This window comes from Miscanthus floridulus, chromosome 2 (assembly GCF_019320115.1).
Source record: "Miscanthus floridulus cultivar M001 chromosome 2, ASM1932011v1, whole genome shotgun sequence".
Taxonomy (NCBI): Eukaryota; Viridiplantae; Streptophyta; class Magnoliopsida; order Poales; family Poaceae; genus Miscanthus; species Miscanthus floridulus.
The window spans coordinates 2,195,868-2,330,973 of NC_089581.1; the positions used below are offsets into that span (position 1 = coordinate 2,195,868).

Here is a 135,106-nt window from a genome sequence, read left to right on the forward strand (position 1 = left end):
TCACGCGCACGAGCACCGCCCGAGCTCGGTGAAGCTCCCGCGCCACTTCTCACGCCACCTCTCGTCCGGAGATGGCCGGCCGGCGGTGAGCCGCACCACCGCGCTGCCATGGCCACAGGCTAGCTCGCTCTCGAGCTCCTTCGGCCCTACCATTTGCACTACCGTGTCCGCCTTGGCAAGGTGGTCACGTTGGTGGCGACCTCGTCGCCGGTCACCTCGCCGACGGCGAGTTCCCGCCGGACAGCGCGGCCTCCTCTGCCTCAGGGGCTGACGGGTGGGGTCCCGATGACCCCCGGGCCCGTTGTCAGTCTCTGTGTGTGCATGCGTGTTTAGATCCGGGTGCACCCAGCGTTTTCTTCGGCTGGTTTTCAAAACGATTTCTAAAATGATTTCAGAAATGAATGAAATAGCTTGGAAAATGTAGATCTCAAGTTATATGGCTCCAAATTTGTTGAAACAAATTTTGCTAGGTTTCTTATCATCAGATCTACTAGGGAAAATTATTGCATGCCATTTTTGAAATACTTTTCTGTGGAACTTTATTTAATCATGAATATTGCTGATAACTTGAAAAATATGTAGAAAAATCTATAGGATTCAGAAAAATATGATTCCAAGTTTGTTAATCTTCTAGTGTCATGTACTTCTTAGGAAAAATATGTTTCATGCATGTGTTGTGGGAAAATTTTGAGGTGTAGTTCAAATACCTTTAATTGCTGAATTCTATTATTTTTGTTAGAGAGCAAACTTTGTATAAAACATGCATGTGATAATTTTTGTACAGTCATTATATGCTATTAAGAACCTAGGAAAAATACTAATTCTGTTGTTTGACACTTTTCATAGTACAAAGTAATTTCATGCTCATTTTTATGCTATAGCTTGTCATTTTTGTGTAGGATAGTTTACTTATCCAAATGCCATGAAATTTTTATGGTAGTCTGTTTAGGGTAGTAGTATGCTACTGTAATTTTCTCAGATTTTTAGGAACATCAGAAATATATGTTGCTATTCAAACCTATTATTAATTAGAGTTTAAGCAAGTGTTGCTTTAAGTGTGATTAGGAAATTAGTAAAGCTTTGGTGTATCTTTGAAGCATTTCATAAGGTATGTTAACTTAACATATTAGTAGTAGAAGAGAATGTAGTAGATGACATGTGCTTGTAGTATAGTTCTTAGATGATGTTGACTACCTTGCATTTCAACATATCCATTACATTCATCTCCTTCGATGCACCGTTTGCATAATCACTTACGCGCATTGCATCATACAGGATCGCAAACCGAGAACCCAGTCGTCATACCCGAGGAGCAGCTCGAGGTGCAGCAGCAGGAAGTGCCAGAAGTCGACGAGGAGGACGTTGAGGAACTTCCGGAGTGCCCCGATCACCGTCCGAGCTCCTTCGAAAGAGGCAAGCCCCGGAGCATTTTCTCCCGGTTTGCAATTATTTAATTAAAAACTTTACTTTAAATTGATGCATTACGTTCAGGAGTTGTTTGCAACCATTGCTGCATTATACCTTGCTTACCTTTGTTATACTATATCCTTGTTACCCTAGTATCCGCAGTCGAGTCAATGCTTAGCTGGCTTAGACCGGTAGAAGTCGGGTGATTTCCTGTCACCTGCGAGCTATAGGTGGTTACCTAGATCTGCTTGGATGACTATGAAGTCATGGTATAACTAAGTGTTAAATGAAGTTGAGACCGGACGGAGACTTGCAGAGTTTTGGACTGTAGTGTTTCCGTCTATGTCGATTAAGGACCGACCGTTGTTGGGCCTCGAGTCATGTTGAACGCATGCCTTACATTTAGCTGGCCGGATAAAGTACCTTTCGACCGCGAAGCTGGGAGATTTTTCGGGCCGAGTAGATTGCCCGCAACGCACTGTATCGGAGCAGGTGTGGTAGGACACGGGGGCGGGATGATAAGACCAAAGTGCAGTCGGTCGGCCCCCGGGTACATGTGGTTCCTGGCAAACTCGAGATTCCTGGAAAGTTGACTCGGTGATCAATATCTCACTTTAGCGGGTGAGTGAGGTTTGTGTAAGGAATAAATCACCAGCTGGTTAGGAATCGATTCGAATCGCCATCGCTCCTGGATAGTGAGCACTTGACTTGAGTTACTTTATCGTAGTAAATGTTATGGAATACTTGGACAGTTATAGTGAATATGACAGTATGGAAATTGTTTAATGATCATTGGTTATCATTATCTGCTTAATCACATGATTACTCTAGCATAGGTGCAAATCTAGTTGACAGGTTAATAATAATTCACTTGGCAATAATGCTTTTAGAAAGGTTCTTGAAATGCTAAAAATGCTTCTTTTTACAAATGAGTCAGCTACCCTACTATAAAGCCTTTCATAATCCTTGGTGTCATTTATTTTCGGTTATGTCGGGTAAGTCTGGCTGAGTACCTTCTCATACTCAGGGTTTTATTCCCACTTGTTGCAGATGGGCAGATGTATTATGGCTACTGTATCAACTGCCTTTATCCTGCGATGGGTGATGCTTAGGACCATGGGCATGGTCATTCCTTACGTCTCATCTAATGCTTTTGTTGGAGATGATCATCCGCTGGCACTGTATTTAAACTCCGCGTGAGTGTGTGTGGTTTGAACAAATGACTTCCGCTACTTTTATTCGAACTGGTTTGTAATAACTATGTTTAAACTCTGATGTATCTGAGACCGCGAACTTTTATGTAATATGTGATGGTGACCGCTAAACTTACTACGATCATGGCTGGGACACGAGTTGGTTTGAAATCCTTCGTGATTTCACGGACTACCGGGTTATACGGGCTTAAGTTTGTCAATCGTCTGCTCTGGTGGATGATTTTCTTACTTAATTTCGTATAATTGGTCGGTTCTGTCACAGTTTTATCTTTTTATTTATTTATTTCGGCTGAATCTTTGAAAATCATAGTAAATCACAAAAAAATCATAAAATAGAAAATTTAATTTTTGTTGGACCCACATGAGTAGATCTATATCGTAAACATATAATATGGTATGCTTTAGTATAATTTTTGTTGTTGTAGCTTTAGATCTATGTTTTTCTATAATTAATTCGTAACTGTAGTTTCGTTGGTCTAATGGTGGTGAATTTTTTATGAAGGGCTATGTAGTAAAAATTGTATACTCATTAGATCAAGTATAACTTAGTTATAGATCTATTTAGGTGTATGCTTATAACCGGTTAGAGAGGTAAAATGAATGGTTTTAAAAGTTTAGGATAGTGGTTTACTCGGTTTTAGAGTTTAGGAAGAAAAAAATAGACTTTCGTAAAAGTTGAGTAAGGTAACGTGAACACTCCATGCCACTGCAATGCAAGTCGCTGACGTCCACACTCCACAGCCAGCAATCGTAGAGGCCTGCCTGCAATCTCCTATCTCCTTCCTAGCTGCAGTTCATTGGCCATGGCTCTTCTTGCTATAGTTACAGGACGAAGACGGCGGAGTTAAAAATAATTATTTTATTGGCTCCTACTAGTTTTTCCTGAGAAGAAAAATAAAAAAATCGTTATTATCTAGTATAAAATGCACAAAAAATCGAAGCCAGAGTCCTGTTTGGCATGACTTATTGCTGCTACGGCTGATTTGTAGAATTGATTTGCTGTGAGATAAAAATAGTGTGACATGGCTAAAAAAGTAAACCTGATTCTGGCCGTGAACAGGCATGAGCTATAGGAAGCGGTCTTGACGTTGTTATTGTAATATATAGTATCTGATTCGATGGCGATCTGTGTATTTAACTGGTAGATTAACGCGTGAGATAAGTTAAGCTAATTAGTGACGTACCCAGCAGGCAAGCGAGAGAATCTTCCAGCGCACCGCGTCCAACCCAGCCCCCAGTACGGAATTCTTCAGTAAACCTGTTCGCTGGATGGTTTCTAGGCTAATAAGTTCGGTTGGTATTGGTTTGTTGTGAGAAAAAAATACTATTGGCTGGCTGATAAGTCCTGGCTGAAATCAATAAATGAACATACTAAAAAAACTAAATTAAAGGCAGAATATATAATAATATAATATACCTCACCAACAAACTCCATGACTTAATAAAAAAGACTCCTTGACCAATTTCTTCCTTCCTCATTTATCAGTGATGATGTATTTTTTTATTTACAAAGAAATACTCCTATATATTAATTAACAGAAGGGAAAGAGAGAGAGAGAAATACACCATCCGTCTTGGTATATAATACTAAACCACTTCTTCATCTTTTTAATATTATTAGTACTTAACCACTTCTAGTTCAAAGACAAAAAAAAAACATATTCAATTTTGTCTCAACACTAGTACTACTACACGAGTCTAGAGAGAACATGTCGAAATATATGGCTATATTTTGATAACCAAATAAATAAGTTGTATGCATGGTCGTGTAGCTAGAAATTAAGAGTATACTTTTTATAACGCAATGTTGCTATACCAACCACTTCGATGCATGCTTGCTAACAAACGCACAGCTAACTACCAATCTTAGCTTCCTCAGTCCTACTAGCTCTTGAAAAAAAACAGTGTTTTTCACAAAAGCTTAATTAGGCTTACTGTGATACTATATCCATATAAAGTCGCAGCGAATACACCGTATATACGGCACCAACTAACTAAGCTTATCGGTTGAGATTGTATAAAAAAACATGTAGTTTATCAAACTTCATCTAACATTAAAAACTATATATAGACATCAACAACCTTTCAGTTATTTACTTTGGAAACGTGCAAAATACCTGTATAGATTTTTACTCAAAAATATATGCAATATCTCATAAATTTTAAGGACCTTAAGCATATACTTCTTCTATCCCAAAATAAATCAACTTTTGCTTATCTCTGATTGGATATATAGGTAGAAGTTGATTTATTTTGGGACTGAGGCAGTACTCTACAAAATGCTAGTGGTCAAACATATACTAGCAGCTCAGTAAGAGACATAAGAGAACCATCTACTTACTACACAAGTGACAAAATATTCTGCTATTGGAACCGTTAAAATCTCATAGCAAAATTTATCTACAAGTTTCTAAACCTTTTAAAATGATGAATATACATAGTGTGTCTATATATACATTGCTGCAAAAGGTTGACATACAAACTCAATATAGAAAAATACATACAAAAATAGCAAACTTCAAGTGTTTCTGCATTAGAGGACAAATTCCATGATTTTGTTTTATAGTGTATATGGACATAAAATTTGTGAGTTTTGTTGGTATGAATTATTACAGAATGAGTTTGCGTCTCAACTTTTACAACGCCAACATACATTTATAGATGCATTATGGATGTGTATCTTTTCAATCTTTTCTAGAAAATACTCCTAAGTGTGTTTTTCTCTAAGAAGTTTGCTCTGAATATTCTCCCATATACAATTGAACTATGCATATTCAGTGTAATGTTACTCATGCCAAATTTGCTCTAAACCTAAACCACTACATTCCTACATTCCTACCTCCATCGACCTAACAAAATGAGCCATAAATCGAAGATGCCTTTTTTCTTGAGCCTGGTTTTGGTTCAACAATCGTGATAGTGTAATAAGGCCTCGTTTAGATCACCTCCAAATTCTAAATTTTTTCACTCTCTCTCCATCACATCAATTTTTAGCCGCTTGTATGCAGCATTAAATGTAGATAAAAAAAATAACTAATTGCACAGTTTAGTTGGAAATCACGAGATGAATCTTTTGAGCTTAGTTGATCCACGATTGGACAATATTTACCAAATAAGACGAAAGTGCTACTATTCATCGGGTTGAAATTTTTTGCAATCTAAACATGGCCTAAAGCAAGGTGTTAATTGTTTATGACAACAAAAGCCACCAACTGCACTTTAGCCAGCCGGCATCCAGGGGCAAAACCGGGAATCCGCCAAGCTGCTGAGGTAGGCAGGTGGAACTTTCCTCTCCCCTCTCCCCTCTCTCTCTCTCTGCCTCGGCTCTCTTCTTCCACCGCGGCCGCGTTCGCTGCCTGCGCCACACCATCGGCGACTGCACGCATCAAGCCAGGCGCCCTCCCTCCCTTCCGCGGAAGCCTCCTCGCGCGCTTCCGGGGGCGTCTCCCCGGTCATAGCCTCCTCTTTCTGCCTGGCTCCTCGTCACCGTCCACTGGTGCTGAGCCGGCGTGCGGGTGGAGATCCATTCGCCTTTGGATTGACTTCTTCGTTTATCGGTAGGGAACCTCCTTATCGCCTCTGTTCTAGCTGTTCATTTTGTACCGGGGGACCATTTCGTTGCTTTGACTGTGGGCAGTAGAATCCGAATCTTTCCCACCATCTCCATTCTGTTACTCGCGGATTTGTTTGCTGCGTGGTGCCATGTGAATCTGAGCTGATTCGATTAGGCTGTTTCTATTCTTCAGCGCGCGAGATTAGTCGAACTAAGATGCGGTTGCGGTTTATTTTCTAGAATTTTGGGTTCGATTGATCCGTTGCTGTGTGATCTTATGGGCAGTTCATTTCTTTCTTTCTTTCTTTCTTTTGGCGATGTGATCTTCTTGTGGTTTTTTTGTTTTGACTTGTCAGCTTGAATCTTGCAGGTTGAAGCGGCTCGATTTGCTCACCAGAAATTCAGACTTTCGAGTGGAACTCCCTTAATATAGTGCACTAGGGTTTACTGTTCACTAGTAGGCTACTGGCTCTGCTATTAGGAAGCCGACAACTGTTGTTTCCGAAGCTTGTGTTGGGTGGCGTTGCTATTCTGGGTTATAACATGATAAAGCAATTCCTTGGCCGGCTCCCCAAGAAGCCGTCCAAATCCGGAGATAAGGATCCTATTGGACGGTCCAGCCCCTCGGTGTCGCATCCGCCATTAGGTCCGAGAGCTGGAGACAGGGCCGCCAACTTGAGTAGCCATCCACCGGTTATCTCAAGCTCTGGGCTCAGTTATGGGAGTGGCATGCATGTCGGCAATGCAAACATGAGGGCACACGTGAATGGTGATTCGGCCACATCAGCATTTCCGTCGTTACCGAGCTTTAAGGATGTGCCCAACACAGAGAAGCAGAGCTTGTTCATCAAGAAGTTGAACTTGTGCTGCGTCCAATTTGACTTCACCGATCCAACAAAGAACATAAAGGAGAAGGAGATAAAGAGGCAAACTTTGGTGGAGCTTGTTGACTATATTGCCTCGGCCAGTGGGAAATTTTCTGAGGCAAGCATGCAAGAGATCACAAAAATGGTTTCTGCAAACCTGTTCAGGACACTGAGTACCCCTCCCAGAGAGAACAAAGTGGATGGCTTTGATCTGGATGAGGAGGAGCCTGTCATGGACCTTGCATGGCCACACTTGCAGATTGTTTATGAGTTGTTCTTGAGATTCATCCAGTCTCAAGAGACTGACGCCAAGTTGGCTAAACGGTACATTGATCATTCATTTGTTCTGAGGCTACTTGACCTCTTTGATTCAGAAGACCCTAGGGAGAGAGAGTACCTCAAGATGATACTTCACCGTGTCTATGGAAAGTTCATGGTTCATCGGCCCTATATTCGGAAAGCCATTAACAACATTTTCTATCAGTTTATCTATGAAACTGAAAAACACAATGGAATCGCAGAGCTATTGGAGATTTTGGGAAGTATCATCAATGGGTTTGCATTGCCACTTAAGGAAGAGCATAAATTGTTCCTCGTTCGAGCTTTAATTCCACTTCACAAGCCAAAGTGCATTGCGATGTATCATCAGCAATTGTCTTACTGCATCACCCAGTTTGTCGAAAAAGATTGCAAACTTGCAGATACAGTTATCAGAGGCCTGTTAAAATATTGGCCCATCACTAATAGCTCCAAGGAGGTGTTGTTTCTGGGGGAGTTGGAAGAGATATTGGAAGCTACGCAACCTGCAGAGTTTCAGAAATGCATGGTCCCTCTCTTCCGCCAGATTGCACGGTGCCTGAATAGCTCACACTTTCAGGTAATGCTCACCAAAGTGTTGCTTCTTTCATGAAAGCATGATCCCTCTCTTCCTCCATTTGTGTTTGTCATTTATCAATTCTTCTGTTATGTAATTTTCTTTGGTCCCTATCTTTTCGAAATTGATAGAAGGCATGGCCTCAAGGGCGGGCCTGGTGCAAGCGGTAGAGTCTTACCGCCTGTGACCGGAAGGTCCCGGGTTCGAGTTGCGGTCTCCTCGCATTGCACAGGCGAGGGTAAGGCTTGCCACTGACACCCTTCCCCAGACCCCGCACAGAGCAGGAGCTCTCTGCACTGGGTACGCTCTTTATAGAAGGCATGGCCTGCACAATGATGATCTCTTGTTGTTTATTCTGTTTCTGTTCAACGCATGTTAGTGTAGATATACAATATGCGCGTTTTATTGTTCCTTAGGGGATTTGAATAAGACAGCCTTGTTTTAGCGCCCACAGGAGACCTAAAATAAGACAGCTTAGTTTTTTTAAGTGGAACACGATAGTTTTCTGCTCACTTACTTTTGTAGTTTTCTGTGCCCTATATGTTTTAGTTTACTTTTGAGGCATTTTGTTCTTTTGTGTATTCTGAAAAGCAACTCACAGTTTGTTGCTAATAGTAATACTGCCTCAATTAGTTACTGCTTAAAGGCCACCTTGTGCAGTTACTTTGAGTGGTTGAGTAGCTTTTGGCTGTTGGCGGTGACTCGATTGTAAACACAATGTCAATGACTTGGGATGCCAAGAGAATTCCAAATAGCTTATAAGGATTTCTCTGGACCGTGTAGCTCTTTGGAAATGATTTTTGTTGGGAGTGACAGTCAGTACTAAATTTGAATCCCTTGTTTTGATTTAGTTTTCCTAGTCACTTACGTGAAAATTTTATTGGAAAACAATTTCTGGTAGACATATCAAAGGAAAGTAAAACATAAATGTCTCCTTTTGTACAGCTCAGAGTAGGCGAGCACTAATTACCTGCTGACCATTAAAGTCATTTAGGACATCAATGAATCGCCACTGCTAAATTTGGATGCATAATATGGGTCATTACTTGTTAAACAAAAATTGTTGAAGGATCATAGATTTTCCATCCATTATGTCTCATCTAATGTAGTTTCTTTCTTTCTCATTTCTTTAAATGCATTTCCGTTAATTGATTCCTACAACTAATTACACATATTGGAATGTACCTTGGAGCTATATTTTGTATTCTTATGTCCTTTACAAATAGACTGTAGAGTTCAGAGTACTGGGATGTCCTATCTTGTTGATTAATGAGCTCTGAGAGAGCAGCTATGAATTTACCATCAAATGTATAGAGTTTCAGTTCTGTTACGGATCTTCCCTGAATTACAATTCTGAACAGTATTTATGACATGCCCTCGTTACAGTGGTTTATAAGAGAAAATGAAATGGTTTATTTGTTATCCTACATTCTGAACAGTAATTATTTATCCACAATTGTCATCTTTATCTGATCTATGCACAAAATGTTGTGGAGTTTGGGAACAAAATGTTGTGAGGGTGATTTTTCATCACATTGCAAATCCACAGTTGTGTTTTGGACCATGAGACCTCAGAGACTGCTTATTTTGTTAAGGCCTATTGATATTGCAGATGCAGAACATATAATTAACTGATGAATAGTAACTGATAGCATCTGTTCTTGTTCAGGTTGCTGAGCGGGCGTTATTTTTGTGGAACAACGACCATATCGAGAGTCTGATCAAACAAAATAGTAGGGTTATACTACCTATCATCTTTCCTGCACTGGAGAAAAATACCAGTGGGCACTGGAACCAAGCTGTGCAAAGCCTTACTCTAAATGTTCGAAAACTGTTCTCTGACCATGACCCTGGTCTATTCACTGAGTGTCTGCGGAAATATGAGGAAGAGAAAGCGAAAGAGAAGGAGGTTAAGTTGAAACAAGAAGCCACATGGAAGCGCCTTGAGGAGATTGCGTCAGCGAAAGCGACAAGCGGTGCAGCAGTTCTCGTCTCTCGACCCTTGTCCCGTCAATCTTCAGCTGTGTAGCAAAATCATACCGTTCATGTGGTAAACAAATGTGCTTCTCTTTGTTAGTTTCCATGTTTGGGCGAGTGTTTTCTAACAGATGAATCTCTCAAATTTCTAGGTGTTCATGAAACATTGTACAGGATTGAGTTGTATATACGTGGTATATTAAGATGGGCAAATTGACAAATGATATGATCTGAGAAGCCAGTTGGGTTAGGCACAGTAGCGTCATTCTCTTGATCCCGAGTCTTGGCTTCTTTCGGCTTATGCTAAGATCTGAGTTGGTTGTTGTATCATTAAGCCTTGGCAGGAGTTGGCTATGATTTAATTGTTTTCACCTGCTGGTCCTGCAATCTTCCCATGCATGGTTATCTGTTTCTGGAGACAAAATTGGCGGTAGTTGGTGGATAGAACCCTAGTTAGTCTGAAAATGAGTCATGTTGTTGTTCTTGAGTCTGAAATTGTTGTGAATGGAAGTACAATTTTCTGTGAAGTACAATTCATATGAGCAAGTATAGCATTTGCATGAACCATGCATACTCATCATTAGAAATCAAATCCTTTCGGTTCATTAAGGTGCGCAAATTGACAAATTGTACAGGATTGTCAGGAGTTGGCTATGATTTTATTGTCTTCACCTGCTGGTCCTGCAATCTTCCCATGGGTATCTGTTTCAGAGACTGCAATCTTCCCATGGGTATCTGTTTCAGAGAGAATTGGCTTGGCGGTAGTCGGTGGATAGAACACTAGTTTAGAGTCTGAAAATGAGTCATGTTGCTGTTATTGAGTTTGAAATTGTTGTGAATGGAAGTACAATTTTCTGTGAAGATGTAATTCATACGAGCAAGTACAGCATCATTGAATGAACCATGCATTACTCATCATTTTAATCAAATCCTTTCGGTTCATCATCATATATGGCTTCAATTATAAATGCCTGATAAATGGCAACGGTTCAAGATGAAGATGACATGAATTCGTCACGATTGAATTGCAGTTCTACTGATGATCCTAGCTAAAAGCACGCAACACTGATCATAGAACTATATATATGATGAGCATCCTTATTGGAACGTGCATTCTCATTCTCCTGGGTGTCGACGGTGATCACGGCTTGCCCTGGGCTTTCATGGCCAGCAGATCCTTGAACGCCGGGCGGCAGTAGGCGTCGCGGAAGAACATGCCGGCGACGACCTTGTACATGGCCTCCGTCATGTGGACGCCGTCCCAGTTGACGTACTCTGCCGGGCGCGCGCAGGCCGTGGTGACCTGCGGCGAGCCGCAGGTGGCGAAGAGGTCGAAGTTGTAGGCGCCGCCGCCGGAGCCGCAGCAGGTCCGGAAGGGCTCGGCGAAGCCGTACCGGGCGGGCGCCCGCATCACGGCGAGGTGCGCGGCGTAGTAGTCGGCGTAGGCGACGACGGCGCCCGGGTGCCGCCGCCGGAGCTCGCGGAGGGCCGCCAGGAGGCGGCGGTTGTGCACGTAGCTCTGCCGGTTCGAGGAGGCCGCGCAGCCCACGGCGTCGCGGTCGTCGGCGCGCGCCAGCGTCATGGCCAGCGGCAGGCACCCCGTCAGCGGCAGCCCCTGCACGATCACGTACTTGGCGCCTCTCTGCAGCAGCCCCTGCCATTTTTTTTTTTTGCAAACCCAAAGATGTACATAAAGCATTCATATTTCGTAGTATTTTATCTACGAGTATGGTGTATCCACAGGTCAATTCATGCGGTTGTTTTGCAGTGAGATCGCCGAAATGCAAAGTTGCCTCACTGGTGGCATGACCGGCTTCAGGATTCAGAGAAGGTGATACTGACAGAGTGGTAAGCATGGATCTAGCAGCATGTTTGGGAGGGGGAGGCCGTATCGTATTGTGGATTATTTACTGCTGGCTGGTTTAGTATGAGAAAAAAATACTATTCCTGACTAGAAATTTACGATCGTTTATGAGCCAACGAACAGGCCGTAGAATTCCAGAGGAGGTAGTACTGCACTGGCAGTCTGGCAGTGGCAGGAGGAGGACGAAGAAGGGACAGCGCAGTAAATAGCGCATCAAATCGGGCTGGTGACACACTACTGATGGTCGGATAGATGCAGAAACCTCGGAGCCTCATCAAATCGATTCACAGTACTACGTCAGTACCGTTACTGCAGTCTACTACTAGTACTCCTATTAGCATGCATCTTGGCCATGGCTCCATGTATGCCTTGGTATATACGGAGTACCTTCCACTCCACTGAATCATCTATGGCAGTACTAATCAATCTTTAGTCTAGCTAGGTCTTATCCCCTTTTTTTTGCATTTTTGGAATATGCAGTTCTTCTGATTCCAAAAAAAAAAAAATCTAGTTTGCTACAAAGGGAAGTTCAGCTACTCAAAGTACTCGGTCTCACTATTATGCTTAGCATCAGTGCAAGGACTAAGTAGCTGGATTAGCATGAAGAGAGCCTGCCATTTGTATTTGGTTCATGAAACCTGCCAAAAATTGGCAATTACAGTATGTACTGCCAGGACTGTGTTACAGACAAAGCAAGAGTCCCTTATCCTGTGTGTGCAAGCAGCAAAGCAAAGCATACATGCAAATCACGTGTGAGGGCCTTACGGCCTGTTTGGATCTATCATTAGACTAAACTTTTCTAGACCATCTAAACACGTGGACTAAAAGATGGATTAATCCAACCTAACTAGTTGTTACTACTTGTTAGCCCCTCACTGGAGTTTGTATTTTTCATACAACACAAGACTAACTTTGGTCGTCTAAACTTTAGCCAGCAACCAAACTAGCAACTAGCCCAGGTGATCAACAAGATCCTAGGCCCATGCTGAGCTGTTACACTCCATGTAGCAAGTGCTGTTACGAGGAAGAAGAGATGACAGGTAAGGTAACTACTCCTATATAGGCTCAGTTCTGAAATTGCCCGTAACATATCCCTTCTAGAAACATACGAGACTGGAGAGTACTAGGACGCAGCGGATGTGGATCAGAGTAGGAAGAAATCAAAGCTGAGCAAGTGAGCACAGTTATTAATGCACCGGCGACCAGCCAGCCTGTGCAATATACAACCAAATCATCATCAAATGTTCTGACGCCACAGACAGCTAGCACAAGATGGGGATCAGGCGTTAATGCCCATACCAACCGCATGCAAATCTCAACTGCTCACTCCATCTCTCCATCGACTACTGTTCTGGTATGTTAAGTTATTATTAGGGCATGCGATTATTAGCACTAATGGCGGCGGCCGAGATGGCTATAGCTAGCAAAGGTGTACGACGACGACGACGATGGCGACGTCGTGCAGGACAGAACAGTGCGTGCATACCTCGACGAAGGCGGTGACCCTCTGGACGGCCATGGTGCGGACGAGCTTGGGAGGGATGGTGTCGCGGGCGACGACGGTGTAGGCGTAGTCGTTGGCGCCGATCTCGCCCACCCAGAAGAGCGCGTCGGCGACCCTCTCGCGGGTCTTGGCCCCGGCGGAGGCGGCGCGGAGGTGCGCGTCGAACCAGTCCAGCTGCGTCATGATGGACTGCGGCGTGACGTCGATGCTGAGGTTGTTCCGCGCGAAGAAGTCGTGCTCGATGGCCGTGGCGCCGGCCACCGCGAAGTTGACGCCGACGGCGGTGGTGGCGTTGCTGGAGTTGGAGTTGGAGGAGAGGTAGGGCGGCAGGTAGGTCGGCAGCGCCAGCGCCTCGGCGAGGAAGTCGACGACGAGGCGGCCGTCGGAGTAGCGGTTGGTGGAGCGGTGGAAGAAGGTGGCGCCGTAGGGCGGGCTGGACACGTAGCCGAACGAGTAGGGCCCCGTCGTCGAGTGCGTGTTCCCCGTGTCCGTGAACGAGTCGCCGAACGCGTACACCCTCCGGAACGGCGGTGTAGCGGCGGCGGCTGCAGGGGCCGCGCCCACGGCCGGAGCTGCCGTCGTCGCCACGACGGCAAGGAGGAGGAGGAGGAGGCCGAGGCGGTTGGCCGCCGTGGTGGTCGCCATGCCCACGTACGCACCACGCTGCGGCGCGCGTTAGCGACAAGCTTAAATGTTCGTCACTCTGAGTAGCTAGCTAGCGTGCACCTTGCGGCGTGCGCGCGCGCGTGGTACCTTGTCTTTATAGTACTCCAGCCCTGCAGTCTCCATGTATAGTGCAGCAAAATGGCATGGCACGACGACGATGGTCGCATTGATTCCGTGCGCACAAAATTAGGTGCAGCGCCAATGCAGTCCACACACGCACGCGCGTGCACCGCCAACTGCGCTCGCCGTGGCAATTCATTGCAGGGCGAGGACGAGACGAGCACGAGGCGGCCGCCGGCCGGCAACCACCGACGACCTCGCTCATCCCGCGCGCGTTCAGTGCCGAGATGACCGGCGGCGGCGTCCCATCCGTTCCCCTCCACTCCACAGTTGAGCGGCACCCGTCCGTAGTTCATTCACAAGAACAGGATCCCAACGGAGTGCGTTGCCTGACGATAACCCTGTAGATGCACTTGATAATCCTGTAGCCAAATGTTTTGCCTATCGAATCCTCTTAATTGTATCTGTAACTGTAGCTGCAGCTGAAAGAAGTTTTTTAAAATTGAAGTTATTGAAAAACTATTTGAGATCAATTAAATCACAAAAAATATTAAATGGATTGGCTTTGTGCACCATCAAAAAAAGATATCTTGAACACTATTAATCTCAATATGATGATTTTGCATGTCGTTTTTGCAATGCCATCTCTCGTCTCTGCTGCACCACGCCACCATCAGTCCGGCTTCTCTCTCCCCTTCAGTTTTTTGTGCTCGCTGCTGCCGAACAGCCGAATTATCTCCTTCCTGTTATGCACGTATCCCGATGCACATTTAGTGATGCACATCAGGACCCTGTTTGCTTCTCTTATAATTCGTCTTTTTTAGCTTATTTTTTCAACCGGAACAATATTTTTCTCTCACAGCAAATCAGTCGAAACGGTATTTCGGCTTGTTTTTTCAACAAAGCGAACGAGCCCCGGGAGGGCAATGTGCCCTAGGGGTAGAATTTACTTTCGAAAGCAGTTTTTTTTTTGCCCGTAAAAGCATATGCTCTTATGTTGTACATCAAGATATGTCTCACCATAGTTTTTTTTACCGCTAATGCAAAAGACTAGTGAAAAGTAAATTAAACCTTTGGTATAGGTTCAAATCCTATTGGACGCAATCTTTTTTTCTATCTACTTTTTAAATAACTATACTAAAAACTATTTCTTTTTGCATGATTCAAATAAAAAATCTTTCTCAACGATTCCTCTTCTACTAACTCAAGTTATACTAATAAAAGTAGACATGCTATATTTATATTTGTTCGAGAACCTAAGCTGTTCCTGAATAGCTTCCATCAAAAGGGTTTGCTCGGTGAATGTCTTACTAGATGGATATATACCGGAGATACTCTTTAGCGATTGTTGGCAGAGATCAATTAAAAAACAGTGAAAATAGGGTAGCAATTCCAAGTTACTGAGGATTTTTTTTTCCGTAGCAACTTTGTAGGAAACTAGTATATATTTGCACCGCGAAAGTTCCTGTAAAATTCAGTTCTAAAACAAGATATATACCGTAAAATTCACGTGTTTGACCAGGGTCCCACCCAAAATTGGCGACCTCCGTGGGACCCGCGTGGCCAGTGTCCCAACGCGTGGCCATCGTTGGAGTCAAACGTCTCCCGCCAAATTCTCCCGTCGAAGTCGGACGACCGTTCTCGTGCTCGGATATATAGCACGCTAGCTACCGCCATTGTTGCCGCTTCTAGCAGCTGCTTCATTCTATATAGACCTAATAAAAACAAAGATTGCTCCTCCTCATCCTCCACTTACGATAACCTGCCCATTCCCCGATCCGTTCCGTTCCCACGCGAGGCGCCGACGCCGTGCGTGATCTCCGTCCGTGCCGTGCAGCCATGGCCTCGCACCGGGCGCTGCTGCTGCTGCTCCTCGCCGCCGCGCTCGTCGCGGCGCTGGCCGCCGTCGCGTCCGCCGAGGATGCCAAGCCCACCATCCTGACCCCCGTGGCGCAAACCCCGCTGGGGTCCTTCGACGGCGACAAGCCGGCCTCCGACGACGACACCGTCGACGACGACGAGGACGCTGCGCCCGTCGGCGCGCCCAACGGGGCCACCATGACCGAGCCCACCGACGTCCCCGCGCCGCCCGGCGCCGAAGCCACCGCTGGCGGCGCCGAAGCCAGCAACGCACCCGCCGCGGCTGCGGCGGGCGTCTGCGCCGCCGCCGTGGCGGTCGCCGTGGGAGCCTTCGCCTCCTTCTGAGGACTGGAGATTGATTTCATTTCGTGCAATGTTTTACGTGACCATTTTCTTCGATTTGATATTTGTAAACACACAGCTAATCGTCTAATCGTATGTGTAACTATTTTTCAGTGAACATATCCACGTTGTTTATTAGTTTTACTTACATTACCGAGTTTGAGCTTATAGATGCTTCTCAAGACAGCACGGTGATGTTGCTTCGCAATCTTTCGACAGACATCATCATGCATTCCAAAATTATTGTCACGAGGTGCGCTTATCGAATTGCACGGTCAAAATCAGGCGAGGATGGGAGATTTACATTTATTACAGCCACCTTGCATCCATCCCATCCCAGCTGGACAACGTACTCTTTTGAGATGTCAAATCCTTTCATCCACTCCTATATGCTTCACATAACCTACAGTACAGCCACAAATTCTAGGAAAAAAAGGTCCTAGACCTAGAGCGTGGTTTCTGGTTTGAAACAATTTTGCCTCCTGTTGCATCTTCGTGTGATTCTTGACTCTCCTGTAGCTGTTCGTGAAACTATTGCTCACTATCTCACAGCTATACCCTACCGTGGATTCAGAATCAGAACAGCGTGTCGACGAAGCAGATACGCCTGAGCCACTGATTTTCAGTGAACACATCAAAGCAGTAGAACGGCCAGCGTTGCTAACATCCACTCTCTATACTGCATCATTTCCATTCTCTCGGTCCGTTAATTTGTGGGCATCCGGTGAGACAGGTTTGCTTACTGAGGAGTGATCGTCAGCTGCTTCCTGAAATTCATAAACAACCGAATAGGGATGAAACTTTTAGTCTTTCCATGGATGCTCAGAAGTCAAAACAACCTTCTTGCGTTTTCATAATGGAAGACACATTGTCAGAAGCAACAGCATACCTTTTCTGAGGATAAATGCTGAGCCTTTTCATTTCTACTATGGTTGACTCCACCATTGCTATTAGTTACGATCGGTCCATTTTCATGAGACTCCTGTTTAATATTCATTATCAGTCAATAGGACTTCACCTGCTGAAATAAACCATATAAAAGTAACAAAAATAGAGACTACCTGTTGATCTTTTTTGTCCCCAGAAGACGCATCAGAATTTTGTGTTTCATCTAGGAAGCTAGATTCAGAACTTGACTGTTCTGATTGTTTTGCTTGTCCCAGAACCTCTTTTCTCCTTGATTCTTCCTCCTTTAGTTTCCTAAATCTGAACACAAGACAAAAGGCATGCAGAGTTGGAAAAATCAATTTTTATCAACTTACATTTTTTTTCTTCCTGTCAGATTCATCGACCTTATTTTAGAGTAGAAATAAAAAGTATAGGTTTCAATTGTAAATAAGCACAACCATAAGCTAAATGTGGCACAGAATAAATTAAATACCCATGACACTACAGTGCCAAAATATAAGTGGCAGCATGCATCTGACCCTATGTTCGAGTCAACCATTGGGTCCCAGAATTATCACCAAACATTGGATTCTGCATCTGTCCATAGTAAATGGAATTTCATTTCATAATATTCCAATCAGACTTATCCTAGTGTGCATTGTTGCAAGGATCCTGGTCCTGGATCCAATAATTCACTGGCCATGAATTTAGTGTTGCAATAGTACAGGCATTACCTTTCACCACGTTGTGGCCCACTTGGTTTCGGGTCTTGGCTGGGCTGGGGTTTACTAAGTTTAGGGAGAGGTTCACTCTGAACAGTAGATTCATTCTTCTGAACAGTAGTCGATTCTTCTCTTGAGAGTTTGTCAATATATTCTTCGACAGGATTTTTTGCACCTCCAAGCTTTTGAAGCCACACTTGTTGTGCAGTACTGAGGATATTATTTGTAAGCCTGCAGGAAAGTGGTAACTTATGAATGCCATAAGTAAATATAAAAGATAACAAGAAAACAAAACAGAAAACAAGCGACATTTGGTAAAATTTATCACATAAGTGAATATAAAATTAGAACAGTTACAATTAAAACAGGAAAAATGTGAAGAATTTATTTTCAATTATAGAGCATGCTATATGCTGGACAAAACTAGTATACCAACCTTTTAGTTGTATGGGTTTATAAGACAATCAATGGCTACATCTACCTTTGAGCAAAAGCAAGTTTTACAAATATTTAGCAGTCAAGCATATTCCGACTTATTAAAGGCAATACTGATAAATATTTTGATTATTTGGAGGAACTGTATTAATGGAACCTGCAACTAATCATAATAAATAGAGTAAAGGGCGTACCCAGTGCAGAGAGCTCCCGCTCTGTGCAGGGTCTGGGGAAGGGTGTCAGTGGCAAGCCTTACCCTCGCCTGTGCAATGCGAGGAGACCGCGACTCGAACCCGGGACCTTCCGGTCACAAGCGGTAAGACTCTACCGCTTGCACCAGGCCCGCCCTTCAATCATAATAAATAGAGTGATTCTGATTAAATGGTTGAACTGCATTGATAGTCAGGACTCAGGAAGCAGTCAATATATAAATGTACTCAAGCTTTCAAAGTCAAAAGCAACAGCAAAACACTGGCGGTGTTTTCATTAACCATGGGGAATTGAGCAACGGCTCACAGGTCATGTGAGTCTCTCTCCCTCCCTCCCTCCCTCTGTCTTCTCTCTTCTAAAGGGATGGGTACTCTCCTCCGAGTTCGAGTTTTGTGTACATACATAGCAATTGGGATATAGCAGGCCCAGCTCAATCAGTAATGCCACCGCAGCACAAGGGTATGCAGTACTGGGACTCTGGATCATTTAAGTAAAATCGAAGTTCAATTTGTAAAACACACTTACCAGTACAGACCTAGTCCAGAAGGCACTGAAAGAGCAAAATAACCAACTAGCAATGGTAAGAACTTTGTTACAGCCTGAGCACCTTGTTGGTTAGGATCATTGCTCTACAAAACAATAACATGCCAAACAGCATGTTAGGGACTTCAAAATAGCAGAAGTTGGGCTACTGATGTATACTTGTGTCAGGCATAAAAAAAGAGAGTAAACCCTCAATATTGAAGCTTTCTCAATTCCCCAGTTCTTTTCCTTGAATAATGAGAATTGAAAATTTTGGAAAACATTACTACAATACAGATCTTTAATAGTGTGTTCAATTTGAGGTGTGTCTATCATGGGTTCATAGGTCATTCTACAAATTTTGCTGGGATCACATGTCCTTATTTTACACTAATCTGTCAGGGTGGGTGGGTAACAGATCTACCAATTCCACTCCTCAAACCAAACAAGTAGGTCAGATAATCAGATTCAGAGGTAGGCTAAGGAACATTGCTCCTAGTCTTTATCATGTAACCATTATACATTAGTTCGGACACATGATCAAGACAGTTACAATGCTGAATCACTCCAAAGTAGGTGATCGGAATACACGTAATCAATGTTGAAAGTAAGTAGCTAGACAAGTAGAATTTCTCCTGCCAGAGGGCAGCTTGGCACTTAGCCGCTTGATTGCATTATATAGGAATAGCAAACTTGGGATACAAGAAGTTCTCAACTACTACAGCATATTCTAGTGCATAAAGTAGATGCTAGCTTGGATGCTAAGGCACCTGAAAACAGCTAGACAGTGAATAGTAACTAGCCTAGACAGTGAATTGGTAAATAGCTAAGTAGATAACTAGATACATTGGGTAAGCACTAGGCTAAACCCTCAATTCTCCCCCTTAGCCTTGTGCCCTGCCTTGGGGATGATCTGCCTCAGATCAATTCTCTCCCTCATCTCTTCAAATTTGGCTCTACCCAAGGATTTGGTGAGAATGTCTGCAAGCTGATCAGTAGTTGAGATGTGGTCGGCCTTGATGCTTCCATCTTCCAGGCAGCTGCGGATGAAGTGGTACTTGATCCTGATGTGCTTGCTCCTCTCATGGAAGACTGGGTTTTTGGCCAGAGCGAGGGCTGACTTGCTATCCACCTTCAGCTCCACCACCTCGACATGCCTGCCGAGGAGCTCTGCTAGCAGCCTTGAGAGCCACAGAGCCTGAGTTGCAGCAGTAGAGGTGGCAATGTACTCTGCTTCGCAGCTGGAGAGCGCCACCACCTTCTGCTTGATTGATTGCCAGCTGACCAAGCAATTGCCGAGGAAGAAGAGTGTTCCGCTCGTGCTCTTGCTTGTGTCGATGCCGCCGGCGAGGTCGCTGTCGCAGTAGCCGACGAAGCGAGCGGTGCCGGGCGTCTTGGTGAAGTGCAAACCGTAGTCGAGCGTGCCAGCGACATAGCGGAGGATGCGCTTGACAGCTTGCTGATGCTCCACCGTAGGCCGCTCCATGAACCGGCTGACGAAGCCGACGGCGAACGCCAAATCGGGGCGAGTGTGCACCAGGTAGCGTAGACTGCCTATGAGGCGCCGGTAGTGCGTGGGGTCGACCTCCGCCGCCGTGCTGTGTCTACTAAGCCTCAGCCGCTCCTCCATTGGAGTGTGGGCAGGGTTGTAGCCAGCCATTCCACCAAGCTCCAGGATCCGCTTAGCGTAATGTATCTGACGGAGGGTGATGCCATTGGCATCTTGATTCACCTCGACGCCGAGGTAGAAGCTGAGGAGGCCGAGGTCACTCATGTCGAAGATCCTCTTCATCTGTGCCTTGAACGCCTCCACTTCTCGATCCTCCGCGCCGGTGATGATCAGGTCGTCGACGTAGACGCCGACGAGCAGGACAGAGCGTCCACTGCCCTGGAGGTACATCGCCGCCTCATGAGCGCTATGCTGGAAGCCCATGTCCTTGAACCTGGCGTCCAGCTTGGCGTTCCAGGCGCGTGGAGCCTACCATGGGCCGTAAAGGGCCTTGCAGAGGCGGTAGACCTTCCCCTCTTCTCCGGCGACGGCGAAGCCGGGCGGCTGCTGCACGTATACCTCCTCCTTGAGGTCGTCGTTGAGGAAGGCCGATTTGACATCCATGTGATGGACGCGCCAGCCTTCTTGAGCCGCCAGCGCGAGGACTGTCCGGATTCCATGCGCGCCACTGGAGCGAACGCGTCGTCGTAGTCCACCCCTTCTTGCTGGACGAAGCCGCGCACCACGAGTCTTGCCTTGTGCTTGGTCACCGCGCCCAGCTCATCTTTCTTGAGCTTGAATACCCATTTCAGGGTGATGGGCCGATGGCCAGCAGGGAGCGGCACCAGCTCCCAAGTTCGGTTGCGCTCCACCGCCTTGAGCTCTTGCTCCATTGCCGCCCACCATGCCGGATCATCCTTGGCCTCGGCGTAGTTGGTAGGCTCGCCGGCGTGTGTGAGGTGCAGCTCGGCAAAGAGGCGTTGAGGCGGCGAAGGTGGAGGATGGTCGCCGATGATGTCCGTCATCGTGCGGTACCGCAGCGGCTCGTCGTAGTAGTAGGCGTCGAGTCTGTCTTCATCATCCTCTAGTGGAGTGGCAAACTCCACTTGGTCACCAGCCACAGTTGCTGCCGCTAGTGATGATGGTGAAGCAGTAGGAGTAGCAGGAGACGCTGGTGGTGGCGTTGGCAAGGCTGGCTAGGGCGCTGGAGGAGCGACTGCTGCTGCCGATGTCCCTCCGGGCTCCCCCGGACTTGGTGATGGCGAGCGCGGTGCAGAGTGATGACGCCGACGATGTAGCTCCGGCCGCCACTGGAGAAGCACCTTGTGCTCCCCCGGCTCCTCCAGTCTCCCAATACTCGACGATGAAGTTGCTTGCTGCCGAGGCCGAGCTGCCGGCGTCCGGAGTGGACCAGTCCCAACCGCGCCCTTCGTCGAAGATGACGTCGCGGCTGATCTTGACACGCTGCATCACTGGGTCCAGGATGCGGTACGCCTTGGCTCCCTCCGCGTACCCGATGAAGACGCCGGTCTTGCTGCGGTCATCAAGCTTGCGGAGCTGCCCTAGGTCCTTGGTGTAGGCGACGCAGCCAAACGTCTTCAGGTGGCCGACCGCCGACGTGCGCCCGTGCCAGGACTAGTAGGGGGTCTTGCCCTGCAAGCTCCGCGTCGGCTAGCGATTGAGCAGATGGACTGCCATCATCACTGCCTCCCCCAAAACTTGGCTGGCATCCTCCTCTGCTTTAGCAGCGCTCGAGCCGTGGCCACCACGGTCTGGTTCCGGCGTTCCACCACGCCGTTTTGTTGCGGCAAGTGAGGCGCCGAGAAATGGCGTTGGATGCCCTCTCCTACGCAGTAGTTGGCGAACTCCGCGACGGTGAACTCGCCGCCATTGTCGGTGCGTAGCACCCGGAGCTTGCAGCCGCTCTCCTCCGCCGCGGCCTGGACCTTCTTGATGGCATCCGCGGTAGCAGGACAGCCCACATGAAGCGAGGCGCGTCGTCCACCATCAGGAGGAAGTAGCGCCGCCCTCCTGGAGTCGCCGGCGTCACGAGCCCACAAAGGTCACCGTGGACGAGCTCCAGTTGCTCCTGCGCGCAGAACTAGGCCTACTGAGGGAAGGGGCGCCGGCGTTGCTTCATCGTGACGCAGGTGTCGCAGACTTGCTCGGCGTGCTTGATCACCGGTAGGCCGCGCACCATGGCCTGATGCAGCGCCTCGAAGTGGAGGTGGCCGAACCATGCATGCCAGCGCCAGGCGTCGTTATCCTTCCTCGCGGCGAGGGAGAGCGGCTTCGCGGCCTCAAGGTGGAGGACATAAAGGTGGCTGGGCCCGTGGTTCACTTTGACGAGGAGGTGCCCGTGGCAATCCCAGATGCGAAGAACGCCCTTGTCGATCTCCACCTTGGACCCGCCCTCATCGAGCTGGCCGAGGTTCATGATGGAGTTGCGCAGCGCCGGGATGAAGTAGACGCCGTGTAGGACTCGGTGCTCGCCGGTCTTGGCTTGGAACACAATCGAGCCGACGCCTTGAATCTCCAACCTTGACGTGTCGCCGAACCACACCGAGCCGCGAACAGAGGTGTCGAGGTCGGAGAAGAGCTCGCGACGGCCGGTCATGTGGTGGGTAGCGCCGCTGTCGAGGTACCAGCCATCCATCTTGTCCTCGCCGGAGCCGGTGTTGAGGAACGCGCGAGCTCGGGGTTCGTCGATGTCGAGGCTGGCGTCGGCCTTGGAGCAGAGGATGTCAACCTCTGTTTCCAACTCCAGGAAGCCGTGGGCGAGGAACACAGCCGCCTAGTCATCATCCACCTCCGCGAGATGCGCTGCGTCGCCAAGCTCGCGTCGGGGCTAAGGGCAGTCCTTCGCCCAGTGGCCGGCGTGGTGGAAGTTGAGGCAGATGTCGTCGCGGTTCGGCTTGCGTTCGCCACCGGCGCTACCAGCCTTCTCTGCTTGCCCGCCGCCGCCACGGTCGCCACGCTCTCCCTTGGGCTTCTGCTTCCTGCCGACGCGAGGTCATCGTCGGTGGTGGTCCTTGGACGAGCTGGACGAGCCGGAGCCGTCTCCTCCCTTCTTCTCCTTCTGCTGAGCGAGCCATTGCTCCTCGGTGTACATCAGCTTCCCGCCAACGGAGATGGGCTCGGATGGAGATTCTTCCTCGAGATCGTCCACCGTCTTCAGCCTTCCGACGACCTCCTCGATGGTGAGGTCCTAGAAGTCGAGGGTCTCGATCGCGATCTTTAGCTAGGCGTACTTCTTCAGCGCTGCTCAAAGAAGCTTCTCCACCGCCCGCTCCTCGTCGAGGTCCTTGTCGCCGTGGCAGGCCATCTGCTGCTTCAGCGCGGAGAGGCGGAAGGCGAAATCCTCGACCTGCTCAACGGGACGGAAGGCGAGGTTCTCCCACTCCTTGCGCAGCCGCTGCAACGTGGCGCGGCGAACGTGGTCGACGCCGATGCGTGCCGCAGCGATTGGAGTACCACGCCTCCTTGGCCGACGCCTTGTCCGCGAGCGGTGCGCCCATCTCCGGTGGTACTCCGACGATGATGGCCGCAAGCACGCGCCGGTCATCGTGGTACGGGAGGTTGCCGTACTCGATGGCGTCCCACAGCTGGCGCGCCTGCATCTTCACCTTCATGAGCAGGCTCCACTTGTGGTAGTTGGTCTTAGTCAGCATCGACCATGGCGTCCCCGTGCCGGAGTCCTTGTACACCGTCTGGATGGCCGCTGGTGACCTGCGACGGCCTCCGCATCCGCGACGGCACTCCGAAGATGGCGACGGGATCCGACGGCGCACCGGGCTCCACGACGGCTCCCTAGGCTGCCGCTCCAACTCCGCGCGTAGCACGGCGGCCGTGTTGGGCGCTGCCTGCCTGGCCGCCTCGATCGCCTACGCGTCTGCGACCTCTACCGCGGCCAGACACTGAGCGCGATCGGCGCCAAGATTGACCACCATCCCTCCGCTGGCGTTGTTGCCGGCGTTGGCGGCTGCGGCGGCTGCACGTAGAGCGCGCTCGATGGAGGTGGACATGGCCTCTGCTCTCACCTAAACCTGGCTCTAGATACCAATTGTTGAAAGTAAGTAGCTAGACAAGTGGAATTTCTCCTGCCAGAGGGTAGATTGGCACTTAGCCGCTTGATTGCATTATATAGGAATAGCAAACTTGGGATACAAGAAGTTCTCAACTACTACAGCATATTCTAGTGCATAAAGTAGATGCTAGCTTGGATGCTAAGGCACCTGAAAACAGCTAGACAGTGAATAGTAACTAGCCTAGATAGTGAATTGGTAAATAGCTAAGTAGATAACTAGATACATTGGGTAAGCACTAGGCTAAAACCTCAATCAATTTTTAGAACCACGACAAATAGATATAATTCAATCAGAAAACAAAATTTCCATGCAAATATTGAAGACCGAGATGCATGTGCTCCTAAAGTAGAATAGTACCTTAGTGAATAAACATGTTCAAAAGTTGCTAAAACTAACCTGTGGTGGCTGCATTACTTGAGTAGATATGTATTGTGAAATGACAAGAAGAACTGGTAACACAAGGTATGCCAAAGTGTCTGACCAGCCAAGAGGTGGATGACCATCCTACAATATCAGCAATTATACTGATGTCACAAATATAAAATGGACCCCATATTCTCCTGAAGTGCCGATCACCATTTTGAAACAGTCCTATCTAAATAAATACTTATATAGATCACCATAAGGCGTAAAGCAGAATTAACAGGCAAATTTCCAGGGTAGCAGAACTGCAGAACCTTAAATGTCAAAGTCACCATTTTAAAGCATCTACAGATTTCAAACAGGCACTAAAATCATGTTCAACCACAGTTTACTAACTTCAACACCAGCAAATAAAACCAAATTTGAACAAATCAACCAGACCTCAATTCCCTAGTCAAGATGAAAATTCGCCCATCCTAGGGTAATAAAACTCAATTGTTGTAAATCCTTCCAATATTTATGGAAAACACAATAGTGTTCAAACAGAGGATGCAATGATGTGTCACGCAATGTGCGCACAGGAAACTGAAACTGGACTAGTGAATTTTAGTTGTCATGAACTTCACTGCAGAACAGATCAATCTCGATGGAGGTAAATAATTGAGCATCACAGAAAATTCAATGTGATCCTTATCAATGTAAACTGCATGTAAAGTCAATGGAGCTCCAATAATTTAGTTGCACGACGCTGCTAAGTACAAGCAAACTTAAAAAAATATAAACTGAATATGTGAGTCAATGGAGCTCCAATAGTTCTGTTTCTGTGTACAAGGTAACAAATCCTATGGTACGGAACATCAACTTATTCATGATCAGTGCTTACAGTAAAAGGAAAAAGCCAGGATATTCCCTGGCCATTTTGTCGAGCAGCAATTGTTGTAGGACCAGCCAAAGAAGGTATCCAAAAAAAGCCTTCAGTCAGAAGTCCCTTTTTAATGAAGACACATACACATCAGGCAGAGAAAATGTAAACTGTTCAACGAAGAAGAATTGACAGTGACAGAATAGACGTTTCAGCATATCAACCTCATTAGCTACATTTGAGAGAGCTCTGTATAGACCAATCCAAACTGGTATTGTCACAAGGGTAGGCAAGCATCCTATTGAAGGAAAATGCCAAAGGAAGTACATGTGAATAACTAACAGAAGGATGTATACAAAACAGAAAAGGTAGCAATAGACAGTAAAAGTCTGAACCAAAATGACTAGACTTTCTATTAAGACTTGCTATCCATTGAGGATTGAGGAGCATCCACTGATAGGAAAAACATCAAGCATGGTAAATCAGAGCTAACCTGCAAGTGGGTTAACACCAGATAACTTGTATAAGCGAGCAGTTTCAAGTTGTATCCTTTCCTGGTAGAGCAAATAAATGATTTACAAACTCAAAGTTGTAACCAAAATCCATTTTTGTGGTCTAAAATGCACTTTATAACACCACTGCACTCTACGACAATTCTTAAGTGAGAGCCCTTCCAAGAAAGGTGAGATTTTGGAAGTAGAGTAGTCTATTTTAAATAGGGCTTGAATAAAATGTGCACTTTGCTATACCCCATGGGCAAAATTACCCCTGTTAGATTGATGTTATAATGGACTTTGAGATAAGCTATCAATACATCAAGATCTAATCACAACGCTTTCTTAAAAACATTGTAACAGCTTCGTGAGGAGAAAAACCGAGTAAAACGAGAAAAGTAGACCTTCCACTTGATAAGGACCTCAAATTACAGTGAAATAATATTTCAAGTACTGGTGATAAACTGACTGTAAGGTTTATCCTTACTGCCATACAGTGAACATTGAAGAATACAATGTAAGAACATGCAAAGTGGTCTGACATAAGAACATGTGCAGCGATCCAATATATATTATTTTATAGATCAATGGCTGTCCTCGGAAGAGATTGCTGCTGCTGCAGCAGCAACCACTCAGAAGCACCTAAAGCTGCTAGACACTGCTCAATGCAGCAACAACTGCAGCCACTGTGGAAAAATCACAACTGAGCATAGCCAACATGTAAAATATAATCACCTGATCACCAGCATATCGTTCTTGAATGGCCTTCACTTGAGGTTGCAGTGACCTCATTGCAAGTGCAGACTCAACCTATAAAAAAACAACATAACGTGCTATTTTCAATACTGGATTCAAAATGAAGATATAAAGCACATGCGCTGCTTATAGCAGCAAGTAGTAAATCTGCAAAACTTGAAGGCACATCTAACTATCTAAGCAACGTCCAGAAAATTGAAAAATTCAGTTGCAAAGATCTTTGCAGGAAAAATGAAATCTTCACATTTCAAAACAAGTGCTGCAAGACATGGTGATACTAAGAAACCATAAATGTAATAGTAATACCCTACTCAAATGTTAATGACATGGAACTTGTTAAAGTAATTCTCTTTTGCATCCTTCAAAGAAACAACCAGTAATTGCTGCCAACCAAAACACTTGTGTAAAAGGACGGCAACTAATGCCTAGTCAGGTGGTATGTACACAATTTTCAGAAAGGTAAAAACAACTAAACAATAGGTTTTTGAAAGGAGAATATTTCAGCTGGTTGGAACTTGCAAGTGTATGGCTTTAATTTTATAGCATTTATCAGTAGTGGGTAATGCTTGAATGCCGAACTTAATCCATATAAGGCCCAGTCTCATTAATTGTCTGACTCAGAGAGCAGGCAATTCATCTCCCAAGGAAAACCATGTGTTTCACATTTCTCTACCCACAGTTCCAGCATTAAAGTTTCTGCCAGAAAGAACCAATACAAAGTATGAACTCATTCATTAACTACTTGATAGGATATCTTTGAAGATAACCGTGTAAGCAGAAGAAAGAAAATACTGACCCAAGGCCAAATATGCAGGACACATGTATAATCAAATATCGATAAATATCTCGATAAAATTTGCTGAGCTGCAGTTGAGCAGAAGTACACCAATAAGAGCAACCATGCCCAGGAAAACAGTATCCCTTCACTATTGAACTTTGAATAGCCTTTATGGCAACCTACATTCAACTACATAACAATGCATCCTGACTGTAGATTCTCCTAGTGGTCGAGTTTCTTTTCTTTTCTTTCTTTTTTTTGGGTGGGGGTGGGGGGTATCCTGACTGTAGAAGCATAGCATAGAGACTCACCTGCTTCTTTGTTAGAGGAAATGTAGCTGCCTTAACAAGAACAGTGAGGAGAATGATTGCAAAGCCATATGAATAAGGAACATGGAGAGCTGATAGACCATCTTTCAGAACCTGCCAATGGGGAAATGTGTAGAAAGTGTGACACAAACTCTATAAAAATATCAGAGGAAGGCACAGACGGAGAATAAGCATATGTCTATATGCACATAATGGAAAAATATATTATAATAATTATCAATAAGTTCATAATATAACTACTAGAGGGATCACTTATACAGTTATATGATCGTATGCACAAACATGAAGGAAAATGGGACACAAATACTGATTCTCTCTTCATCTTATTTCTAAACAGTAGCTACAAGTACTAACTAATTAGGATTTGAAAAGGTCAAATTGACTAACAGTTAGTCAAAGTACATGCGCCTTTAGTCTACAAAAGTTGCATCCATAGATTAGTGTTTGAAAAAACTTTTTATATGATACTGATAGCAGTTCACAATATGTTGTAAGAAATTAATGTTCAAAGCATACATTTCATCTTCTATAGCTAACGATCTTTTTATTGGTAATTACAACAGCAAAACATGGTACTTCCGTTCTCAAGAGTCAAAGAAGCATGAGTACATAAATTATTGTGTGCTTCAAACACATTAATCAGCAACAGTTGCAATTAACTGAACACCAATTGTTGCATGCAGTCATTTCCTTTTCTCAGAAACACAATTGATCCTTATCCCTCAGTCCATATTCCTGCCTAGCGGTACTCTTGACAACTTAATCTCAACTGATGTGCTTGAAGCATGGATGTTAGGGGAAGTTTTTTTTTTATTATTTTTGAAAAGTCAAACAAGTTGGTTCTTATAAATCCCTCGAGGCTCTCAAGGACTGTAGCAATTACTAATATCAGTATCAACACTGTCTGCAGGAGTGCAGGTCTAAATCAGAGTCATTGAAATAATGATGTCAATGTATCTTCATAGCAAAATATATAGGTAGGAGTTTGAACAACCATTGGAATAGCAAAACCTTGGCTTCATAGCTAAACAAAAAATTTAATCGAAATCTGAACCAGGAAATATACTGATAAGTCATCCGTGAAGATATTGCCTAGTGGCATGCATACTATTGCGGAGTTGTTGGCGGCCTAGGTGTCTAAACCTGCAACAACCCTTCAACTGAACCAAATACCACCTAAGGGTCGGTACTCTCCACAACATCCCACTATTTTTATTAAAAAAATGATAGCACTGAAGTGGGGTGTTGAGAAAATAATTGCGGTGCCTCAAGTGGTTGTTCAGAAAAGCTAGTCCAGAGAATACCAGGGCCACATTAAATATTTCGGAGCACGTTCAGAAAGCATAAACGCACCTTCCCAACAACAACATAGAATACCTTAGCTAGACTCTGCAGGCAACGCACAATGTAAGCAAGTTCTTAGTAGATTCCAGCTAACACTCGTACTGTCGTCGTGCCATAGCATTTTGAACGCAAAAATGGGGTGGGTGTCACCGTCACCTCACAGTCACAGTTACCCAAAATCTCAAAAACAAAATTCAAAAACGAAAAACAAAATAGAGGAGACGCGTCCGCACACGGCACGGGGAAGCAGCAGCGACTCACGCTACCGCGGCATAAACCCCCGAGTCAATTGCAGCTGGAACCGAGGCACGGGATCACATCGCACGCGAAGCGGTGGCGGCGGCCGAGAACGCACCTTGAGCACGGTCTCCATGGAGTTGGTGATGCCGGAGAGCCAGTCCCCGGCGGTGGCCTCCTTGGTCCCGCCGTCCGCAGCCGTCACGACGGGCTCCGCGGAGACGGCGGCGTCCGCGACGGTGTAGAGGAACGCCTCGACGCGGCCGAGCAGGTCGCCGGCGTCGGCGGGGCCGAGCGCGGCGACCGGGCGGAGGCGAGAGCGGGAGCGGAGGCCGGGCCGAGCGGAGAAGCCCCGCGGCGAGGGCAGGGGCAGGGCTAGGGTTTGAGGGCAACCCGGGAGGTGGAGGTGGAGGTGGAGGTGGAGGTGGGAGGGCGCGGCCATTGGAGTTGGAGAGGGGGACGCACGCGGGCGGCGAGGCGGTAGACCGGCCCGGGCACAGCGAGAGCGAGCGAGTGGCGAGTCCAACTGCAAGTGGGGCGGCACGGGACGGGCACGCCACGACACGGAGGCACCGAGGCAGAGGCGCAGAGCAAAGCGACGACGGATTTTGTAGCAGGAGCCGCAAGGCGAGCAGTGGAGTGGACTGACTAGGGAACAGTGTTTCGATACGGAAGGCAACGCAACGCTTGGTGCGGATACGCACGTGGGCCCGTGGTGGTGGCCTGGTGGAGCGCGTCGGGGGCGTGGGCCCCGCGGTTGACGGGTGAGCCTGGTCAGCCTAAGGTAACTTAGGGTCTGTTTAGATTCCAAAAAATTTTAGACAGTATCCGTTATATCGAATTTTGCGGCACATGTATAAAGTACTAAATGTAGACGAAAAAAAAACTAATTGCACAGTTGGGTGAAAAATCGCGAGACGAAACTTTTGAACCTAATTAGTCCATAATTAGACACTAATTGCCAAATACAAATGAAAGTACTACAGTAGCTAAAATCCAAAAATTTTAAATCTAAACGGGGCCTTACTCAATTTTAGCGAAAGTCCATTTTTCCTCCTCGAACTTTCAAACCGGGCAAAACACGTCCCTTAACTTTTAAAATCATTCATCTTACCTTCCTGGCCATGATATAAGCGGTTTTGAATGTGGTTTTGTCTTTTTCTTTTTTATTTATTTCGACTGAAACTTTGAAAACTCATAGTAAATCACAGAAAAATTATAAAACGGAAAATTCAATTTTGTTGGACTCCACATGAATAGATCTACATAGTAAACATATAATATGGTATGGTTTAGTATAAAGTTGTTGATATGGCTTTAGATTTATGATTTTCTGTAATTAAATGGAATAATTCATAGCTGCAGTTTCTATTGTCCAATTGTGGGGGTATGGCCCCCAAGACGTGGGCCGCACCGTCGGAGGTGGCCCGGCCCACAAGATCAAGGCGTGCACGGCGCTGCTCGGCGTGCACCGCAAGACATTGTATAGTACTAAATAGGATACTTTACGTGTAACCCTGCCCCTCCAGAGTATATAAGGAGAGGCAGGGGTCCTCTACTCAACATCATGTATTCAATACAATACACCAAAGACACAGGACGTAGGGTATTACGTCGATCAGACGGCCCGAACCTGTCTAAATCGTTGTCTATGCGCCTTGTGTCACCATCCGGTTCCTGATTACGCACATCCCCATCGACAAATCTACCATCATGGGATACCCCTCGGTGAACTGCCGACGATATTCTGTCGACACCAATTATGGTGAAATTTTTTATGGTGGGCTAATTATTGTATGATTAAACTGTAGTAAAAATTTTATACTTTATTGTATCATGTATAACTTAGTTATAGATTTTATTTAGGTTTATGCTTGTTAAATATAAATAAATCTATAACTAAGTTATACATGATCGAATAAGTATGAAATTTTTACTACAATTCAATCATACAATAATTAGCCTACCATAAAAATTTCATCGCAATTGGACTATAGAAACTGTAGCTATGAATTATTCCAATTAATTACATAAAAGCATAGATCTAAAGCCACAATAAAAACTTTGTACTAAACCATACCATATTATATATTCACTGTGTAGATCTACTCATGTGTAGTGCAACAAAATTGGATTTCCCGTTTTATGATTTTTCTATGATTTACTATGATTTTTCAAAGATTTAGCCGAAATAAATAAAAAGAAAAAGACAAAACCACCTTCAAAACCGCTTATAACAGGGTCAAGGAGCTAAGATGAACGGTTTTAAAAGTTGAAGGAGGTGTTTTGCCCACTTTTGAAGTTCAGGGAGGAAAAACGGACTTTCGCGAAAGTTGAGGGAGGTAATATGAACTTTTTCGTTCTATATATGGATGGATGAATTAGACTGTAAACCTGAGATATTGGGCCACTCGTCATGATGTCGAGTGGGCCCAGGCACCCAGCGGCCGATCTAGGCATGGTCTTTTCTTCGGTGTATTGACTATTGAGATTCGAGTACAAAATGATGTTTGAGTAAAGGTGAGTTATTAGTTGCCCTTTTCGCTTGAGCTTATTATCCTGGCTTATCAATCATGGTACAGTGTTTTTTTCACACAGCAAATCAACTTTAGCCGGCTTATCAACCGTAAAAACCACCGGGCGAACAACATGAGAATAAGGTGGTTTTGGTCTGTTGTGTGAGCTTATTTTAGCTTCTCTTTGGACTAATGGGATCCAGGGTGAAGACAATTATAAGGCTTTGTTTATCTGAAAATGATCAATCAATGAATTACTTGAAGGAGAAATTACTGTATAGATATATAGTATTTATTTATTCATTCATTGCTATTGATGATCCTTTACTATTATATATAGGAGCTTTTGCTTACCCTGAATGATGTAACAAAACTGACAGTAAAATGGGTGCCATCTTGGTAGACAGCCTTGAGATACCAAGCATGAAGTTTCTTCAAAAAAAAAAAAAAGATACCAAGCATGAGTGTCATTAATGATGCAGAGCAAAGTGGCGAGCGTGCTCTTATGCTTTGCTGAATTCAAGCTGTCCCTCAACTCCTACTTATCTGAGCTGACCACTTCACCTGTTAGATCATTATCAGACATAATTGAATTCAACAAAAAGCACCCCGTTGAGGTAAATATTGCTCACAGGAAGGATTTCATTTTCATATATAATTATCATGCACATCTAATTTCCTATGTATTTTCGTTGAACATAAACATACAATTATTGCAAAATTGGTCACAGGGAAGGATGGCTGAATTTGGACAAGATAATCTGAAGCAACCAGTGGCATTGGTCCAACTGAGGAGCGTGCTATTTTGAAACTGAACAAACTGTGCAAAAGAGGCCTTGAGAATTATAATGCAAGATAATCAACTGGATGCAATTGTAGCCCCCGGTGCATCTGCTCACGGCCTGCTTGCGATTGGTGGTTATCCGGCAATAAGTGTTCTCGCTGGATATGCTGCAAATGGTCCCTCTTGCAATCGGCTTCGGAGGGTTGAAAGGATCGGAGCCGAAGCTTGTTGAGATATCATTTGAGCAGGCATCGAAAGTAAGGAAACATCCGTCGCTGCAGCATTCTGTCCTTTGAACGTAACTACGGCAGTATTTTTCTTTAACTTTGAGAAAACATTTATTTAGGTAAACACGCATGTATCTAATGCTAAAACATTAATTGTTTGTGCCTCTAACCAAACTCTTTGAACTCAAGCATTTTATACCTTGATCGTTCCTGGCATGTACTTTACAATTTATGAAAGTCTTTTCGGGAAAGTAGAGCAAAAGAAATATGGATTCCAAGTGTCCTATATTTTTTGGGACAAATTGCTTAAGATGTTCTCATACCAAGACATGGTAATCATTACAGAATAAACTTTCGACATTTGCTAGATAACGTTTGTACAATTCTACTGTGGGAATGCCAATTATTGCAGCATAGTTCCCTTGTATTTTCACTAAGAAACCATATAGTTTGAATTATCGCCTACTATTTGTTATGTCCCGAGGACCGGGAATTCGATGCTACTAAAAGTTTGTAAACAAAATTTATTCTTCTGTAAAAAGAAGAATCACTCTGTGCCCTTGGCCGCCTTGTATGAATTCACTAATTGCATCTGCACATCCTGCGACACAACATTATGCTCCAGGTACTCCATTGTAAATTCACCTTTCCCCTGCAGGACATGCAAGAAAACAGATAAATAGGAAAACCACACAATTTTTCTCCAACATTTATAAACAATACAGCAGTCCCAGTGCACGTAGCTCCCGCTTGCGCAGGGTCAGGGAAGGGTCCGACCTTGGGTCTTTTGTACGCAGCCTTTCCCTGCATTACTGCAAGAGGCTATTTCCAGGACTTACCCGTGACCTCATGGTCACAAGGCAGCAGCTTTACCACTGCGCCAAGGCTCCCCTTCTCCAACATTTATAAACAATCTTGCTATAATATATTGGTTGAACCAAACACGCAAGATTCGGCTTTGCCTTCCCTGGCCTCGCCGGCCTAGGCAACAATTATTGTTTTAAACAATTATTCAGTATAGTATTTTTTATCGAAGGCAGGTATTATCCACTTGAGTAGCAAACATGCAAATCGTACTTGACAGCAGATTAGACGTTGCTTCTGTCAAATATAGTGTGCGCTGAGTTCAGTGGACACCATCCAATTAAACAGCAATATCAAAATAACTTTATAACATTAGAAGACAAACATTGCCTAGAATTTGATGAGAAAGAATATTGACCTGAGTCACTGATCGAATAGCTGTTGCATATCCAAACATATTGTTTAGCGGAACCTGAAAGAACAGGACAAGATGAGTTTGCAAGAGCAGTCTGCATGGAACAGGTACCAACATTATGAAGTACAAAAATAATAATCCCTGTCTAGTCGTCGCATGCTGTACTGACCAAGATCAAAATGACAGATTTAACAATAAAACCACATTAACCTAGGACCTAGGATCATAACGAAGACCCATAGTATTGTTTGCTAAGTGATTGATGCAGCATTGTTTACATCCTTTGTGTCACCTGATATATGCCGATATGGGTATGGCGATACAGCATTTGCCCCAAAACAACGATACTTCGGTATGGCAAATATACATGTTTATATAACAATAATTTTTAAAAAACAAAATATAAATTGAATTTTGATGGCACTAAGCAAGCAGCTACTGGAAGCCACATCTAAAATATTGAAGTACCCATGCTGAATACATATCCATCACTAAGATGAACGGGGGGGGGGGGGGGGGGGGGGGGGGGGGGGGAAGGAAAGAAAAAGATTTTTTTTAAAAAGAGGATGAGATGGGCTTCTATGTTCTAGTTGCTGGCCCACTAAGCCCACGTGGAACCTCAACTTATTACCCCAAGCACTCTTAATCCCTCCTTTCATCTTGCACGCAACAACCACTGCTGCTCTGCCTTTCTTTTTGCATTGTGGATCTCTCTTCTTCACCAATGCAGCTTCCACAGGCAGGTCAGTATTCCACAGCAATGAGCCAATGACTAGCAAAATGAGTAGCCCATGCTCCTCATCTCCACAGTCTCTCGAAACTCACAATTTCACCTTCTCTCTGTGACAACACAAGAACAGCAAGAAACCTACTGCACTAAGGTACTGGTAAGTATGGGGCGCCTTATCGTCAACTTAATTCATCTTTAAATAGCAATTTCCAGATACTCCTTGACATGCATATCACCATAATATCCCCAATTTCCCCTTCTCTCTGTGACTACGCACGAACAGCAAGAAACCTACTGCACTAAGGTAATGGTAAGTATGGGAAGCCTTATCGTCAACTAAATTCTTTATCTTTATTGCAATTTCCAGTTACTCCTTGGCATGCATATCACCATAATAACCCAGTGTATAGGACGGGTACATGGACACCAAGCATCGGTGATACAAAGATTATTTCCTATTTTCTTAGTTTTTATCATAAAGTTATGACAGCAAACATGAGTTTGATCCAAAATAATAATTCAAAGATCCAAAAGTCTTAAGGTCATTAGTGGACAGAGGAATCTTCTTCAACAGCTGCGTGTTCGAGAAAAAAAAATCAAGAAACAGACTAAGTACAAGACATTATTTGCAAGAAAAGTAGAAACTATTATTCGGTGCTATTCATTAGTGATATGATGAAATGCAAGAAAAAAAACACCTATTTCTCAAAATGAAGGAAATGTGAAACTTGAAGTCAGGAAGAAACCAGGCATTTACATACATGGCAAACTACAATGGTGTCGTCACCTTCCTGCTCGTTTCCAACAATGATCCCTTTTCTCCTGTTTTAACATAAATAAATGATAATTGACATAACATGCATTGAGACATGAGTTAGAAGAAAAAAATGAAGTGGGGATAATCGCAGTAACAGTCTACATATACGACTGAGGATATCAAATGGGACCAGACCCAACTTGTTACCACAACAGCCAATGGCAGTGAAGTGTGATTTATTTAGTGGTAAAGAAGTAAATTACCCCCAAGTAAACTGCAGAGAAATATCTGCATTTCTTGAGAAGAAAAGGAATACTACTATGCATGATATAAATGATGTTCCGGCCATAATTTACAGTAGAAGCATAGCTTGTTGGAACAAAGCACTTACTTGTTCATATCACCAGTTACTGTGCCCTGGAACTCCGTTGGAAATTTGAGTTCCACCTTCATCACAGGTTCTAATATTACAGGTTTGGCAGAAGTGTAACACTGAAAAAGAAAAAGAAAAATTGTAGAACACTTGATATTCATGTTACAGCCAGAGTTCATTAGAAACAGTGTTGCCACCTCCAAGATATAGCTCACCTGTCGAAAAGCATAGATAGCAGCTAGCTTAAAAGCAAGTTCGCTGGAATCCACCTGATGTGAAGCCCCATCAGTCAGTACAATTCTTAAATTTTCAACAGGATGACCAATCAATGAACCCCTACAGTATGTACATGAAAATAAATGTTATCTGCGAGAGAAAAGAGAAAAGAGTTTAAAAACTAAGGAATACATGGACTCACGAATTGCAAGCTTCCCTAAAACCCTTCTCTATTGCTGGTATAAAGTTTGAAGGAATTGCTTGTCCAATAATCATGTTATCAAATTCGAATTTACCATCAGAACCTGATGGAAGAGGCTCAATGTACCTGCATATTGTTGTTTGTTAATTTCTCATTACAATACCAAATAAACTGAAAAATAAATGCAACATATTCATTTGGACAAAATAATGAAATATCTCAGGGAGAATGGTATCGCTTGCCCTCTGAGCACATAAACACCAACATATTATGTATCTACATCATTATAAACCTAGAGAGATTACCTATTCTCCAACACTTCTATGATACCGCTCGCACAAAATAAAATAAATAGGGAAGAAATAAGGATACAATATTACAATTAGTTCATTATTTACTTACAGATTGTTTCCTACAATTGCAAAAACAGCATGGCTCTTTCTTTGACTACTGCTTTCTGTTGGAATATTATTTGATATATCCAATAAAACATCATGACAGTGCATTTCAATGCAAACATCCAGACATAATTTACCATGTTCCCAGTTCATATATATTTGAAAAATACTGATGGCCAAAGTTTCAAAAGTTTGACCCGAAGCATGTCCAAAACATTATGTTTTCCAATGACTAGTGGCCATAGAAAACAAGTGAGGTAACTTGTGTACTATGTTTTTTTACCATCCAAGTACCAAGGCACGGCAGCACCAGTAAGTCACTTCTCTGCTGGCTACTGATAGTCCAATTGTATAACCAATGCGCCTACATGATGAGGGTTTGTGGCCAAATGGAACCAACAAAGAATCTACTGTGAGTTTTTAGGGACAAATTGAACCAAATGCTCCATCTTTTTCAGCTCCGCTCCTAACTTCACTAGCCAAACGGGGCAACTCCAAAAACTATGATTTTCAGCTCCAGGAAAAGAGGTGGTGTTGGGGGCTAACTCCACGTTTTTTGTGGAGCTCCTTAAGAGGTACTCCAGAAACATGATTTTCTAACCTCCTCATGGAGTTGTGCAAAAATTACCCACCATGTCACTGATTACAACACACCCATCGTACATAGTGTGGAGCTACAATTCTAGAGTGGAACTGCTCTGTGGTGGAGTTGGTAGGGCAAAGCTAGAAAAACTAGAGCGGAGTAGTCCCAAACAAGTCCTTAACAGGGAGAGAAACAAAAAGAGCAGACAGAATGTGTAACGGATTGAGGCTTAAGTCAGATCAAGACAGCCATACACCATGCCCTTGTTCAAAGTGTAGGAGAACCCTAAAGACTCCGCGCCTGGGACCAGCATGATGCCCTTGTACTCCCCCATCAAAGTTGGAGCTCCCACTTTTTCTTTCCTTCTCTGCTGCTTCTCTCGTCTCTTTTCATCCATTATGTTTCTATCTTCTCTCCTCTCTTCCTTATTCTCTACTTTCCCATGAAAAGGAGAGAACAGGGACAGAGGGCTGAAGGAATGTTTACGAATTTTTCCTAACAGGATAACTACTGTATGTTAGTCGCTGAATTCTCACTCTTGGTAGTAGGAGAATTCTTACTCTCATCGAGAGAGGATGACACTAGGAGTTGGGGCAATTTTCTTGTCTATTTCTCACACAAGCTCACACAAATGCCATACCAACCTGAGGGGTTGGGGTTACATATTTATAGGCTGCTAGCCAGCCAAGCATATGCCAAGATGCTAGTCTAAGATGCTAATATGCTGTCCTAGCTAAGATGCTGTCCTCTAGTCTAAGATGCTGTCCTCTAAGATGCTGTCCTCTAGTCTAAGATGCTGTCCTAAAAACAGAAAAAACAGCCACAAGGACCATGACCATGTGAGCATCATAGCCCCACAAAGACCAGCCACACATGAGACTTATCTATCATTCTCCCCCTAAGTCTTGTGCGTCGTCTTGTGGGAGAGTTGAACCATCCCGGTCCTGGAGCAGAGCTCAAGGAACTTGATCCTCCCAAGGGGCTTGGTGAGCAGGTCCGCAAGCTGGTCCTTGGTGTTGATGTAGCTCGCCTTGATGCTCCCTTCCTCCAAACAGCCTCGGATGAAGTGGTACCTCACCCGGATGTGCTTGCTGCGTTCGTGGAACACGGGGTTCTTTGCCAGGGCCAGAGCGGACTTGCTGTCCACCCTGAGCTCCACCGCTCTGGTGTCTCTGCCGAGGAGATCACCAAGCAGTCGAGCGAGCCAGAGCGCCTGAGTCGAAGCGGTGGAGGCCGCTATGTACTCGGCCTCGCAACTGGACAGGGCCACCACCTGCTGCTTGACCGACTGCCAGCTAACGAGGCACTTGCCGAGGAAGAAGAGGATCCCGCTCGTGCTCTTGCTGGTGTCGATGTCGCCGGCGTGGTCGCTGTCGCTGTACCCGACGAAGTGTGCCGCCCCAGGGCACCTCGGGTAGTAGAGGCCGTGGTCGAGAGTCCCCGCAACGTAGCGGATGATCCTCTTCACAGCCTGCTGGTGCTCCGTCGTCGGTCGCTGCATGAACCGACTAACGTAGCCGACGGAGAATGCCAAGTCCGGCCGTGTGTGGGCGAGGTAGCGAAGGCTCCCCACAAGACGCCGGTACTGCGTAGCGTCCACCTCCTCCGTCGTGCTGTCGCGGCTCAGCTTCAGCCTCTCCTCCATCGGAGTGAGAGCTGGGTTGCAGTCGGTGAGCCCAGCTAGCTCAACGACGCGCTTGGCGTAGGCGGTCTGTCGAAGCGTGATCCCAGAGTCATCCTGGTGTACCTCGATTCCCAGGTAGAAGGAGAGAGGCCCCAGGTCACTCATCTGGAAGGTGGCCTTCATCTCTTCCTTGAATGCCGCCACCTCCGCATCCTTGGTGCCGGTGATCACCAAGTCGTCGACGTAGACACCCACCAGCAGGGCATTACCTCCATTGCCCCGTCGGTAGATGGCCGCCTCGTGCGGGCTTTGCTCGAAGCCCATCCCCGTTAGCGTGGAATCCAGCTTGGCATTCCACGCCCTCGGTGCCTGCCGCAAGCCATAGAGGGCCTTGCGCAGGCGGAGCACCTTGCCCTCCTTGCCGGGGATCGCAAATCCCGGCGGCTGGTGCACGTAGACCTCCTCCTTCAAGTCGCCGTTAAGAAACGCCGACTTGACGTCCATGTGATGAACACGCCAGCCCTCCTGGGCAGCTAGCGCAAGGAGGAGTCGCACGGACTCCATCCGTGCCACGGGAGCAAAGGCGTCGTCGAAGTCGACCCCCTCCTGCTGCACGAAACCTCGTGCCACCAAGCGAGCCTTGTGCTTGACGATGGCACCGGCTTCATCCCTCTTCAGCTTGTACACCCACTTAAGGGTGATCGCGCGATGACCACGAGGAAGGTCAGCAAGCTCCCAGGTGCGGTTCTTCTCAACCGCATCCATCTCCAACTGCATCGCGGCGCGCCATGCCGCGTGTCTCTCGGCCTCTGCGAACGACCGAGGCTCGCCGTCGTCACACGCAAGGTGCAACTGCGCCTCCAGGTCCTCCAGGTCGTGAGGGCACCAGTCCCGGCACCGGCTGGTCGCCGAGAAGGTTCTCCACCGTACGGTACCGCAACGGCTCACCGTCGTGGTACGCGTCGACGCGCTCCTCGTCGTGAGAGAGCAGAGTAGCGAGCTCAACCGGGCCGTGCTCGACACGAGCTGGTGGTGGAGTAGACGTGCCCGGAGTGGTGCCTGTCGGTGCTGGAGTGCGTGGCGTTGCCGGCTGTGGTGGAGCCGGCGAAGAGCTCATCGCAGCCGAGGTCCTGGCTGGAGAGCGTGGTGCTGTCGGAGTAGCAGGTGCCGGGGTCGGTGGAGGCTCGGAGACTGGGGTAGACGCGCTTGCCGAAGAAGAACTGCCTACTCCCCCAGTTCCCTCGAAGTGGACGTACTCGACAGTGAAGTCGTCGTACGTCGGAGCTGAGCCGTCGTCCACTGCCTTGTCCCACGCCCATCCTCGCCCTTCGTCGAACACAACGTCGCGCGCCGTGCGCACACGCTGTGTCTTCGGGTCGAGGATGCGGTAGGCCTTCGAGCCCTCCGCGTAGCCGATGAACACTCCCGGAGTGCTCCTGTCGTCGAGCTTGCTGATGTGGCCAAGCTCCTTGGCGAATGCGAGGCAGCCGAAAGACCCGCAAGTGGGAGACCGCCGGCTTGCGCCCATGCCAAGCCTCGTACGGCGTCCTGCCGTCGAGCGCCTTGGTAGGCGAGCGGTTGAGGATGTAGACGGCCGTCACCACCGCCTCTCCCCAGAAGATAGCCGGCATCCCCCTCTGCTTGAGGAGGGCCCGAGCCATCCCCACAACCGTCTGGTTGCGCCGCTCGACGACGCCGTTCTGCTGCGGGCTGTACGGCGCGGAGTAGTGGCGCTGAATGCCCTCGTCAGCGCAGTACGACGCGAATTCAGCCGCCGTGAATTCGCCGCCGTTGTCGGTGCGCAGCACGCGCAGCTTGCGGCCGCACTCCGCCTCCGCAGCAGCCTGCGCGCGTCTGATGGCGTCCGCAGCCTCTCCCTTGCTGCCGAGGACCATCACCCACATGTAGCGGGATAGGTCGTCGACGAACAGCAGGAAGTAGCGTCGTCCTCCCGGTGTCACCGGGCCACACAAGTCCCCGTGCACGAGCTCGAGCCTCTCCTTGGCTCGAAAGCTCGCCCGCTGGGGAAAGGGGAGTCGCCTCTGCTTCGTCAACACGCAGACGTCGCAGAGCTGCTCCACATGGTCGAGGCACGGCAGGCCTCGCACCATCTCCGTGGCACTGAGCCGCTTCAGGGCCTCAAAGTGAAGGTGCCCGAAACGCTCGTGCCACTGCCACGCCTCGTCGTCCCGACGAGCAGCGAGACAGAGGGGTTGTGCCACCTGCACGTTAAGGACGTAGAGTCGATTTGCGCTTCTGGATACCTTGGCAAGAAGGCGACGGCGACGATCCCAAATCCTCATGACTCCGTCCTCAACCACAACGCGCGAACCGTTCTCATCCAGCTGTCCCAAGCTGATGATGGAGTTCCTCAACGCGGGGATGTAGTAGACTCCGGTAAGCAGCCTGTGCTCACCAGACACGGCGGTGAAGATGATGGAGTCGACGCCCTTGATCTCCACGCCGGAGGCATCCCCAAACTTGACGGAGCCTTGGACGCTAGAGTCAAGCTCGGTGAAGAACTCCCGTCGACCGGTCATGTGATGGGTGGCGCCGGTGTCGAGGCACCACCCGTCAGTCTTGTCGTTGCCGGAGCTGTCGCCGAGGAGGGCGTGTGCTTTTGGCTCGTCAAGGTGGAGGAGAGCCGCTGCGGCCGGTGCCGCTGGAGGTAGCTCGATGCTGGCATGTGCCATGAACAGAGCCGGCTCCTCCTCCTCCGCCTGTGCGACGTGGGCCTGACCGCGTCGTGGCTGTCGACAGTCCTTGGCCCAATGGCCAAGCTGGCCGCAGTTGCGGCAGGTGTCGTCTCGTGCCGGCTTGTGCCTGCCGGCGGCGCCGCCCTGGGCGCCTCCGCGGGCATCACCCTCGACACGTCCTCGCGCCCGGGCCTGGGCGTCTCTGCGCGCCTTGCGCGGCTTGCCACGCTTGCGGCCGCCTGTCGCGGAAGAAGGCTCCCCCTTCCTCCGATCACTTTGGCTGGCAAGCCACTGCTCCCGAGTGAGAAGGAGCTTCCCGCCAGTGGTGATGGGCCCCGAGAGGGACTGTGGCTCATCGCTGTCGACGACCTTGAGGCGACCTATCGCCTCCTCGATCGACATCGTGGAGAGATCCAGCAGAGACTCGATCGAGCGAGCCATCTGCTTGTACTTCTCGGGGACGCAGCGGAAGAGCTTTTCGACAGCTCTCTCCTCGCCGTAGGTGTCGTCGCCGAACTGCACCATCTTCTGCAACAGAGTATTGAGACGGAGAGCAAAGTCATCAACGTCCTCACCTGGCTTGAAGGCCAGGTTCTCCCACTCCATGCGAAGTGCCTGCAGTGTGGACTTGCGGGCGCGGTCGCTGCCGATGCGTGCCGCAGCGATGGCGTCCCAAGCCTCCTTGGCAGTCCGCTTGCTGGTAAACGAGAACTGCATCTCGGGCGGGACTGCAGCGATGAGAGCATCCAGCGCCCGTCGATCTAGGTCGTAGTCGACGTCGCCGTACCGGACTGCCTCCCACATGTGCCGCACCTGGAGCTTTACCCTCATCACCGCAGCCCACTCGACGTAGTTGGTCTTGGTGAGGGTAGGCCACCCACCGCCGGGACCGACGTCCCTGACAACAGCCTGGAGCCCGTGGTGACCACGGTACCGATCCGGGGAGAGAGAGCCATGCTGCCTGTGAAGGCCGCGCTCTCCATCGACCCGTCGGTACCGATCCGGGGAGAGAGAGCCACGCTGCCTGTGAAGGCCGCGCTCTCCATCGACCCGTCCGCCACCGTTGACCGTGCGCGCCTCCTCCAGGAGCGCCGCCGCCGTGCGCGCCTCCTCCAGGAGCGCCACCGGCGCGTCCGCGCCTGTCTGGGCTGCCGCCGCGCTCGTGGGCGTGCGCGGCCGCCCCAGGAGCGCCACCGCCGTGCGCGCCTCCTCCAGGAGCGCCGCCAGCGCGTCCGCGCCTGTCTGGGCTTGCCGCCACGCTCGTGTACGTGCGCGGCTGTCCACTACGCCGCCGCGCTCACGCTGCCTCCCTCTCTAGCAGCTCGAGGTCCGCGTCGGCGGTGTCGTCAGCGAAATGGAGCTGCCGATGCTGCCGCGCAGAGCCTCGACCTCCGCCGCCGCCGCACGCGCGCATTCGCCGCCGCCGCTGCTTCCGCCTCCGCTCTGGCTGCTGCCAGCTCCGCCGCTGCTAGCCTCGACGCCCTTGCCGCCGCTGCAGCGGTCTCTACCGCCGCTCGCTCGCGTTCTCTGCCGCGGCAAGTTCGGCCTCCTGCCGACGCCGCGTGCTCGAGGCGACCGAGCGCTGAGACTGCCCTGCGGACATGACGCGCTACCGGGGGGCTGCTGCGTGGGGAGAGGGCTGCTTCAGACGAGCTGGGAGAGGAGTGAACAGGAGCGGCCGGAGGAGCTGCTGCTGCCAACAGCTGGGGCTGTTGTGGGGCTAGGAGAGAAGATGAGCAAGAGATGCTCAGGCTACAGGATAATACGGCTCTGATACCAGTTGTTAGTCGCTGAATTCTCACTCTTGGTAGTAGGAGAATTCTTACTCTCATCGAGAGAGGATGACACTAGGAGTTGGGGCAATTTTCTTGTCTATTTCTCACACAAGCTCACACAAATGCCATACCAACCTGAGGGGTTGGGGTTACATATTTATAGGCTGCTAGCCAGCCAAGCATATGCCAAGATGCTAGTCTAAGATGCTAATATGCTGTCCTAGCTAAGATGCTGTCCTCTAGTCTAAGATGCTGTCCTCTAAGATGCTGTCCTCTAGTCTAAGATGCTGTCCTAAAAACAGAAAAACAGCCACAAGGACCATGACCATGTGAGCATCATAGCCCCACAAAGACCAGCCACACATGAGACTTATCCATCACTGTATGTGAGAGAATAAGAGCCACAGAGAACAAGGCTTGAAGAAGATCCAAAATCAATTACCATTTTGAAGCAAATTGAAGACAAAAGCAAGTGATGCAAGCAGACTATTAATGACTAATTGAGTAATTTAAGAACTCACCCACAAACTCGTCCATACTGACCTTGACCGCCAGATTGCTTTTTGTGCAAATAATCAAATTCAGCACGCTGGGTGATTGTTTCCCTGAAGTTAACACGAGGTTTCCCTACCTTTGCATCCACCTATATAAGTTTCAAAATTCCAACATTCATAACAGCAATGTAATACACTTAAAGGAATTTACAGTCATAAAAGTATAACAGCACTTGGAGAAGCTCGGTAGCACCAACAAATGTCAAATTGTGAACAGGGTAGGTTTATTATGGGGTTTCTAGGATTTGATCAAGCTTTCTCTCAGCTGGGAACCTTAAAGATGACTATGACAACCAGCTGCAGTCTCCATAAAATAGAAGACTTAACAAACTGATCCTAAATTGCAAATTCAGGGTTATCTTCCTCTTCTTTATTGGGACAATCAAGGGTAAAATGATCATTCTATAGACAAACTAGATTAGACGTTTGACTAAAAGTCTGTAACAAGGATATCCTCGATCATTCTAGTAATAATAAAGATTCGAGTAGCAAACTTCAAGGAAAGTTATCAAACACCCATCCATATATATAAGCTTTTTCACCCAAAAATAGTCAAGGGACCAAAGTATGCCTCTGACATAAATGTTTCCATACCTTGTACTCTCTCTTAATACGTTCAACATATATATCCAGATGCAGCTCACCCATCCCTGAAATAATTGTCTACTAACAAATTTATGTATTAAGAACTTCACAAAAATACAAATTAAAATTGAAATGGATGATGTGACAAACCTGGCCACTCTCAGCATCCAAACCCACACGGAAAGTAGGATCCTCCCTTTGGAAGCGATTCAGAGCTTTTGAAAACTGAAAGTCAAACGTGTATTTTCACTTAGGACATTAGGATAACAAACTACATATAGCAGTAATACTCTTTTAATGAAAAATATGATATACTTGTCCTCCAGAGTCTTTAGATATAGGTGAAACTGCCAAAGACATCACAGGTTCAGGGACATTCATTGAAGTCATAGTATATTTCACTGTTCCATCTGTAAATGTATCGCCTATTGACAAAGAGAAGTGGAAAGTCAGATGCACAATAAATTAAGTAAACAGAACTATAAAAAAAAGTAAGATCATCCCCGTTGTCTGTCTGCGTACCTGATGCACAATCAACACCAAAAACAGCAACAATTTGGCCAGCATATGCTTCTTGAATATCCTATATCAAACAAAACAATATAAACATTAACACCAAAAATCATTGATCTTCATCTGATTGAATCAATACTATTTGAAGTGAAAACTAAATGTGATGCAGCTTACCTCCATCTCATTAGAGTGCATCCTTACCAAGCGAGGAACCTAAAAAAAATCAATGTTATATTTGCAAAAAAATATCTAACTTCAAGTGCCAGATTGGAGCTTAAGCAGAAAAAACATTAAGTAATAGCAAAATTTACAAACTAGCATTTACCTAGACATTTAATTCTAACCTTGAGCTGGCAAACACTACATTCAGTTATAAATGCTCTAAAATAAACAATATATTTACACTTTCCTTAATAAGAATATAGATATATATGTACGAGAGAAATGTAGCTGTACATGGTTTAAAGTAAATGGCTTCCAAATATTTTAAAATTAAAAAAATAGAAGGGAAAATGAAGAGACATTTTTGCAATTGTATTGAAATAACCTATTTTAGTTTGCCTAAACAAGAAGTGTACGACCAATATATATCATGAATTGATGCCGTTTCGAGTTTCGACTCAATAACCATTGAAATAGCAATTATTGTGTTAATAATGTATATTTAACTATAGCGTAGAATTTTGAGGGCTTCCAAGCCCACAATTTGAAACAACTCCTTTCAAAAGCCCCTTCTGGTGCATCGAATTGAAAACATTGGTATATTCTACTCCTAAAGCCTTAAATGTCTATTGTCAAAGGAAAAACACTCCCTCGGTCCCAAAAAGACATGTCACTTTAGGATTCAAATTGTGTCCCATAGAACATGTCATTCTAGCTTGTGGACAACTAGTGGGGCTATCAACATTAATTCCATCCCCTCATCTCACATCTAAATGCAGACTGCATGCATGGCATGAGTCACAAATCCTCATATGGGGAAGGCTGCATGTTTTCCCCTTAATTAGCTCGGCGAACACAATGGAATCACTACAATAATTAAGGAACATGGGTAAATTTCCTTAGAGCTCTAAATTGTCTTAAATTCCTAGTGATATCCTTTTTGGAACGGAGGGGGTAGAAAGCAACTAGCAATGGCTCAAATTCCTTCCTGGGACTTGGAAGTTGGAATTAAGACTCAGTGACTCACTTTGATTTTCTTCCCTGTATTGACATTGTATATGAAGTCACCCTTCCGTATAATGCCATCATAGATTCTGGAATGAAAAATCATAAGTGATTAGTTTAAGAATAAAATATCAGAGTAATCTTCTGCTCCAGAGTTAAATCAGTGAGAATACAATAGATCAGTAATTAGAAGAGTACGAATCACCTTAGATAGGTCAGCTGACCAAAACGACCTTCCTCTAGCTTAAACGCTAATGCCACAAGTGGTTCAGCTGGAGTTCCAGCCAATAATACCTGAATTTAAACAAAAATAGTATGAAGTTCATCACCAAATATAACAGAGTGATAGAGAGTAGAAATGCTCCACTATAATAAACGAGCTTCCCAACCTTCTATCCATTACATACTTTACCACTTCTACTCTTCTCCACTAGTAGGATTAAGTGGTATGAGATAGGAAGTTCTCTAAAGTTCAAAGTTTTTTTATTATAGTTATTATAGTTATAACACAATTTGAAATCCTTTGGTACCTTCTCTTCGGATTTGTTTTGATCAAGGGCATAGTTATCAATCTCCAACGGGCATGGTAGATAATCCAGCACGCCATCAAGAAGCGGTTGAACACCCTATAAATAAAACCAGTCAAAAGAGAGTGTAAACCCAAAAACACCCAGCAATCATCTCATGAATCATTTCACTGTTAGAAGTAACGCATAGCAGCCACATCGCAGCTGCTTGTATAGAAGTTATCATCCAAGAGAAAACATCAAGGTCTTATCTCCACCACAGTTTGATAATCAACAAATGCCCACAGTTATTGGCGACCATTCTTCAATTAAAACAGTCCAAAAACATCAACAAGTTAACCTTGAATGCCATAAAAATGGCTTGCATGAACACAAATGTTAATTCACAGCAATCCAGCATACAACTATTGGGCTTCAACAAAAACCTGTTTCAAAATCCAACATGCTATTCAAATGCTTAGCTCCTAAATATTAGTCTCTTTCATGTTTGCCATTCATATAATTGTAGTATTTTGCTTGATTCTGGGTCTAAAATAATCATAAATTGCAAGGACATGAGATATACAAAGATGGTAGATGTTACAGACAAATCTGAAGTTCAACACTTAATAGATTATTACGAAACAGATTTGTATGCGAATGGTCATTACAACAATGTATAATGATGCATCATTTCAATTTTTAATTTGCTACTCTCACATTAGAAATTATAGAAGATTGCGACTTGTGTTTGTAGCATTAGAAAATAGCAATGTGTACTAAATAAACAATCTAATTCTAGGAAGAGTTTCAAATACTTTAACTTAAAGGAAGGGCGGTTAAAACAAAGCAAGGGATGACACTTTCAATGCGCGAAAAATCTGGTTCTGAGTTAGAGTGCGAAAATTCTTGCTGCAGCAGTTTTATTCACTGCTTGCTACTTTCTAAAATGGAAGATGAGATGAATAGATTGAATTGATAGTCCAGTTCAATCTATAGTCTAGATTCTGTTTCTTCGATCCACTCAGGCTTTGAATGCTGACTTGCCAACTGTTTTTTTAACAGTTCGCACTTGCCACTGGTAAAAATTTCATATTTAAAAAGGTTTTGGTAACACCATAATTACATACAGGAAATACTTTGTTAAAATAAAAAGCACACAACATAAAATCAAATTTTTAAGTGGACATTGGTTACATGAATTTCCACTCAAATTTTCAAATGATCTGTTCTAAACCAAACAAGAAAGCTACATCAATTGTTACAAAAGCATTATGATTTATGAACACATTCAGTCACTGCTGTCTGTTTTAAATTTACAATTCAGCACCAGCTAAGCAATTAATCAGTACTGCTAAATTCTAGAACATGACTCATGATTAAAATCATTTAGGAATCCAGATTTAGCAATCATTTTTGTAATCATTTGCAAACGGAACAAAAAATAAACAAGAACTTTCAGGTAATGAACAAATAATTGCAGCCAAAACCTTATTTTTGAATGCACTTCCCATGTATACTGGTATGAACTTCTGTGCCACCGTAGCTCTTCGAATAGCCGCCTGACAAAGAATATAACATCAAGCAGCACGACAACAATTTAGAAACAGTTAGGAGCTAACATGTCACCAATGGTTCCTAACATGTCACCAATATCAATATCACACATTTCCTGAAACCTGATATAATAAAAAAAAAAAAAAAAAACAGGAATGATGCAATGAAAATATAAATTTTAACTATAAACTATGCCAATAAGTAGGCAAGATATCATGTCACAAATAACAAGGCATGTTGTAAACTCAAATACCAAAAAGAAAAACATCAGCACAGTATGAACAAACAAATTTATTACAAATTTCTGAATGTCACTTGCATCTCATGCAAACAAATAAATATGTTTGCTATATCATAGGACCCAAGACTTTAAAATGCATTGTTCATAATACCAAACCAATGAGGCCGACAGATTTGCAGTGTTTCCAATTGTGTAAAAAATTTGTCATAGCATGTAACAAAAGACTTTGAAATGTGTAAGTTTATATCCCCAGCTAATGAGAACCATGGGCATCACATCCTTTCAATATTAAATTTTATATCTACCGGAAAATTCTATAAAGTAAGATTTTAACACAATTATTGTAAACATTTATATAATAATTACTCACTTGGTTTGCTGTAATAACTAAATGTAGAATTTTGATCATAGACTTATGCCAAGAAATTTGGGGAAAAAACATCATACCCTAAATAACAGGTCTGAAATTGAAGAAACAAAGAAAGGGTTTAGCTAGTTTTTAGCATGAACACTGAAACATTCAAATAATCATCTTCCATCCATGCATTACTTGTTACATGTTCTACTAATAAATTAAGAAAAAAGAACCACTATCTCACCACCACAATGCATTTAGTGCATATAACATAGGAAGATCAACTAAGCATCTCTGATATTTAAAGATTCAGAATATGCAGAGATAAGCAGACTCATTTTTCAGATGAATTTTCTCCTTATATAGTGAAGAAAAACTGTGTAAATTACATAGGTGCACAATAATAATGAAAATAAGAAGATAAATAATGAAGATATAGTAGACTAGAAAGCACTTGTTAAGAAGGTAAAGTTTAACAAACCTTAAGCTGATTAGCTGTTATTGGCTCATCATTGAGAAAAGCTTCAGCAAGCTGATCATCTACTTCAGAAACAACTTCAATAAGTTCACGACGCTTCTCAGTGACTAAATCCTCCATGTTCAATGGAACATCGGAAGCAGTTACATTCTGGCTGCACATTCAAATGAGATGCATCATTCAGGATTCAATAAAACAAATATCCTAGAGTATTTAATTCTCGACGGAATAAGACTCACCCACTAGAACCATCGAACTTATAAGCCTTCATTTCTACAAGGTCAACAAGGCCCTCAAACTCCTCTTCTAATCCTATGGGTACTTGTACAGCTGCATTGTGGTGACGGAGCTTGGATCGCGCCTTTACATGGAAAAAACAAAAGCAATAATCAGATGGAGAAAATGGTTCCATACTTCCAACACATAACCTCAAGAAGTCACGACCAGAACATCACTGAATGTAAGTAATATTAAAAGTAACCAAGAAAAAATGTTAAAGCTATTAGGGATAGTATGGAACACAACACCAGAAAGAATTACATAGCATAATGATGACCTGGTGGTCTAACCAAAAGCTGACCATTGCATCAAAATGTAAGCCTCATACTATATGTAAGAAAACTGTCAGGCTATCTACAATACAAGGTGAAGAGTACGGTTTCTCAATTATAATTCTGAAAATACAATTATTTGAAAGTATTCTAAAAAAATGCATTTTCATCTCAAAGAGGCATATGTCAACAAAAAATGTTACTACAGACTCCTTTTTGGGGAAAAAATAAACTGATGAAAAAAGTTGTCAAAATTCATTCCATAAAAGATGGCCTCCTCTTTATCCAATGTTAATATCTTGAGGGGAGGAAGATAGCCTTTACTGAGAGTCCCCCCAAATTTGATCCCTTACATTCTCATATAGGGACTGAATAAAATTCCTGCTAAATCTTTCTCTCCAACAGCAGTTTCCCTGCCTGAAACCCCTATTTTAAAAATGCACCACATAAGCAATTTGGGGTCATGTTTTTCATTGTTATGGCCCAAAAAAATTCCCCACCCCACGACAATCATGATGCACCAACAAAGACACAGACTTCCGCTACCTAACAACATCTCCAGATAGGTGGAGGCGATTGATGCCAAGTGCAGCACCACAGCCCGGGAGCGCCAGCCGACCATTTCAGGATGCACTTGTGAGGACGGCGTTCTTGTGTGTACATATCGGCTGGAAGAATCGTGCCCGTGAAAAAATCACGCAAAATAGCAGGTAGGGTGGATAGCGTGTCACCGCAAATTTTAGGGGGGCAGGGGTAGTGGGGAGAGGATGAATTAGGATACCACTAAGTATAAAAGGTTGGATAGGGGAACTATTGGAGAGTAATATTATCTATATAAACCTTAATTTTGATTGCATCAACCTTAGAAGTTTCAGGATCAAGTCGGAGACGGCGATGAATGAGCTCACTAACACTAGTAAGCTAGCATGCATGTGTGGGGTACACTATTACAATTTTTTACGAAACGCTCTACTGCTGATTAGTAAAGCAATAAGAGTATTCATTATCATCCTATGTTCTCCATTAGTGATCATCTGATATTATATTGACAATTTCTGAAGTTATTCTCAGTGCAAAATTCTTATGCATATTTAATACACAGAATAAACAAGATAAGATAGGCTTTAAGACACTCAAGAGAGGAATGGCTTTCAGCAAAATCAAAGCACAATATGCACAATCTGATTCATGCTAACCTGGTTAAGAACCTTCCATGGATCAGCTCCCATACGGTCCAACTTGTTAATGAATGCAACCCTTGGGATTTCATATCTTCTCATTTGCCGATCAACAGTGATCGACTGACTTTGTACACCACCAACACTACATAGCACAAGTATAGCACCATCAAGAACACGGAGTGCCCTTTCAACCTCAATGGTGAAATCCACGTGACCTGGAGTATCAATAATATTAATCTGCATTTAAATTATAACATGAGCTTTCAAATCCTCATAACAAGAACAATGTAATGTGACTTCAAACAAAAGAATCATTTGAATTATGTCAGATGATCCCTTGTCCACAGACACTAAACAAGCAAGTGGATCTAATGCAACTTAAAAGAAGTAATTATTGATCAGGTCACCCAATCTAACCAGTCAGTAGTTTCAGTGCACTACAGTAAAGTGCTTCTGATCCACAAGAACCCAAGGCATATCACCATCCTACTCAATGAAATTTACAAAAAGACAATTGTTGGATTCTTCTCTTTGATGGCAGCTGGAAGGTCAAGTGAGGAGATCATCATATCTACAACAATAATATGCCATCAAGATGTTCCTATATTCCTCCCCTACCCGTTACCTTTTTTTCCAGCAGTGTGTCCATGGCCTTGATAATTCTCAGTTCCCCATTTCCCCATGTTACAATCACATATTCCTCCCTTTGGCCCCCACTTTTTTTCGTATCCGTCTACAAATAGAATCACGATTTTTCTTATATTCACAAATTTCCTTCATTCGTTTTTTTTATACTGCTAGAAAACTAAACAAGCCAAGCAAACTTCCCTCTACGTCCTTTGCCATTTATTCTTCAAAATAATAATAATAACAACGAAATCACAGTCATCCGGGGTCTGTAACAAAGGGAAATGGATCAATCAGAACTTTTGTGCAGTACCCGTCACATCGAATCTTGCGGCACATGCACGGAGTACTAAATGTAGACGAAAAAAAAACTAATTGCACAGTTGGGTGAGAAATTGCGAGACGAAACTTTCAAACCTAATTAGTCCATAATTAGACACTAATTGCCAAATACAAACAAACGGGCTACAGTACCCAAAACCAAAAATTTTTGGCTTCTAAACGCGGCCTAAATAAAGAGGCTGAGCAAAAACAAACGGACCTGGTAATCCTTCCAGGTGCAGTAGGTGGCAGCAGACTGAATGGTGATCCCCTTTTCGCGCTCGAGGTCCATGGAGTCCATCTTAGCGCCGACGCCGTCACGGCCGCGCACCTCGTGGATCTCGTGGATCCGGCCGGTGTAGTAGAGGACCCGCTCTGTGAGCGTCGTCTTCCCGGAGTCGATGTGCGCGGAGATGCCGATATTCCGCATCCGGGCCATCGACTCCCGCCACCGCGCCACATCCTTCTCATCCCGTGCACGTAGGGCCGACGCCGCCGACATCGCCCGCCGAGCCGACGCCGCCGCGGCCGCGGCCGCCGGCGAGGGGGAGTCAGCGAGGTGCGGCTGGAGGAGGAGGGAAAAGGGGCGGAAGGAGGATAGGAGATGGGAGGCAGAACGCCGGGCCATGACCATTGCCTAGGAATCGCGACCGAGGCGGCGGCGATGGTGGCTCTGGCTCTGGCTCTGGCTCTGGGTGGGTTTTGGACTTGGGACTTTGGGTGGCCTGGCTCTGTTACAGAAAACCCTAGTCCTTAGTTAATAGAGTCTTGCACGTTGCACCTCATCGCCGCCTCGCTCTCTCATGAGGAACCAGAAGCCGAACGAGTTACACACACTGTACAAAGAATATTAGGGCAGTCTCAATCTACCCACCCAATTTACCAACTTTTTCTTTGCTAGAACCACACAAAAAAAAAACGTCCCCGGCTGAGAAGTCCTCCATCCATACACCTAGAAAAATATATCCAGAAAAATAACACATTTGAAACGACTGTCCAGATTTACTTGTAAGTCTTCTCTCTCCTTACTCAAATCCCATAGTCAAGATCGTGTGTGTCAACCTCCTCATTCTTAAGCGCCCAACGAAACCCCCGTCCCGCACGCCCTCTGCCCCACACACCCGACGCCGTCGGAGATCGAATCCCACTGGCACCCAGGGCTGTCTTTTTCCGGAGAAAAAAATGAATCATCAGGCGGGAGACTCACGGGGTAGCGCTCGCGTTCGGCAGGACTCGGTATCGCGTCGCCGTCACCGTCGCACGCTAGGGAAGGCATGGTAGCTAGGGTTTGTCCGATCCTCTCTGTCGGGTTCATAAACTCGGGGTCCCCAATGGACCCGCTTCCCTGCAAAACCCGACCCAGCAGGCGGCGCAGCGACAGCACACGCCTGGGCCGGCCCAGATACATAATGACAGGCCAAGACAACGATCCGGTCCCCGACCGGAAGGCCTGGCCGAGGTGGGACCGCAGTCCGACTCCGACCCTCTTTCTCTGACCGAGGATACGCTGGATCTCTGCGCGCTGCTCTTTCCCAACCGACACGGTCGGGGCCGACTAGAAACGACTGATCGAGGACGCCCGCTCGGTGTGGGCCCGGGGAGCAGGCGGAGCAGATAAGGTAAGGCGCTCAAGTCAACCGCAATACCGAGGACCGTACCCTACCATGCCCTGCGCACCTGCAGGACGGTGCCATTGGGGCATGTCAGGCGAACACGGTAGAGCCTGCCAGACGTGTCAGAGCATAAACAGTATTGTGGGCGTCGTCGTTTGCCATACTAGGCGAACATGGTAGAGCATGCCAGATGCATCTGAACATAAACAGTATTATGAGCGCCGACGGCCATCCCATACCCGATGGTGTGGGCAACAAGACTAGGCGGCGCACGTATACACTCTCTCTCTCTCTCTCTCTAACTTGTAAGGCCATCCCCTTCAATTATAAAAGGGGATGAGCTATCTCCTAAAAGACCCTCCCCCCCGAAGACTGGACGACTCGAGGATTCGACAGCTCAACAGCTCTAGAGTCCGACAGCGACATAGTCTACACGCTCTCAACAGCTGATAAGCTCAGACACATAGAGCATACGCTCCGATACTTAGCACATGTTTGAGCATCCGTCACTCTCGGCCACTCGGTTCAGAGTCCAAACTGGCCTCTAACACCCCCTGTCGGGTTCATAAACCTAGGGTCCCTTGGGGACCGGCTTCCATGCCAGGACTCGGCCTAAGAAAACAGCATGTAGTTCATGGGCCGGCCTAAGAGTCTAAAACACAACGGGCCGGAAGGATAGTCCGGTCGTCGACCGAAAGGTCTACCCAAAGGAACAAACACCTGTTCGTCAACTTCTTCGGCCCACCTCTCCGACCGGAGCACTCGCTTTGGACGCCAGCCGTCTCCGGGCGGTCTCTCCGATCGGAAGGCCTGGCCCAAAACGTTGCTTCCTACTCTGACCCCACATCTCCGACCGGGGACCCCGTAGGAAGCCTGCTTACCGCTCTTCTCCGACTGGCGTGGCCAGGGCCGACTGAGGCCATCTGACTAGGGACGCCTGCTCAGAAGGGACTAGGGGCGAACGGAGAAGGCAGCGCACAAGTCAAACCACGATACCAGGACCACACCTTGTACGCCTACGGGAACAGTGCTCCACAACCGTGCTAACACAAACAGTATTGTAGGCGTCGACATTTATGTCTATAGTATTATAGGCGCCGTTGGACTCCCGTACGGTGAAGAGCCCTCCACATGCCTCTAGGCATCGATAGTACTGTGGGCGCCAGGATTCACCATACCTGGTACATGTGGTAGGGCTCCTCACATACTAATAGTATTTTGCAGGTACCAACATCTAACCTTCCTAAAGAAGACAACGCAACCTCCCATGTGCACCTGACATTCTACAGTGACATCAATAGTATTGTGGGCGCCTACCATCGTCACTGTCCACATCGGCGTGGGCAACAAGGCTTAGTAACATCCGTACTCTCTCCCTCTCACCTGTAAAGCCATCCCCTTCATCTATAAAAGAGGATGCGCTCCCTCCAACGAGGAAGGTTGACTTCTTCAAGTTGAGATTCACTAAATCGATAACTCACAACCCTTCAAGCACACGCTTAAACACCTAGCTCATAGCGGAGTTCCAGTCGCCTTCAGCCCTTCCGGTCGAACCCGACCGGGCCTCTCATACACCCCACCTTTCTCCTTCTCATTTCTAACCCCACTACAGACTTCGAGCACCTGGGCTTAGGAATAAATTAATCGACCGACCCAAACTGGACGTAGGGCACGTTGCATGAACTAGTATAAATCCTATGTCATTGAATGCTAGGCCACCTCTGATCACAACGTACAGCAAAACTACAAATATTCACTAGTTGGTCACTTTCTGTACCGATAGTTGGCGCCGTCCGTAGGGAAGACGCTGTACGTTCAACACTTTTTGGTCATCGGATGGCCCATTTCTTCACCACCCCCGCCGTGGCAGGCTTGGGCGATACGATTCGCTTTGGCTCGCTGGAGTATCCCGCACTCTCACCTGCAGGGATGCGGGTTCCACCCGTTTTGAGCCATCCTAGGCCTTTCTCTTCAGAAGCCTGGACTTCGTCGTTGACCAGCTCGGCATACTCCACCTCCGCGAGGAGACTCATGACCCGGCACCTGTTGGAGAGACGTCCTCCATCGACTCCGGGACGCGTGACCTCAACGGCGCAGCATCTGTGCTTCATTCTGAGCAAACTCTCTACTCAAACCCCGCTGTGAGTAATATACATGTCGTTCTTTACTTACTACATTCTATCTTCCGCCAAATACCCGGAGGGCTGCCGTTGTCCTCGTTGCGGCCACCGTACGACCGGTTCCCCTACGGCCTCATGTCTTCCGTGGATGCGTACGCCCGAGGGCTCCAAAAGATTATGGTGCCACCTCCTCTCACGTCTGAGTTTGTGGGGATGGCGAGCTATGCTCCCACATGTTTCCTCGACATCATGGACGATGACGTCGGGAGTGATGGCTCCAGCATCGATGACGTGGCACCCAGCCACCGTCCGTCCTAGGAGTACGCTATGACGGACGCTTCGGAACTGCCGCTAGGGGCAATGGAGTCCTCACGAACTCACGCCCCTCCGAGCCCTCATACGAAGGCCCTCGAGCTCACACGTGACCACGGGGAGGATCTATGACGACAGTGGCCACATCAACCACCGACCGCACTAGCGCGCTCGGCGCACCACACTACACCCTGTGCGCATAGACCGATGAACGGCGCTCGAGGTCACGCCCGTCAAGTTCAGCGCAACACCCCGGTTAGGGGGACTGATCCCCTGTAGTTTGCTCGGGCCAGTCAGAACATTGCCGCCGCAGCAATGCTCCCGTGCGGCCTGTCTGAGTTGAACGACCCTCGTGAAAAGGCGATCCACCGAAACCTCTGGGCACTGGTGGAGACCGTCGTCATTCAGCAAGCGGAGTGCTCCGTATCATGACGCCAACTCGCGACCTCGCTCCGCATCCGGGGAATAGGGACACAGCAGATGGGGCACGACACCCTGTCACCGCAGCAACCGCCGAGCGTGGCACACGAGGCCACAACGGCACCTTGTCTTAACCTAACGACAGCTCCGCACCAACCGCCTATCTACGCGTGGCTCAGACCAAACCAAGGCACAGCAGCGGCGACCGGAGTCCTAGCACTGACGGCCCGGGACCACCAACCTTTGCCCAACACCCCCAATAAGCGTCATTCTCACCGTGCTTCAACGGAGGCCATGGCAAAGGAAAGGCCAAGCGCTAGGATCAAGACGAGGACCCCTCCATGCAGAAGGAAAAAAAGAACAGAAAAGATCGCCGCCGACCGGCCAACTCCGCGTTGGTCGCCGCAGCGGATTACACGGGCACTCAGCCCCAGCAAGACCCTCTGAGCCACTTTCACGAGCTCATGGAGAGCCTATGCACCCACCACAACTATCTCGTCAACCATCTCTGCAAGGACTGCCAGCTTCTCAAGCGCCTGCTAAGGTAGACTGGTAGGCCAAGGAGAGAAAAAGACGAAGAGGCAGCAAACGAAGAAAGGGGCATAGCGGGCAAGGATCCAGACGACTGAAGGATGAAGTAATCCGACCGACGCCTACCAACTGAAGGACAACAACAATGACACTCTCTCCGAGCACCCTAAAATACCTATGTTGTTTTTTTCTTCCCTAAAGTTTCAGTCTTACCATTATTTACTTAGCGTACGCTCCTGTAAGAGCACCCCGACCCGAACACTTTTTAGCTCGGGGCACTCGAGGGCTCCACTAGGGGGCTCTACTACCCCTCTATTTTGTTTTTACTTTGAGTACTCTTTTACTTTCATATGGAGAAAACTCCTTCCTACCCGAACAGAAGGGCAGTTCGTTCCTTTGATTTGACTTACGTAGCTTTGCTTTAAAACATTCCGACTGATCGCACCCCACCTTTTCCTATGGTTACGAGGGGCCGAGCCTCGTGGGCCATGCCCCAGGCTCACAAGGTTGCGGCCTACGGGACAAACGGGCATGTACAAAAAAGAAAGAAATAAAAAACAAAATTATGCTAAGAGAAAACTAAGGAACGAAAGGGAACAAGCTTCCCCGAACGAAGCAACTCCATCACAAAAAACAAAAACCGATTGCAGTCATTAAAACACACACACGAACGTTTTACACAGGGGCTCCCCCACGAACTTAAACTCTTTACGTTTACTAAACTACTTACATTCTACAAGCTATTAAACCGGCCCAGCGGCATCTGCTGACGGCACGACCGACAAAGGCGTAGGCTGCTCAATCCCTGGCGGCACGACGTTTGGCTCGATCGGAGCCAAGGCAACGTCCCCCCCCCCGAACCAGGCTCCGTGCTATCCGCAGGCTCGGAAGCATCCTCCCCACGCATGCTCCGGGCCATGTCCTCAAGGCTAACATCCATCACCCACTCAACACAGACTTGCTATGACACCGACCGTGCGTGCGGCAGCAAGCTCTCCCCGATCGATTGGATGTCCCCCATGCTCAGGCCTTCAGCATACTCGCTGTAGATAGTGGCGAAGTTCAGATTCGGGTGGTACGTTGCCACCGAGGTTAGCACCCCTGACGCTCCATAAAACAGCCCGCTCCTGACAAGGTCTTTGACCACGTCCGGGACCTCCGCCAGCTAGACCGCGAGCGCGCTGGTACTTGACGCTAACCCGAAGACTTCCGAGATGATGAGCTTGGCAATGTTGCAGATCTGGTCAAGATCCCCTTCGAGAGCACGTCGCTCTTCATGGGACTTGGCCAGCTCCTCGGCATTCTGGCTGAAGCTCGCCTTGGTCATCTTCAGGTCTCGCTCCAGCGCCTTCACCTTTTCACCTAGCTCTGGAAGAAGGGCGACAAGCTTAGAAACAGGCTGAGGGAAAAATCAACATCATGAGAAAACAAAAAAAAGGTACGCACCGATGCGAGAGGCCTCAAGGGTGGAGAGATCCTCTGCTTGCCGAGCCACCTACTCGTGTAGCCAGGCACTCGCGTCCTCCGTCCCCATCACCTGGCCCCGGAGTGTGAGCACCTCCTGATCCACCTCCGACCGAGCCCTCTGCTCCACCTCTAAGGCCTTCTATGCCGACTCTAGGGTGGTCTGCTCCGGCTCAAGGGCTGCTAAGGCCTCTCGAAGCGCCACCTCGGTATTCGCTAGGGATGCCCGCAGCCCCGCCTCAGTCTCCTCCTGGCGAACCTTCACCGCCTCGAGCCCTTACTCAGCAGCAGTCGCCCGCTCCACCACACGCTGCCCCTCTGCCCGTGCCTCGGCCGCTCAGACCTAGGACTCACAGCAAGCGGACTCCACCCGACGCTCAAGCTTGGCCATCCAGGCGTGTTCTGTCTGGAGGAAGTAAGACTTGTGGGATGACATCTTCCTTATTTCCTGTGAAAAACAGGCATGCTAAAAACAACCAATGAAAGATTAAAAGGGCAAGGACAAGTACCAAAAACTCACCTCTGCGGCGAGCTGCAGGTCGACCTCAACCAACTGCCGAGCGAACTGAGCCTGCTTTCGCGTGTTCTCGAGCTTCGCAGATAGCTTGGTGAGTTCGGACATCGCAGCATGCCCTTGCCCCCCAAAGATATCCCAGAGCTGACACTCCCAAAAATCCTGAAGGATGAACCGTGCCTTCGTTGGGCCCTCAGGGTAGGGCCACTCTAGGTCACCCTCCGGCGGCCCACCGGAGGACCTAGCCTCTGGCTGAACCACCACCAGCTCCTGTGACGACATCGGTGGGTTCGCCATGACTTCCACCTCGTCGTCAGACGGGATCTCCACCACATCGGTTGCGCCAACCGCTGCCGGGCGTCCTGACTCTGTATAAATCCTGTGTCATTGAGTGCTAGGCCACCTCCAATCACAACGTACAGCAAAACTACAAATATTCACTAGTTGGTCACTTTCTGTACTGACACCCCCCTTCTCAGTCTTCACTCATTTGTAATCCCACAGCAAACTTTGAGCACCTGGGCTCAGGAATAAAGTCACCGACCGACTAAAACTGGATGTATGGCACGTTGTCTGAACCAGTATAAATCATGTGTCATCGCGTGCTAGGCCACATCCGATCACAACACACAGTAAAACTACAAATATTTACTTGTTGGCCACATTTGGCACAGATAGTTGGCGCCGTCCATGGGGAGGACGTCGTGTGTTCATGCTTTTGGTCATCGGATGGCCCACCTTTCTACCATCTTCGGCATGACGGGCTCGAGCGATACGATTTGCTTCGGCTCGCTGGAGTTTCCCATGCTCCCCCTTGCTAGGATGTGGGCTCCTCCCATCTTCGTGCCACTCTAGACCTTCCTCTGCGGGAGTCTGGACTTTGTCGCCGACCAGCTCAGCGTACTTCGCCTTCGCAAGGAGGTGCTTGTCCCGACACCCACTGGAGGAGGAGCGCCCTCCATCGGCCCAGGGCCGCTCGATGACCTCAACATCGAGACACCCGTGCTTTGCCTCGAGCCCATGCTGGGCTTAAACCCCACGGTGGGTGATGTATATTTTGTTCTTTACTCACTATTTAACACCTTCCGCCAACTCTTTGGAGGGACCTCGTTGTCCCCACCACGACCGCCATGTGACCAGTTCCCCTATGGCTCTATGTCCCCTATGGACGCGTGCGTGTAGGGACTCCGAAGGATGCTAACACCGCCCCTCTCACGTCTGAGTTTGTGGGGACGGCGGGCTATGCTCCCACCTCCTTCCATGACCTCATTGATGATGAGGTCGAAAGCGATGGCTCCAGCGTCCGTGACGTCATGGCACCTGACCACCCTCTGTCCCAGGAATGCGCTATGGCGAATGCCCTAGTATAGCCACCGAAGGTAGTGGAGTCTCTATAGACTCACACCCCTCTAGACCCCATGCGTAGGCCCTAGCACGTGCGCAGCAGCGCGGCGAGGAGTTAAGGCAAAGGCGGTAGAGCCAGCCACCGCCTGCGCTGGAGCGCCCAATGCATCACGCAGTGCCACATGCGCATAACCCGGTGAGCGGCGCTTGAGGTTGTGCCCGTCAGGTCCAATGTAACATACTAGACGGAGGGGATGACCCCCCTCAGTTGCTCAGGCTAGCCAGAACATCACTGCTACAGCGATGCTTCTATGCGGCCTCCTCGAGCCTGCCGACCCCTAGGAACAGGCAATCCACTAGAACCTCCGAGTGCTGGTGGAGACTGCCACCGTTCAGCAGGCGGAGAGCTCCGTGTCGTGACACCGGCTCATGGCCTCTTACCCAACCAGGGGACTAGGACCACACCAGTTGAATCACTCCATCCACTCACCACAACAGTTGCTAGGCGTGGAGCAAGAAGCTGCGGCTGCACCACAGCCTGACCTAGCGCCTGCTCCACACTGGCCACATGTGCCTAAATGGCTCAGGCCAAACCGTGATGCTCGTAGTGTCATCAACAATTGACGCCATGCCCGGCACGATGATAACACCCATCGAATGGTGGTGAGAGCAGGCAGTGTGGGCCTTGGCCTGACCATCGAGGAGTGCAAGGACACGCACCCTAGGCACGGTGGCCGACCAAACAACTGGACCCTAGCCTAGACAGCCTGGGGCAATGGGCCTTTGGTCGTCACATCCAGAAAATGCCATTCCCACAGCGCTTCTGATCGGCCACCAACATCGCCACGTATACCGAGGAGATGAACCCTGGTATATGGCTCAAAGACTTTCGGCTCGCCTGCCGAGCTAGGGGAGTGGATGATGACTACTTCATCATCCAGTACCTCCCCATCTGCGTGGGGGAGCATGTTCAAGCATGACTTGAATTCCTTCGCCTGACAACATTCGCGACTGGTCGGATCTCAAGAGGGTCTTCGCCAGAAATTTCCAGGGGACGTATGTCCATCCTAGCAATTCCTAGAACCTCAAGAGCTACCAGCAGGAGCCCAACGAGTCTCTATGGGATTACATCTATAGGTTCTCAAAGCAGTGCAACTCCCTTCCTGGTGTCATCGACACGGACATCATCAGCGCGTTCCTCTCTGGGATAACCTGCAAGTCCTTGATCCACAAGTTCGGTTGTGTGAAGCCCCGTACCACCCGTGACCTGCTCGACGTCGCCACGAACCACCTCCTTGCCTCCGGCAAGGAGGTAGTCGGGGCGGTCTTTAGCGGTGGTCGGGATAGGGGCAAGGCCAAGCACGAGGACCAAGGCGAGTGCCCCTCCATAAAAGGGCAAGAAGAACAAGAAGGGTCAGTGCCGACCGGCCCACCCAGCTTTGGTCGCTGTGGTCAACCAAGCGGGCAAGCAGCCCCAGCAGGTCTAGCCCAACCACTTCGACAAGCTCATGGAGAACCCATGCACCAACCACGTCTATCCCATCAAACACCTCTACAAGGACTGAGAGCTCCTCAAGCACTTTCTGTGGTAAGCCGCCAAGCTAAAGGAAGGGAAAGGCAAGGAGAAGGAGGCCAAGAAAGGAGGTGCGGTTGGCAAGGATGAAGACGGCTTCCCCGAGCCCAAGGAATGCCTCATGATCTTTGGGGGATCCGACACAATCCACTCTAAGTGCCAGCACAAGGTATGCTAAAGAGAGGCAAGCGCCACTGAGTTGGCCATCCCCTCTTTCCTTAGCTGGTCGGACTCCCCAATCACTTTTGATCAGAGAGACCATCCTTCCCACGTTGCTCGACTGGGTCGCTACCCGCTCGTTGTCGACGCCATCATCCGCAAGAAATGCCTCACCAAGATGCTGATGGATGGAGGCAGCAGCCTCAACATTCTCTATGTCGATAGCCTCGACGCCATGTGCATCCCCTAGTCGGAGCTCTGCCTAGTGAGCTCTCACTTCCATGGCATGATCCTAGGGACGCAGGCATATCCACTCGGGTAGATCAACATGCCCATCATGTTTGTTGACCACGCCACCTTCTGCACGAAGGTCCTAATGAAAGGATCTAGGATGCCGCCTAGAGGGGGGTGAATAGGTGTTTCTAAAAATTAACACCTTTAAAAGCAGAAACAATTAGAAAGGGGAGTTTCCAAAATGGAAACTCCAAATTAAGAGTACTATCACCCCTCACAAGTTAGCCACAAAGTAAACAAGGTATAAAGAATATATCTAGAAGCTACAACCCTGCAACACCAAGTTAGAACAGAGAATAAATATTTTCAGTGCAGGCAGGAAATACCGGACGTGTCCGGTATGAATACCGGACGTGTCCGGTATACACGATTTTTGTAGATCGGCCCCGAACTTGCTCCTTTCGATTTCTATCTTCAAACCAAACTACAGGCACCTAATAGAGATGACAAAATACACAGAGAACCTGCAGAATAGCTAGAGCAACACAAATATCAAATGAAATGCGAATTTAGACACGATATTTGTTTTACCAAAGTTCGGACTCGTTCGAGTCCTACTCTCCGTTGAGGGGGCTGCGGGCGACCTAGCGAAGGTCAGCCCTAGAGGGTACCACGAAGGTCACTCTAGCTGGAGTCTTTTCCAACTCCTTTTCCTCCTTCCACTAATTTGATTCCAAGGCGGCGGAATCGACCGTTATAAACTTTCCGAAGCAACCACAATCTCTCGGTTGCTCTCCGGCGACGCCTAGCCGTCTAGGACCGAAGAGTCCAATAGTAACAAATGCGAATCACGAGATTGACAATATGCACAAGTGCTCAAGTTGTGGCTTGCTCTCTTTTTCAAATTCTCTCTTAACCCACAAATTGATTTTGCAATTTGGATCACACACTCACTAAGAGAGGGTTTAGGAGAGTTGCCAAGGCTCAAAAATGAGTGTCTATGTCAGCAGAATCAGCAGCCTCCAAAGGTGGAGGCTTGGGGGTATTTATAGCCCCCTTGAAAAACTAGCCGTTTTATAGCCGTTGCAATACCGGACACGTCCGGTATGACTCACACTGCGCCAACGGTAACTAAGTTACAATGAAGTTGTGAGGCGTCGGAACTCCCGAAGAGCGCCGGGACTTCCGACCATCGAAACTCCCGACTCAAGTCGGAACCCCCGACCCTCAGCAATTTTGAAAAACGTGTAACTAAGTTAAAGTTAGTGAGGTGTCGGAACTCCCGACACATGTCGGAACTCCCGACCATCGGAACTCCCGACTTATGTCAGAACTCCCGACTCTCACGGCTTTTGAAAACTAGCCGTTGGCCTCTGGTCATCCATACCGGACACGTCCGGTATGACCAGGACAGTAAACCCTCCAAGTCAGATGAAGTGCGACACGTCGGAACTCCCGACCCATGCCGAGACTCCCGACCGTCGGAACTCCCGACCTACGTCGGAACTCCCGACTAACCAACCCGAGAACAACAAATTTACAGCTGCTGGACAAATACCGGACACGTCCAGTATGAATACCGGACACGTCCGGTATTGCCAGACCAGCAACAAATCAGTTAGCTCTTTTGTTGCTCAAATTCTCAAAACTCACATGGGTTGGCTTGAGCACTTATAAAACATTATCTATCAACATGATGCATCCCTCTTAATAGTACGGCATACCTATTAAACTCAAGATAAACGGAAATATGAATTTGTACCACTTGAGTTGTTCTTTTGAATTGATGCCGTCCCTTCCAATCTTCATCAAGTAAGGGTGCTAACATGTTGATGTTGATCTTTTCACTTGAGCATAGCCATCTTGAGCATGTGACTTGATTCCATTCATCAAGTTTGAATAATCCCAAATGTATCAAGTCACTTCCATCAAATACTTCATTATAGATTTGATCCTTCACATCAATATGACCATCTTAGCTTGATTAGTACCTCAACTAAATGCAAGTACTTTCTTCTTCACCCTAGCTAGGTTCTTCAGCCGCCAAGCCGTCGCTTGCCCTTCACCCTTGCTTAGTACCTCGAAGCCTTTCCTTGCTATCTTCACCATCTCAAGCCATCAAGTCACATCTTGTGTTGAATCATCCATTCATATGTATTGTTATCTTTTCATTTTAATTTAGCAAGCTTCAAATATGAGACCATTCCATATGCAATCCCTTATGTCTCATTAACTAATAATCATGAGCTTGCTTTCACATAGTACATGGAAATCCCACAAGAAATAAGCCTTCACATGAATTCCATTTGCATTGTTGTCTTGTGCTTGAACTAGATTGTTTATACAACAACACATCATTTTGGTTTTCATTAAGTACCTATGAGATAACCTATTACCTGTTCACACTTAGCAAACTGGTTAGTCCTTTAATCACGTTGTCATTCAATCATCCAAAACCCACTAAAGGGCTAGATGCACTTTCACCTAACCTTCGAGGTAGTGGACTTTCCGGGGTCCTACCATGCCATCTTAGGACGGCCATGCTACACCAAGTTCATGACGATCCCCAACTATACATACCTCAAGCTGAAGATGCCGGGGCCAAACGGAGTCATCACCATAGGTAGCACCTTCTCGCACGTCAACACGTGCGACTACGAGCATTACGAGCTCGTCACTGCCATCATCAACTCCGCCGAGCTCCCAGAGCTTGGGAATTCGGTGACTCCAGTAGTCCTCGACTACAATGGGCCAACCTCCTCAAGTGCCTTCCATCTGACTGAGGAAACCAAGGTGGTGGAGATCGACCCCACCGACCCGACCAAGATGGTTCGGGTCAAGACTAAGCTCTCAGCTAAATAGAAAAGTGAGCTCACCGACTTCCTACATGTAAATCATGATGTCTTCGCGTGGGAGCCTTCTGACATGCTGAGCATACCAAGGGAGGTCGCCGAGCATGCACTACGCATCGTTCCAGGCTCAAAGCCCACCAAGCAATGCCTGCATCGCTTTGACGACGAGAGGCGCAGGGCCATAGGCGAGGAGATCGCCAAACTTCTAGCAGCCAAATTCATCAAAGAGGTATACCACTCTAACTAGCTAGCTAATCCTGTTCTTATGAAAAAGAAGAATGGAAAGTGAAGAATGTGTGTTGACTATACTGGCCTCAATAAGGCATGCCCAACGAATCACTTCCCTTTACCACGCATAGATCAGATAGTCGACTCCACCTTAGGATGCGAAATCCTCTCATTCCTGGATGCCTACTCAGGCTACCACCAGATCATGATGAAAGAGTTCGACTAGGTCACGACTTTATTCATCACCCTGTATGGTTTGTACTGCTATGTAACCATGCCTTTCAATCTGAAGAATGCTGGCGCCACCGATCAACGGTGCATGCAGCGATGCTTCACCGACCAAATCGACCCGCCTGACCAACCTAACCAAGTTGAGCGGCCAAAACCAACAATCAGCATCTATGTAGATAACATAGTGGTGAAAATGGCTGAAGCTAGCGACCTGATCACAAACTTGGCCACAACATTCACGAACCTCCAAAGGTTCAGCGTCAAATTGAATCCCAAAAAATATGTTTTCAGGGTTCCAAAGGGGAAGCTGCTCAGATACATCGTGTCCGAGCGCGGCATCGAAGCTAACCCCGAAAAAATCATAGCCATCTCCAACATGGGCCCTATAGGCAATGTCAAGGGCGTACAGAGGCTCACCGGCTGTTTGGCCGCCGTAAGCCGGTTCATCTCCCGACTAGGCGAATGGGGGATGCCTCTCTACAAACTTCTCAAGAAGACAGACGCATTGTCTGGACAAAGGAGGCACAACAGGCTTTGGAAAGCCTCAAAACATCACTAACGTCGGCCCTAATCCTTGTCACTCCCAAACGGGGAGAATCCCTCCTCCTCTACATCGTGGCAAGCAACCACGTTGTGAGCACCGCCCTCATCGTCGAGAGGGAGGATCCGAGACACCCCCTGAAGGTCCAACTCCCGATGTACTTCATTGGTGAGGTACTCACCGACGCTAAAATTCGCTACCCCCAGGTTTAGAAGCTTCTGTACGCCGTGTTGATGGCGACCCAGAAGCTCCTGCACTACTTCACTGGCCTCGTACCAACTCGGGGAGGTCGTCCATAATAGCGACGCCACCGATCGAATCTCCAAGTGGGCTCTCGAGCTCATGGGCCACGACATTAGGTACGTCCACCACACCGCTATTAAGTCTTAGGCTCTTGCCGAGTTCATCGCCGAATGGATGAAAGTCTAGCTCCCGACCCCGAACATCATCCATGAGTACTGGATGATGTACTTCGATGGGTCGATCATGGCACCCGGCTCAAGGATTGGAGTGGTTCTGATCTCTCCAAATGGGAGCAGGCTCCGCTACGTGATCCGTCTCCAATTTTTAGCCTCAAACAATGCTATGGAGTACGAGGCCCTCATCAACGGACTGCACATCGCCATCGAGCTCGACGCCACGTGGCTATATGTTCATGGTGACTCAGAGTTGGTTGTCGACCAAGTCATGAAGGAGTCCTCCTGCAAGAGCCCTCTCATGGTGGCATACTACTAGGAGTTGCGCAAGCTCAAGGACAAGTTTCGAGGGATCAAACTGCACCATGTCCCTCAAAAGGACAATGACGCCGCCGACTTCCTCGCAAAATTGGCGGCCAGACAGGAACCACCCACCGGCGGGGTCTTTGTAAATGACCTCCATGAGCTGTCTGCCCGCATGCACCAACCATGACTATCATGTAGTAACACTTTTTGCCCAAACAAAAGGGCATCGCTCAAACGAAAGGGCATTCCGTTCCTTTGATTACCCTACGTAACTTGCGCTTTAACCTCCCGACCGATCACACCCTGCCACGACATATGGTTACAAGTAGCTGAGCCTCGCAGACCACGCTCGGGTTCTTAAGGTTGCAGTCTATGGGTCAACAGGTAGGTGCGAAAAAAGGACAAAAGTCAAAGCTATGCAAGGATAAAAACAAGGACGGATGGGACAAGCTTCCCCTCACGAGTGATTTCATCACAAAACGAACTTAAAATATTCACGAATCTAAAAATTTTCACACGGGGGCTCCCCCACAAATTCATCTTTTACATAAACTGACTATTTCTACTCAACTCTATTGTGCCCCCCTAGGCGGCATCGGTTGACGATGCGGTTGGCGAGGACGAAGGTAGCTCGGTTGTGGTCGGGACGATGATGTTTGGCTCGGCTGCGGTCGGGACGATGTTTGGCTCGGTTGGGGGTGGGACGATGCTCGCCTCCGACCCAACCTCCGCTGCCTCTAGACGATGTCTTCCTGACGCACATCTGCGGCCATGGTCGAACGACGAGCCTCTATCACTCACTACGTGGTGACCTGCTCAGCGACCATCTGTGCATGCAGCACCAAAGTTTCCCCCAGCGCATGGATCTCGTCTGCACTCCACCCATATGCATATCCTCTGCAGATGGTCACGAAGTTCAGATCGGGGTAGTGGGTAGCCACCGAGGTCAGCACCCCTGATGTCTCGTAGAACATGCCATCAGAGATGAGCACCCGAACTTCATTTGGGACCTCCACCTGCTGGACAACGGGCGTACTAGTGCTCGGTCCCGACCCGAACACCTCAAAGACCACCAGCTGCGTAATGTTGTGAATCTGGTCAAGCTCTCCCTTGAGAGCGTGTCGCTCCTGAAGGGACTAGGCAAGCGCCTCCATGCCCCGACCGACCGCTGCTTTGACCGTCTCGAGCTCTTGCTCCAGAGAGCTGATCTTTCCACCCAATTCTAGAAACGAACGACAAATTCAGGAGCAAGGAAAAGAAAAACACAAGGCATCAACCAAGGGTAGAATAGGTATGTACTAAGGTGGGCGCTTTTGAGAACGAAGAGCCCTTCCTCTTGCTGGGTCACCCTCTTGAGCAACCAAGTGTTCGACTCCTGTGCCCTGAGCTTCTGCCTCTAGAGCGCGATGACCTCCCGCTTGATGTCCGACCGTGCCTTCCGCTCCACTTCTAGAGCCTCTATGGACTTCCTGAGTGCCACCTCGGTCTTCACCAAGTGGGCCTACGTCATGTCAAGTTCCGCTTGGCAGCAGTCGCCTGCTCGACCGCATGCATCTCTACCGCCCGTGCTCCCGTCGCCTCGGCCACCTAGTCTTGGGACTTACGGCGGGCGGACTCTAGCTGGTGCTTGAGCTTGTTGACCCATCGTGACACCACCACTTCTTCCTCCATTCGATAGTGCTCCTCTTGGAGAAACCGAGACTTGCAGATCGACGTCATCTCCTGGTCCTACGAGACAAGAAGCAAGCGTGCTGAGACAACCGTTTAAATGCTAAGGAATCAAAAACAACACCAGGAACACACAAAACTTACCATCGCAATGTGTGGCAGGTCCACAGTCATGGCCTGATGGTTGAGCTCAAGCCTGTCCAAGGCCTCCTTGAGCCTCGCCTTGGTAAGGGCGAGATCGGACTCCATTGATAGTCCTATCTCCCCGAGCAGGTGCCAAAGCTTCACCTCCTCGTCGCGAAGGATGAACTGGGCCTTTCCCGGCTAGCCAGGGCAAGGCCACACCAGCTTGCGGGTCACCCCCAACCTGCTGGAAGATCTAGCCATCGTAGTATCAAGCGACGACCGCATCATCCCCAACTCTTGGGATGGCGGGATGGTTGGTGGCTCCACCCTGGTGTCTTCCTCGCCGTTAGAGGGGATGTCCACTGCCAGGACTCCATGGCTCGCCGATGGCTACTCTACCTCTAGCATGGTCGCGGCTCCTCTGAATCCCTCTAGCTCTGACCAGGCGGACAAACCATGTGCTCCTCCACCGGGTGAGACAAGGAGCCTAGTTTCCCTTCTCTTTGCCTCCGCGACTGGCAGGGGAGGGACCACAAGAGTCACCTCCGACCCGACCTCCGCCGTCACCATGGGGATCGCTGCCATCACAGCCGCCGCCGTGCTCATGACCGGTTGGGAAGACATAACCCCCATTAAGGAAGGTCACACCACCACTAGCCTGCTTCCCTCTTCGATCATCACAACTAGCCATAGGCTAGGTCTCCACTCTTCTAGCATGCTAGGTGGGGAGATCCTCAGTCCTATCGGCTCTCGGTCGCTGCAAAAAAGGGGGCACAAGCGCAGGTTAGTCACACTCAAAAACTCAATTATGAGAACAAAGGGAAGCATGAATACATACCCAGACAAAAGCGATAGAACCCTGAAGCCCCGACCAGCTGATGATGAGCCGACCAGATGAGCATCGCTTAGGTGTCGCGACCCATGCCCCCTCGCATCAACCGAGGGAGGGGGTGACCCGACCGGTCCCCGATCAGCCTACGAACGGTTATGACCACCAGCTCATGGCGAAACCACTAGAGCAACTATCGGGGCATCTCCCCATTGGGGTCATGCATGTGTGTCGACCCCAAAGATGCAGGGGAACGATCATGTCCCCCTGACCGATTGGCATGCTCCGCCACACTCGGAGCAGGGGGGTTGAGAAGCCGACGGCACCTCCGAAGGGCGCAGCGACCGCGCCTGCTTTGCCTCTCATTTAAGGGTGGCGTCTTCACTCGCAGCATGCTTCCTAGACTCAGGAACGTTGCCGCGCGTCTTTGTACCATGCTCGCCGCCGATGGGCGCGACCATGGGCTCACGGTGCTCCACCAAGGTCACGGCAGCGCCCCTATCTCCCTCATCCTCTGAGGCACGCGTGTAGTCACCCTTCTCTATGGGCTCCTCTGACTCAAGCTCCGCCTCCACGTTGCTCCAGTTCTTGCCACCCTAGACCCACCAGTTGATCTCCTTCTCCATATCAAACCTCCTCTGGACCTTCTTGGCTTTCTTCTTCTTTTTGGCAAGCGCGGCCTCCCTCTAGACAGCTTGCCGAACCGTGCCTTTCGACCCTCTCAGAAGATGTGGTTGGGATTTATAGCCCGCGAGTCCCTTCGAAACGGGCAACTCAAAATCAATCAAAACATCAAAACAAGAAGGAAAACGTTACGGGAAAAAAGCATAACAAATTGGATAGCTTCGCGGCATGAAGGGATCTGGGCGTCCCTTCGAGGGAGTCTTCATCCCTGAACTGCAGTGCCCGACCAAGATAACTCCAGACTTCATCTTTCGACAACTCCTCCAGTGATGCGTGGTTGGGATCCGTTGGGCCGGAGTATTCCCGCATCGGCCGTGTCCTTTCCCCTAGTGGGGTAACCTAATGGCGGAAGAAGGTGTGAAAGACCCACAACCCATCGAGGCCATTCCACATGAGCTTCTGAAGCTTCGACTCAATGATCGCTAGCTTTTTCTATTGACGAGAAGGACCCCACGTCCAACTTTCCCTCTTCTATGGCCTCTCCCCGGTAAACATCGGGAATGGCGCCTCCACCGGGTTCCTGATATAGAACCACTGGCCATGCCACCCCCAGTTGGAGTCACTATGGGAGTACGCAGGGTAGGGGACCGATGGCTTCGGCCACTTCTGTAGGGCAAACCCCCCAACCGGTGCGGTTCTAGGCGGTTTCCCCTCGGACAGGGATCGCCCGATGAAGACTCGCCGGAATAGATCCACATGCGGCTCCATCCTAAGGAAGGCCTCACAGATGGTGATGAAGCCAACGATGTGCAACACCTTAGTTGGGTTGAGGTGCTGCAACTCTAGGCCCCACTCGTTGAGGAGACCACACAGAAACCAATACGCGGGGTACTCGAGCCCACGCTCGTGAAAGGCGAGGAAGGAGACGACCTCATCGGCCTGGGTTCGCGGAACAACCTCCCTCGGCGTGGGAGCCCTCTAGTGAGCCACCTCCTTCGATGAAAGCAGCCCCTTTGTGGTGAAGTTGGCCATCATGGCCACATCCACATTGGAAGGCCTCCAGTTCAACATCGCACCTTGGATTTACAAATGAATCTATGAGTTTTTCCTCTCCTTCGCTCTACACTCCTCTCTCCTAGAAACTATCACGGCACACGAATAGGCTTGGTGAAAAGGAGGAAGGAGAAATGGTAGCGGTTGAAGAAAGGCAAAAGAACAAGAGGAAAACCCTCTCCCTTCCCCCTATTTAATGTAGAAAGGCGTGTGGTAGGACGTGACCCTGGCTGATGGGACGCGGCCTGCTCGACGGAATGTCGCCTGGCTAACGGGACATGGCCTAGGCGGGGCCCACCACTACCACAACCCGGGCATGGAAAATGAGGCGCAACCGCACACAAACGACCCTCCACCTTCCCAGGCAAGGTTTGGAGGGGTCCTCCGACAGAATCTCCATCAAGGAGAGGCCAGCGGGTCACCCAAGTCGATCGAACGGCTTGGGTGGCTGCCAAGAGATAGGTAAGGAGCAGTGGGATGCCCCATACGGGTTATGTTGACTCCATCATGAACAATGGACCTAGATTCCACTCGGACATATCTGATAGGAGCTCCCCAAACCCGTCACTCCAGCCATTGAGGTAACTTTGCCAAACCCTATTTTACTTTTCCAGTGCATGAGCATACATTCATCCATTCTCGTGCATGCATTCATACATTTAGTCATATATTCATCCATACATTCATCCCATACATCCAAGCATTGTATATGCAATTGATGCATCACAACGCTTCGCGTCATGTCACGAAGCGGGAGTCGTTTCATTCGATATGAGCGGTGACCGACCGGGGTTCGAAGGCCAGCCCACGAAGGGCTCGAGGCCGCCTCGCGTCAAACGGAGCCAGGTGAGAAAACATAGATGAGCCCCAGCGGCCCTCGCCTGACCTGCTCAAGAGCGGATAGGGTCATCTCAACCTTCTCGTTTGATCCTGACCTCGAGCCGTTCCCACAAAATCTCCATCGATAGGAGGCCATCGGGCCACCTAAGTCACTCTCTAGAATGACTCAGGCATCTACCGGGAGCCAGGTTAAGGAGAAGTGGAGTGCCACATGAGGGCTATGCCGACCCTATCACGAATGATAGATCTGGATTCCACTCGGACATACCTGTTAGTAAGCTCATCGAAGCTCGCCACTCAAGCCATCGAGGCAAGTGGCGTCAGCTCAACCCCTCTGGTTGTGGAAACCGTAGATGGGGTGACATAGGAAATCATGCGACCGACCCCAACCGACCCCTAGTGGCTCGGGGCTTGAGCTGCCAGGTCCCGACTTAGGAACCTGACCGATCGCACAGGTTGTGGTCAGAACAAACATGGGAGAACACCCTGACCGAAAGAGACACAAGAGTCCACAGCCCTAGAAAAGAGTACCAAGGTGCTCAGCCACTGACCGACTCCCCAGTCGACCACAGGATCAGCGGCTACACCCACCGGGTACGCTCACGTGCACCCGATGGAAAACAGATTACCAGCGAGTCTCCTCCTTAGGGCTGGGCACCAATATCCCTCCGGTGCGCCTCCATGGCCTTTGTCAGTCCTTCGCATGGAGGCTGGGCGCTCGTATCCACTTTGTGCACCTCCACAGCCTTTGCCAGTCCTCCATATGGAGGCTGGACGCCTAAATCCTACTCGGTTACCCTACTCAGTACAACAAACCAAGGGGGAAAACACTGAAGTTCCAATAACAGCCCACCTCCACGACACAATGGGTACATGAATTACAAAGCAAATACAAGCTTTCATTAAGCAAAAAACATAAGCCCCTGACTTTTACAATATCACGCGAAACATGTGTGAACAGCCCCTTCACTGCTTCACACAGGTCCCAAAGGGGCTTAGGGGCTCCTGTCGGGTTCATAAACCCAGGGTTCCCAATGGACCCGCTTCCATGCAAAACCCATCCCAGCAGGCGGCGCAGCGACAACATGAGCCTAGGCCGGCCTAGATACATAATGACATGCTAAGACAATGATCCAGTCCCCGATCGGAAGGCCTGGCCGAGGTGGGACCGTAGTTCGACTCCAACCCCCTTTCTCCGACCGAGGATACGCTAGATCTCTGCTCACCGCTCTTTCCTGACCGACACAGTCAGGGCCGACTGGAAACAACTGATCGGGATGCCTGCTTGGTGTGGGCCCTAGGAGCAGGTGGAGCAGATAAGGTAAGGTGTTCAAGTCAATCGCAATACTAAGGACTATACCTTGCCAAGCCCTGTGCACCTACATGACGGTGCCATCGGGGCATGTCAGGCGAACATGGTAGAGCCTGCCAATCGCGTCAGAACATAAATAATATTGTGGGCGTCGTCGTTTGCCATACTAGGCAAACATGGTAGAGCCTGCCAGATGCGTCTGAACATAAATAGTATTATGGGCACCGATAGCCATCCCATACTGATGGTGTGGGCAACAAGACTAGGCAGCGCACGTATACACTCTCTCTTTTTCTCTGACTTGCAAGGCCATCCTCTTCAACTATAAAAGGGGATGAGCTCTCTCCTAAAAGACCCCCCCAAAGACTAGATGACTCGAGGACTCGACAGCTCAATAGCTCTATAGCCCCATAGCTACATAGTCTACACACTCTCAACAGCTGATAAGCTCGGACACACAGAGCATACGCTCTGATACTTAGCGCACATTTGAGCATCCATCACTCTCAGCCACTCGATTCAGAGTCCGATCAAGCCTCTAACACCCCCCTTCTCAGTCTTCACTCGTTTGTAACCCTACAACAAACTTCGAGCACCTGGGCTTAGGAATAAAGTCATCGACCAACTAAAATTGGATGTAGGGCATGTTGCCTGAACCAGTATAAATCCTGTGTCATCGCATGCTAGGCCACATCCGATCACAATGCACGGTAAAACTACAAATATTTACTTGTTGGTCACATTTCACACTGACACTCTCTCACAGCGATGGCGGTCTGCCATCCTATCTGTCTTCTTTGTTTTCACGTTGCAGACTAGGCATGCCCTGAGCACTTGTTTGATGAAGTCGGTAGCCCCACAAAGGTTACTATGATTTGGACCTTAGACAGTTGAAAGCCAGGGTCAGCGTTGTCGTCTCCATCTTTGTTGTTATCTGCTTTACCCTTGCCCTTGTTGCTTTTGCCATAGAAACCCAATTCTTGGAGTTGTCTGCACTCGGCCGTCGTGTGCTTGGCGTTCTTGTGGAAAGGGTAGGGTAAATTCTTGAGGTCTTCAAACTTCTTGTTATTTTTGTTAGACTTCTTGGACCCATCCATGGAAGCAAGGGTGTTGTCGAGTCCTCTCATCCTGCCAGACTGTCCACCCTGATTGCTTCTAGGGTCGTAACCTTTGTCTTGTTGGCCACATGGGAATTGTTCGCGAGTACATTCTTTAGATGTAATCATCTTTAGTATTGTACACTTAAATTCCTCGATGGTCTCTAGATTATCATCGCAAAATTTTTCAAACAGCCACTTGTATTTGATCCCATCGACAAAGTGATCTATCACTTCCCTGTGTGTGATATCATAGACTTGGGCTTGTAACTCAGCAAAGCGGTGATAATATTGCTAGAAGGTTTGATCTGGTTTCTACATGCATGTTCTAAGCTCATTCCAAGTACTTGGGTGGGTGAGGACGCCGCAAAAATTTTCACAGAATTTGCGCTGAAGCTGTCCCCAAGTATCGATAGAGTTGGCTCGTAGCTTATCAAACCAGGCAAGAGGCACAGTGTCGAGTGCCATGGGAAAATATAACACTTTGATGTTATCGCCACCGCCTACCAACTCGATGGACTAGGAGTAGATGTGCAACCATTGGTTGGGTTCTGTCTTCCCGTCATACTTGGTATGGCTAGATGGTTTGAGCTTGTAAGGAAGCCAGACAGAGAGTAGTCTGTCAGAGAAACATGGGAACCTATCCGATGAGATGTCGGCCTCTCTGTACTCGAACTCACCTCTACCTTCCTTGTTGCTGTACGGGTGCCCATCATAGGCTAACTGTGCGACACCCTGATTCCTGTTCTGGTTACCCTATCACCCTAGACAGGAGTGGGCTGGTACTCGCTGTTCTCCTCTTTGGTTACCCTATGGTTACCCTCTTTGGTACTCGCTGTTCTCCTCTTTGGTGCCTACACCTCTGGTCCTCGGGAAGGGTTAACTTGGGATGTCACTTTTGCACCCTGCATCTGAAGGGCTGTGGATTCCAGAATGACTTTGAGTTGTTTCTAATCTAGAGTAGGGTTTTCTATGGCCACCATCTCTTCTACCAGGGTGTAAACATTGGCGTAGGGTGTAGTGAAGACCCTATGGCTAGCTACTTCCATAAACTCAGGATCAAGGTTGCGTGATGCAGAGGCTGTGACGGCATCACGGTCTTAGCATTGTCATTCTACTTCTTCATCCCATAGACGCTGTTCATATGCTGCCTCTGTAGCCAAGCACCATTGTTCAACGTCTCAACAAGCTGACTGATACCGTGCCACTCTTCCTTGCGGTGTTGGGCATAGTTGCGCCGAGCCTATCGAGATCTGTTCTTCCTTTCCCTAACTGTCTTCTGCTCATCCGTCTCTTTGTTGGGTGGCGCAGTGTCCAAGGAGATGTCGAACAAGGCTTCCTCTCCATCTTGGATATCTGGTGGGTTAGGCCTAGGGATATGAGGTGGTTGCCCATCCATAAAGACTTCTCTAGAGTGCCTCATGGCTGAGTGAGTTCTAGATTCTGTAGTTGTTGCGATGTCCAAGATCTCTATAGAACCATGATCATTGTTGTTCGCTGGAAGAGTTCTGCCGTCCTAATAAGGCAAGAGTTCCACCATGCCAACTAGATGAGATGCATCTATTAAAGAAGTGTTAGGTCAAGCACCCGACCAATGGACGATGCCTCCTTTGGGTGTGATGGATAGAACCAAACCTCTCTGGGCACCCATAAGAGGGATCTCTTGCTCAGACTGTACGAGATAGCTGATTGTATCTTGATAGATTGAAGCTGAATTCTTGAGTCCGAGTGGAAAACGAACTGGGTCTTCGTGTTGGACTTCACATGGGATCCCCAGCCAGGACAAAGATGATGTGTCTGAGTGGGAGTCATGGTTGATGGTCACCTCCTGAGTTCGAGCTAGATTAGAGATTGAGAGGTGTGAAAACTTCTCGGCGAGTTGATCCAGCGTGGTTATCGAGACGTCGGGATCTCCGTGAGATGACTTTGGAGCTTGTTGTTGTCATCTGCCTTGTAGATCTAGGAGCCAAAGATGAAGGTGATACCCACCGAGAAAATCATGTGCATCGAGGTCTGCTGAGCTCTTGATCACGAAGTCACCGAAAGCCCCTACTTGGCATGCCAGCTGTCGATGTTTGATGACCGACAACCCACCATGAGGGTACCTAGGACGGTGTTCGAAGGGCTTCGATGTACGTAGAACTCAACAGTAAATGCAAAGAGACGAATGATTTATTCTGGTTTGAGCCCTCTTGTCGAGTAATAGCCTTTACGTCTAGTCAGCGTGTAGCCTTTTGCGTTGGATTAATTGTATGATTGTTAGGGTTACAAGGGGGTGCACCGTAACTCCCTTTATATAGGTTAGAGGGTAAGGACACATATCTAGTCCTAGCCTATTACAAGAGAAGAGTTCTAGTCCTATTATAGAATATAGCTTTCATAGTAAGCCGACTAAGTCGATCTGAAATAGCTTGAAGTCCACGCCACCTTGTCTTGCATCCTTTAACAGATCATGGGCTATCCTAGGGCCCATTCAAGTAGTACCCCCATGGGGAACCCCTAGGACCCTGGTCTGCTAGATGCTTCTGAGTGTCCTAGCTATAGCTATGTGGGCTCGTCTCCCGAGCGTCCCTCGCACTTCGGAATCCTTCTCTAGGTGACCTTGAAGCTCAGAGGAGCTGACCTTGAATCCCGGGTGTTGCCCCTTCTGGGGAGACATTGCTTTCGCCCCACTGAGGGGTGGGCTGTTGCTAGGGGGTTAGAGGTATGATAATGAAGGATAAGAAGGAATGAGCTATGGATAGAATCGACATAGTTGTTTGATGTTCTAGGCGCTATCATACTCGTGCCCCGACATGGTGCTGATCTTGTAGGCGCTTGGTCGGATTGCCCGTGAGACACGGAAGGGTCCTTCCTAGGGCGGAGATAGCTTGTGGCCCTTTTTGGATGGGGTGGCTCTCTGGAGGACAAGATCACCTATAACTAAAGAACGCTCGCATACCCGTCTAGCATGATAGCAACAAAGTCCTTGCTAGTAGCCGACAGACCGCACCACGGTGGTGTTCTGTTCCTCCTAGAGCATGTCGATGTCCATCTAGCGTTGTTCCTCTGCTCGCCGCTCGTCGAAGTGGACGCGTGGAGCGTCGAAGTCGAGGTCGGATTAGATGACCACCTTGGCCTCGTATACGAGGAAGAAGGGGTTGTACCCCATCAAGCGATTCACGCTCGTTCGTAGGCTCCAAAGTAGGGAGGGGAGTTCATCCACCCATCGCCCGGTGTGGATCTTGAGCTCGTTCTAGATGCAGGTTTTGATCCCCTAGAGGATCAGCCAGTTGGCATGCTCTACTTGGCCATTGGACTTAGGGTGGTAGATCAAAGCCCAATCCACCTAGATTCGCAAGAAGTCTAGGAACTTGCGACATGTGAACTGAGTGCCATTGTTAGTAATAATACGATTAGGGCCTCTGAACTAGTGGATGATGTCTTGGATGAATTCGATCACTCGCTCCGACTTGAGGTTGGTGATGGGCTGGACTTCGATCCACTTGGTGAATTTATCGATGGCGACCTAGAGGTGATCGAAGCCCCCGGGCGCCTTCTTGAACTCCCCGACCATGTCGAGGCACCAGGCCACAAATGGCCAGGTCATGGGAATAGTCTGGAGCGTCTAGGCCGGCATGTGACTCTACTTGGCATAGTATTGGTATCTTTTGCTTGTCTTGACGAGGACTGAAGCGTCGGCTAGGGTAGTTAGCTAGTAGACGCTAGGTTTGAAAGCCTTCCCCATGAGTGCATGCGGCCCCACGTGGTGGGCGCAGATGCTGCCATGGATGGTGAGGAGTAATTCCCTCCCCTCCTCCATTGTGACACACCGTAGGAGCACTTCAGAGGCGCTATGGTGATAGAGCTCTCCACGGAGGACCTAGTAGCTCTTGGCTCGCTGGACCAGCCTATGGGCATCTGTGATGTCGTCGGGGAGGACCCCCCCCCCTCGCTTGAGGAAGTCGAGGAAGGGTGCTCTCTAGTCTTCTGGTGTCTCGGGGAGCCGGTCGAAAGCTTCGCCCGACGAGCCCCCGAGGTCTTGGTGGACTAACTCGGGGTCCACAGGAGGGCCATCGGTGTTATGCCCCGGGGCTGCCTCAGGGGCCTTAGTAGGCGGGCCATCGTCTGCCATGAGGGGGGTAGCTAGCCCTTGTCTTCTGTGCTTCACGGGGCACACTGGTGGGTCAGGAAGGGCATCAGCCAGCGGCTCAATGCCATGCCGGCTATGCGTGGTGACCGCGAGCACGCACTCCTAGGGGACAACACTCCTCCAAAGGCGCAGGTCAAGGTTGAGGTCACGCCGGCCAGGGCTAGCGCCTTGCCCTCCCTGAGGCAGATCAAGGGGGCGTCGAGGACATCGAGGAAGACTCTAGACGATGAGGGCTTCCAAGAGGATGCCAGCCTCGCCAAGGAGTCAGCCTCCTCGTTGTCCCGCTGGAGGACGTGATGGAGCTCGATGTCATCGAACTTGTCTTCCAGCTTCTGAACCTCCATGTAGGAGGCCTCCATCTTCATGTTGTGACAAGTTGACTCCTTTATGACTTGGTTGATAACCAGTTCAGAGTATCCTCGTACAAAGAGGCACTGAGCACTGAGCTCGACCACCGCTCGAATACCATGGAGGAGCGCCTCATACTCTGCAATGTTGTTAGTGGCCCAGAAATAAAGCTGAAGGGCATACCTTAGTTTGTTGCTGCTGGGGGATATGAGGAGGACCACCACACCCGCCCCCTCAAGGGTGAGGGAGCTGTCGAAGTACATGGTCCTCAGTCCACTCTACCACGAAATCAGCGAGGACCTAGGACTTGATCATGGTGCGAGGGGCGTAGGTGATGTCGAGTCCCATGAGCTCGAGCCCCCATTTGGCTATGCAGCTGGTGGACCCTCGGTTGTTGATGATGTCTCACAAGCCATCGGAGGACACGACCACCATAGGGTGGGCGTCGAAGTAGTGCTAGAGCTTGCGCTTGGCGATGAGCACGGCGTAGAGGAGCCTTTGGATCCTTGGGTACCAGGCCTTTGAGTTAGAGAGGACCTCGCTGACGAAGTACACCGACCATTGGACCTTGAGGATGTGACCCTCCTACTCATGTTCTACCACCAGGGCTGCACTAACAGTATGTGGCATGGCAGCAGTGTAGAAGAGCAGAGTCTCCCCCGCTAAAGGGGAGGTCAAGACCGATAGTGTAGTGAAGAAGTCCTTCAGCCTTGTGAGCGCTTCCTAAGCCTCCTGTGTCCACTCGAGCTTACACAGTGGCATACCTCATTCCCCAAGGTGGGATATGTAGCGGCTGAGCGTGGCCAGACATCTGGTGAGCCTCTAGGCCCCCTTTAGGTTCTTGACTGGCTCCATGTCCATAATCATAGAGATCTTCTCAGGGTTGGCCTCGATGCTATGCTTAGAGACGATGAAGCTGAGGAGCTTCCCGGTGGGGACCCCTAACACGCACTTCTCCGGGTTGAGTTGATGTGGTTGGTGCGAAGGTTGGAGAAAGTTTCCTCTAGGTCACCGATCAGCTGTGTAGTGTTGACAGAATATCATCGGTAGTCCTCCAAGGGGTATCCTATAAAGGTAGATTGATCGGTAGAGGTGCGTGTAATCAAGAATAATAGGGCAACAGAGACATAAGAGTTAGACATGTTTGGGCCATCTGCACAACGTAATACCCTACTCCTATGGTCTGTTGGTTTGTATTAGCTATCGTATGATATTGCATGTGTTTTGAGGGGGTCCCTACCCACCTTATATAGTCGGGGGTAGGGTTACAAGTCAATTAGATTTAGGAGATAACCGGTAAGTAATAACATATTACAGGAATCACGGGATCGAGCATATCCTAACAGATCTCGTAGCATCTTCAGGATATCGCCCTTGATGTCCCGCGGTACACGCCGAGCAATACCATGCACCGTAAGTCTTCATCATGTGGGATGGACCACCCTGGCAGCGCAGCCCATGTAGTCTGTCATGGGTATCCGGGGTCGTACCCCCCATAGCTAGTCTCTGAGCTCCTTGTATCCGCTATGCAACGCCGTCTTGAGCTTATCCGAGCAAGAGTAAACAAAGCCGAGCAGTCAAACTCATAGTCTGACCACCCTAATGAGTCGTCGAGCAGTTGTGGACCGTAACTGACCAGCTTAACTGTTCGGCCGAGCCTGGGCTTACCCAAGTAAGGCTTGACAGAAGGATGTAAGGTGCTGAAGTTCAAAATCGAAAATTTCCTCGCTATGAACCAAGTGTGCCCACTTAGAGTCCGACCACGAGAAAAGGGAGATAATCTTCTTCAACTTTAGGAGGCACATAGTCTTCCAATGAATAGATTAAAGAAAACACACTCACCGTAAGGTGAAGTGTGCCCACTTAGTCCTCGAGCCTAGCAGTAGGTGACGTGGTCACGTGGTGCCAGGGTCTAGAAAGTAGAAGAAAGACAGAAGACCAGCCGAATAAGCAACCGGTCCACGGGCTAAGCCCTAAAATGAAAAGTGCACATTCACCGCAAGGTGAAGTGTGCCCACTTAGTCCTCGAGCCTGACGGTAGGTGACATGGTCATGTGGTGCCAGGGTCTAAAGTGGTAGTCTTTAGGTGCTCGCCTAGTACCCAATGTCGCTGGAAACTAGTGTAGAAATAAATACAGTTATCGCGAGATGACATGTACACACGTAGTCCCCGAGCCTGCTGGAAGATTTTGAAGATATCTTATAGCAGAGTCAAGAATTTTTTAATGAAAGCTTGCCAACATCATCTGCCATGTACTTTATAAGACCTCGAATGTGCTGCCCAAGATCAGCACCCTGATCCGAACAGCATGGAGAAACTTGATAGCACACCGATGAGACGTAGCAAGATCCAACCACCAAGGGAGTCCCCAGCTTAGCTGGTGACTCTTGCACGAAGAATCCAAACACTGAGGAGTCCCCCCGCATAGCTGGTGATGCTTGCACGAAGAATCCAAACACCGAGGAGTCCCCAGCGTAGCTAGCGAGCCCCTAGCGTAGCTGACGATGAAAGCCCATGCGATGAGCCGTCCAACCAACTGGTCGGTGGCAAAGTGAACACTGAGCAGGAGTGAGTGCTGAGTAGTCCGACCAGTTGATGAGCCCCCAGCATAGCTGATGATGAAGCCCATGCGATGAGCAGTCCAACCAACTAGTCGCGTGGTGAAGTGAACGCCGGGTAGGAGTGAGTGCCGAGCAGTTCGACCAATTTGCAAGCCCCCAGCGTAGCTAACGATGAAGCCTATGCAATGAGCAGTCTAACCAACTAGTCGATGATGAAGTGAACACTAAGCAGGAGTGAGTGTCGAGTAGTCTGACCAGTTGGTTGGCGGTGAAGTCCGTCCGATAGGTGGTCTGACCACCTAGACGATGATCATCTTGTCCAATCCCTGAGCATAAGCTCATTAACCGAGCTGTGCCCCTACGAAACAAATGTGTAGAATAGGTAGTAGATGATGTAAAAATAAAATATATGAACTCCGGAGAAGAATCAGCAATGGTGATGAAATAGCGTATGCAGCTCGGCAATCAGTTGGTGTGAACACTTAGTGTTATTCTGAAGATGTGTTTATATTTAATATAAGCCGCTCGACCAGCTAGAGTGTAGCTGAGTCTCTAGCCCTAGCCAGCATGTTAACCATAACGCGGAACGTGGAGCCCGTGTGCGTGTAGGAAAAGCAAGGTGTCGCTAAGGAGGTGCTACCGACCACCCCAAACGTAGAGGGCAGGCGCTCATGCACGTGTAGGAAAAAGCCGGAGACAGGGCCGTCTCTAGGAACATCCGAGCATCAATATGACTGTTCGGGGATTTGCCTTAGACTTAGTTGTATAGCATCTTTAAGATGGTATACATGAAAGAAAATCGTTTAGAGAACAAACATGGACAAAACAGCTTGGAGAAACATCATGGAGATATATGAAGGTTGGGGAATATTTAGAAAAATGTTAAAGCATGACTTAGCTTTAGACAGAACATCTGGTCGGTGGTGTATGGCGTTATCTGGTCAGCGTGTACGAAATTGCCTGGCCCTCGAGCTTTCTGAACTATCACCATGGCGGCGGTCGCGGTTGTCACAATGCCATTCTTCGTGGCGATCATCATTACGACGTGGCAGGTGGTCGTAGCGAGTAGTTGGTGAAAACGACCTTACAGGTCATTCTGAGATCGAATCTGCTATTGCAGGCATTTGTGTGGTCGGCACAGAATGAATCTGCACCGGCTTGATGATCTCTCCATCTCCGTCAGCATTGATGACCTAGGAGATCGATCCGACCATAAAGATTTGGCCTGGCTTTGGAGAGGACAAAGAGCCTACAAAATGTACCATCTTGTTCGTAATGGAAACAACACGCACACCCCCCTACCTGGCGTGCCAACTGTCGATAGAATATTATCGACAGTCCTCTAAGGGGTATTCCACGAAGGTAGATTGATCGACAGAGGTGCACATAATCAAGAATAAGAGGGCAATAGAGACACAAGAGTTAGACAGGTTCAGGCTGTCTACACGATGTAATACCCTACTCATGTGGTATATTGGTTTATATTGGCTATCGTATGATATTACGTGTGTTTTGAGGGGGTCCCCTACCCGCCTTATATAACCGAGGGTAGAGTTACAAGTCGGTTAGATCTAGGAGACAACCGATAAGTAATAACATATTACAGGAATCACAGGATCGAGCATATCCTAACAGATCTCATAGCATCTTCAGGATATCGCCCATGATGTCCTACGGTACACGTCGAGCAGTACCATGCACCATAAGTCTTTGTCTTGTGGGCTGGACCACCTCTAGCGGCGTAGCCTGTCGCAGAACCGATCAATTTATAAGAGTACAAGTATAATGGCATCCCGCAAGCGGTCACACTGTCATCCTTGAACCCATATAAACCCGGTAGTCCGTCGAGTACCACGACGGGTCTCGATAAACGATTTACAACAACCAAGATCGTACATGATTCAACATACATGACACATATTACATAAAGTTCACAGATACATTTCGTCATCAGAGTACGAATAAAAGTTATTATAAACCAAGTTTGATAAATAAAGCAGAAGCAAATAAGTTCGAAGATAAAGTTTTCCAATATAGTTTGATACAGTGCCAAACCAGATCACGGTCCACAAAAGCAAAGATAGGAATTACTAAAGAAGCCTGCCCAAGGCTTACTCCTCATCCATAGCGGGATAGAAGCAACTCTTGCAATAACCATGATACACAGTGCTATCTGCAACAATGGGAAAAATAAACCCTGAGTACGAGAAGGTACTTAGCTAGACTTACCCGTTATGAACCAGAAATAAAATGATTCCAAGGATTATGCAAGGCTGTATAAGTGGACGTAACTTGATAACATTTTTGCGTAAAAGCAATTAAATCATGGTACAGTTACAAATTCTTTACCAGGTTAATTATGACTATCCATTTCTAGGTTAGCAACTATCCTGTGCCAAACATATGGTATATCATTTAGAAGCATACAATAGTAACCATAGCAGGTATTGTAATTCCCTTTTTATCCGAACCATCATGTTTCATAACACAGTTGCTACGATGTTGGGACTAGCCAAGTTTCTCACTATCCGGGAGAGATGGCGATTCGAATCGATTTCAACCAGCTGGGAATTTATTCCTAACACAAACCTAGGTCTACCAGCCACGATAGCCTTAGGTCACCTTTGGTACAACTCCGGTACACATTTCGCGGGTCCATACTGCGCCGCACAATCTGGAACACCAGATGCCAGGATGCTCAGGCCAAGCCTACCCTTGGGCTCAGTCTGATCGTTCCCCGGAAGGAGCGCACAACAGAACGATTCCCGACCTGAGTTGAATTACTCGGCTTTGCGATCAGAACAAGTTATCCGGCCAGCTAAGTGAGAGGCATGCGTTCAATCTTGTTAGAAGCACCAACAACGGTACGGTCCTTAATCGACACAAACGGGGATAAATCCACACCCAAGACCTTCATATCTTGTCGCTTCTCTATCGACTTCCCGTCCGGTCTTGATTTACTTTTACCCCATGGTTCTTGTTCCACGATAGCAAATATAGCCAACCGTGCTCCGGTATCCACCTATATCTCGCAGGTGACAGGACATCACCCGACTTCTACCGGTCTAAGCATGGCTAAGCATATATATTCGATCCTGGACCTATATCGGTTAAAGGTGTAATATTTGGACAAGGAATGTACATGCATCAAGTGGTTTCATTCAACTCTTATAACCTAATGCATCAATCATAAATACGTAAGCAAACATTTGTAAATTACTGGGAGACTTATAATACTCCGGGGCTTGCCTCGCAGAAAAGAAGTAGGGCGGTGGTCAGAACACTCCGGAAGCTCTTCAGGGTTCTGCTCCACGCCTTCGGGAGCTACGGCTTGTGGATCCTCCTGCTGGTTCCCTTCCTCTGCTTCTTCGAATTCCAGCAATGTGATCTCTTCCTCTGATCCTAGATGCATGAGTATGGCATAAGTATTACGAATGCATATATGTTAACAAGTGCATCATGTTTATTGAGTAGGTGCATATCTCTTCTCGATTATTACTTAACTACTTCTACAATGCATCGACTATGCCACAAACAGTAGCTACTTGTTTCACTCATAACTGGAGTTCTACTAATCCAAAAACAGTGATCCTGGACTTTCTGGAAAGCTTATCAAATTCTCTACAACTTTGTTATTAACCATTTTTTATAGTACACATCATTTTCAACATGCAACTCATTAAACTCTAGAATCAGTCCGGAAACTATTAAATGTGCAATATAAAGTAATAATACTTCTACTTCACGTAATCATTCAAAATTTGACAACATAGAATCTACCAATAGTTTAAGCATACCAAATACATTTAAGATAATATAATGGTGAAGCCCAAACTATTTATTTAATTGCCTTTATGATTTTATTTAGATATCTAGGTTAAATAATAAACATATATCAGATATACTTCATAAATTCTCAAAAATTTACAGTGCCTTACTAATGCTATCAAATGATTACTATAAAAGTTTCATGTCATTCTACTAAGTAGAATATCCTATACAAAAATGGCAAGGAAGCAAGGCTTGAAATAGCATAAATGGAAAATTCTATTGAAATGTGTCAAGCAACAGATTTCCTATTTTTCTTAACATCCATATGGTACTAGTATTACCTCCAACAAATTTCATGAATTTTGGACTCATAATTAATTTATAAAAATTCATGCAAGGATTAGCTATTCATAAAAGAAAAATCTATAACTATAAATCTACACATGCACTGGTCTTCAAATTTTTACCAGAGTTCATATATGCTAAGACTAGCTTACCACAAAAATTTCATAATTTTTGGAGCACAGGAACTCTAGATATAAAATAAACAAATTTGAATGCATTCAAAAGCACATTTCAAATCCCTATTTAAATCTCCAAAAATTTCTACTGTACAAGTCAAGAACATATTTTTCCTAAATACTACACTTCCTAAGGAACACTCACAAATTTATTTCACAATTTTAGGAGCTACCAAACTGGAGATACAAAAATAACAAAACACACTTGAATCTGGAATTTTTGAACTATCTTTAAAACCTAGAGTCGCTGACAGCAGGGACCCACGCGTCAGTTGGACCCACCGGTCAGCGAGACCAAAACAGAGCCGGCGGCGCTGAGCAAGCTCGCGCGGCCATAGCTCGTCGACGGCGAGTCCGCCGGTGGTGACATCATCACTGAGTGATCCCTGTGACCTAACGCGTCGATTGGTCTACTTGGCCGGCCCTATCGTCGATGCTAGTGACGACGGCGGCGGCCATGGCGGCTCGGCGAGGCGGGACATCGGTGGTACGCCGGTGACGACCTCGGCGGCTCAACCTAATGTGCGGACAAGCACCTACGAACGCTGGAGGACCTAGCGCGCTAGCTAACGGAGCGGAAGGTGGACTATGGCGGCGTGGCCACGACGACGGAGTTGGCGACGGGGCTCCGGTGAGCATTTGCACGGCGCTGGCGCTTACCGAACTCGAACAGCGGGCACTGGGAGAAGCAATGGGGTGCTGGGGAGACGGTGGAGGGATTGCGGTGATGAAGGAGCGCTAGGCGTGGCTTGTGCCATCAACAACGATGGTGGCGCTACGGGAGCTCGGCGGCTGCGCTTGCGAGTGCTGCGGATGGCGAAGGAGGAGCAGGAAAGCGAAACTGAGGGCGCGGACGGGAGCGGGCGGGTGCTGGCGTGATAATGCCGCGCTCAGGCGCGTCGTGGCCAGCACGGTCAGGGCGCTGGCGACGCGCGTCCATGGTGACCTCCACGCGGCGTGCGGTGTCTGAAGCCGGTCGGCCACTGTGTCGATCGATTCAGTTAGTTCAGACGCGATAGGAGCAGCCTGACAGCGAGTTTTCACGTTGATTTAACTGCTAATCCGTGGCTCCAATTCGTAAATGTTCTAAATGAATTTCGTAGTCCTAAGTACCAGCTACAAATGTTGTTCAATCATCTCGTGCTAATTCGCAACCGAAACTAAGAAAAATCATCCCCAAAGTGAGCCTGTCAGTCGGTCAGTGACCCACGACTTAGAAAATTTTGTTAAGTATTGAAATGTTAATTTGCTGATTCTTGTGATCCAAATTCAAGCATGTTAGGAGCTGAATCAATCAATGACCCAAAAATAAAAGTTATTCCTTATACCAAATACTACAACTTTGCTTTAGTGATCTCCTCCATGCAAGGTCTCTAACACCTAGTTCCAAATTGGTCAAACATGTCACATTTAAAAGAGGAAACACATCAAAGCATGGCTTAATGACCAAACTAGCCCTAGCCCTAAATACCAAAGTTGTTCATAATGATATCCTAAGCATGTTTAAGTAATTTGCAAGGCCATTCAATCATTTCATGTAGTAGTCACTCATAGAGCTATTTAAAGTAATCACATGAAATATGCCTTAAAGACTTGACCATGAAAAATGACATTCATGATCCATGTTCCATTTGTGAACCTAAGCATTGCCAAAATATTTTGGTGACTCAAATCTACCAAGTACATGTTTACATTCATGATCATTTGCATATATACAAAGAAACATGCAATAACAAGCAACGTTGCATATGTTTCAATTCAATGTTCCAATTGTAAATGCTTGTTTATGAATGCGTGGTGATCATGCTCATGTTATGCAAGTCAAGTTATGCAAGGCTAACACCCGAGGTGTTACAGCCCCTCCCCCTTATAAAAATCTCATCCCGAGATTTGCAAGACCTACCATTCTTGGAAAAAGGTGGGATAAACTTCTCGTAGATAATCTTCTCTTTCCCACGTAGCATCTTGTTCACTATGATTGTTCCACACCACCTTATAAAACTTAATAATCTTACTCCTTGTCACTCTCTCCATCTCTTCTAATACTCGAATTGGCTTTTTTTCATAGGTCAAATCCGATTGAAGCTGCACGTTGGTGGGTGCAATCGCTTCTTCAGGTACTCAAAGACATTTCTTTAACTGAGAAACATGGAACACATCAAAGATTGCACTCATCTCTGGTGGAAGTTGTAACTTATACACAACATTTCCTTTTCGTTCCAAAATTTTGTATGGACCTACATATCTTGGTGAAAGCTTCTTTTTCATCCCAAATCTTTTCACACCTTTCATGGGTGATACTCTCAAGTATACATAGTCACCCACTTCAAAAGTTAGTGGTCTTCTTCTTCTGTCGGCATAACTCTTCTGTCTTGATTGAGCTGCCTTCATATGTTGTTGGATGATACATACTTGCTCTTTGGCTTCATTGACAAAATCAATACCAAAGTATCTCCTTTCACTGGGCTCAATCCAATTCAATGGAGTTCTGCACTTTCTGCCATAAAAGGCTTCAAATGGAGCCATTTTGATACTCGCTTGATAACTGTTGTTATAGGAGAATTCAGCTAAAGGTAATCATTTCTCCCATGAACCTTTTGAAGATATAACACAAGCTCTAAGTAAATCTTCTAGGATTTGGTTCACTCGCTCTGTCTATCCTAAAGTTTGCGGATGATAAGCTGAACTTCTGATTAGTTTGGTTCCCAAAGCTTGGTGTAAGTGCTCCTAGAAACAAGCTATGAACTGTGGTCCTCGATCTGAGATTATGGTCCTGGGTACTCCATGCAGTCTCATGATCTGGGAAACATATATCTCAGCGTATTTCCCAACTATATACCGTGTGTTCACGGGTATAAAGTGTGCTGACTTGGTGAGACGATCAATAATGACCCAGATTGAATCGTGACCTTGTGGCATCGTTGGAAGGCATGTGATAAAATCCATGCTGATTTCTTCCCATTTCCATCCTAGAATAGGCAATGGCTAAAGTAATCCAGTGGTTTTCATATGGATGGCTTTCACTCTACTGCAATTATCACACCTAGCAACATAGGCTGCGATCTCTTTCTTTATCTTAGTCCACCAAAAACGGGTTCTTAAATCTTGATACATTTTACTACTACCTAGATGGATAGACAATTTGGATGAGTGAGCTTCTTCTAAAATTTGATTCCTTAGCTCACGGTCTTTTGGTACCACTAGTCGGTCCTCAAACCATAGTACACCTCTTTCGTCCAATCTAAAATGTTTGGTTTCCTGCTCTTGCATTTTTCTCTTGATGTGACTTATTTCTACATATGTCTGCTGTAGCTCTATGATTTTGCTCTCCAATGAACAACTGATTGTGATATTGTGTAGTATAGCAGGATGTAACAAGTTGAATCCATCTTCCAACAATGCTTCCACAGTGTTGCAATGGGACTTCCGACTAAGTGCATCGGCTACTACATTTGCTTTACCCGGATGGTAATGCACTTCTAAATTATAGTCCTTAATCAATTCTAACCATCTTCGTTGTCTCATGTTCAGTTCTGGCTGGGTAAAGATATACTTGAGACTTTTGTGGTCAGTATAGATATGACATACATTGCCCAACAAGTAATGTCTCCATATCTTTAATGCATGAACAACGGCTGCAAGTTCCAAATCATGTGTAGGGTAGTTGACTTCATGTTTTCTCAATTGCCGAGAAGCATATGCAATTACTCTCCCTTCTTGCATAAGCACACATCCCAAACCTATTCCTGATGCATCACAAAATACATCAAACAACTTTTCAATGTCTGGTTGTGCTAACATAGGTGCTGTAGTCAACAAAGTTCTGAGGGTGTGAAAAGCTGTTTCACATTCTGGTGTCCATTTGTACTTCTCATCTTTCTGAAGTAGTCTGGTCATAGGCTTAGCTATCTTTGAGAAATCTAGAATGAACCGACGATAGTATCCTGCTAACCCTAGAAAATTCCGAACTTCATGAACCGAAGTTGGGGCTTTCCAATCCATGACCTCTTGTACTTTGGATGGGTCCACTGAGATTCCATCTCTTGATAAAATGTGACCTAAGAAGGTACTTTGCTCATCCAAAATTCACATTTGCTAAACTTGGCATATAGCTTATGTTCTCTTAGTCTGGATAGGACAATCCTCAGATGCTCTTCATGATCTGACTCATTTTCTAAATAAATCAATATGTCATTGATAAACACGACCATGAACTTGTCAAGTTCAGGCATGAATACCGAGTTCATCAGGTACATGAAATAGGCTGGAGCATTTGTTAGTCCGAAAGACATAACCAAATACTCGTATAAGCCGTACCTAATAGAGAAAGAAGTCTTAGGTATATCCTCCGATCTAATCTTTATCTGATGGTAACCTGATCTCAAATCAATTTTGGAGAATACTTTTGCTTTTGCTAACTGATCGAACAAGATGTCGATGCGGGACAATGGGTATTTGTTCTTGATGATCACTATAATCTACACACATTCTCAGTGACTTATCCTTCTTTTTCATAAACAAGGCTAGACATCCCCACGGAGATGAGCTAGGTTGGATAAGACCTTTGTCCAATAGATCTTGCAATTGAACCTTAAGTTCTGCTAACTCATTGGGTAACATTCTATAGGGCCTTCTGGATAGGGGTGCGGTACCTGGCACTAATTCGATCTTAAATTCCACGTCCCTATCTGGTGGTAGACCTGGTAATTCCTTTGGAAATACATCCGAAAACTCACAAACCACTGGGATATCACATATTGTGGTGGTTTGGATAGCACATGCTAAATGTTGGGGTTCGAAATCGCGGGAGAGTGGGACTAGAAAAGCATTCCCTCCCATGGGTTCTCTCAACATGATAGTACGGGTGCTGATGTCAATAAGAGCACCATGATACTTTATTCAATTCATGCCTAAGATTACACTTATCGACAACCCTGACAATATTATCAAATCTGTTGTATACTCCCTCCCTTGTATCAAGATGAGTACATTTTTTACTATCTTTTTGGTACTAATAGTTCCCCCTGCTGAACTTATGTTAAAACCCCCTTTGCTTACTTCAATTATTTCTTGATCATGTCTAGATGCAAATGCTTGACTCATAAATGAATGAGAAGCTCCCAAATCAAATAAAACAACAGCGGGATGCTTGTTGACAAGAAACATACCAGCCGTGACAACTTCTCCAGCGGGCACTTCCTCCACAGCGGTATAATGCACTTGTCCCTGACGTGCCCTGGCATTCACCTGCCTCTAATTGTTCTAATTTGGGTTGCCATTCCTCTTGGGGTGGGGCATTCCTTGGACCAATGACCCAGTTGGTTGCAGTTGAAACATGGTTGATTACTTCTGAATCCGGTGGAGCTGTCCTGATTGCCATTTCCTTTTGGTAAGGCAATAGTGAACGCCTTACGGAATGGTTTCTGTGGCCTATTATTCTGAGCTTTCGATGGTGGAGGCCTAAACTTGGGTGTAGGTGGACGGAATTGTGGCCTAGCTATGATAGGTGCTTTTGATTGGAAGGATCCAGATGCACCGGCCTCATATGTCCTCTTGCGACCTTTAGCAACTGCATGCATGTTGTTGTGGTTTTCTTGGGTCAAGGCATCACTAATAAATTCATTGTACGTGGCACACCTAGAATTGGCCATGGTCTTCATCAGTTTAGTACCCAAACCTCGCTTAAAACTCTCTATCTTTTTCTCTTCAGTATCCATGAAACTGGGAGCATATCTTGACAAGTTGTTGAATGCGTGCATGTATTCTGTGAGTGACTTTGTTCCCTAAGTGAGCCTCATAAATTCAGCTGCTTTCATGCGCATCAGGCCTGGGGGAATATGATGTCCCCTAAAAGCCAGCTTAAACTGTTCCTAGGTCACTCACGCATTAGCAGGCAGGGATGACAGGAAATGTGTCCACCAGATCCCTGCTGGTCCTTGCAATTGATGAGAAGCATACTATGCTTTCAGATGCTCCGTGACCCTCAATAGACGGAATTTCTGCTCAATGGTATTCAGCCACTCATCGGCCTGCAGTGGTTCCTCAGCCACCTTAAAGATCGGAGGCTTCATGTCTAGAAACTCCTTGAATGTACTGTGCTAATTTGGCTCGGCCCCTGGTTGATGTGGGTGGCCACGAGCAGTGTTTTGCACGATAAGGCGCAAAGCTTCTTCCATTGTCCTCTGGCTACCTAGGAACTGGGTAAAGAATTCCTGAGCAGATGGCGGCGGTGGGGGTGGCAAGTCATCCTAGTTGCCATCCTGGCTGCCACCAACTCCAGCACAGGTGCGCGTCATCTGCGAAGTTGCAACAATAAACGATTATTGGCTGATGCCAAGAGATTGTGGATGAATTAGGTACTTATGCCAAACTGAAATTACTGGAGAAAAAAAATTCTCAAAATCACAATAAAAACAGAGGCATAACAATTCATTCTCGCAACATGATATCACCAATTTGACCACTTATCGTGCTCATAACGCATGCAAATTTAATCGTGATTACCGACAAAGGACTAGAATTGCACTGATGTTCATTCAAACGTGCGATTAATCAACATTACATGATAGTCTGGTTACTAATGCCAAATTCGAACTATGGGTCCATTACATGAATAAAGGTGATACATTAGTCCTTCTACTAAGTGCTAAGCGATCTAATCCTCATCATGATCACTATCGAGGTCAGATGCAGACTCATCTCCTTCATCAGGTTCTACTTCTTCTTCAGGCTCCACTTCTTCTTCTTCCTCGTACCCTTCTAGATCCATTTCTGCGGCTCCAGGTGGGACATAAGGGTGGAGCTGATTGTTCAATAGATGAACCTCTTCATGTAGATTATCATTTTATTCTTCCGTATTGGCCAGCTGCTGTCCCAGCTCAAACTGTCGAGCTCTCAGGACATCTTCCCTAGACCAAGCTACATTTCGCTGGTGAGTTAACCGAGTCATTTCTTCAGTGAGCCTTTCAATCTCAGCATCGTGCTCCCTCTGAAGCTGACGTCGATCCTCGTGGGCATGACCAAGAGCACCAGACACTCATCTGAGGCTACCTTCAACTCCATCTAACACTCTCATCATTGCGAACATGGCGCTCATGGAAGGGTTATCACTGTTCTGCCCTTCTGCTGCACCAATCTCTAAAGATCTTCCTCTTGCCTGCTGCCATGAGTCAGTGGAGGGGTTACCTCTTGGAAAGACTCCAACCAAAGCGGCTGCCAGCTCTTGAGGAAAATGATCCATGATATTCCTCAAGATCCCAAAGGCTGTCCTGCCAGCTGCTTCTTCAGCAGTCCTGCCAGTTGACTCATAACACCAGCCTGTCCACTCAGAATCGTCACCTCAGGGACAAACAACGGCCTCCACAGTAACTAAGAGACCTTCTCCCAACCGCTCATTCGCCCAGAAGTAGTGGGGTTCCATTCCATCAGGATAGCCTACATAGCTGATCACTCTCCACAAGAGTGTAGGCATCCCAAACTCTCCAAGGAACGTGTGACATTGATGGGTACGTGGAGCAAGCTGACGGCTAGGAGCTCTGCCTCCGGTGGACTTGCGAGCAGTCTGCTTGGTGCGTGTCATCTGCACCATTAACATGTACCCTTTGGTGAGACAATGCCATAATGGATAAGAGTTACATAACCGAGTAAGAATTTTATAAGGGGAGGAACAATGTAATTATGTGAATGGTAATTTATCATGATGCATGCTCATGCCGTACGTCCTCACAAACTTAGGAAAAATTTGTTTCTAATGGTAGACACGGTGGCATACATATGTTCTCTCATAAATAGCGTAACTAGTCGAGCTACACGTTTCGTTGTTAGTGTACCTACATAAAATTTCATTTCAGCCCTAAACCCATAATGAAATATGCAGAATGTAATTGTAAATACTTTCATATATGTATACCCATACATATACTTCCATATCAATCTACCCGACAATAATTTAAACCACAATTAAATACGTACCATATACACATGCAAGCATGTATACATAGCCGTACCAAAGCTAACTCTTCTCGACCGCATGCTCACATCTTGCGGTCATACACTCATCTTACCTTGGCTAAGAGGCATTTGATCCATACATTACCACTCAAGTGAATGGCATCCATACTATAGCACGCCGTATGGACGACGAAGTAAAGACCCCCATGTTAGTACTTAAATAGCCACCTAATAGTCCTTAATTTGGGCATAAGGAAAGTGATCATTGGCACACTTTAGATTTTAAATACCTATTATAGCACTATTAGTTGCTAGAGAAGGGTTTTTGGAAAACAAAAACTTTTGTTTTAAATACACTTGTGACAAATAACGTTGAATCTTGCTCTGATGCCAGCTATCGCAGAACCAACCAATTTATAAGAGTACAAGTATAATGGCATCCCGCAAGCGGTCACACTGTCATCCTTGAACCCATATAAATCCGGTAGTCCATCGAGTACCACGACGGGTCTCGATGAACGATTTACAACAACCAAGATCGTACATGATTCAACATACATGCCACATATTACATAAAGTTCACAGATACATTTCGTCATCAGAGTACGAATAAAAGTTATTACAAACCAAGTTTGATAAATAAAGCGGAAGCAAATAAGTTTGAAGATAAAGTTTTCCAATATAGTTTGATACAGTGCCAAACCAGATCACGGTCCACAAAAGCAAAGATAGGAATTACTAAAGAAGCCTGCCCAAGGCTTACTCCTCATCCATAGCGGGATAGAAGCAACTCTTGCAATAACCATGATACACAGTGCCATCTGCAACAATGGGAAAAATAAACCCTGAGTACGAGAAGGTACTCAGCTAGACTTACCCGTCATGAACCAGAAATAAAATGATTCCAAGGATTATGCAAGGCTGTATAAGTGGACGTAACTTGACAACATTTTTGCGTAAAAGCAATTAAATCATGGTACAGTTACAAATTCTTTACCAGGTTAATTATGACTATCCATTTCTAGGTTAGCAACTATCCTGTGCCAAACATGTGGTATATCATTTAGAAGCATACAATAGTAACCATAGCAGGTATTGTAATTCCCTTTTTATCCGAACCATCATGTTTCATAACACAGTTGCTATAATGTTGGGACTAGCCAAGTTTCTCACTATCCGAGAGAGATGGCGATTCAAATTGATTTCAACCAGCTGGGAATTTATTCCTAACACAAACCCAGGTCTATCAGCCACGATAGCCTTAGGTCACCTTTGGTACAACTCCGGTACACATTTCGTGGGTCCGTACTGCGCCGCACAATCTAGAACACCAGATGCCAGGATGCTCAGGCCAAGCCTACCCTTGGGCTCAGTCTGATCGTTCTCCAGAAGGAGCGCACAACAGAACGATTCCCGGCCTGAGTTGAATTACTCGGCTTCGCGGTCGGAACGAGTTATCCGGCCAGCTAAGTGAGAGGCATGCGTTCAATCTTGTCAGAAGCACCAACAACGGTACGGTCCTTAATCGACACAAATAGGGATAAATCCACACCCAAGACCTCTATGTCTTGTCGTTTCTCTATCGACTTCCTGTCCGGTCTCGATTTACTTTTACCCCATGGTTTTTGTTCCATGATAGCAAATATAGCCAACCGTGCTCCGGTATCCACCTATATCTCGCAGGTGACAGGACATCACCCGACTTCTACCGGTCTAAGCATGGCTAAGCATATATATTTGATCCTGGACCTATACCGGTTAAAGGTGTAATATTTGGACAAGGAATGTACATGCATCAAGTGGTTTCATTCAACTCTTATAACCTAATGCATCAATCATAAATACGTAAGCAAACATTTGTAAATTACTGGGAGACTTATAATGCTCTGGGGCTTGCCTCGCAGAAAGGAAGTAGGGCAGTGGTCAGGACACTCCGGAAGCTCTTTAGGGTTCTGCTCCACGCCTTCGGGAGCTGCGGCTTGTGGATCCTCCTGCTGGTTCCCTTCCTCTGCTTCTTTGAATTCCAGCAACGTGATCTCTTCCACCAATCCTAGATGCATGAGTATGGCATAAGTATTACGAATGCATATATGTTAACAAGTGCATCATGTTTATTGAGTAGGTGCATATCTCTTCTCGATTATTACTTAACTACTTCTATAATGCATCGACTATGCCACAAACACTAGCTACTTATTCCACTCATAACTGGAGTTCTACTAATCCAAAAATAGTGATCCTAGACTTTCTGGAAAGCTTATCAAATTCTCTATAACTTTGTTATTAACCATTTTTTACAGTACACATCATTTTCAACATGCAACTCATCAAACTCTAGAATCAGTCCGGAAACTATTAAATGTGCAATATAAAGTAATAATACTTCTACTTCACGTAATCATTCAAAATTTGACAACATAGAATCTACCAACAGTTTAAGCATACCAAATACATTTAAGATAATATAATGGTGAAGCCCAAACTATTTATTTAATTACCTTTATGATTTTATTTAGATATCTAGGTTAAATAATAAACATATATCAGATATACTTCATAAATTCTCAAAAATTTATAGTGCCTTACTAATGCTATCAAAAGATTACTATAAAAGTTTCATGTCATTCTACTAAGTAGAATATCCTATACAAAAATGGCAAGGAAGCAAGGCTTGAAATAGCATAAATGGAAAATCCTATTGAAATGTGTCAAGCAACAGATTTCCTATTTTTCTTAACATCCATATGGTACTAGTATTACCTCCAACAAATTTCATGAATTTTGGACTCATAATTAATTTATAAAAATTCATGCAAGGATTAACTATTCATAAAAGAAAAATCTATAACTATAAATTTACACATGCACTGGTCTTCAAATTTTTACCAGAGTTCATATATGCTAAGACTAGCTTACCACAAAAATTTCATAATTTTTGGAGCACAGGAACTCTAGATATAAAATAAACAAATTTGAATGCATTCAAAAGCACATTTCAAATCCCTATTTAAATCTCTAAAAATTTCTACTATACAAGTCAAGAACATATTTTTCCTAAATACTACACTTCCTAAGGAACACTCACAAATTTATTTCACAATTTTAGGAGCTACCAAACTGGAGATACAAAAATAACAAAACACACTTGAATCTGGAATTTTTGAACTATCTTTAAAACCTAGAGTCGCTGACAGCAGGGACCCACGCGTCAGTTGGACCCATCGGTCTGCGAGACCAAAACAGAGCCGACGGCGCCGAGCAAGCTCGCGTGGCCATAGCTCGTCGACGGCGAGTCCGCCGGCGGTGACATCATCACTGAGTGATCCCTGTGACCTAACGCGTCGATTGGTCTACTTGGCCGGCCCTATCATCGACGCTAGTGACGACGGCGGCGGCCATGGCGGCTCGGTGAGGCGGGACGTCGGCGGTACGCCGATGACGACCTCGGCGGCTCAACCTAACGTGCGGACAAGCACCTATGAACGCTGGAGGACCTAGCGCGCTAGCTAACGGAGCGGAAGGTGGACTATGGCGGCGTGGACACGATGATGGAGTTGGCGACGGGGCTCCGGTGAGCATTTGCACGGCGCTGGCGCTTACCGAACTCGAACAACGGGCACTGGGAGAAGCAATGGGGTGCTGGGGAGACGGTGGAGGGATTGCGGTGATGAAGGAGCGGCTAGGCATGGCTTGTGCCATCAACGACGATGGTGGCGCTGTGGGAGCTCGGCGGCTGCGCTTGCGGGTGCTGCGGACGGCGAAGGAGGAGCGGGAAAGCGAAACTGAGGGCGCGGACGGGAGCGGGCGGGTGCTGGCGTGATAATGCCACGCTCAGGCGTGTCGTGGCCGGCGCGGTCAGGGCGCTGGCGACGCGCGGCCATGGCGACCTCCACGCGGCGTGCGGTGTCTGAAGCTGGTCGGCCACTGTGCCGGTCGATTCAGTTAGTTTAGATGCGATAGGAGCAGCCTGACAGCGAGTTTTCACGTTGATTTAACTGCTAATCCGTGGCTCCAATTCGTAAATGATCTAAATGACTTTCGTAGTCCTAAGTACCAGCTACAAATGTTGTTCAATCATCTCATGCTAATTCGCAACCAAAACTGAGAAAAATCATCCCCAAAGTGAGCCTGTCAGTCGGTCAGTGACCCACGACTTAGAAAATTTTGTTAAGTATTGAAATGTTAATTTGCTGATTCTTGTGATCCAAATTCAAGCATGTTAGGAGCTGAATCAATCAATGACCCAAAAATAAAAGTTGTTCCTTATACCAAATACTACAACTTTGCTTTAGTGATCTCCTCCATGCAAGGTCTCTAACACCTAGTTCCAAATTGGTCAAACATGTCACATTTAAAAGAGGAAACACATCAAAGCATGGCTTAATGACCAAACTAGCCCTAGCCCTAAATACCAAAGTTGTTCATAATGATATCCTAAGCATGTTTAAGCAATTTGCAAGGCCATTCAATCATTTCATGTAGTAGTCACTCATAGAGCTATTTAAAGTAATCACATGAAATATGCCTTAAAGACTTGACCATGAAAAATGACATTCATGATCCATGTTCCATTTGTGAACCTAAGCATTGCCAAAATATTTTGGTGACTCAAATCTACCAAGTACATGTTTACATTCATGATCATTTGCATATATACAAAGAAACATGCAATAACAAGCAACGTTGCATATGTTTCAATTCAATGTTCCAATTGTAAATGCTTGTTTATGAATGCGTGATGATCATGCTCATGTTATGCAAGTCAAGTTATGCAAGGCTAACACCTGAGGTGTTACATAGCCCATGTAGTATACCGTGGGTATCCGAGGTCGTATCCCCCACACGCAGCCACTCAAGACTTGACAACGATGTCGTCGACATAGACCTCTAGGTTGCGGCCGATCTGCTCCCTAAAATATTTCTGCATGCACCGCTGGAAGGTGGCTCCAGTGTTCCGGAGGCCGAACGGCATGGAAGTGTAGCAGAAGGCGCCGAAGCGGGTGATGAAGGACATGGCCAGTTGATCGGAGGGGTCCATTGCAATCTAGTGGTACCCAGAGTACACATGCAGAAAGCAAAGGGCCTCACAGCCAGCGGTGGAGTCGATGACCTCATCAATCCGAGGAAGGGGGAACGGGTCTTTGGAGCAGGCCTTGTTGAGGCTGGTGTAGTCGACGCATGTGGCAGAACCGTCTAATCTAATGCCCTCCCAAGAGTACTTGTCCTCCATTAGACACTAAGTACCTAAGAGAGTGCACTAAATCATATCATTCCATCGAACCCGCCCACAGGGAGAGCTTAGAAATCCACATTTTTCATCAAGATCATAAACGAGAGGATAAAGCTTACAATATTCTTAGCCAGTTCTTACATCACTTTATTACAACATTATAGTACCTAAACAAGTTGAATACAACAGCAAAAATTAAGCATATGATCAGAGTTATAGCGGAAACAAAGATTAATTTAATGACATGGTGAAGCATTGATATAGTGTCCATTTATATACAAGATATGCTAACATATTTTACATCTTTTTTATGAAAACCTTTAGTGAGGGTTATAAATAAATACTATGATCGCAGTATGAAAGGAATCATCTCTAATTTCACCAGAAGGTTTACACACACAAGAGTCAGCTCTAGTATCCACCTGCCACCTGCAACGAGGGGAATAAAACCCTGAGTACTCAATTGTACTCAGCAAGACTTACCCGATAGGAGAAAAATAAAAGACTCCAAGAATATACAAGGCTTATTTGGCTTGCTGGTTTATTACATTTGGAGAAAGCATTACTAATGGTGCATCCTTATGTTCAAAGTTTTTAGCAGTTATTTTTAGTTAATTAGCTAATCATTCTAAGTAAGCACCTAAGCTACTTTTAAGCATGTGGTAAGCAATCAGAACTATTTTACCATTTTTCATATTTTAGTTCTTACTATGGTGTTAGACCATAGCCAAGTTGGTACCATCTCAAAAGAAACTGTGATTCGTGAATCAATGTATCCCAACTGGGTACCCCGAAACACACGCCTCGCTTGTGCCCCAGGCACAAACAAGACCAACTCATTCCACTCCTGTCACAGGGTCTAGGTCCCCGTCCAAACTTAGACTCTAAGCCCCCAACACATGTGACCCGGTCTCAGTATGGTGCTTAGAGCTCCACCTAGTATCCACCCCTAAAAGTCAGTCCGAAAAGAGCCAGAACCCATGATAAGAGAGTAACAAGTCTTCCCGCTACCATAAGCAAGTATGTGCTCAGGATAATAAGTCTATGACCTGACTACCATCCACAGCAACGGACGGTCCTCAATCAACACGGACAGGGAAAACAGTGTAACCAAGCTAAGCCCCGTTGGCCGCGGGACACAACTTGTTATACCCACCAATATCCCATTCCTTATCCCTGCCTGGTCACCATTTTCTTTCCATCATTTTATCAGGAGAATAATAATAATATTCCCTATTTGTGAGTAATGACAGGTTACCCACGCTACCTACAGCCTAAGCATAACAGCTACTCGAACCTGCACTAGTAAAACTCTTAGGATATATATATATATATATATATATATATATATATATATATATATATATGCAAGCGGGTTTCATTTAACTCCTTAAAACTTAATGCACAAGCATAAAATAAAGTACAGAATAATAAAGGTTATGCACCGGGGTTTGCCTGGGTAAGCTATAACCAGAAGTTAGCATTCCGTCGTGATGACACGATCATCAAGGCACCATCTTTTCTGCTTATCCGGTCGACTCACGATCCATCATTATTCCAATTATGATATACGTGGATGCAACGCAGAGACGTAATTAATCAACGGCAACCGCAACTCTTAAAATACGTTTACGCCTCTCACGCTAACGAGCTAGCTTTAATGACTAACGTACTAGGCCGCGTATCTATGTTGTCGAATAAGACGTTATTTCCCAACAATTGTTTTAGCTTTAGACTTTCAAGGTGTTTCTTTATTTCATTAATTTAATATATATATATATATATATATATATATATTTGAACTAGGGCTCCTTAGCTATCTTAGCAAGCCAGTTATTATGGAGCTACAAAAATTACAGTGAGCATCTAATAATATTAAGAATTTACTGTGAAATTTTTAGAGCAAACACTATTACTAATTTATTACAAAAATTCCTACAAGTTTATATCTTAACAATATTAAGCATCTCCATTCAATTAGATAACTCCTGAAAATACTATGAAACTGTGTGAACAAGATATATTAATAGGTAGGTCATGATTTTAGGAACCTAATAAAATTAGTTTCATAATTTTTGGACACCGATACGATTTTATATTAAGTCTACAAGTTTAGTTCAGAAATTAAATTAGAAAATCGTTAACCAATTCCTAAGAAAAAAAACGATTTCAGTCGCGTGGCCCATTTACGCGCGTCCCGCGCGGACGCGGCCCACGCACGAGCCCGCGGCAGGGGAAGCCCGCGCGCAATGGCGCTTTTGCAAAAGAGACCTCGAGCTTATCCCGTATTACACCTAAACCCGCAACACTAATCCTATATCTCTATGACGAATTCGTTTAACCCCTGGCTTTACTCGAATTTCCTCACGCACGCCCCGACAACTGTGTGCACGGCGGCGCGGCGGACAGTGGCACGGGGCGGTTATGCCGGCCACCAGAGGCTCGCGCAGGCCCAGCTGACGGGCCAACCTCCACCTACAGCCCTAGCGCCTATACTAAGCGGCGGTGAGATACAGCAGGACGCACCGAAGCGGTCAGCCACGGTGCGCTGTCGTTCGCCTATACTAAACGGGCTCGTCGACATCGTCCATGCATTATTTGCATAGATGCTTTGCGTTACTCTGTTGCTCGGTCTAGTTCTAGGTTCGGCAAGATTTAAAAAAAAAATGCAAGAGGCCCCCTTGGGATAATATCGACGTGTACCAGTCAGATGGAGTCGGCTGTTCGGGCCATTTCAGCTAGGGGCCAACTTGATATATATGAAGTTTTTTTTGTTGGGTAATATCTCACAGATCCATCTATCGTAACGAAAGGATGTATAGTACACAGGAAGCAGCGCTCTCAACACTCACTTTCTCTACCTAAAAAAACACACTCACTTCTCGGTTATTATCGCCTGTGTCATTCTCAAGACACGACTGGGAACGTACTGTCAACATTATTGCGTCAGTGCATACACAGAGTTTATTGCACATATATATGTAAACCAGTAAAAAAATGTTCCATAAATAAGGACCGATTTGGATAAGGGGACTTCGATTCAAACTTACAGAGTTAACTGACATTCTTATACGTAGAATCCTAAACATTCCTTGAGGTGCATGCTGAAAAGAAAAAAACGTGCTGAATGTAGCAGCAGAGCTATGGATCAATGGATGCAAAGAAAGAAATATCAAGGTCGTATAGCTAGAATCAACAGGTACTGCAAAGGGCAAAAAAAGGTGCTGAAATAAGTGTTAGTACTGACACAAAACTTGACATATACTAGTACTCATATACACAAATTGCCTCAGGAGTACAGACAAGTACAGGTAGTGAACTGAAGTCACAGTATGACAAGTGCACAGGGCATCAAAAGGCAGACCCCAGCAAATACACAGAACCACTGCTCAGCAAACGCCTTTGGCCCCGTTCGCGTGCTCTTAAACCCGGCTTAGATCCGCTTATTTTTTCATCCGAAACAGTGTTTTTCTGTCACAAATTCCTCCAGCATTCCTCTAAACCATCCAAATTCCTCCAGATTTCAGACAAGCAAACAAGATGGCCCAAGGTGCCTAACCTACTCGTGTAGGACTGAAAATATTTACAGATATTGGTTGGTGTAGTATCCAACAGAGAGAAATTTAGCCGGATGTTGTGACAGACTGACAGTGCCAAATGTTTCGGGCTGTTCGCTCATACTGTTGATTCCTTGTAATGCTTTATAGTTAGAAAATTGGGGAGGACAAACACACCTCGGTTTCTACATGCCGCGTGTCAGGATCAAGGAACACGCCCTAGTACTCTTTGCACAGCTTTCTTTATGCCCTCCTGGTCTAGGGAAGTGGTCAAATACACTTCCTGGACCTGCCAAGTAATAAGTACTTCTATTTAGTTGGAACCGAACCAACAAGGCCAGACAGTAGTATAATGAAACTCCTCAGAAAATAAAACTAATCATGTGTGGTATCAGAAGAAACCTAACCTGCCTCCCAGCTCGTGCAAGAAGTGTGAACTTGTTATCCTTAGCTGGAGCCTGTGTAATCAGATCCAAGAAGTTAATCAAAGTTTATAACATCCATCATCTCCTGTGAGCTGAACTATGAAAAGGCTGTCATTGACTGAAAGCATACATTGGAAAGCCAAAGCTCCAAATCTTGTGAAACAACACGTTTCTCCGATGCTTGGCGCCCAAATTGTACATCTGTTATACTGTAAAGATAATACAATTACTTAGACTATGGCTGTTAATATAGCAAAACCAATTCGACTATGGATATCCCAGTAGAACATTTGTCCGACTTGGTGGCAGTAAAGAACTTGCTATAGAAGTGGTATGCAACAATGTAAAAGAAAAAAATAGATATCAATCAAAGAACCAAAAACCATACCCATCCTCTTGCAATAGTTCATTACATATGCCATCAAGTCCTGGCAGAAGTTCAACTTCTGAAGGAGACATCATACGATCAGGTGATTGATCAGCTTCCTAGAAAGAAAAAAAATTACTGAATGAATCCACTTCTTTTCCACCACAGAGTTAAATCCACTAAGAGTCAAGACATTGCATTCAACAACTAACCAAAGGGATAACTTTGTCCAATGTCTCCAGTAAAGGATCTTCCTCCAATTGTCTGATAGATAAAGCTATCCTTGACTTTGCCCTGTTTTTTGTAAATGCAAAGTATGTACAATTATTTCAAAAAAAAATCTCATTCATGACAAAGCAGTCCAATATTTTATTTATTCCCCTATTAATAAGAAAAGAAATGTTTCCTCAACTTGAAGGAAAAATGATGCTTTGCTAAAACAGACAACTAATTTAAGACCCTCACCTCCCTCTCCCAATCCCACTCCCCTATGAATTGTAAATGCTGCATATGTGAATGATTGTTAATTTGATAAGGTAGACAGTTAGCATGAAAAATCTCCTTAGTCATCGCATCCTTTAGCCCTAATGTATACCAAGTTGCCAACTGACTCTACTGATAAAGTGATAAGTGACAACTTCCATACATGATTCTATGATACATCCACTCAACATTTTGGACCAAAGTTTCATACCATTTCTATTTTGACGATAAAGTATGACATGAGAATTACTTCATCAAGAATCAAGACACACATTAACAAGTGTGCACAGAGCTCAATAAGGTCCTAGAAAGTACTCACGTATCAATGTTCACAACTATGACCTTGACAGCGTCTCCTTCGTTTAGAAAATCTTGGACGTCTTGGACAAGATCCCAAGACACCTCGGAGATATGTACAAGACCAGTAAGATGATATAGTCCTGTAGAGTGTAGCTGTTGTCAGAAACTCCACAATGAATAGCTAGCCAAGAAAATGTGCTGCCACTAGCCAATAAGTACCATCAGGAAATCGCAGGTGAACAAATGCACCATAGGGGAACACTGAGCCCACAATTCCATCATAGATGTCGCCAATCTTTATTTGGGAAGAGTACGTTGACCAACTAGCATCCTTCTCAGAGAAGACAAGTTTCCTTTCCTCCTCATTCACTTCAGCCACCTAGAGCAATTAGATTGAGCTTCTTAATAAAATTAGATCGACAAAAACCTAAAATCTTGACCTCATTTCATTCAATTTTCAGAGTAATTTTGCCAGGCAGAAACATGTTTTGTTTATGATGCAGGAAATATGTTATACAGAAATATACAGCACATACGAACGGGAGTTTTAGCACATCCTTAGGTTACAATGAAAGTAGCTACAGACAGCTGCACAACAGAACCAGAAGTTGCAATGGAGAAGGCAAAGAGAAGCCATTTACCTTGACAGAAATGGACGTTCCTACTAGGTCTTTCGTAATATCTTGGATGGGCTTTTTGGGGTCTGCAAGCTTAGCTATACAATCAAACACTACCTCGTACTTACCGGCAACCACAAAATGTTACAGAAACCTGCATAAAGAAGAGACAAGAAAAAGCAGCAGTACCTTTACACCAGTGCACGGGGCTGAGGAGAGGGTTGGGCACGAACCCCTGCAGGGAGTTGAACCTGACAATGAGCCCACCGCTGTTGGCCCTCAGCACCGGCAGCGTGAATATCCTCCTCTGGTCCTTACCCGCGCGCGCGGCTTCCCAGTCCGCAGTGAACTGCAGGAGACACAGAGCGAGCTTCCTCAAGCGACCCTCAACGTCGGCATTTCATCGAGCAGCAGACGAGCCGAGCCGAGCCGCGCGATCCAGAAGCCAGCAGGCGAGAAGAGGGTAGCTAGCGCCCACGAAACGAACCTGCGGCAGGAGCGCCTCGTCGACCGGGGAAGCCGAGGCGTCTCCCTGGCCGGCTGGGGCGCCGGTTCCCTCGGCGGTCGCGGAGAGCAGCAGGGGCCGGTGGTGCAGGCGGGCAGGGAAGAGGAGGAAGGGGACTGGGCTCCTCCGGGCGGAAGCGGGGAAGGCCGCGAGCGAAGGCCCCGGCCTGAGGGACACCGCCAGCATTGCGCTCGCGCGTGGGAGGGGGCGGGGGCGTAGCTGCCGGCGGCGGTGGTGGGCGGTGGCGCGGGGGGAGAGAATCAGAGGAGCGAAATGAGTGGAGGTGAGAGGGGAGGCGCGAGCTGATTCTGATTCGAGTGGGCTGGGCTGCGCTGCGATGGGTGGACACGTGGCTCTTGAGCGTTCAGACACGTGGACGGGTTCATTTGGCCCATCTTCTCGGATTGATTTGAATGAAGTAGAGGGGGGAAAAAATCTTATCCACACGACTGTACTTGTACCTGTTAGAAGGTTCGGCTCAGGAAGCTCAAAATGTCACGGATTGGTATCCTGTTCACTATCTCCAATCAAAAAGTTATCCCGTATTTTATTGAGTCTTTTCCTTCAGCGTCATTATCATAATTCCTCTCATGTTACAAAAAATTTCAAAGCTCTCTAGCCTTTTTATTACTACCTCCATTTTCTTTTAAAAGGCGCAGCTGCATATAACACAGTCTCAAAATTACACTTTGGTCATTTTATTTATTTTATATTATATTATTTCTGTTTGTTTTTCTTTTTTGAAATAAAAGGCAGGAGCTCTGCCGCTCAATTAAGATGAAAAAAAGGTTCATGTACAAATGGCAGCGGTTTGTTTCTATTTGTAAAGTTAAGATAACTGGATAGTACATTTGATCGCAAAATCTAACTGTATAAAGTTTTTATTATAATAGATTAAAATTGTTAGCCAAATTATTGATCAAAGGTTTGAAAGTTTAAATCTTGATAGACGAGTGCATCTTATAAAAGAATAAGATGGGAAAAAAGGTTCATGTACAAATGGCAGCGGTTTGTTTCTATTTGTAAAGTTACGATAATTGGATAGTACATTTGATCGCAAAATCTAACTGTATAAAGTTTTTATTGTAATAGGTTAAAATTGTTAGCCAAATTATTGGTCAAAGGTTTTAAAGTTTAAATCTTGATAGACTTGTGCATCTTATAAAAGAATACGGAGGGAGTATCTTGCTTCTGACTGCTAGTTGAAATCAACTAGTTAACATATAACATGGCACCCACATTAGTGCTGCCAAATTAGCATTGCATAAAACATTTTTTTAATGCGTGACACCGCATGCTCATTTCCTACTGACAGCAGTTAATAGAGCACCGAAATGATGCTTTTTTCTCTATAAGAAGAATGCATAAAAGATTTCCTTACCCGGGTAAATGAACAAATGTCGCCACGCATAAATGAACGAACTAATACAATAGTTGGAAAACAGTAATCTACTATTTTCCATAGTACTAATACAAACAGTTTATTGAGACTACCAATTTTCCATACTGTTTATTCCAATCACCAATTCACCATACTAATAAATGACATACTAATACTATAGTTCTAGAAAAAGAATAGTCAAAATCATAGTGTGGAACGTTACCTAAACAAATGCACAGTAGTACAAGCCAAGAAATTTAATTAAAATTCTTTATTTTGCACGTGAGATTAGAATCTGGTGCGATCGGGATCAGGCAGAGGAGCTCCACTGGCTGGCCCTCTCGAAGCCGTTCTTGCCGTAGTAGTAATCCTCCATGGCCTGCTGGATCTCGGCGCGCGAGTTCATGACGAAGGGCCCGTGCTGCACCACAGGCTCACCAAGCGGCTTCCCAGCGACGAGCACGAACCTCAGCGACCTGTCAGACCTATTCCACACGCTGAGCCCGTCGCCGGGGCCGAGCACGAGGCAGTGGTGCGCGGTGGTCGGCGCGGCCTTCTCCCGCCCGAACACGCCGTCGCCCTCGACGACGTAGACGAAGGCGTTCCATCCCTCCGGCACCGGCTGGTGCAGGCGGGACCCGGGGCGCATGGTGAAGTCGACGTACATGGTGGGAGTCCGCGTGTACACGGGGGACGCCGCGCCGAGGGCCTCCCCGGCGATGACCCGCGCCTCCACGCCGTCCACCTCCGCGCGGCTGATGTCCTTGCTCTCCAGCTCCTGGTACCGCGGCTCGATCACCTTGTCTTTGGAGGAGAGGTTGATCCAGAGCTGCAGGCCCTTCTGCACGCCGTCCCCCGCCGGCATCTCCGAGTGCACGATGCCACGCCCCGCCGTCATCCATTGGACGTCGCCTGTTTTGATGGTTCCCTTGTGGCCAGCGAAGTCCTGGTGGGTGAAGGCCCCCTGCAGCAACAACCGGAACCGGAAGGGGACGTTTCAGCGAAGAGCTCGCGGGCGTTGAAGAGAAGAGAAGCGTTGAGCAGACGCAACGCACCTCGAGCATGTAGGTGACGGTCTCGAATCCTCTGTGCGGGTGGTCGGGGAATCCGGCGGGCTTGGAGACTGCGAGACGAATCGAGAGAGATAGAGGTGAGCAAACAGCAGGAAGCTCGAAGAAGCCGGCCGGGCGAGCAGGAAAATTCCGACGATCCGAGTGCGAATTCGCAGAAAATTTGGGCGCAAATAGAGCAGCACCTGAGAATTCGTCGAGCAGGAGGAAGGGATCCAGGCTCCGGAGTTCATGCCTGCATAAAAGCACGCGCAAGGCGGCGAGGACAAGTCAACGACTGATCGAGGAGAGAAGGAGACGGACGGAATCGGACCATCTGCCAGCTTGCGTACCTGCCGATGCTCCTGCGGACGGTGGCGCCCTGCCCCTCGGGCTGCGACTCCGCGAGGACCTTCTTGACCACGGCCCTGGGCTTCTCGAACGGCGCCGCGGGCGAAGCAGAGTCGGAAGCAGAGGACGACATGATCCGAGGCCGAGCTGGGGGCAACAAGACGGAGCTGGGGATCAAGACAAAGGAGAGGGCAAGGAGAAGGAGGATCACGAGGAGCAGGAACAGGAGCTGCTTTTGGGTGGTGCTAGTAGTACTTGTTCGGCGGCGGTGGTGGGCTGTGTTGTTGCCGAGCCTGGCGATGGCGGAGGTATAAATAGCAGGGGAGGAGGCCAGGCCCAGGTGCTGCCTCAGCCTCATCATCGTCGTCGTCATCGCGGCCTCAGCTCGTGTTGGTGTTGGTTCGTGTCCGTCTGGCCGGGGAGATGGGACGCCACTAGAAATACCCCAGGCGTGGTTGACCACGACGGCCGGCTTTGTGATACGGTGCGTAAAAAAAAAGGTTTGAAGCGGGGTGGTTGACCGGCGCGTGCGGCTGCGGCAGCCCAGGCTGCGCGAGGGAGTTCCATCAGGTGGACGCGGGCAATCCGGAGGTTGCAGACGACGCGCTTGCGCACGCGGGGCGTCATGCCGGTGCTGCCGTCACGCTGCCGCCAGCGTTATGCAATCCTCACTCAAATCAGCATCGGCCTGATCTACTTACCAAAAAGAATGTTTACAAAAAAACGATTATTACTGCTACTAGTATAATGCACGTGTTAACGCAACGGATTTATCGTGTAGACGTACATGAAAATAACCTATGTTTTTTTTTTCCTATAGTTCAACTTTTACACAATATCTTTGAGTATGTATACAATCCAGGAAACTAAGAAGTCATATTAAAGTTTTTTCTCATATAGGCCCCGTTCGCTGGTCTGAAATTTGGCTGAAACTGGCTAAAAACACGGTTTCGGCTGAATTGTTGTGAGAGAAAAACACTGTTCCGGCTGAAAAAAGAAGCCGAACAAGTCATTTTTAAGACAAGCAAACGGGGCCATAACCATTTAAGTTACATTATGTCTAAGTCCTTAATCATGACTCGGAGATTTTCAGGAAAGTTGTCAAAACATTCTTTTGCATGGCTCTTAAGAATGTCCCTAAAAATTCTATCCTCAGTGAATATGATAGTTGTGCACGGTAGATATAATAAGTTAAGTTATTAATTTTGTATGTAGTTGATGAAATATAGTTAGAGAATATATGCTTACAGTGTTGATCGGTGGCAATCTTACACCATCAAATGACTTCATCAAATTGTATACAAGAAAGTCTCCTAATTTCTGGAGATGAGCATTTGTTTGATTTATTGTACATAAATCAAATAACTATTTTGTGATAATAAGAAAGATTAAACATATTATAGGTGATTACCGGTCTTTATGTTTTGGAACTTTTGTAACACATGCAGGGAATATTCGCTTTCACTAATAAATATTGCCGTCCCACTTAGAATTTATCAGTTTTATAGCGAGACTGAACCTTTCAGCAATAGTGTGAAATATAGCTATATATGACATGATTTGATCATAACCCTTGTAACACACATTATCTGGGAGTGGATCCATAATGTGCATAGTTTTCTTTTGCATATCCATTATGAATAAATTATATAGTCCATCTCGATAATATGGCAGTAGAATCTAAAAACATAGACATAGAATATAAGTGTTTAAAAAAGTATAATATATATAAATAAAATAAAAGGAGTACACTGAACATATCTTACATTGCTGCAATCTTTAATTTTGTATTCTATGTCAGGCCAATACTCGAGCACTTTTGCCAGTTTCTTGTGGTCTAGTTTGCCACAACATCGCGGATCTCGTCTAAACTGGGTTATGGACGGTTGATTTTGCAAAATTTATAAGTATTTGATTAATTATAGAATTAAAAATTAGATCAACTTACAGCAAACTGGAGATCCATAAAGTGGTATTTTTGTTTTTTATTCTTTATCAACAAGAATTTGTTCTGCGCAACCATCCGAATTGCTATATTGAAGCAATCATGATCCATCTTTTTGTTCTCATCTAAAATATCTCTAATGTTTCTCGCATTTAAAGAAATCAGATATAGTCATGTGCTTCGGATCCATTCTTTGCTAAAAAAACAAGGACAAGAAACAAATTACTTATTCTAGCAATTCTTTCACGGGCAATGGAAATATCCAAATTAGAACAAAAAATTTTTTTTAGAATGACTTACTCCAAAGGTTCACCATTGGCCATCAAATGGATGTTTGCACAAATTGCAGACAATAGGTCTATCTTGTTTGTCCATATTATTGTACTCGACAATAAAAAAGGCACCCCATCCATATCATCGAACATTATGACAGCATCATCCAGATTATGGTTGGTGTCACTATCTTGCACATCATCATTTTCCTTCTCGCTATGTTTAATGGAGAGTTATACAAGATCGCAGGTAGCTTGAACCTAAAGTTACTTATCTCGTCCTGAAAATATGAGTAAGTCTTGATATATTAACAAGTCTAAAAAATAACTATTTTTAGAAATATTCCTATAAAATTACCTGGGTCACATGGTCAAATAAAGAAGTTCCAGTCCAATACTCCATGAAATTAATCATTCATAAACCACAACTTACATTGTACAATATTGAAAATTTTAAATATGAGTGATAAAGATACCGTTGCTGGTACGACAATGTCATATACACAACAAGTTAGATGATCCTTTACCCATCTGTCTGTATTTTTTCGATAATCTTATGTATTTTTGGCCAAGATGCCACTCCGATATCCTTTTCCCATTTGTTTTGGTTCATCTGACTATGCTTTGTTGCATGCTTTATTAATCTTTCCATTCCTATTAACTGCTATGACCGAAACACCAAGTTTTAAAAAAGGATATTAACAATTTTTAAAAAATATTATGTATTTGTATACAATCAATCATTAAGTCATACCGTGTAGTCGAGATCTTGCCATTGTAACATATTTTCTCCGAAACAGTCCAAAACATGTATCTGTCCTTCCGAAGCATTGACAATCGCTAGGTACCAGTGATACTTCTCAATATTAATTAGAGGAAACACCTGCAGCAATAGAGATTTTTCTAAAAAAATTCCATATGTTTCAATCAACAGAAAATAGCATATATTAGATCTTGTGGTCAAACTTACCATATCAACGTCTAAATAATTTTGGACCCATGTTTGAATCATGTCATCTCTACTATAGCTCAATGTCGTTGCATGAGTCTTTCCGTCGCGATGGAGCAATTGAGTTATAATGTAGTCTCCATATAAACATCTCCACCTTCTCTATGAAGTAGGTGTTCTTCATGCCGCATCAAATGGATATACGCACTTATGACCTGCAATTTATTAATTTGTCAAATAAAAAATTACCATATTTTCCACATGGACATCAGCTAATTAATTTAAAAGCAGTGTTAAACATGCTTACACCGCCATTAATGTGTTCATGATCATGGAAAAGACAATTTATATCATCTCTATTTACCCAAGCATCATCGATTTGGATGAATAAATCATCCATATGTTTCTGTTTCATGTATTCAATTACCTGAACATCTTCTTGTGTACACTCATAATCTACAAAGAAAATATTTATTCATATTATATTTAATTAATTCCCAAATATAAAGAAATCTCTACTAATTGAGGACGTCTCACCTTTTGACAGTACATTTGCATTGTTTGCCTTCTTAGGTTTATTATATTGAGGGATTGCCATAACCTTCTCTTCAACAAGCTTAATGTCTTCGTCTTTTTCTACATTAAATCTTTTTGGGACCTTGTCTTGCATCTGCACTTCATCTTCATCCATAATACTGATCTGCATATGTAATAAAAATATTATGCTCTATAGCCCCATTAAGCTACATCTAAAAACTGGCACAGTTAACAATATCATTGGTGTTCATCCACGCCACTTTTTTCTTTGTCAATAAACCATAACTATATAAAAACATGATATACATGTGTGCAAGATGTACTGTAAAATAACTAGGCTTTATAACATGGGACAATACAGTATGGTTGCATGAAGAAACACTAAAGATAGAAACTGCAGGAATGGAAAATATTGTGCTCTATAGATAGAATATCAGTGATCCTGTTATATAGATATTTATGTGTGAGGATATGTGAGCTGATTGAGAGATTGTTACGTACGACATCCTCATGAGCACGCTTCCACTTTCTGTCCTCGTCTCGTTCTAGTTGAACTATTATTTTGGTATCGTCTGTGTTGGACAATTTTTCTTCACCACATGTATCCATTTTTTGGTTAGAGGTTGATTGCATTTCCTCCTCGACAACTATCTGTGCATCCTTGACAGGTTCCATTATTGCTTCATTGTCTATATCCGTTTTCTTCTCTTCTGTATCCAGATGATCAAAGCATAAATAATAAATAATTTTGGAGACCAAATTTATGTATCTTCATTGATGGTTAATATATAATCAAACATATCTTAATTGAATAAAAGCAGTAATCAAACAACTTAAATTGACTTAAACTATTAAATATAGCATTGAGCCTAGGTATTCCCAATTTAAGATGAATTAAGCTCAGTGGAGGCTACCTTTTTCTCCTGGTACTATCTCATGTGTTGCCATTTTTGCAGTAAGAACTTCCTCTTGCACCTCCATAGGTGGGTCAACTAAGGCACATTCACGATCCATTTTATTGTGCTTGGAGGCAATGTCTTCCACTCTCGGACGTTCTACGAGGGTTTAGGGTGGGTTGCCCTGAAAGCACAACCAAGAACATCGCAATTCACAAAGTATATTTACTTTGTAATAATAGTACATCAAAAAAATAAAAAGAACAGGGCCGTCTCTGTGGGAGTGCGACCTAAAAACAATTTAGTTAGTAATTAAAGAGCAAATAGAATTAAGGGCTGAGCGAGAAGCATGAATGACAATAGGCAAAGTATTAGTCTATAGCACGTGGATGTGGAGATCCCGCTGGAGCAGCCCACCGTGATGATCCACGCCGTCTCTAGAGCTTGCTAACGCCACCACGACGAAGCAGGTCAACTGCAACGTGCTGGGCACAAGAAGCGGCACGCGTACCTCTCACAGAGATGGAGCCGTGGGCCAAGGTGTCTGGGTTCGAAAAGGTGGACGTCGCGGCTAGGGATGCAAGGTTGAGGAGGTCAGTGATCTATTCTATGCCGTAGCCGGGAGCGGTCGCGTCGCTTCTCACCCAGGGGTGCCGTGGCCTCGATGGGGCATCGATGCGGCTCTCGCGTCGGGCGTCGCTAGGGCAGGGGGCTCCCGAACGGGGCGTCGCGGAGCCGCAACCCTGACTACATCAGGCGCCTCATCACCGAAGAAGGGTTGCATGGCAACCAGGCGCGCGGCCACATTGCGACGCTAGGGCACGATCTCACGGGGGGAGCGAGTGTCGAACATCGCTGCCGCGGGTTGTGATGACTGGGGGGCGCTATCGTGCGAGGATGCGAGCTCGGAGATGGGGGACGTCGTGGCTAGGGCAGGCGATGAGAGAGAGGATGCGCTGATCGTCCGTGGCGCGCCTTAGCCCATCCTTGGATCACCAAGCTCGTGCTCCCTGCTGGGCTTGGCCCAAGAGCATAATAATTTAGAGCGGAAGCAAGGCATGCAAATCCAAAAGTTGATATGGGCCGAGACCTACATTTGTCGAGATCGCAACTACAGTGTGTGTGTTGTCCCTGATATCAGCCAGCCATATCTAGAATGCGCTATGTATGCAATCCGTACTTTTATGAAAATGTTTGTTGTCCCTGATGTTTGTAAATAAGCAGGGGCAATATTTTAATTATCTAGTTGTGATTCCAACTAGGATGTTGGATGAAAAATACATGGCTATATGCAGTTAGAATAAATACGATTCAGTTTAGGGAACTAATTAGAAAACTTTGGGGAGTGTTTGCAAATATTCATGCAACAAATGGACCAAAATGTGGGTAAATAAACTCTAAATTCAGATGCAGGTGATCTTTCAAAGATTGGGCCTCAAATGCTAGTTACAGAGACGCGTTCCAAAAATAGGCAGTCATCATATTTTGAGAACTCTGAAAGTTTGCACACTCCATTGAAGGACAGGTTACAGACACCATCAGTCTTAGCTGTTACTGACCAGCGTCGTCCTCTGATCACAAGGATGGTTGTCTCCTTGATTTGCCAAGTCGGTTCAAGCTCATCCCTTGTAGATAAGCGGCTTGTCAACCCAGCGGACACGGCAGCCACAGGCCTGCAGCATCTGGAGTAGCTCGATGGAGAGCACAGACCTCAACCCACCCAGCAGCTTTAGCTTTTTCGGTCTCCCACACGCCGCTCGCAGTGCCATATCAATCCCTTCAATGGAGACCCAGGATAGGTATTATAGAGATAGTATATTGCCCGTGCTAACGCTATGGTAAAATAAAAAATAGGATAAAATTTATAAAAAAGTAAAACAAACAATCAAATTCATTAAAATTCACATTTCTCGATGATCAAGTTCCTCCCTGATGAAGGCTGCATCCTCAGCTTGCTCCTCAACTATTGCTTTTTGGCCTCTAGCCTCCTGTAGGTCAGTTACTCAAATAGCAATATGAAGATATCAAACAAGTTTAAATACAAGTTCTCAATGGACACGAGTTCTATCTTTGTAGTTTCATAATGGTATATGCTGAAGTTACATATCCTTACCAAAATAGTATAATGTCCGTGCTAACGCCACGGCTTTATCTTGGGGATATACATGAAAACAACCAAACAATGATTTTTCCCATAGTTCAACTTTTACATAATTGTATTTGAGCATGTATACAATCCGGGAAACACTTTTTGTAAGAAGGCATAATAAAGTTCACTGTCGCATTAACCATCTAAGTTACATTCTGTCTAATTCCTTAAACATGACTTGGAAATTGAAGTGCGCTCGCTCAACTTTGGCATTTCAGGCATCAAGTTAATGACAAAGTCACTGTTGACCTCTAAGGAAATTGAAGCGTGCCCGACAACCCTGAGTGGCCCCTTCATTGCGCCTAAAAATAATAAATTTTAGGTGAATATGCACAGTGAATAAAATGGTTTACCAACATGCCCAAAAATATATAAAAAAAATTAAGCACCTACCCAGCAATATATATTTATATGAGGACTAATAAAATGGTTTGAGTATACCCACCGTTAATCACTAGTTTAGGATGTTTTTATAAACAATATTCTTGGTGCTCTTCCCTATAGGATCCAATTCCTCTTTTGGTTTAGCCAAAATTCTTGTTGTTGATCTTGACACTCCCCTTGATAAACCAACATAGAGCTATCCATGTGAGAACACGTGTTCTAGAAGGTAGATCCCAACATTAGGGATGATTTGTCCCTGTGATTTATTTATCGTCATGGCAAAACTTAACCGTACTGGGAATTATTTTCTCTTGAACTTGAAAGGAAGAGAAATATCATCCGAGGGAGACAATGGGAGCCTTGGTGTGAAAACCCTTTTCTGCGCATGTTGTCCACCAACGATCTCGGCATCAATTATATTGTCTTGCAATGCTCTTATCATAAGCCTTGTTCCATTGCACAATCCGTTGTTAGGATCTAGGTTGCGGAGAAGAATCATAGGACAATTGATTTTTAGCTTTAGCTCGTGCGGGGGGGCATTTGGAGTATTGAGTTCAAAAAATCAATAGGGAAGTGATTCTGAGGATCATCAACAATAGTGTCGAAGCTGTGGTAAACCTTTTCCTCACCTAGAAACCTCTCAATCATCATTGCGTTCAGTCTATCAACATGTTCATTTTTGGTCGATAGAATGGCACGGGAGCTCATATAGACGGCTAATGTTGCATGTTCTACAAGTGATGGGAAAACATCTTGAATGAGTTTGTTGACAACCACCTTCGTGTTAGTAAAACCAATCACAATGTCATCAGGGAGGCAAATATAATCATCTACAATTGTTTCCTCAGTTCCATTTCCAATTCATAGCAGGTAATTTGAAAACCAAGGGTCAGACTATGCCCTCATGTTACATGATAATCTTATCTTCCTTATTTTCTCCCATAAATAGGATCTTTGCAATGTTGCATCAGTTACTTGTGCTCTTGTCCCACGTGTGACCATAGGAAGGATCTGTCTGAAGTCTCCACCAAATACCATGACCTTTCCTCCAAATGGCAAACCACATTCCATAATATCCTATAGGGACCTATCAAGTGTCTCGACGCACTGACGCTTGGTCATGGCAACTTCATCCCAAATAATCAAAGATGCCCTATGAAGCAACTCTACAGTGCCACTTTGCTTTATAAAGCTGCACATGTTGTTGTCCCCAATTTTAATTGGAATTTTAAACCTTGAGTGTGCAGTGCGTCCCCTAGGCAATATCGATGCTGCTATACCAGATATGGCTGTTGCAATGGCTATTAATCTTTCAGACCAAACTTTAGCAAGGAGGGCCTTATATAGGAACATCTTGCCCATGCCTCCAGGACCATCTACGAAAAAAACTTGGCTCTTATTAGCACGGACATGCTGAAGGATTTCATCAAACCCTTCACGTTGTTCCTTGTTAAGAGATTCATAAATATCTAAGTGTTCTTGGTCTATAGAGACATTATGTTCCTCTCTAACCTCTTTCATCATGTCATTGGAGCTTTGACCCTCATCGCAAATAGGTGGCAAACCATAATCTTTGATATCCTTCCCCATTGAGTGAACCATATCTCGTATGTCTCTGAGCATCATTTGCCCCACTACAGACGTGTTGTTGTTGTCCCGTCTGAAGTCTTCACCAAGAGCGTCCTTATGTTTGTCCCATAGTCCATGTTAGTGGCCTCACAGAAGACAAGAATGGTAGCAAACAACCTTCGCAAGGCACACGGCATCTAAAAAGTGGTGTCCTTAGTCAAACAGTCATCGATTGATTTGTCCGTCTCGATAAGCCCTCTTTTCTCGCATGCTTCCCTAAAAGTGGAGTAGGTGACACCATCCACTGTTCTCAAATCCTCATATGATGTTGCACCTCTCACATGATTTAGTAGAACTCTTAGGAAGTATCTCTCCCCTTCAGCAGGGTTTGCATAGACAATCCGTCCTATCTGTCCTGACTTTTGTTTCCTTATTTGCCACACTTTTTTCCCTTTGATCCAACGGTAGTGTTCTGGGAATTCTCTATATAATATTTTTCCCGCTGTCCTATCTTCATGGTTTTTACTGAAATACTCGATAAGTGTGGTCCTATTAGAACCTGGTGAAAGGTCCTTGTTTAGTTTTGGTAATTGAGTGACAACTTAGGTGGACTAATTGTGTTTATGTGAGATACACAGGTGATTAGTCCACAGGTACATGTGTGTGAGCAACATATGCCATGAAGGTGAAAATGGCTTGGAGATGTTGCAAAGCTCACACATGTGATGATGAAGGAGCTTATTGCACATGAGACATGACATTGAGTCGTGTGATCAAGGTGGAGAAGATCAAGACAAGACTTGGCTTGATGGACCGGTTGCAAGCGTGAAGGGCAAGTCGAAGGCTTTGGAGTGATGGACCGCGTGGCGGTGAAGCTTGAGCGAGACTTGGCGCCGATGGACGATGGCAACGGTGAAGAGCAAGTAGAGTCAAGATCGATGAACCAATATGATCATGTGATGATATGGAGTGGATCATATCATTGTTGATCGTGTTGGTGCATGTGTTGCATTGACATTGGAGGAGATGGAATGGAATGCGCAAGGCAAAGGTATAACCTAGGGCATTTCATTTCACCGGTCATAGGTGTGTAGAGAAGTTTATGACCGGGTTTAGGATAGATGGCCGTACTATCAAGAGGGGCAAACTTGTTTGCATATCGGTCATCTAGTGCCACTCGAGTGATCTAACTTTGCATTGTCGCTAGGATCGAGTGGCGTGGCAAGTTGAGTGGCTAACATCCTTTGGGAAATGATTGTGAAAATGCTAACACACTTACACATGGTGGTGTACACTTGATGGTGTTGGCACATTTACAAAGGCGGTGGTGTTTGCAGGGGTGAGATGGGTTTGGGTCCCTCTCTCCCTCCCGCCGAGCTTGCGAGGCGGGATTCGGCGCTTTCGGGAAAATGGAATGTCTATTTTCTATTGTGCCGGATGCAAATTCTTGTGGTTAGCAAACTTGAGCAAGGGTGAAGAAAATGGAGAAGATGCTGGCGTCGGTCAACTGACCGGACGCTGGATCTGAATGCACCGGACGCTGGCAGGCTGCGTCCGGTCGCGCTGACGTGGAGTGTAGCAGTCGCTGGAGTGTGACCGGACGCTGGCTGCGTCCGATCGCGTTCGACCGGACGCGTCCGGTCATGCTCGGGAGCTTACTGGAAACGACCGGACGCTGGGGTTCAGCGTCCGGTCAGTTGAAGCTGGAGCGTCCGGTCAGGTCAAGTGACCGTTGGAACCGGGACACGTGGTCGTCTGTGGGCGACCGGACGCTGAGGTCCAGCGTCCGGTCAACACGACCGGAGCGTCCGGTCGTCCCGACCGTTGCCCAGTGAAGGGGTAACGGCTAGTTTAGCCCTTGGGGCTATAAATAGAAGTGGCCCTCGGCCATGGCTGGGGGGGAGCACCTTAGGGGACTTTGTGTCCATGCTTGAGAGTGCTTGGGAGCCCTCCATCACACATATACTTGATAGTGACCATTCGATTGTGTGAGTGAGCGATTCTAGTGCGATTGCATCGTGAGGTTGCATCGAGTGGCACTAGGTGATCGAGTTGCAAGCCGGTGGTGCTTGTTACTCTTGGAGGTTGCCACCTCCTAGACGGCTTGGTGGTGGTCTCCGTCGAAGCGCGCAAGAAGCTTGTGCGGCGCTCCGGAGAAGTGCTTGTGAGGGGCATTGTGCTCGCCCCGCGGGAGTCGCGAAGAGCAACTCTAGTAAAGCGTGTCATTGAGCTACCCTCACTCAAGGGGTAGGTTCTTGCGGCGCCCGACGTGCGGGCTTAGCGGGTGATGCTAATTAGCCGCCGAACCACCAAGTGAGCGGTCGACACAACGGGGACTAGCGTGTTGGCAAACACGTGAACCTCGGGAGAAAAATCATCGTGTCAACCTTGTTCTTCCCGTTGGTTTGCATCCCCATTACACAAGCTTGCAATTACTTTTATACATATTAAGCTTGTGTAGTTGCTCTTGTAATTAGATAGCTTGTGTAGCTTGCTAATTACCTTCTTGCTTGTGTAGCATAGAAGTAGCTCCCTTGCGTGGCTAATTTGGTTTTAGTAACCTTGTTAATCACATTGCTTAGTTTGTGTAACTAAGTATTTGCGCTCTCTAATTAGGCATTGGTTGCCTTGTTATTGAGCATTGCTAGTGAGCTTAGTTAGCTTTGTGCTTTTGCTTACTAGCATGTGTAGGAGCTCCCTTGTTGCTTAAAGTACTAGTGGCATAGGTTTGTGTAACCTTGCTCCTAGAATTGTTTAGGAGAGCTCTAGCTAGCCCGGCACCTTTATTGCTTAATTGTTATCTTTGCAAGGTGCTAGTGAACATATATAGTGGGGTGTAGTCTTGGCTAAACCGTTAGTTTAAATTCCGCATTTGTATCGGTTAGCCGACGCGATTAAGTTTTAGAAAAAGACTATTCACCCCCCCTCTAGTCGCCATCTCGACCCTTCAAGTGGTATCGGAGCCCGGTCTCTCATTTGTGGTCTTCACCGACCCGAGAGGATGGCGTCTAATGGGCTAGATAGTTGTGAGAATCACATTTTTAATGGTACTAACTTTGCACTTTGGAAAAATCATATGCTTGATCATTTTCGTGCAAAGGGACCTAAATTTTGGTGGGTTGTCACTAGTGGTCTCTCCCATGTCTTGGATCATAGAACTCTAACCAAAGCTCAAAGAGTCCTCTATGAACTTGATGCAAATGCTTGTTGTTTTCTATTGGATGCTTTACATTTTGATTTGATGAAGCAAGTAAACTACAAGGGGACCGCTCGTGAGATATGGGACTCCATCAAGGACACCTTCGGTGATTCCTCCACATGGGATGATGGAAAATTCAAGAAGGAGGATGAGCCCAAGAAGGAGACACATGAGTGTGTTGAGCATAACCACAATTTGGTGATTGTGGAAGATTGCTCCACCTCATTGTCAAGTGAGGATGATGATGATCAATCCACTACAAGTTCACTTGACAAGGTTGATGATGATGCCACAAGTGTTGCAAGTGATGATGCTACCCCATGCACACTTGATGGTAATGATGGTTCATGCTCGTGCCATGATGATGCTACTACAAGCACATCCACTACACCACATTGCTTCATGTCACAAGGTGACACTAAGGTATCAAATGATAATGTGGTTGATCATGTTGATTCATATGATGAGCTTGTTAGTAGACTTGCTAGCATGACCACATCTTTAGAAAATGAGAAAGCTAAAACAATGAAATTAGAAAATGAAAACTCATTTCTAAAGAACTCTTGTGAAGAACATAAGAAATTAAATAATGCTTATAAATCTTCACTTGATGAGCTTAAATTGAATCATGAGACACTACTTGCATCTCATGATGAATTATTAGAAAAACAAGCTTCTCTCATTAAAATATTTACAAAGAAACTTAAAAATAATGAGAGCTCATCACATGGGTCACATGACAAATCTCATACTATTGCTAACCCTTGTGATGTAGGCAAGAAGCATGTATCCACCTCTTGTGATGATTTATTAGATATGACATGCTCTTCACATATAGATGCTTGTTCTACTTCTATGTCTTGTGAGACTAACCTTTTGAAGGAGAACAATGAGCTCAAAAATGAAGTAAAAAAATTGAGCAACAAGTTAGAGAGGTGCTACAACTCAAAAGTCACCTTTGAGCATATGATGAAAACTCAAAGAAACTATGGTGACAAGTGTGGCCTTGGCTTCGAAAAGAAGATGACAAAGGGCGAAAGAAAGAGAGAAAGAAAGATGAAGAAGCTACAACAAAGAAAGCTCTCTCATACCATATGCTTCCGGTGTCATGAAGTGGGACACTTTGCAAATGGTTGCCCTAACATTGAGAAGCTCAAGAAGCTAAAAGAAGAAGAGAGGCTTAAGCATGTCAAGTGCTTCAAGTGCGGCACTTGGGGTCATTTTACCTCAATATGCCCAACCAAGGAATTGGTGAAGCAACAAGTGAAGCCTCAACCAAAGCCACAAGTTGAGCAAGAGAAGACACCCCAAGAACAAATCAAGATCAACCATGAAGATGGTGGTGATTTGGTGATAAAGAAGAAGAAAACAAGAAGGGGTGGAAAGGCAAGGCATCCAATGCAAATTCAAGATGCCAAGATGATGAGCAAGAATGACAATGAGAAGAAAGTCTATGCTCACATCAAGTGCTTCAAGTGTGGAAGTACGGGACACTTTGCCTCTAAGTGTCCTACCAAGCTTGACAAGAAGGATCAAGCAATCCATAAGAGGCAAGGCAATGAGAAGCACCACATGAGCAAAGAAGAGAAGGCTCAATCAAAGAGAAAGTGCTACTCATGCCGGGAAAGGGGACACATGGCACATTCATGTCCCCTAGGTAAAATTTCTAAGCCTATTTCAATTGATAATCATGATATGCTTAGAAAGGATGGCAATGGTACCTCATTGGTTGCAATTGCAAAGCATCCCGCTATTCATACTAAGGCATTGCCTAAGTATGTTGCTCCTAACTTGAGAGGACCCAAAGTTGTTTGGGTACCATCAAAAAGTGGATGATTGATTGTAGGTACCATCGGCATTGGAGGCTTGGTTCAAATGATATTCATCTTATTGATCATATAGTTGAGCCAAGTATTGCTAAGTGATGATCATTATCCCAATGCCATGACAAATTGAATGAAGTCCAAATGTGCTACAACATACAAGTGTAAATTTCAAGTTGTGGTGATTTATTGGAATATTTGATGACTTGCAAATAATTGAGTTGAAACTTGCTAGTTGGATGATCATGAGCTAAGCAAGGTATATCTCTAGTTGATCATTTCATTTGGGTGCATATGAGTTAATTGAATTAGATAAATATGCAATGTTGCTTGCTATGAGATGTTTGAATGGATAATTGCTTAGTAATCAAGTTTGAATTGATTTGTGTCGGATAAATTCATGAGATGACATTTAGTAAGTGGTTTGAATGGATATATGTCTTATGGAAGTATTCAAACAAGTTAGTATCAAGTTTGATTCATATTTGGTCAAGAATAGCTCAATTGCTTGAAATCTGTCCTATATTCAAAATCTGAGCTAGCTGTGATCATAGCCATGTTTGAGTATTGAAAACTTATTGGATTGGCATGAAAATTGGTGTACATGCTCTAGACTTATGGTATAAGATGCTGTAGAAATTTTATGAAAATTGGATAAGAAATGCTTCGGTTTTGGAGTGGTTCTTGTCAGCTATAGTGCAGCAGTTTTCAGCATGTAGCAGTGGTGGAAGAATTAAAATTTGGCAGTTCATATGAGATCAAATGAAGCTAAAATTTTTATGGCTGCTAGATAACTTAGTGAATCTCATCTCCACCAAATTTCGTGGTATTTGGATTTGTACTTTGGGATATATGATTATTTCTTTGAAGGGTACAAAATCTATCAGAAAAGTGACAAATATTGGATGGATCTAGAGTCACTTTGATTGAAAGGTCCTCAAGTTGGAAACATGTTTATAAGTGTTTGAGGCACCTAAGTTTGGTTTTAAGATGATCTAGAAACATGTTAAACAAAGAGTACAAGGTCATGTGATTAAGGAGTGTACTTTGCACACTTTTGGTACTCAAATTAGAAGATCAAGATCAAACTCAAGATGAAGTTGAAGTTTAAGTTCTAGTGACTATTGGAAATCATTTGGTAGAAAGAAAAGGACTTAAACAAGTAGAAAGAAAAGGACTTAAAGAAGGAATCAAGGTTACTCATCAAGTTAAGTCCATCACTTGGATCAATCAATCAAGTTGTTTCAAGTGAGTATCAAGAATGATTCTTGGAGAGAGGTCACTTCTCCCTAGTGTAGGGGCTTGCCGCCTATGAGTAGGTAAACCAAGTGTGGTACTTGGAAGGCTAACATGGAAGTGGTGATCCGAGGAACATTTAAGATGCTTAGTTGAAGAAATCAATAGGGTTGATCAAGAAAAGCAAGCAACACCCAAAAGAGAGCTAATCATGACATTTCAAGTGGTATTCTCATATTGATGCTCTCATGCAAGCAAAGATCAAAAGATAAAGCAAGTCAACCACAACAAGAAAGTGCATTTGATCATAAGTGGTATTCATTTCATATGGATGAAGAATGGAATTCAAATTGGTATCTATTGGTCTTCACCAAGCCTTTAATTGGACTTCACATTGCTATTGGAGTAATGAATTGGAATCTATGTGACTATCCTCTACTCCAACATAGCAAAGGTATCATTGTAATGTGCATGTTCATTTCATCCCTTACTAGTATGCGGTTAGTGCATATAGTACATGCTTCATAGGATCATGCATAACAAATGAAATGTTTTAAATTCATAGCCTACCACTATTGTTTGAATGATTACTTGATCTAGTGGTTAGTATATGAATTTGTTCATGAGCTAGTAAACCCAAGTACTTGACTTAATTTGGATTGCTAAACAAGTGACAAGTACAACATTGACAAGATAACCCTTAAAAGAGGTGTGAAGAAGCTTGTCATTGGTTCAAACCGGACTTGAAAGCTTAGGCAAAACAATTTAGTTCAAGTCACATAAGAAGCTCATGATAATGATAAGAGTACAAGCACAAGACAACAATGCAAATGGATATCTAGTTAGTATGTTTCAACTCACAAGTGATATCCTATAAGTGGTACTCATGAAGATAGCAAATGTTCAAGAAATGGTCTTTATTGATAAATCAAATAAGTGGTTCCATACTAGAAGATTCTTTCAAATGATATTCACTTCCTACAAGTGGTATCTATACATAGTATCAATCATAGTAGACGATGGTTCCACAAGTGATCCTCAACTTTAAGTGATCATCAAATGAAGAATGCATCCCTCACCTACAAGAGCTTAAGTGAAATAAAATGGATGACCCATGCATAAGAATGATAAGATACAAGTAGTACAAGTTGCAAATCCTAAATGGTATCTACTTGTGGTGTCATTCCAATATTCAAGTAATGTCCATCAAAAATGCAAGTCTCAACCATCTACCCCAAAGTGCATACCTTTGCATCAATAAGAAGCACACCTTTTATGGAAATTGATGACAAAGGGGGAGAGATTGTACAAAGATATGAAGCTTGATTGAATGGGGGAGAGAATGTACAATGGAAGAGATGAGATACAAAAGAAATAGAGGTTGGACATGGACAAAGAGGGAGCAACATTGAAGAAAAGAGATGGATCAAAATTCTTGGACAAGAGAAGCACACAAGTAGGGGGAGCAAGCTCATGAACTTTGATTAAGTGCATTTGATATATGCATATTCATGTGCTTGCTTGCATTGCATAAGTTTTTTAATTCAATATGCATGCTTGTGTGGTGTATGCTAATTGTAGAACTTGGATGATGATTTGATAACTAGCATGCATAGGATGATAGCTAGACACTTGGTATGCTTTTCAAGTAATGCTAGTACCTTGCTTTTAATGTTGATCTCACAAGGTATCTAGTGTTTTATTATCAAGTGATATCTAGCTAACCATGGTGCTAAGGATGAACTTAAAGGTGCAACTCCGATTGGTATCACGCTTCAAAGGTTTATTCCATACACCTTAGCATCATTTTGTAGTATTTACTCTCCCACAATTTCAATCTATGCATATGTGCAAGCTTCAAATTAAATACTCTAGCACATATGTAGGGGGAGCTAATACTACCATCTCGGGTTTATGGTACTTGTCCAAAATCATTTTGACATGGTAAAATTGCTTGGGCAAGCAACATGAATCCAAAAGAGCTTAATTTCCTTATCTTTGTAGAGTTGTCATCAATTACCAAAAAGGGGGAGATTGAAAGGTCCTTGTTTAGTTTTGGTAATTGAGTGACAACTTAGGTGGACTAATTGTGTTTATGTGAGATACACAGGTGATTAGTCCACAGGTACATGTGTGTGAGCAACATATGCCATGAAGGTGAAAATGGCTTGGAGATGTTGCAAAGCTCACACATGTGATGATGAAGGAGCTTATTGCACATGAGACATGACATTGAGTCGTGTGATCAAGGTGGAGAAGATCAAGACAAGACTTGGCTTGATGGACCGGTTGCAAGCGTGAAGGGCAAGTCGAAGGCTTTGGAGTGATGGACCGCGTGGCGGTGAAGCTTGAGCGAGACTTGGCGCCGATGGACGATGGCAACGGTGAAGAGCAAGTAGAGTCAAGATCGATGAACCAATATGATCATGTGATGATATGGAGTGGATCATATCATTGTTGATCGTGTTGGTGCATGTGTTGCATTGACATTGGAGGAGATGGAATGGAATGCGCAAGGCAAAGGTATAACCTAGGGCATTTCATTTCACCGGTCATAGGTGTGTAGAGAAGTTTATGACCGGGTTTAGGATAGATGGCCGTACTATCAAGAGGGGCAAACTTGTTTGCATATCGGTCATCTAGTGCCACTCGAGTGATCTAACTTTGCATTGTCGCTAGGATCGAGTGGCGTGGCAAGTTGAGTGGCTAACATCCTTTGGGAAATGATTGTGAAAATGCTAACACACTTACACATGGTGGTGTACACTTGATGGTGTTGGCACATTTACAAAGGCGGTGGTGTTTGCAGGGGTGAGATGGGTTTGGGTCCCTCTCTCCCTCCCGCCGAGCTTGCGAGGCGGGATTCGGCGCTTTCGGGAAAATGGAATGTCTATTTTCTATTGTGCCGGATGCAAATTCTTGTGGTTAGCAAACTTGAGCAAGGGTGAAGAAAATGGAGAAGATGCTGGCGTCGGTCAACTGACCGGACGCTGGATCTGAATGCACCGGACGCTGGCAGGCTGCGTCCGGTCGCGCTGACGTGGAGTGTAGCAGTCGCTGGAGTGTGACCGGACGCTGGCTGCGTCCGATCGCGTTCGACCGGACGCGTCCGGTCATGCTCGGGAGCTTACTGGAAACGACCGGACGCTGGGGTTCAGCGTCCGGTCAGTTGAAGCTGGAGCGTCCGGTCAGGTCAAGTGACCGTTGGAACCGGGACACGTGGTCGTCTGTGGGCGACCGGACGCTGAGGTCCAGCGTCCGGTCAACACGACCGGAGCGTCCGGTCGTCCCGACCGTTGCCCAGTGAAGGGGTAACGGCTAGTTTAGCCCTTGGGGCTATAAATAGAAGTGGCCCTCGGCCATGGCTGGGGGGGAGCACCTTAGGGGACTTTGTGTCCATGCTTGAGAGTGCTTGGGAGCCCTCCATCACACATATACTTGATAGTGACCATTCGATTGTGTGAGTGAGCGATTCTAGTGCGATTGCATCGTGAGGTTGCATCGAGTGGCACTAGGTGATCGAGTTGCAAGCCGGTGGTGCTTGTTACTCTTGGAGGTTGCCACCTCCTAGACGGCTTGGTGGTGGTCTCCGTCGAAGCGCGCAAGAAGCTTGTGCGGCGCTCCGGAGAAGTGCTTGTGAGGGGCATTGTGCTCGCCCCGCGGGAGTCGCGAAGAGCAACTCTAGTAAAGCGTGTCATTGAGCTACCCTCACTCAAGGGGTAGGTTCTTGCGGCGCCCGACGTGCGGGCTTAGCGGGTGATGCTAATTAGCCGCCGAACCACCAAGTGAGCGGTCGACACAACGGGGACTAGCGTGTTGGCAAACACGTGAACCTCGGGAGAAAAATCATCGTGTCAACCTTGTTCTTCCCGTTGGTTTGCATCCCCATTACACAAGCTTGCAATTACTTTTATACATATTAAGCTTGTGTAGTTGCTCTTGTAATTAGATAGCTTGTGTAGCTTGCTAATTACCTTCTTGCTTGTGTAGCATAGAAGTAGCTCCCTTGCGTGGCTAATTTGGTTTTAGTAACCTTGTTAGTCACATTGCTTAGTTTGTGTAACTAAGTATTTGCGCTCTCTAATTAGGCATTGGTTGCCTTGTTATTGAGCATTGCTAGTGAGCTTAGTTAGCTTTGTGCTTTTGCTTACTAGCATGTGTAGGAGCTCCCTTGTTGCTTAAAGTACTAGTGGCATAGGTTTGTGTAACCTTGCTCCTAGAATTGTTTAGGAGAGCTCTAGCTAGCCCGGCACCTTTATTGCTTAATTGTTATCTTTGCAAGGTGCTAGTGAACATATATAGTGGGGTGTAGTCTTGGCTAAACCGTTAGTTTAAATTCCGCATTTGTATCGGTTAGCCGACGCGATTAAGTTTTAGAAAAAGACTATTCACCCCCCCTCTAGTCGCCATCTCGACCCTTCACCTGGGCGATTGACAACATCCTCAAGGTTTTCCTTCTCATTGTATGTCACAGATTGCATATCAGGCAAATGTAGTTGGAGCTGCAATACAGTAGGATAGACTCCAAGCATTGGGAAACCGAATATCCTATGCATAGCTTCCAGTGGAGATATGTATCTAGCATTCTTGTATAGTCGTATCTCATCGATGACACCATCATCTATATCATGTTGATCTTCATTTACCGAGAATGATGCTTGGTCATGGCCTTTATATACGTACTTAAATAGATACTTCACTGCTTTAATGCTCAAGCATGCTTCAACATTTATGTGACAGTTGTATCTCATGAGCAAACCAGGGTTGTAGGGCACCACCCACCTGTTATCTAACTCTGCTCACCTAATCTTTACTCGATGTCCATCATCCCTTCTCCTATATGTTGGATATGAGTCATTTCCTTGTTGGGTTGCCTCACAGAACTGTCGAGGATAGTGAAAGCGGTACTCTCCATCCACCATGTATGCATAGTTTTTGTTTAGCACGCCACATGGTCCATGCAACATATGACTGATAACCAGATCATGCAACTCTAGGTATCTATCCTTGTCTAGTATCTCCGCTGAAATTACTCGATCATATGCATCTGGGGTTGTCAACTTACTCCCTGACTTCATGATCAACAAGAAATGCTCATGTGATAGCCCCCTTTTTAGAACTCGGTAACATGAACATATGATGCAACATCACCAAAATACTTTCTCTTGATCAGAAGATATTTTAGATCTCTCAACTTTGCCCTGTACACTCTTGCAACTAGTTCTGGCCTATCTTGTGGTTCCTGCCCAGGTTTGAGATTGCTTGTTATCTCTTACTAGTAGGGATTGCATGTCATGGTGATGAAGTAATCAGGCCTTCCAAAACGTTGCACAATAGCCATAGCATTAAGGAACCTTTGCTGCATGTCTCGATTGCATCCTAGAAATGATCTTGGTAGCACAATTCTCTTGCCAACCTTAGAACCCCGTGTCGATGAAATATGGTCGGCAGTCCACCGAGGGGGGTGCCCATGGTGGTAGATTGTCGATAGACGGTGCGCGTAATCAGGAAACAGATGGTGACACAAGGCGCAGAGATAGCGATTTAGACAGGTTTGGGTTGTCTGATCGATGTAATACCCTATATCCTGTGTCTTTGGTGTATTGTATTGAGATCTAGATGGATTGCCCTCCCTGAGGGGGACCCCTGCCTCTCCTTATATAGTCTGAAGGAGGAGGGTTACAAGTAAAGTATCCTATTTGGTACTATTACAATATCTAGTATAACTTATAATTTTACTGTGCACGCCTTGACCTTACGGGCCGGGCCACCTCGGATGGTGCGGCCCATATACCATCTTGTGGTACCTGGGGGTATATCCTCCATAGCTAGTCCCCGAGCGCCATGTATTCTGATGCGACATGCCGTTTTAGCCTTCTCCGAACAGTGAGGCTTGAGTTCTTGACATCTCCGACCACTGTTGTCGCTGGAGAAGTAGGTTGTCCGAAGAATGTATGGTGCTCTTAAGAAGAAAGAAAAAGATTTTCATCCTGGGAAGTGTGCCCGCTTGTATTTCTAAAAAGAAATGTAAGTGCGTCTTGAAACGTAGCATCCTTGATCATTAGAGGCATAGGGGTCGAAAAACAAACACATTCACCGCAAGGTGAAGTGTGCCCACTTAGTCCCCGAGCCTAGTAGTAGATGACGTAGGCACGTGGTGCCAGGGTCTAAAAAGAATTCCTAGTTAAGTTGAGAACCCAATCGTCGTACAGGCGATACGAGATGCACCGGTAGGTGCATCGTACCGATGTAGTCCCCGAGCTTGCTGGAAGGCGAGGTATGAGCCTTGTAGCAAGGTCTAAGTGAGAAAAAATATCCAAACTATATGCGAGTTGCCAGTCATATGTAGTCGAGACGCAAAGTCCCTGAGCCATGGTCGAGGCAGTCCCTGAGCACAGGTCGAGGAGCGAGCGACGAAGTCCCCGAGCCATGGTCGGAGAGTGATCAAGGCAGTCCCCAAGCACAGGTCGAGGAGCGAGCGACGAAGTCCTCGAGCCGTGGTCGGAGAGTGATCGAGGCAGTCCCCGAGCCATGGTCGGAGAGTGATCGAGGCAGTCCCCGAGCGTAGGTCAAGAAGCGAGCGACGAAGTCCCCGAGCATAGCTCGAAATTACTACAATATAAATATGTAGAATGGTAGTACATGATGTACAAAATAATAAATTATGGAGAAAAAATCAGCGGTGAAGAAATAGCGTATGACGCTCAGCAGTCATTTGCAAATGAGCGTGATGTGATAAAATAGTTGGTGCTTTGTAAACATCAGTATTAATGTGAAGTTTGTGTTTATACTTAATATAAATCGTCCGACCAGTTAGTATGTAGCTAAGCCTCTAGCCCTAGCTAGCCCATTAACCATAACACGGGGCACGGAGCCCGTGCACATGTAGGAAGAACAAAGCATCGCTAAGGAGCCGCTACCGATCACCCATAACGCAGAGGGCAGACGCTCGTGCACATGTAGAGAGGAGCTGGAGACAGGGCCTTTTCTAGAAACATCGAGCGTCAACATGACTGGTCGAGGATTTGCATTAAGTATAGTTGTATGTTATATTTAAGATTGTATACATGGACAAACGTTATTTGAAGAATAATCATGACAATGATGTTGTGGAGAAACGTCGTAATGAAAATTATATTAAATATAAATATTAGAAGTGTACTTATCTTTGGATAGAAATCTGGTCGGTGGTGATGAAGTTGTCTGGTCCTCGAGCTTTTCGGCCTATTGTGACAGTGGTCGCGGTTGTCATAGCGCCGTTCTTCGTGGCGATCATCATTGCGACGTGGTCTGGTGGTCGGAGCTCGGTGGAGCCGCTCGGGACGTGGTCTGGTGGTCGGAGCTCGGTGGAGTCGCTCGGGACGTGGTCTGGTGGTCGGAGCTCGACGGAGCCACTCGGGATGTGGTCTGGTGGTCGGAGCTCGGCGGAGCCGCTCAAGATGTGGTCTGGTGGTCTGGTGGTCGAGGTGGTCGGAGCTCGCTTAATGGCTCAGGCGCTCGCTTGGTGGCTCGATGTAGTCGGGCGACTTGTTTGATGATGGCAGGTACGTCACATAGCCAAAATGAACTCAAAACCTGGTGCACGGCTTGTATGTGGCATGCAGATCTGCTTCATATGCGTATAGGATGCACACATACTCCTCCGCTTGGAATGATGAAATCTTCATGCCTGCATGCGTAGTATGCAGCAGCCAATCAATGCATCAAATATCTATGATTAATTATTGCTGGTCTGCACGTATTTGAGTAGATGGAGGGTCTTGCTTGCCCAACATGTAACTTGCTATTGGCGCAACCAAAACTTGCTATTGGCTTGTGTGACAGAACCGACCAATTATACGAAATTAAGTAAGAAAATCATCCACCAGAGCAGACGATTGAACAAACTTAAGCCCGTATAACTCGGTAGTCCGTGAAATCACGAAGGATTTCAAACCAACTCGTGTCCCAGCCATGATCGTAATAAGTTTAGCGGTCACCATCACAAATTACATAAAAGTTCGCATCACAGATACATCAGAGTTTAAACATAGTTATTACAAACCAGTTCGAATAAAAGTAGCGGAAGTCATTTGTTCAAACCACACACACTCACACGGAGTTTAAATATAGTGCCAGCGAATGATCATCTCCAGCAAAAGCATCAGATGAGACATAAGGAATGACCATGCCCATGGTCCTAAGCATCACCCATCGCAAGATAAAGGCAGTTGATACAGTAGCCATAATACATCTGCCCATCTGCAACAAGTGGGAATAAAACCCTAAGTACGAGAAGGTACTCAGCTAGACTTACCCGACATAACCGAAAATAATTGACACCAAGGATTATGAAGGGCTTTATAGTAGGGTAGCTGACTCATTTGCAAAAAGAAGTATTTTTAGCATTTCAAGAACCTTTCTAAAAGCATTATTGCCAAGTTAATTATTATTAACCTGTCAACTAGATTTGCACCTATACTAGAGTAAACATTTGATTAAGCAGATAATAATAACCAATGATCATTAAATAACTTCCATACTGTCATATTCATTATAACTGTCCAAGTGTTCCATAACCTTTACTACGATGAAGTAACTCAAGTCAAGTGCTCACTATCCAGGAGCGATGGCGATTCAAATCGATTCCTAACCAGCTGGTGATTTGTTCCTTACACAAACCTCACTCACCCGCTAAAGTGAGATATTGATCACCGAGTCAACCTTCCAGGAATCTCGAGTTTGCCAGGAACCACATGTACCCGGGGGCCGACTGACTGCACTTTGGTCTTATCATCCCGCCCCCGTGTCCTACCACACCTGCTCCGGCACAGTGCGTTGCGGGCAATCTACTCGGCCCGAAAAATCTCCCAGCTTCGCGGTCAGAAGGTACTTTATCTGGCCAGCTAAATGTAAGGCATACGTTCAACATGACTCGAGGCCCAACAACGGTCGGTCCTTAATTGACACAGACAGAAACACTACAACCCAAAACTCTGCAAGTCTCCGTCTAGTCTCAACTTCATTTAACACTTAGTTATACCATGACTTCATAGTCATCCAAGCAGATCCAGGTAACCGCCTATAGCTCACAGGTGACAGGAAATCACCTGACTTCTACCGATCTAAGCCAGCTAAGCATTGACTCGACTGCGGATACCAGGGTAACAAGGATATAGTATAACAAAGGTAAGCAAGGTATAATGCAGCAACGGTTGCAAATAACTCCTGAACGTAATGCATCAATTAAAGTAAAGCATTTAATTAAATAATTGCAAACCGGGAGAAAAATGCTCCGGGGCTTGCCTCTCTCGAAGGAGCTCAGGCGGTGATCGGGGCACTCCGAAAGTTCCTCAACGTCCTCCTCGTTGGCTTCTGGCACTTCCTGCTGCTGCACCTCGAGCTGCTCCTCGGGCTCCTCGGGTATGACGACTGGGTTCTCGGTTTGCGATCCTGTATGATGCAATGCGCGTAAGTAATTATGCAAACGGTGCATCGAAGGAGATGAATGCAATGGATATGTTTAAATGCAAGGTAGTCAACATCATCCAAGAAATTATACTACAAGCACATGTCATCTACTGCATTCTCTTCTACTACTAATATGTTAAGTCAACATATTTTATGGAATGCCTCAAAGATACACCAAAGATATTATTATTAACTAATCTTGTATTAAAGATGATTATTTTTATTTCCTTTTAAATTAGGGCTACAACAGAAATCTATATTTCTGGTGCTTATAAAAATCTGAGAAAATTACAGTAGCATGGTACTATTCTAATTAGACTACCATCAGATTTTCATGGTGTTTGAATGAGTGAATTAGCCTACACAAAAATCACAAACTATGACATGATTTTGTACATAAAAATACTTTGAACTGTGAAAAGTGTCAAACAACAGAATTAATATTTTTCCTAGGTTCTTCATAGCATACAATGACTGTACAAAAATTATCACATGCATGTTTTATACAAAATTTGTTCTCTAGCAAAAATAACAAAACTCAGCCATTAAAAGTACTTGAACTACACCTCAAAATTTTCCCACAGCACATGCATGAAACATATTTTTCCTAGGAAGTACATGACATAATAAGATTAACAAACTTGGAATCATATTTTTCTGAAGACTATAGATTTTTCTACACATTTTTCAAGTTATCAACAATATCCATGATTAAATAAAACCCTACAGAAGAGTATTTCAAAAATGACATGCATAATTTTTCCCCAGTAGATCTGATGATAAGGAACCTAGAAAAGTTTGTTTCAACAAATTTGGAGCAAGTTTGATCACCTAAACATTTTTCAAACCATTTTAGATTTCAAATAATAAAGAATAAAGGGAAATCAAATCACTTAAACGTTACTGGGCCAGCCCGTGAAAACGAACTGGCCCACGGCCACAACCGGCCTGCGCGGCCCGAGTGCGAGGGAGGGGGAGACGGCCCAACAGGGCGTCAGCCCACGGCCTGGCTCGGCCTGGCCAGCTAAGGCAGAGTGCCCCGCCGGCGCGGCTCGGCCAGCGGCCGACGGCCATCTCCGGCCACGGCAGCGCAAGCAAGTGAGCGCAGGAGGTTCGCGAGGCATTGGCGAATACGAGAAGGGAGCTAAGCAGGGTAGAGAAGGGGAGGAAGGGGGAGTCCCACGGCGGCCGAGCACGGCGGCGCCATGGCCGTCGGTGGCGAGGCGCGGGGAAGCTCACCCTGGGCTCGGAAGGCAGCACAAGCGCGAGCGTGAATCGAGGGAAGGCGAGGCGGAGTTGTGGGCACGAGCAATCGAGGAATGGCGCGGTGGTGCGGGAGCTCGATGCCGGCGGAGCTGTGGGCGCGGCGAGCGACAGAGCTCGAGCTCTCGGCTCTGGAGGGGAGGAGAGGAAACGCGGGCAGGAGTGAGCGAGCGCGCGGGCACCAGCAGGTGAAGGCGGGCGCGTGGGCGCGGTGTCAGGCCACGGCTGCCGCGCGGCGAGCGACGCCGGCGCGTGGTCGCCACGCGGCGGAATTTCTCTGCCGCGGTCGCGGCGTGGCGCAGCGACGGGCGCGCGAGTGCGGGCGAGCGGGAGGCGCGGCGTGGGCCTGGGCTGGCGAAGCGGCTGCGGGAGCAAGGCGCGGCGCGAAGGCAGGCCGGGCCGCCGGTGCGGCTGGGCCGAAAACGAGGCGCAAGGCCCACGAAGGTAAAAACAAGATTTTTCAAATTAATTTGAATTCCTTTTTCATTCAAACGAATTTTTGGACTAAATCAAAGCAGTTTCAAACTTTGGGCCAAAAATAAAAGTTGCTCAAAATTTTATCCTCTACAACTTTGATTTTAATACCAACGTCCAATTCATTATAGATTTTGAATTATAAAATTAAAGTAAATTTTGACTTGAACCCTAATGTTTGGAGAATTATGTTTAAAGCAAAATTTGACAATAATTCAAATACAAACCTTGCTCCAAAAATTGTGATAAATAATTCTAGATGATTTACAATCATAACCAAACAAGTTCTACTAACCTAGCAAACAAAATCAGGGCAAAACAATTCTAACAAAGGCATGCAACATTCAGGTTTCACAACATGTTTCAGATGTTTCGAAGCAGTGTTTCACTTGTTATTCACATGATTAAGCATGTATGATTTGGATGCTTGATGATGCATGATATGCATGATTTGCAGTGCCTAAATGTAGGCATAACACCGGGGTGTTACAGCTTGTATGTCTACGTGGCCTCCTTGGTAACTTGTAGCACAAATATGATCGTGATGATGGATCACCAATCAGC

The 135,106-nt window shown here is 46.1% G+C and overlaps 8 protein-coding genes and 1 pseudogene across 14 annotated transcripts; 4 read left to right on the top strand and 5 right to left on the bottom strand.

Annotated features, from left to right (window-relative positions):
• Positions 1–5,911: 5,911 nt before the first annotated feature.
• Positions 5,912–10,424, top strand: LOC136514858 (serine/threonine protein phosphatase 2A 57 kDa regulatory subunit B' theta isoform-like). Its single transcript, XM_066508568.1, has 4 exons — positions 5,912–6,178; positions 6,545–7,917; positions 9,584–9,964; positions 10,044–10,424. The coding sequence occupies exons 2-3, from the start codon at positions 6,718–6,720 to the stop codon at positions 9,941–9,943; spliced, it is 1,560 nt and encodes a 519-aa protein (XP_066364665.1). The 5' UTR covers positions 5,912–6,178; positions 6,545–6,717; the 3' UTR covers positions 9,944–9,964; positions 10,044–10,424.
• A 385-nt stretch (positions 10,425–10,809) lies between these two features.
• On the bottom strand, positions 10,810–13,998 carry LOC136514868 (GDSL esterase/lipase At3g48460-like). The gene is made up of 2 exons (XM_066508578.1): positions 13,242–13,998; positions 10,810–11,545 (listed from the first exon to the last, which is right to left on the bottom strand). Exons 1-2 carry the CDS (start codon positions 13,902–13,904, stop codon positions 11,033–11,035), a joined length of 1,176 nt encoding a protein of 391 aa, XP_066364675.1. The 5' UTR covers positions 13,905–13,998; the 3' UTR covers positions 10,810–11,032.
• Positions 13,999–15,682: 1,684 nt separating this feature from the next.
• LOC136514882 (uncharacterized) lies at positions 15,683–16,307 on the top strand. The gene has a single exon (XM_066508599.1). The coding sequence runs from the start codon at positions 15,825–15,827 to the stop codon at positions 16,188–16,190; it is 366 nt and encodes a 121-aa protein (XP_066364696.1). The 5' UTR covers positions 15,683–15,824; the 3' UTR covers positions 16,191–16,307.
• A 108-nt stretch (positions 16,308–16,415) lies between these two features.
• On the bottom strand, positions 16,416–30,319 carry LOC136514878 (ALBINO3-like protein 1, chloroplastic). Its single transcript, XM_066508586.1, has 12 exons — positions 29,823–30,319; positions 28,106–28,216; positions 26,996–27,070; positions 26,260–26,320; positions 25,991–26,064; positions 25,788–25,892; positions 24,938–25,045; positions 18,968–19,071; positions 17,810–18,028; positions 17,249–17,393; positions 17,077–17,169; positions 16,416–16,954 (listed from the first exon to the last, which is right to left on the bottom strand). The coding sequence occupies exons 1-12, from the start codon at positions 30,144–30,146 to the stop codon at positions 16,862–16,864; spliced, it is 1,512 nt and encodes a 503-aa protein (XP_066364683.1). The 5' UTR covers positions 30,147–30,319; the 3' UTR covers positions 16,416–16,861.
• A 2,093-nt stretch (positions 30,320–32,412) lies between these two features.
• LOC136513904 (probable amidase At4g34880) lies at positions 32,413–33,300 on the top strand (annotated as a pseudogene).
• A 270-nt stretch (positions 33,301–33,570) lies between these two features.
• Positions 33,571–53,183, bottom strand: LOC136514893 (elongation factor G, mitochondrial). Of its 3 annotated transcripts, none has more exons than XM_066508607.1 (20): positions 52,661–53,183; positions 51,508–51,729; positions 50,000–50,121; positions 49,764–49,914; positions 48,620–48,691; positions 47,154–47,249; positions 46,829–46,917; positions 46,646–46,712; positions 45,631–45,669; positions 45,466–45,526; positions 45,259–45,368; positions 45,094–45,168; positions 44,953–45,021; positions 44,326–44,447; positions 36,729–36,854; positions 36,526–36,646; positions 36,329–36,429; positions 35,942–36,002; positions 34,454–34,507; positions 33,571–33,883 (listed from the first exon to the last, which is right to left on the bottom strand). In XM_066508607.1, the coding sequence occupies exons 1-20, from the start codon at positions 53,072–53,074 to the stop codon at positions 33,779–33,781; spliced, it is 2,277 nt and encodes a 758-aa protein (XP_066364704.1). In that variant the 5' UTR covers positions 53,075–53,183; the 3' UTR covers positions 33,571–33,778. The 3 variants fall into 3 exon arrangements, with proteins under 3 accessions (XP_066364704.1, XP_066364711.1, XP_066364707.1); XM_066508614.1 differs by having other exon boundaries at positions 51,508–51,707; positions 52,661–52,794; XM_066508610.1 differs by lacking the exon at positions 52,661–53,183 and adding an exon at positions 52,118–52,190 and having other exon boundaries at positions 51,508–51,707.
• Positions 53,184–65,280: 12,097 nt separating this feature from the next.
• On the top strand, positions 65,281–65,586 carry LOC136513913 (uncharacterized). Its single transcript, XM_066507893.1, has one exon. It carries the CDS (start codon positions 65,281–65,283, stop codon positions 65,584–65,586), a length of 306 nt encoding a protein of 101 aa, XP_066363990.1.
• Positions 65,587–96,161: 30,575 nt separating this feature from the next.
• On the bottom strand, positions 96,162–105,979 carry LOC136537618 (small ribosomal subunit protein bS1c-like). Of its 4 annotated transcripts, XR_010779119.1 has the most exons (12): positions 105,598–105,979; positions 105,300–105,459; positions 105,135–105,208; positions 104,713–104,872; positions 104,513–104,633; positions 103,923–104,004; positions 103,732–103,829; positions 103,474–103,552; positions 103,326–103,376; positions 103,096–103,207; positions 102,412–102,465; positions 96,162–96,181 (listed from the first exon to the last, which is right to left on the bottom strand). XR_010779119.1 is itself a non-coding variant. In XM_066529563.1 (11 exons), exons 1-10 carry the CDS (start codon positions 105,799–105,801, stop codon positions 103,124–103,126), a joined length of 1,113 nt encoding a protein of 370 aa, XP_066385660.1. In that variant the 5' UTR covers positions 105,802–105,979; the 3' UTR covers positions 102,054–102,465; positions 103,096–103,123. The 4 variants fall into 4 exon arrangements, 3 of the variants coding, with proteins under 3 accessions (XP_066385660.1, XP_066385658.1, XP_066385661.1); XM_066529563.1 differs by lacking the exon at positions 96,162–96,181 and having other exon boundaries at positions 102,054–102,465; XM_066529561.1 differs by lacking the exons at positions 96,162–96,181; positions 102,412–102,465 and having other exon boundaries at positions 102,499–103,207; positions 105,598–105,958.
• A 999-nt stretch (positions 105,980–106,978) lies between these two features.
• On the bottom strand, positions 106,979–108,837 carry LOC136537619 (pirin-like protein). Of its 2 annotated transcripts, XM_066529566.1 has the most exons (5): positions 108,652–108,837; positions 108,399–108,543; positions 108,252–108,301; positions 108,052–108,119; positions 106,979–107,960 (listed from the first exon to the last, which is right to left on the bottom strand). In XM_066529566.1, the coding sequence occupies exons 1-5, from the start codon at positions 108,767–108,769 to the stop codon at positions 107,307–107,309; spliced, it is 1,035 nt and encodes a 344-aa protein (XP_066385663.1). In that variant the 5' UTR covers positions 108,770–108,837; the 3' UTR covers positions 106,979–107,306. The 2 variants fall into 2 exon arrangements, with proteins under 2 accessions (XP_066385663.1, XP_066385662.1); XM_066529565.1 differs by having other exon boundaries at positions 108,399–108,837.
• Positions 108,838–135,106: the final 26,269 nt, after the last annotated feature.

What these genes read in the sequence shown, in the direction of transcription:
- LOC136514858 (XM_066508568.1), top strand. Translation starts at nt 6,718, where the DNA reads ATGATAAAGCAATTCCTTGGCCGGCTCCCCAAGAAGCCGTCCAAATCC. An exon ending in TGAATAGCTCACACTTTCAG is followed by an intron (nt 7,918 to 9,583) that starts GTAATGCTCACC and finishes GTTCTTGTTCAG; the next exon opens with GTTGCTGAGCGGGCGTTATT.
- LOC136514868 (XM_066508578.1), bottom strand. Translation starts at nt 13,904, where the DNA reads ATGGCGACCACCACGGCGGCCAACCGCCTCGGCCTCCTCCTCCTCCTC. An exon ending in GGGTCACCGCCTTCGTCGAG is followed by an intron (nt 11,546 to 13,241) that starts GTATGCACGCAC and finishes AAAAAATGGCAG; the next exon opens with GGGCTGCTGCAGAGAGGCGC.
- LOC136514882 (XM_066508599.1), top strand. Translation starts at nt 15,825, where the DNA reads ATGGCCTCGCACCGGGCGCTGCTGCTGCTGCTCCTCGCCGCCGCGCTC.
- LOC136514878 (XM_066508586.1), bottom strand. Translation starts at nt 30,146, where the DNA reads ATGGCCGCGCCCTCCCACCTCCACCTCCACCTCCACCTCCACCTCCCG. An exon ending in TTCCTCTAACAAAGAAGCAG is followed by an intron (nt 27,071 to 28,105) that starts GTGAGTCTCTAT and finishes GTTTTTTTATAG; the next exon opens with GTTGAGTCTGCACTTGCAAT. An exon ending in CCTGGCTTTTTCCTTTTACT is followed by an intron (nt 25,046 to 25,787) that starts GTAAGCACTGAT and finishes CTGATATTGTAG; the next exon opens with GATGGTCATCCACCTCTTGG.
- LOC136514893 (XM_066508607.1), bottom strand. Translation starts at nt 53,074, where the DNA reads ATGGTCATGGCCCGGCGTTCTGCCTCCCATCTCCTATCCTCCTTCCGC. An exon ending in AAAACAAATCCGAAGAGAAG is followed by an intron (nt 46,918 to 47,153) that starts GTACCAAAGGAT and finishes GTTTAAATTCAG; the next exon opens with GTATTATTGGCTGGAACTCC. An exon ending in GTAACTGGTGATATGAACAA is followed by an intron (nt 36,003 to 36,328) that starts GTAAGTGCTTTG and finishes ATGTTAAAACAG; the next exon opens with GAGAAAAGGGATCATTGTTG.
- LOC136513913 (XM_066507893.1), top strand. Translation starts at nt 65,281, where the DNA reads ATGACGATCCCCAACTATACATACCTCAAGCTGAAGATGCCGGGGCCA.
- LOC136537618 (XM_066529563.1), bottom strand. Translation starts at nt 105,801, where the DNA reads ATGCTGGCGGTGTCCCTCAGGCCGGGGCCTTCGCTCGCGGCCTTCCCC. An exon ending in CCCCGTGCACTGGTGTAAAG is followed by an intron (nt 105,209 to 105,299) that starts GTACTGCTGCTT and finishes TTGATTGTATAG; the next exon opens with CTAAGCTTGCAGACCCCAAA. An exon ending in TCACCTGCGATTTCCTGATG is followed by an intron (nt 104,634 to 104,712) that starts GTACTTATTGGC and finishes TACACTCTACAG; the next exon opens with GACTATATCATCTTACTGGT.
- LOC136537619 (XM_066529565.1), bottom strand. Translation starts at nt 108,769, where the DNA reads ATGACGACGACGATGATGAGGCTGAGGCAGCACCTGGGCCTGGCCTCC. An exon ending in CCTGCTCGACGAATTCTCAG is followed by an intron (nt 108,120 to 108,251) that starts GTGCTGCTCTAT and finishes TTCGTCTCGCAG; the next exon opens with TCTCCAAGCCCGCCGGATTC. An exon ending in CCGTCACCTACATGCTCGAG is followed by an intron (nt 107,961 to 108,051) that starts GTGCGTTGCGTC and finishes TTGTTGCTGCAG; the next exon opens with GGGGCCTTCACCCACCAGGA.